The 144179-nt window shown below is 32.2% G+C and overlaps 5 protein-coding genes and 1 long non-coding RNA gene across 8 annotated transcripts; 3 read left to right on the forward strand and 3 right to left on the reverse strand.

Moving 5' to 3' along the window:
- The first annotated feature begins 17945 nt into the window (after nt 1-17945).
- On the forward strand, nt 17946-24420 carry LOC130821006 (beta-galactosidase 3-like). The gene is made up of 19 exons (XM_057686598.1): nt 17946-18288; nt 18451-18546; nt 18699-18811; nt 19334-19400; nt 19513-19605; nt 20299-20442; nt 20617-20705; nt 20782-20887; nt 20980-21067; nt 21181-21299; nt 21397-21561; nt 21962-22143; nt 22241-22350; nt 22429-22538; nt 22640-22750; nt 22825-22938; nt 23030-23232; nt 23542-23881; nt 23970-24420. The coding sequence occupies exons 1-19, from the start codon at nt 18127-18129 to the stop codon at nt 24090-24092; spliced, it is 2535 nt and encodes an 844-aa protein (XP_057542581.1). The 5' UTR covers nt 17946-18126; the 3' UTR covers nt 24093-24420.
- Nucleotides 24421-30740: 6320 nt separating this feature from the next.
- On the reverse strand, nt 30741-36022 carry LOC130820287 (protein RTE1-HOMOLOG). The gene is made up of 3 exons (XM_057685608.1): nt 35828-36022; nt 31899-32176; nt 30741-31458 (listed from the first exon to the last, which is right to left on the reverse strand). Exons 2-3 carry the CDS (start codon nt 32163-32165, stop codon nt 31036-31038), a joined length of 690 nt encoding a protein of 229 aa, XP_057541591.1. The 5' UTR covers nt 32166-32176; nt 35828-36022; the 3' UTR covers nt 30741-31035.
- Nucleotides 36023-41525: 5503 nt separating this feature from the next.
- On the reverse strand, nt 41526-42755 carry LOC130820288 (uncharacterized). Its single transcript, XR_009045150.1, has 4 exons — nt 42515-42755; nt 42299-42436; nt 42011-42202; nt 41526-41913 (listed from the first exon to the last, which is right to left on the reverse strand). It is a non-coding gene; the product is annotated as an uncharacterized LOC130820288 (long non-coding RNA).
- An 8115-nt stretch (nt 42756-50870) lies between these two features.
- LOC130820289 (protein MICRORCHIDIA 2-like) lies at nt 50871-80449 on the forward strand. 3 transcript variants are annotated; one of them, XM_057685610.1, is made up of 19 exons: nt 50871-51363; nt 51471-51545; nt 54108-54142; nt 55803-55881; nt 56004-56093; nt 58659-58734; nt 63712-63790; nt 66039-66167; nt 66274-66372; nt 68617-68724; nt 68828-68977; nt 73698-73790; nt 74581-74632; nt 74733-74844; nt 75059-75278; nt 78427-78503; nt 79706-79748; nt 79850-80029; nt 80242-80449. In XM_057685610.1, exons 1-18 carry the CDS (start codon nt 51135-51137, stop codon nt 79961-79963), a joined length of 1860 nt encoding a protein of 619 aa, XP_057541593.1. In that variant the 5' UTR covers nt 50871-51134; the 3' UTR covers nt 79964-80029; nt 80242-80449. The 3 variants fall into 3 exon arrangements, with proteins under 3 accessions (XP_057541593.1, XP_057541594.1, XP_057541592.1); XM_057685609.1 differs by having other exon boundaries at nt 50872-51363; nt 80180-80449; XM_057685611.1 differs by lacking the exon at nt 80242-80449 and having other exon boundaries at nt 75059-75341; nt 79850-79916.
- A 7391-nt stretch (nt 80450-87840) lies between these two features.
- LOC130820290 (uncharacterized) lies at nt 87841-102977 on the forward strand. Its single transcript, XM_057685612.1, has 13 exons — nt 87841-88091; nt 88211-88369; nt 91703-91954; nt 93301-93420; nt 94147-94227; nt 94954-95049; nt 96591-96686; nt 97905-97958; nt 98057-98260; nt 99074-99199; nt 99974-100039; nt 101200-101502; nt 102124-102977. Exons 1-13 carry the CDS (start codon nt 88029-88031, stop codon nt 102589-102591), a joined length of 2088 nt encoding a protein of 695 aa, XP_057541595.1. The 5' UTR covers nt 87841-88028; the 3' UTR covers nt 102592-102977.
- Nucleotides 102978-128959: 25982 nt separating this feature from the next.
- Nucleotides 128960-131921, reverse strand: LOC130820291 (protein EXPRESSION OF TERPENOIDS 1-like). Its single transcript, XM_057685613.1, has 2 exons — nt 130880-131921; nt 128960-129631 (listed from the first exon to the last, which is right to left on the reverse strand). Exons 1-2 carry the CDS (start codon nt 131445-131447, stop codon nt 129237-129239), a joined length of 963 nt encoding a protein of 320 aa, XP_057541596.1. The 5' UTR covers nt 131448-131921; the 3' UTR covers nt 128960-129236.
- Between the last annotated feature and the right edge of the window lie 12258 nt (nt 131922-144179).

Raw genomic sequence — 144179 nt, forward strand, 5'->3', positions numbered from 1 at the left:
TTCAATTTTTCTGATAGTGATTCATCTCAATGAAATTAGTTAAGAGGCCCAATGCTTTTGGGCCTTTTGGTTCAACAGTTTCGAAGAAAATTTGGCGAAACATTGGACAAAATATTTTTTTTGCAAAGTAATTTCAAAAAGGCTTTGAAAAATTTTAATTTTCAAAATAAGCGTTTTACGGTCCAAAGCTAAGGATAGGGATTCGTTGTTATTAACAATGAACAAAACAATATTGACAAACAAAACAAAAAGTCTGTCTTCTTTGTTCTCTGTTAATAAGTGTGAACAAATGTTACCTGATCAAATAAGGTCAAGCCTCTATTCGTTGTTATTAACAGCAAACAAAAGCTTGACCCTATTTGTTTAAGTGTCCTTTATTCGCTATTACTAATAAAAAAAAATTATCCGTCATTTTTACTTTTTATAATTTTAAGTGGTTTTCATTTGTAAAGCACCCTTTAATTTTATGAGAATCATCGATAACAAACAATCTTATATTCATCATGGTATTAACAAGTAGACTGTCCTTTTACATAATTGTAACGGACAAAAACGAAAGCAAAAACCGTTAAAAAAGCACTACTAAGCTTTAAGATAATTATAATTATAATTATAATTATGCTTCTAACATGCCCAAATTTTTTGGTATTATTCCTTCAAACATGACAAACATAATAATAGTCTTTGTTGGAAATGATTGGAAATTGGACAAACCCTTAATAATACAATTAGATTAAACCTTAAACACGCCGCAAATAGTTCACGTAAAGCATCCATAAAGTCAATACAATAATTTCTTAAATATTGTTCATAATTTAATTAAAATACTCATTATATTCTTTTTTTACAAAATTCGACAAAAGTAAATTTGATTAAGAATAGTTTTTAGTGGTCAACTAATGAATGGTTTTTTAGTACTAGTATATTCTTTTTTACAAAATTAGCGGTAAAATATTAAAATATGTTTTTATCTATAATTGAGAAGTTTTTTTCATAATGCTACAAAATATTTAATATTAATATAAACTTGTGTAATTTATAAATTTATTAGTATAAAATATATAAAATTATAACTTTCAAAAAATAATTCAAGTATATATTATGGTTATTAAATTTACCGATTACATGACTTTGTAAACCAAAAAATAATTAATGACTTTGATTGAAATTATTTATAGAATATATGACATTTTTTGATCAATTGAACATATCAAATTCCAAGTTATGTAAATAGAATTATTTTAATAAATCATATAACTATTTGCTTAATTTAGCTTTAATTTTAAACAAAAACAAATATTCAAAATTAGGTAAATAGAATAGTAATATAATCAACTATCATTAACTAAATAACTCCATTTGTCAAGTCACTTGAAAGATAGAATTTGTCATTTTCAATATTTATAAGTTAATTAATTATGAGAACAACATTCAAATTTAATTCTATAAATTGGATAATTTCAATTTTTCATCATTTCGGAAAATAATAATTATAATAAAAATTCAACTAAAACTTATGCACAAAATTAAAGAAAATACTATCATAAATTAAGTAAAATAAGTTTAATATTGGTTGGTATATTGCGTGGGGCAACGGAAGGCAAAAAAAAAAACTAACGAAATGAATGCATAAATGCAGCCCAAAAGAATGTGAAGAAGGATAAGTAAAGCAATAACACAAATTGTTATATGAGATGATCTCTCAAGAAAATTATCCCAGATATAGGTTAGATACTTCATGTTATACATAATGTGCAAGGGCGAAGTCAGGAATTTAAGTTAGGGAGACCATATACCGATTAGCAAAAACAAAAATTAGTGGAACACTACAAAAAATTAACTTTTCACGACATAAGAGTTAGTGACATTAAAAAAATATTACTGATTCATATTTTTTAGTGTAATAATTGTTGATTTTTATTTTAAACTCCACTATAACGGGAATTAGTGACATTTTATTTGACCTTAGGTGATATATGTAATTGTTAGTATAGTCTGTACGGGCATTTATGAAAAATGTTGCTAGATCCTATGTCGCAAAAAGCTTTAGTATGATTTTTTATTCTCTTGTTAGAGGGTCTATTAAATGTCATAAAAATCCACTATATACACCATTAGAAATTTAAAGTAGTGACATTTAAATTAAATGTCACTAAATATATCTTACTAAAAATATATTATGTTCTAGTTTGATCGGTATAGTATCAATGTAATTAGATCAGGAGCAACGTTTAAGAGCATACGGATTAATATCATCATCCAATTCAATTCTTGCAAAACTAAGTGACAAAATTTTTCATTACAACGAATTTTGTATGTAAAAATTAATCTCTATGGTACAAAATATAATTTCTAGAGAAAAAAAAACAATATGACAATAAAAAATATAAATTTTAAAATTTATATATATTTTATTTCGATAAAGTTTTAATTCAAAGTAGAAAGGTTGTACAAGGTTTCTTCCATGACACTGCAGTAATGCAAGTGATTGTAAATTGGAGTATAAGTTTTTGTTACTTTTTGTTAATCGATATTATATATTATGCACTTATTAATGAACACATCTTATTATACTTGAAGAGAAAATAAAAAATTACTTAATTAAAAAAAATATAAAATTAGATGACAGTACCATAATCAGTTTGGTATGTTATTACTTTCTCTATCAATACACAAGTATTTGGTATTTTATAGTAAAATTCTCATTGACTAATTCACTTTAAAATATGCGATTTATATACTCCATTCATTTTCTAATATTCTTCCGTTTAAAATATTTAATTTTGGAGAGAAAAATTTGATAAAGATTTTTAAGACATATATAGATGATCCGATATATCCATAAGAGATCTCGTTAGATTCGTGTTAATGTATACTTTTTTATCATATATTTTTTTATAATTTTTTATAATTTGTATATAAAGATATTGAGACTCAAAAGTTACTTTAAAAACTGTGCGAAAGTAAATGTGAAAGTAAAATATTTTTTAAAGCAAAGTCATGTTTCATTAGCACAAGTTTATTACATATAAGTCCATAAATAATTAACTCTATCTCCTACTTAATTATTCAAGCTAGAATTACAATAAATAATGCATTATCTTGATTTTTTGAACTTTCAAACTATGACATTTTTTAAGGGAAAGATGAAGTATTAAGTTATTAATTTAAAATAAAATAAGTATAAAAAGTTAATTTAATGGTTTGCATGGAGACTTGAACATTAAACTATTTATTTTGGATAAGAACGCTCTAACCACTAATATGCTATCCTTTTTTTATGCTTAAAATTGTCTTAATACTTATTTATAGTATTCAATGTACTGATTCAATCGTTATTATAAGTTTACATAAAATTATACCCTTTTCGTTTTCTTTTGTTTGTTCATTTTAAGTTTTTTCAATTTAGGAGAGAAAAATTTTAATTAAATTTCTACATCATATATTGAAGATAAACTATTTTCATGTGTGATCTAATTAGATTCGTTTTGAATCTCTTAATTTTATGATACGTACTTAAGGATATTAAGGCTCAAAATTTGCTTTTCTAAATACGTACAAAAAGTAAAATGAACAAATAAAAATAAACAAAAAATTTAAAATTTTATAATTCTTATATCGATACAAATCAAATAAATATTAATTAATTAGTGTATTTTAACTTATTATGATGTAGTACAGATTAGAACCAATTGATATGGAATGTCAAGAAATAACGGTTAGAGACGGACAAAGTAATCATTCCAAAAGTTAATGCAGTTGAAATTAATTCCTTATAATGAGGCTAGTTGCCTAAGAAACATCACAGTCTAGTTTCTAATTATGAAACTTAAAATGTTTTAAAAAGGCAATATCCTAAACGGTTTAAAGCTTTATTAAAGAATTCAATCAAACATTGATTGTTATTTTATTGATTTTTTATTGAGGTTGTTTTATCGTAAAATACTTCATTTGATCAGCCCAATTATTTTTTTAAAAACAATTGCTTTATCTAAAAGTATGAATTCATATTTTATTGGCTTCTTTTAATGTTTTTTAACTAATGGTTGCTTGTATGTGTTCGCCTCACAATGAGACGTCAACTTTTAATTTATGTACTTTGAATTTAAGTAATTAACTCATTTTTAATTATTTATTACTCTCTCTGTTTTTTAATGTTCACGGGAATTCAAAAAATAGAATCTTTTAGATAGTATACATATTATTTTACTCTATTTTTAATAAATTTAGTGGATGAAAAATGGAGACATACACATTCAAAAAAATTAAAAGAAAGTTAGTCTAAAAATATAGAGACCACAAGTAATAAATTTTTTTTATTAAGCTATGAGAAACATGTGAAGATCATAAGAAATATAAAAATGTTATAATGAAGTTAGCAGAAGATATGTATGTTATCATAAATATTATTAAAATATTAAAATGAAAATGAATAAGGTTATTTTTGTTGAAAATACTTCACATTTGAGATAAGATCATTGTTGTTAAAATCGCGATTCTGATATACGATTCTACGATTTTACGATTCAAAAACAAGTGAGCGACTTGAATCGTAGGTAGAATTTCAAAGTAGTAGAATCTTACGATTCTTGATGGAATAAAATTTTTAGATGTAAAATCATGTTATCATAGCGATGGAAAAATAGCGACGGGGATCGTTTGGTCGCCAGTGGCGACGGACAGGCGAGGGCAAGGTACGTCGCCAAATGAAAAAGCAAATTAGCGACGGGACATGTGGTCGCCAAGACGTCTTTTTTTAAAAAAAAATTTTTAAAAAATATTTAGCGACTAGGATAGTGGTCGCTAAATGGTCGCTAAAAGCTTTTATTTTATAAATTTTTTTAAAAAATGTTTAGCGACCAGTGTAGTGGTCGCTAAATGGTCGCCAAGTAAACCATACTGCAGCCAATTTTTTCCTTACTGCAGCACTTAAATGAAAGCTTTTATTTTTTAAATTTTTTTTTAAAAATATTTAGCGACCAGGATAGTGGTTGCTAAATGGTCGCCAAGTAAACCATACTGCAGCCAATTTTTTCCTTACTGCAGCACGCAAACTTTTTTCATTTCCGAGGAACAGCGACGGACCAGCGACCAGCAGTTCGGTCGCCAACTCCAGAAAGTCAAACCTCCTGTCATGTCGTTGCAGATGGCGACCAACCAACGACCACATAGTCGGTCGCCAGTTGCTGATTATAAAACCCATGCTTTGCCCTCATTTCTCATTTCCTACGACTCTATCTTCATTTACCTTATACTTTTTCAATCCTTATACGCCTCATTATCTTTCCAACTCTGAATTTTCTTTTCATCCATTAATCTCATTCTCTATTTATTCTCTTATCTTTCTTTCCAACTCTAAAATTCTCATCTTGTTACTAAAAGGTCAGTGTTTATTATAATTTATTATTGATGTAATGTTATTATTTTGTTTAATGTTATTTTTTTGCCCAGTTTTTGATGTTTTCGACATATTTTTATGTTTTTTTTATATTTTCGAATAATGGCATTTTTGAAACATCTTTAATGCTAATATTTTCCAGTTTTTTCTTATATTCATATTTAGTCTTAAATCGTTTTTTTTTAATATTTCAAGAACAATCGAAAGTTCAAAGAGCTACAGCCTACGAAATATTTACAAGAAGCACGACAAATAGAGTTCAATAATCAATTATGGAAAGCGGTGCAAATGGGAAATATTCAGACTGCCTATGAGACTTACCAAAGGCAAACTGAACAAATTCAAAGAGAACGAGAACTCTTTTTTGAAATTCATTCAATCCCATCTCAATTTGTATCAACCCCCTCCTCCAAATGAATGATTAAATATATGTATTTTTTGTGACTTTGTACATAAATTTTAATTTTATATATATTTCCAGCTTTTTATTTTCATTTACTTGTTTTATGTGTATATATATTTATCTTAATATTACAACAAATATATATATATATATATATATATATATATATATATATATATATATATATATATATATATATATATATATATATATATATATATATATATATATATATATATATATATATATTAATTAATTAAAAAAAGAGGCGACCAAACAGTTAGGAAAACGTGCTCGCCAGCTTGGCGACGAAACAGCTACGAAATGTTGGTCGCCGGAAGGCGACCAAACGGCTAGGAGAATGTTGGTCGCCAACGTGGCGACGAGCTTCTGGTCGCAATTTGGTCGCCCTATGTTTCTGAAAAAATGGCGAGGAAAAGGCGTCCACTTTAAGATTAGCGACGAAAGAAATAGCGACCACCTCGCTTCCCGTCGCCAGCCCGTCGCCCGGCCTAGACCGTTTAGCTATCAAATGGCGACGAAATGCGTTGTCGCTAATTCGATGGTTATTTGTAGTGTTAATTATTATTAATTTTTCTTATGTACCCTCTTTCATTAATCTCTTTCACTTATATAAATAAATTTCAAATGTATCATCATGAAAACTTTTAAAAAATAAATTTCTTACTCGATATAAAGATTTAAACTAATTATTAAAAAGTTTTCTTTACATTCTAAATAAAAAAAGTCAAAGAAACTTTAATTCATAAATTTAGACTTTTAAAATGGATAATAATAATAAGATACTATATATTTTAATATACTTAAGTTTATTTGTAGAATATAATCTTCCTTACAAAACCAATTGCCTCCCTCTCCTTCTCTCTCTTCTTTCTGTAAAAAAAAAATCCTAATCTCTATAATTGGTTTGGGGCTATCATTAACCTTTTTGTTGACGGTAAGCTCCTAAATTTGTCCGTTTTAAGCTTTTTGAATATGATTAGAATAAATATTTGTTCTCTCCCTACAGGTTAGTTGTTATACCCATTCATTGGGTTGATTCTACCTATATGTTGGGTTTTGATCTCTCTCTTCGTGAGAGTTTGGAGTTATGAAGTTTGGTTTGTAATTGATTTGTTGGTAGATATTAATGCGATAATGCAGCAGATACCAAAATTGCAATTACCATCAACTACATCAAATTCAATTCTATCTTAAGACTAACAGATTGAAAGACCCCCTCGTAGAAGGCTGTGTCAAACAACGATGTAGAAGAGGATATTCAGAATTGTCAGATCTCATATACAACGATCGTAGTTTTGTTAATTTTGAATTATCTCTGATGTAGATGTCGTATAACTCTTTGAATTAATGAATCAGGTATTATTAAAAAAAAAAGTTTATTTGTAGAATCGTACGATTCTACAATTCGATTTTATAGATTCGATTCTACCTCTATAAACGATTTCAAGTAGAATTCCGATTTTAACAGCTTTGGACAAAATCCCACATCGATAAAATATATAGTGGGTTGTGGGCTTGCATATATATTGGGTGGACTAATCTTCGTATTACCATATAATTTTGGAAAACAATGAACCTCACCAAATGTATGTGCAACTCAACACTCTTGACTCGTGGGTTTGTAGGCCCGAGCCCATGGGTGTCCCGTGTTCACACGAGTGGACCACAGTAAGATTATGTGACGAATTGTTACGGCCTAATAATTTTTATCCAAAGTTTATGATATAAATAGAAAAATTCTTTATAAAAACAACAATAAAACACCCAAAATGATAAAAATATTTTTTAAATCATCTAAAATTCACTTATTTTCTCTTTTGCTCTTTTTATCCCACTAATTTTACTCCAATGGTAATCTAAAAAATGGTAATTGATGAAAAATCAAGAAAATTGAGTTGAACGATATTTTATGGGAAAATTGTATAAATGTGTGGATGAAATGTATTTGTTATCTAAATAAAAAAGTTGGGCAAATTTAAGAAGTATAACAGATAATAATGGAGTAAAAATTAACGACCAAACACCTAACAGAAAAAAGATGGCATCGGCAAACTAACGGAACGGTTACAGTTCCCGACGTTAAAGCTAGACACGTGCACCGACGGTTACCATTCCAATGGTGAATGCTGATGATGATTATCTAGCTGGGATCACGTGTCACAATCAATCACGTGATCTCTTGACATGTGTGCCTGCATGTAGGTGTAATTCCTCGTTACTTGTTTCATTTTCGGCTTCCATTCTCCTTCATCCTTCCTCCTTCCTTTTGCTCCCTTATTTGCTCTAAACATATCACTCCAATTGGATATTAAATAAGCATTCTTCCCACTAAAACATGGCCTAAATTTTTTTTTTTTCATTTTATTTATACTTTTAATGTTATTTATATAGAAAAAAGATAAAAGCAAATTAGACAATTATATAAAGTTATTTATATAGAAATTTATACAATGCACGAAAATTTATATATTTAAACTTATAAATAAATGTTAAAAAGATTATACAATTATCAAACATTAATACAACAATGCTTTTTGATTAACTTATTATCTAGTAAGTTTAGTATTGACATACTTGTTTCTGTATCTTTTTTTAGAAAACAATTAATTATGAATCTAATCTCTGATTAAGCTAAATCAGATGATTATCTCTGGTTTGAAGGTTTGTCTTTCCTTTTCAACAAATCTCTCTCTATTCAACCGGTGAGAAGAGATTGACACGTTAAAAAAGATAACTACATGAGCATGCAAATGAATTTTGGGCATTGATGAAAATTAGATGGAACATTCGATACATCCAATGATAGACTATAAATACTTCAAAACGGACTCATAAATGAGGTAATAAATTTTCTACTTAAAAGAAATATACTTGAGACATAACTCTTTGTAATTTATTACAAGAGAGTTTATTACAACTGAATTTCAAAGACTTACGTTGATTTTTAGAAGAACATTTAAAGAAGATTAAGAAGATTGTTTATAATTCTAAGACAATCCTTTTTCAACAAAGGCCTCACGCCAAGATAAGTCATAAGTAGTAATTCACCTTGTTGCCATTGTGCACCTGGAAGGACCTATTAGGCATAACTATTTCATACAAATACTAACTTGGGCGTCGAAGTGGATCTCCGGAAAAAATAAAAATCAAGGCCCTGCTAACCCCTTGTTGCTTTTTACAGGAATAGGCATCTTTAGGGAGTGATATTATTGCATAACCTGACAAGTTAGCAAAGATAAACCTTCAAACCAGTGATAATCATCTGATATAGCTTAATCAAAAATTAAATTCATAATTAATTATTTCCAAAAAGATATAGTAACACTACTATTATTATGTAATTTTGTACTTTGATTAATAATTCTAAATTTAATAGAATTTTGTGTAATTTTTAAATGGAACTTGATATTGTTATAATGTGTTTTTATATTGTATTATTATACTTTGATTTTATTACTCGTAGATATTAAAGAACAAAAACTCTTAAAGATAGATTATAAAATAGTATTATTTTAAAGTGTTGAATCATAATTGTAATAATTCTTTACATATGTTTATGGTAACTTTTATTTATTTTAATTAATAAAATATTTTCGTATTAATAGATTGTGCTCCTATTAATTGCGAGTTCCATTTCTATTACTAATGACGATATTTAAATGTCAGCTTGCACATAAATAATTTTTGATTTTGTCTTAGATTGAGAGTTAGAAAGCTTATCTCAATCGAATACGTTTGAATTTCCTTGAGTAGACGATACATAATTTTGGCCCAATACACGAGTCGAGACTAGCCACATATTATATTATATTGTTTTAAATATTAATAAGGGTGAAAGTAGAAAATTTAAATTAAATACTGGAAAAGAGTGAGGTAATTTTTCAATACTTAGACCGCTTATTTACTACCACACAAAACAATTATGTATTTAGGAACAATCTAAAAAATGTATTGTTAAAGCAAGTGCAAAATATAACTCAAGACATGGCACATTATGTTATGACCAATGATGAGGATGCCAAGGGTTTGAGTACGTTAAACGTAAAGCGTATGGGATGTATTGGGGAAAGCAAAAAGGCTTTAACCAATGCAACAAGAGGCTTTACAAATGGTGTTAGACCATATTTTGAACGAGGCAAAATATGGCATATGGTTGCTCGCTCAAGGCAACAAATAGAAAGCAAACAAAATGTCTCAGATTGCAGTGCTCGTTCGAGAAAGTATAGTACTCGTCTGAACATAGACATCAGAAGCTAGCAGAGGCTGGTAGAAGGTGGGCACTCTTTCAAACGGTTGTTTGCTCGTTCGAGCATAATCATGTCAAGACCCCTATAAAGGCATAATGAGGGGCAATTAAATCATGAATAATGGTGAGCATTACTTCTGATCAGTTTATTGCTATGCATAATGTGGTGTTAATGTGAGGATTCTTGAATGATTATGGCCTATATATAAAGGCATAATCATTCATAGAATCACAACAAGAACACACAACACTTGTTGAGAGGGCTATACATTGTTGGACGGCTGGGTTAAACACCAAGAGAATTTTCTTCTATATATTAGTATTGTGATATCTCAATTGTGAGATGTATGACTTAGCATGAGAGCTTGTTCTCAAGTATGAGAGTTTATTAATTGAATTCATCTAATGAAAGTAAACATTGACGAGGTATCCAAGATACCTCATAATGTTGCGTGTTTTTTTATCTCTTTTGTTCATATTCCGTTTTTCATCAATTTTCTACATTATTTTCTTACCATTGTCAAGCACCCATCTTTTATGTATTATAATTTTAATGTTTTATTTATTATATATAGTTTTCAATTTCAAAAATTACAAATCTAAAACATAAATGATTATGCTGTGAATGGATTATGGCAATGATGAAGAAACAATAACAAAACAAATGCAAAGATAAACCACAAAAACATAGCACAACAATGGAAGAAGCAAAACACAAGAACTATGAGGTATCTAAGGATACCTCCCCCTCAAAAAAAATTACCTTATCATTAATATACTCAACAATACATTAATGACTCACCTTATAAGCTTCAAGAACAATCTCTCAAAGCAAAGATTGAACCTTTGATGTCAATCTCCCTTAAATACCTTAATACAAGTGGATAAAACTCTCTTGACTAAAACCCTAGTTAACTCTTAATATTAGGCTCTCACATAAACCCTAATGAACTCCTAAGACCCCTTATATAGTCCTAAGACATGTTTGGAAGCCTTAAGACCAATGTCTTAAAAGCCCACAAAAAACCGGCCATAGAACAGAAAGGCTTCTGTTTCACGCGCTGGAAACCGCTCGACCGAGCATGGTGTGCTCGACCATTCGAGCGAATGGTCAGTATCTACTCATTTCGCTGCTTCTTTGGCTCGATCGTGCCAAGAGACTTGACCTAGTCGAGCGTTCACTTTAGCAGCCTGCTGCCTTCAAAGTCCTTGCTTCCATGCTTGAACATTCCTTCCATGAACCTCATCAAGTCATTATCATTCAATACTTGGTCAAGAGACCCAAACTTTAGCACTCGATTCCCGTGGCACACTCCGCACCACTCTCAAGTGTGCAAGACATGACATGAGCTATGAGATGCTCAAAGTCATCATCAATGTTGTCGGAATTGGCTCTTGCTTCAATAGATTAAAATGTGTTTATGTATAAACTTAATTCCTTTGGGTTATATATGTCCCTTTGAATTTTCAATAAAACATCTAAAAAATTGTCACTTCAATTTATTTTATTTATACAATAAATTTAAAGAAATATAGGTGTACTAAGCATGCAAGGCTCTCCGTGCCTTGATAACAAATGCATGTGGAGGTCTCTCTTTAAACCATAACTTTGCAATAACATACGGAGTATAAAAGAGGGGCTTGTTCTTCACAATTCCGTACATTCAATCAATTTTCTTTAAATTATTCCAATTCATAGTTAATTGGCACTTTTGATCTTTTGAAAAAGATTTGTGGATAAAAATGTGGAAAGTCATCTCGTATCGTAGACGCATCTATATATGATGCAATAATTCTCTTATTTTTTTCATGTAGACTTGGGAATTGATTAAATGTTTTGACTAAAGTTTAGTTTAAGCATACTCAACATAAAAAATATCATTTTCACGTGGAGTGAGAATTTGAATGAGTGTTTGGTCTATAAATTGGTATAAGAGTATAACATTTTATTGTTCCAATGTCATTAAGTGGCTCTCACCTAGGGTGGGGTTTAAAGTGCTAAATTTACGCAATCTTATGCAATTTCATTGTTTTCGATTGACCGTTAGTAGCAAACGTCATATGCAATTTCATATAAATAAGAAGTGCATATGAAATAATGAATCATTTTACAATAGACCATTATAATCCGAAATCAAAGAATTAGATCTTTGGCCCCATCTAAAATATAACTATTATGAATACTCATTAATCCTATTTATTTTTTGCCACTATTTACTTATTACTTTTAATTTGTATTTTATTTTTAATTTATAAGTTAAAACATAGTCTATTTTATTTTTTGACCCACAAAAATTCACCATAAATATGAAGGCTCTAGTTGTTTTATTTTTATTATTTTTTTTAAATTTTAAGACCTAAAAACAAATAATTAAACTAAAGTAAAAATAATATAAGCTAAGATCAATTAATTTTTAAGGCTCTTAAATTTAGCGGGTTCTATACAATTAAACACCTTATATATGCTCAGAATTACACTTAGCAACCGACAATTCAAATATATAGATAATTTAAAAATGGAAATGAGAATAAAAAAGATGTACATTATTGTAGTGAGATGGGTGATTATATAAGATTATAGATCTTCATTTTCTCGGATTGTTCGCTGCTTAAATTATTATATATTGAATGCTACACGTAAGAATATTGCTGCTAATAAATGTGGGGTTTCGCTGAAATTTCTTGTGATGGTATTAGAAGCTACGTTAACAACTGTATTTCTTCACTTATCTGCATAATTTTTGTTGTCAACTTCGTTTAATCTAATATTATGCTGGACAAGCCGTAATCAACTTTCATATTCACGGCTAAAACAAAAATTTTGGACATTCCATTTATTTTCTAAAGTGTGGTTTCTTATATTAAAAGATAAAATTGTTTTCCAATTTAAGAAAAATAATTTAAGATTAAATTTATTGTATTATAATATTTAATTCTAAAATTACTTCAAATATAAAAAATTTACAAACAAATCACTTCAAAAGTGTTGCTAAGAGCCGGACTCAAATAGCACTATTTAATATATGAGACCCCTTATTTCTGGAAGGCCTAGATGGTCGACTACCCGACTTGTACTCAAAACCGAAACTGATTATATTATTTATTTTTTACGGTGTAAGTTAGATGAAAGGCAAATCAAAACCAAACTAAATATTCTAAAAAATATACTCCCTCCGAACCAATTTAGATGTCTCATTTGCTTGGGCACGGTTATTAAGGATGATGTGGGGTCCATTAAAAAGGTAAGTAGTAAAGGGTAAGCAGTGAAGGGTAGTTAGGTAAGTAAGGTATATGGGGTATATTCGTAATTACTTGTGTGAACTAAGGATATTTAGGTAAAAAAAGATTGACAAAAATAAAAATGGGACAACTAAAAAGACTTTGCCAAATAAAGAAATGGGATAACTAAATTGGTTTGGAGGGAGTAATATTTATCACCACTAAAACAAGATCTGATTCTATACTAATGATATTGTGTTGTGTTAGTTGAAAGTGCATTGTATTAATTAAAACTGGATTGTCAATCACTTCTCTCAAGTGAGTCTTACTTTTCAACTCTCCATGCGTTTTAAGTCTTAAGGAATATCATTAAATATTTTTTTTATTCTCGATCCTGTCAATTGTCAACCAATAAAAATATAAATTAAGATCTATTTTGAATAAGAGAAATTTTATTTAATCAAAAAATTATGAGAATAAGGTCTAAGTAATACTATTAGAAATTTATGTTTAAATTAATTTCTTTTAAAAAAACTAAGTTTACAAATTTGTATTGTGGATCAGATTAAAACAAAAAGCAAGCGAGTGTTTTAAAAATCACAAATTGTTATATGAGACGCGCTTCAAACATGAGTTAAATAATTTATCTAATACATATTATGAGAGTATATACTCTTAATTTAAGGACGTCTCACAAAAAGAAGGCCTCTCAACAAAAGTATACCTTTGCAAATCAAATAGGAGTGACGTAATGCAATTAGTTAGAGTGAAATCGATGGCCATAGATTAGCAACAACAACAAAGTTTACTATTGCTAGGGACCTAAATTTTCTTAGATTCCAAAAAAATTCATTTTCATTTATAAATATTGGTATTAAAGTGATTAAATTTAAATATTATTTAGTTTTTGGCTTAATAATATGATTTATCAGTATTTTTAATAAAGTAATTAAAATATCCACAATAAAAACAATAATATTAACAATATAATTCATAAAAATATTTTTATCTTTTACTTTGTGGCCTAAAAATTAGCGTGACCGTCCGGTGAAATCCATGTCAAGGAAACAAAAAAGGTTCTGAGGTTTGTTTAGATCTTACTTTAAATAAATAATAAATAATTAAATAAATGACAGTATTAATGTGTACTTAGGCGAATTCTTTTTTCTTTTTGCTCCGCATTTTCTGATGGCATAGATGACCAGATTTAATGCTTTACATTTAACTTTTTTGTCACAATTTCTTGCTTCTTTCCTATTCTTTTCCTATTTTAGTATTAGTATTATAAAATTAATAATACTTATTTTGCCAATTAATTAAAAAATACTAAGTATATTTTCAATACTCCTTCCGTTCTCTAATATTCTTTTCATTTAAAATATTTCATGTTAAAGAGATAAAAGTTTAGCTATGATTTTTAAGAGATATATAGAACATGTAATATATCTATGTGAGATCTCGTTAGATTTGTCTTAATGTATCATATATTTTTTATAATTTTTTATGATGCGTAATTAGAGATATTAAAACTAAAAAAATTACTTTAAAAACTGTTCAAAAAGTAAACGAGAAGAAAAAATAACAAAAAGATTAATACAACACTTTTGGTACACACTTGAATCTTGATGATCTACATATAAATCAACTTAGAAAACATTATATATTTAAAATTTTATATGCATTACTTATATTCTCTAAAAAAATTAAATTTAGAATTTATAATCAAAATACACATCAAATAATATTTAACTTATTTTATTTATCTCATCTAAACGTTTCATTGTCACTCACATTTCTAAGTTCTAACTTCTCCCTTAGTACACTTTTTTGTCCCACCACTTAAAAATATTATTTTTATTAAAATTATACTCCCTCTTTCCCGCACTCGTTGCATTTAATTTAGAATCAATGGAAAGGAAATTTAAATTGAAATACAAAACAAATTAAAAATAAGTAGATGAGACAAAGAAATGTTTATAATAAAAAGAAAATAAATTTATAAATAAGATTAAAATAATAAGAGTGAGACTATTGCAAACAAAAAACAGAAAATTTTTAAATAATATTTTCAACTATTTCTGATTGACTCAAAATCCCTCAACTATTAGTACCCCAAATATTGAGATGCTTAATGTCGAACACTAATACACTAACCACATTATTTTCAACCGGCTATTTTTAGGGCATTTTTAGTCGGTAAATAATAGTTGAGGGTATATACAAGGTAAGATCTTCCATTAGAGGTATACAGAGTTAAACAATACTCACTACAAAAAATACATGAGATGGCTACGGGTCCTTTCCTTAGCCATTTCGTAGCCATCACCCATATGGCGATAGGATGGAGACGGAATGGACCCATAATCATATTCAGCATCGCCAAATGCAAATTCCGTAGCCATCTTGTCGCCATTTATTGCGTCAGGTTTTAATTCCGTCGCCATATCCTGACCTTCCTTTTATTATTACTATTTTAATATTATTAATTAATATTATTATTTGTTATCAATATTTTAATATTATTAATTAATTTATTATTAGTATTTTAATATAAATTAATTAGAATTAAGAGTTTATAATTTAGATTTTAGTTTTTATTTTAATTAAAACAAAAATAAATGGATAAATATACATAAAACTAAAATAACAAATAAAATATATACAACAAAAAATATAAAAATAATAAACTAATTATATAAATATAAAAAATAGTAACAAATATATTACAAAAGGTTTAAAATATTAAATTAAATAGAAATCGTTTTTGAATAAAATATACAACTTAAATCATCTATTACCACCACCACCACTTCCACTACGACGTCGCATACGAGGCCTACTCGAGCCGCCTGGAGCACGTGGTTACGAGATCTATGGAAACCACCAGATGCACCAAGACTTCCACCATGGACCCTCGAACCACCCGCTTCACCCACATGACTAGATTCTCCAGCAAGCTGAGATTCTAGTCGTCTAATGGCCTCTTGCATTGAAGACTTGAAGTTAATTGATTTTGCATATCTCGCAACTCATTAGCACTTGAGTTTGACATTGTTACTCTAGAATACAAAATAAAAACAAAAAAACAATATAAAATTAAAAAAACTGAAATTAACTAAAATTCATTATTTAACAAATAAATAAAATAACTAACACTTAACTACCAACAAATAAACACACAAGAAAAATAAAAATTAACAAGAAAATATACCAATATCAACATACGACAATTGAATAATCTGAAATTAAAAAAATCGAAAAAAAAAACTACAAGTCTACAACACATAATATACCAAATGAAAGAAAACATACAACATACAACATAAAACTCGAAAACACAACATACAACATAAAAATCGAAAAAAATCAAAATTAACAAAAAAAATTAACACAAAAATAACCATTAAACAAAGAAAGAAAACATAGAGCATAAAACGAAATAAACTAACAATAACATATAAACTGAAAAAAAAATCTACATATAAACTATTATCAAATAACAACAACATATGAACTAAAAAAAACTAAAAAAAGTTTGAAAACTAACCGAAAATAGATGAATTAATGAAGAATGACCGAAAATGAAGATGAAAGTGAAAAGATGAAGAACACAATAAAAGTGAAAAAATAAGAAGAAAGTGAAAGTCAAAATGGAATATGAATTTTGAAAACTATAAAAGTGAAAAACTGATGAGGCAATTAATGACATGTTTTTGGCTACGGGTTATACCCATCTCCATCCCGTCGCCATCTTTTTTGGCTACGGGATATGCCCATCTCCATCCTGTCACTATCTTTTATCGCTACAGGTTATGCCCCTGCCCATCCCATCGCCATCTTTTTTCGCTACGGGTTATGCCCGTCTCCATTCCATAGCCATCTATTAAACCGCATATATTAAAATCTTGAAAAATTTCATTTTTTTTAGTTGAATTGAATTGATTCTAAAACATTTACTTAGTTTATTGTTTTAATTTCTGGGTTTTTAATTATTGTATTTCATTATTAAAATTAAAATTTTAGTTATTAAATATGAAATTCAATACGTATATTATAATATTATAAAATATTAAATATAGAAAATACGAAATGAGGAAATTAATTCAATACTTGTATTAAATTCAAGTCTAAATATAATATTTCGATTCAAATAATAAAATACAAAAGATGCTACAAATTTAATTTCCTTCGTCTGAATTAATATATATTAATGGCGGCGGAATAGAGACGAAACATACCCGTAGCCAACTTTTGGGACGGGATGACTACGGGATAGAAACGGAAAATAACCGTAGCCAATTTCCAGGACAAGATGGAGACGAGATGGAGATAGAAAATGCCCGTAACCAATCTTGGCGACGGGATTCTTCCGTCTCAATCCCATAGCCAAGCTCGGCGACAGAATATCTCCATCTCAGTAGTTGAGAGTATTTTTTATCTAAAATAATAATTATTAATATTATTTACAAATTTTCCTTAAAAAGACATAAAATAAGTGGGAGAGACTATTGTACAAAATAGTGTAAATTGACGATCAAACAAAAAAAAGAAAAAAAAAAACATGCTGAATGGCAGTAGTGTAAAATTGAATGTATAGAGCTGTAAGAAATGTGAAGTGAGACAGTGTTCGTTATTCTGTTTATATATACTTCTATTTTTCTTCTCTCAACAACAAATTAGAGAGAGAAACTATAATGTGCTCTCACTCTTCTCCTCCTTCTTCACCCTCACTGTCCAAGACAAATTGAACCGCATCTATTTTCTCTCTCTAAATCTACCCATCATTTTCTAGAGTGACAAACTGGTGAACAATAGGGTGTTGATTTTGTTGTAACCATGAAATCATTAATGGTGTTATTTTGGATGGTAATGTTGGTGTTTTATAATGCTGATTTGATGCAATGTAGTGTGAGTTATGATAGAAAAGCACTTGTGATTAATGGCCAAAGAAGGGTTTTGATCTCTGGTTCTATACATTATCCTAGAAGTACTCCTGATGTATGTCATTTTCTCACTCTTTTTTGTAATTTTGATGTTTGATCATTGAATTTATTATATTTTTCGAAAAAATTAATTGGGTTTTTTATATTTTTCAAAAATATAATTGGGTTTATTATCAAATTATTATGATTTTTTAACAATTTGTTTGATTTGATTTAGATGTGGGAAGATCTAATAATGAAGGCAAAAGATGGAGGGGTTGATGTGATTGATACTTATGTGTTTTGGAATGGTCATGAGCCTTCTCCTGGCAATGTACTACCCTTACTTCACTTGTTTTTCCCATATTTAATCATTTATTAATTTATTGATTCCGTTAGCCTAATTAGCTCCACATTTTGAAGAAATTCATTGGGCTTTATTTTTTTTATTTTTGTATTGAAATGGGGATTTTTTGTTATTTATAGTACCATTTTGAAGGACGATATGATCTGGTTAGATTCTTAAAGACTGTTCAAAAAGCTGGACTCTATGCTCATCTCAGATTAGGACCTTATGTTTGTGCAGAGTGGAATTTTGGGTAACATGCTACTACATCTATACTCTTATTTATTTAATGTTATTTAATTTACTAGATTCACTAGCTAATTTGTGATTTGCTAAAATTATGTGACACTGATATGCCAAATGTACTCCAATCTAGTAAAATGTGATTTTGTTAGACTTAAAGTAATATATTTGTGTGCACAAATTCTTGTGTGACACGGTCCGAGACATTTCTCATACATGGGTAAAATAGTTAATGCTTAATTAATACAATTATTAGCATGTAGACTCCTTGTTTTGAGGTCGTCTTACTGAGAGACAATCTCTTACAAGAGTAGCTCTATTGTATGTAGATGCTTCTCTTTTGCATTGTGCTCCAAATGTCCAACAAGTTCTTTTTTTTATAGAAAAAAACTTTTGCTTTTGGATGAGTGAAACTGAAAGTGGGTGTGAGTGTAGTTGATCTTAGGTGGAATCCAAGAAGTAAGATTTAGATGATGAAAAAAAAGGTCAATTTGCAAATATTCTGATTTAGCTTTTGTGGGTTATGTTTTAGTGGATTTCCTGTATGGCTGAAGTATGTTCCAGGTATCAGTTTCAGAACTGATAATGAACCTTTCAAGGTGTGTAAATCTGACACTCTATGCTTTCATTGGACTAAAGTTGTTAATCTTATTTATATGAAAAAAAATAATTGAAGTTAATGATGGAAAATTGTGGAATGAGATTTTGCAGATGGCAATGCAAGGATTCACTGAAAAGATTGTAAACTTGCTCAAGAGTCATAACCTTTTTGAGTCTCAAGGTGGCCCAATTATTCTCTCACAGGTAGTTTGGTGGATTGTTGGTACTTGTCATTAATGATGGTTGATGAACTTACTAATTTTGGTTATTTATCTAATTTTGTAGAAGTATACATAGATTAAGATTATAGTTTATATATGTAGTCTATTTATCATTATATTATAATTATAATTTATACCTTTGCATTCTCATAAAAGAAATTCCCATATCCCATAAAGTCACTTGAATTTTTGGAGAGTAACTTCCTGATTGTACAACTGTCAAGTCGGTTGGTCGAGTCAGTTAGGTGTGACCCAATAGGTCATAAATTTAATATTATTTTATTCTTATCTCTATAAAATAGCAAAAAAAATACCAATAAATTTTTTCCGTTAAAATTTAAAATTAGCTTTTCACATTATATTGGGCGAAAACCAGTTTTTCAAGTCGTAATTGTGGAATTAACTCAAATATTGATGTTGAACATATTTATGTAGTTCTCAAACTTCACCAAATTTAGAAAAATAGGTCGATCAGTCAGGTTTCCAAGTCGGGTCAAAATTTGACAAGTGTACTTAATTGGTATAATTCGATAATATAGTAAAGAGTGCCAAGTTTGTGTAAATACCTTCACTTGTTAAATTATGAGCTTTATAAAGATGTTTGGGTGTGATTTGCACATTTCATAAACCAAATATAAGTCCGAATCAAGACCTGAATTTGCATCTTTCCTGCTAGATTGAGAATGAATATGGAAAACTAAGGATGAAACTTGGACAAGAAGGGTATAACTACATGTCCTGGGCTGCACACATGGCTCTCAGTACGCAGACAGGTGTTCCATGGACAATGTGTAAAGATGATGAAACTCCCGATCCTCTGGTGAGCGCCTCTTGCAATCGAAATTCTATGCTCTTAATTTAGCTTAGTCTGTTTCACTGTGCATCATTTGCGATTTGATTAAATATTCATGCTAAAGAATGTATACTTCATTTACTTTTCGAATAACAACGTACATTATCATTCTAAGCTTTGGTGTATGGCTTACTTCTGCAGATCAATACTTGCAATGGTTTCTACTGCCATCAATTTACACCCAACAAACCATACAAACCTAAGCTCTGGACTGAGGCGTGGACTGGCTGGTATAGTCCCTTCTTTATAAGTAGTTCTATATGGTTGATTTTTACTTTGTGCTGAGAAGTTAATGAGGGCATTTAGGTTTACTGAGTTTGGAGGACCCAAGCCCCAAAGACCGGTACAAGATTTGGCTTTTGCTGTTGCACGGTTCATACAAACAGGCGGGACATTTGTGAACTACTACATGGTAAGCTTCTTTTATAAAGAAAGTATCCTTAGGCCCAAAGTTTTTCGTATTACGAGTGAAACTTATATTTCAATATATATCTTGTCAAATAGTACCATGGTGGAACGAACTTCGGACGAACTGCAGGAGGTCCATTCATCACTACTAGTTACGACTATGATGCTCCTCTTGATGAATATGGTTAGAATTTAGAAACTTTGCATACTTAAATGAATACCTTGGTTGGGTTTTTTTATTATGTGTCCTCAGAATCGGAAATGCAAACATAGCGGTATCTGCTTTTCTGCGTATAGGGTTGATCAGGCAGCCGAAATATGGTCACTTGAAGCAACTTCACAAGGCGATTAAGCTATGTGAACCAGCATTGGTTTCAGCTGATCCTATAGTTACTCACTTGGGGGATCAACAACAGGTTTCATCTTTACCAACTGAAATTAAGAAACATACTTCTGCAGATCGCTTTCGGGTGTTCTTTATTCTGACACGAACCTTCATTCAATTTTTTTCAGGCTTATGTCTTTTACCCAGAAAGTGGAGGCTGTTCAGCCTTTCTGTCTAATTATGATAAAGAATCTGGTGTGAGAGTCCTGTTCAATAATAGGCACTACAGCTTGCCTCCATGGTCCATCAGCATTCTTCCTGACTGCAGGAATGTAGTTTTCAACACCGCAAAGGTACGTGTTGTCAAGGAACCAACTCAACCAAAAGCTTACGCTGATGGTTGAGGGCCCATAATATGTTATATACTCTAACACGCCCCCTCACAAGAGAGCCTTTGGACTAGAAGTGTGGATGCAACACAGACTCTCCTCATACCTGGCGCTGAATAATCCACTTTAAATGAGGGGTGGTTGAGATTCAAACCTGTGACCTCTTGTCACGCTGGCTTCTGATACCATGTCAAGGAACCAATTCAACCAAAAGCTTAAGCTGATGGTTAAGGCCCCATGATATGTTATATACTCTTAACACGTGTAAGCTCATAGAATCCTAATTAAAGGATAATATTAAGCTGAAATTCATTGACTTACCTGTAATAATTAAGATCGTTATTGTCCTGTTGCACGACGACAGGTTGGAGAACAAACATCACACATGGAAATGCTGCCTAGTAATGTACAAATACAATCATGGGAGAGTTATAACGAAGATATATCAGCTCTAGATAACGATGGCTCAACAATAACAGCCCGTGGTCTATTAGAGCAGATAAATATGACCAGAGATAGAACCGACTATCTCTGGTACAAAACTAGGTAGACATGAATCATTTGTTTATTCCCGATTATTCTCAACAATTGTTCTTCAAAATATTTGTGCACTCACTCTACCCCCAACTGTTTGCTCTTGCAGTGTTCATATTAATTCTTTGGAATCTTTCTTTCATGGTGGGGAACTCCCGACACTTATTGTGGGATCAGCAGGACATGCTGTTCATGTCTTCTTGAATGGACAACTTATAGGTAAATCATATAAGAGTTTGTAACAAAAAAAACTGTTCTTTAATTGGTTGGTTTCTTTGCTGATACAATCATTCGCAGGATCGGCTTTTGGAGCAAGAAAGAGTAGAAGATTTACATTCACTCAAAAAGTGAATGTACGACCGGGAACAAACAAAATAGCACTACTAAGCATAGCAGTTGGTTTACAAGTATGTATATTTCTTCCTTTCTGCATGTCCACTCAGTAAAGAAACAAAAGCTGTACTCATTACTTATTCTCATTCTCGAAAATTGGGTTTGTTTGTTGAAGAATGTGGGAGGACATTTCGAGTCTTGGAACACAGGAATCCTTGGCCCGGTTGTATTACATGGCCTTGATCAAGGAAAACTCGACTTATCCCGAAAGAAATGGACCTATCAGGTGAGGAAAATGTGAACTAATAGTTTCATTGGATTGTAATGAGCTTTTCGTAACACGGGCTATCCTTTTTTCAGATTGGTCTGAAGGGTGAAACTATGAATCTTGCCTCTCCAAATGGTATATCCTCGGTAGAGTGGATGGACAGTAAAATTGCTGTGCAAGAACAGCAACCATTAATGTGGCACAAGGTATCAGGAATCTTTCCTCTCCTTTCCAATTTTGTGTGAAATAGCTTACTTAACAATGATTCTTCACAAATGCAAACTTGCGCTATCGCAGGCTTACTTTGACGCACCAGAAGGAAATGAGCCGTTAGCTTTGGACATGCGAAGTATGGGAAAGGGTCAAGTCTGGATCAATGGGGAAAGTATTGGAAGATATTGGACAACTTATGCTACTGGTGAATGTAGAAGGTGCAGCTACACTGGGAGATTCCAACCGCCTAAGTGTCAAGTTGGATGTGGAAAACCTTCCCAAAGATGGTAATCCTTCAATATCAATCAAAGCAAGACGCTTTACAAGCCATATGAAAACGTGATTTTATTTTATATTTTGATTCTAGAGTAGGCTACAGAATCCCTACAAGCAACGGGGAAAAACAATTAATCCTTCATGTAAGTGGTGAGAATCGAACCTCTGTCATGTCACAGGGGTGAAAAGGAAAGCCCTCAACCACTAAACTAACCCATATTTTTCTGAAGGAGGATTTCTAAGACAAATCCTAACAAGAGACTAAAAATTATATGTATGCAATATGCATCAATCAAAATCTTATGATTTTGATTTTGCAGGTACCACGTTCCTCGATCCTGGTTAAAGCCTACAAGAAATCTGATTGTTCTCTTTGAGGAAACTGGTGGTGATCCAACCAAAATTTCCCTTGTGAAGAGATCAATGAACACAATATGTGCGCAGGTCTCCGAGACCCATCGAACCATAAAAAGCTTTCAGGTCGAAAACTATGGAAGTACTACACAAGAATTCTACATACCCAAAGTTCATTTACAATGTGCACCCAACCAGCACATCTCCTCCATCACATTTGCAAGTTTCGGAACACCTGTTGGAACTTGTGGAAGTTTCACTGAGGGCTCTTGCCATGCTTCGACCTCAAATGATGTCTTAGAAAAGGTAATGACACATTCTGACTCTTTTTTCATACAATTTTGGCCTCTTAATAATTTCAATAAATGATTTTGGCCTCCATTTTCTATCGCAGAAATGCTTAGGGAAGCAAAGTTGTGCAGTGAGTGTAACTAACAGCAATTTCGGAAAGGACCCATGTCCAAACGTGTTGAAGCGATTATCAGTTCAAGCGCTCTGCGCCTATAGTACAAACTAGTATACACCATTGATCAAGTCATACACATGATAGTTTCATCAACATACAGGGAAAAAGAAGGAACAGTCTCCAAGTGTAAGTTTATAGATAGGTTCAAACTAATGTAGCTATATAGAGTAGATTTGGGACCAAACCAAAATCACTCGGAAGTATTTGGAAGGTTAGATTATAGCTAAATGGTTTGGGTGTCTATTCTGTAATTGTATATTAGATTTTTTAGGCTTAGTGAGTGAGTATGTGAAGTAGGAATTGTCTTTAAAGATTATGGTGAGTTTTCTTCATCTTATTTTCTTTTTATAAATTCATTGATGGCCATTTTTTTGTAGGATTCATTGTGTGATTTTATTGTTTTTCCTATTTTATTGGGGATAATTAGGCATTGGAATTAATTAATAGCTTCTTCAGCATTTAAGCTATGTAGTTCTAAGTACTCTTCCCAATTATTTTTACATGCAACATCTAATTTACACTAGGATCAATGATTAGAGCACTCAAATAAATTGAGAAAAAACAAGACCGGAATCTCTGATTTAAGAACTAACAATAGTGTAAAATTTATCAATAATAAAGTAACACAAAGAAATTAACGTGATTCGCCCAATGTGACTATGTCCGCACCTAGCCTAGATTTACTATTGACGATAAAGCTTTCAAGATGATCTATAATGGTGGCATTTTGTTTAGAGAAGAAGCGAGGGTTAGAGACTTAAGAGTATGGGATTACAATAAGAGGGAAGAAGAGAGATTAGAAAGTTTTTACATACCCTAATCTATTGTGTAGTTAAGCTATTTATAATACATAGCTTAATACACTTAGAATGAACCATTAAGCAAAAATCATAAGCATGAAAACTTCAGAGGGGAAATTTGAGATGGCTTTGTTGTGGCCAAACAGGAAAGTCAAGTCGGCTTTAATTGCTCACTCAATTACTTTGATTCATTTTAAAATTGAGTTAGCTAATGTGAAAAAAATAAGACATTTGAACAACTTAATTCTCAAAATAAGCTCTGTGAAAACTTATTTCCCAAAATAAACGTCCGTACATCCAGACCAGTGCTTTGGAAGTCGCTGTTAGTAACAGTGAAAGAAGGAAAAAAGAAAATTAAAAGTCCTAAGTCGCTGTTAGTAACAGCGACTTAGGCCCTTTAATTTTTCTTTTTTTTTTTTATGAAGTAAAGTAGCCGTTGTTAATTAGAAAAATAGCCGTTAGGAACTTGAACATAGCCGTTAGGAACTTGAACATAGCCGTTGTAATGAAGTTTTATAAATAACTCCATCATTTCCCATACTTCATTATATCAATTCTACATCATTCTTCTTCTCTTAATTTGTAAAGGTAACATTAGGTATTATGTTAGTTTTACTTTTAATTTTTAAATGTTAATATAATTTTTGAAAGTTCACTTACGTTACTATATTATATGTATTATGTAGATGTCAAAGGAGCATTGTATTGAAGAGCTTTGTGATTGTGGTTATGAAGTTGAGATTAATATAGATGGGAGCGACTTTGATCCAGGGCGTGAATTTGTTGCTTGCCCTTTCTACTTGGTTGACGGATTAGAATGCACATACTTTAGATGGATTGCTCCGGAGGGTACAAAATGGCAGAGAGACTTAATAATACGGCTTGAAAAGGAAAAAAAAAGAGCTCAAAGATGAGGTATTTAATCTAAAGAGACAAATGGATGATATGATGCATAGGAAAGAAGAGACTAAAAGGATTATGAGAAAGTTTAAGAAGCCTTCTTAGTTAACGACGGTAGTTTAACTTAACGAATGAAGTATGTAATTTGATATGAATTTGTTGAACATGATTGCAATTGTGTTGAATGTCCGATAGCAACATCCCTATTTGAATATGATTGGTTGTTTGTTTTTGATTAAATTCATACTACATTCTTGGTGGAATGATTCATCGCCGAAAAGTCTGAGTACTTAACATCATTTCTTTGATGATAAACGTTTGATAATACGATTAAAATATATACATGTACACATATATTACAAAGTATACACAAAACTCAATATGTTACAAATTCTGAATATATACAAGTGTTGAATATATACAAAATGTCACTAATCTTCAAAATATACAAACACTATTGTAATGCTAATCCTCCTCCTGTACCCTGTCTAATTGTGACGATTTACGACGCCTCCTACGATAGTAAGATGCAGTCGCATGACGCTCGGGTAGGGGAGGGGATTGATAGTGTGATGATGTGGCACCTTGTGAGGACCCGACACCGTAGTCCGGGCACGTTAAGTCAACCTCCTCAAGATGAACGTCGGCATGATGAGGAGATGAACCGCACTCGTACATAGTGGTGTCAGGCGCAGTCAATTCCGGAATGAATTGTTGAAACTGCGTCCCTCGGAGTATGCCTTGGGCAATCTCTCGTACGGGCTCCTCTTGGGAGGAGCTGATGACTGATGCAATGCCCTGTGCATGCAGTAAGACTTAAGTATTAATGAAATGTTTAAAGTGTAAGTTGTATGGATAATAATCAATGTTGAAGAATACTTACAAAGTGTGTCATCGTCGGTGCTGCGGGAGTGTACTGGGCTGCCGCCATGATACCTCGTGGTGTCATCCATCGACGAGTAATGGAGAGGAACCACGGCATGTAATCCGCCGTAGTAGGTGCGCCTGCAACGTCGATCGGCGCACCTTGGACCAGCAGCTCTAGCCTGTGCTCCCAACGAGCGACATGGCGCCAGTTGACCTCTAGCCAGTTCTTGGATTCCCGACCCTTGCGAGAGTGGTGGAGCTCTGCTTCTGTGTCACATGGAGGCGGGATGCCCTGTACTATCCCAAATTGGCGCAGTACGCGCTCAGGGAGATGCACTTCGACTATGTCGAAGCAGATCAGAGGTACAGATGCTCTCCACGCCCGTGACAATATACCCGAGTGCTGAGGCAATGCAGCGTATGCCTCAGGGGGGTAAGGGTCCCATAGAAACTAAACGTGAAAATTCGATTAATAAATTACTCAATGTGATACTTATAAAACAAGTTGTGGTGAAATTGTTACCTGGTCAGCACGTAGTAGATCGAGTTGATCGCGGTAGAACCCCACGCCCGATCCAGTGTGGGTCCTTGTTCGTCTTTCAAAGGACCACCGCGATCCATATGGCACATGCGGGGGAGGAAGCAGTGGTGGCGGAAATGCACCACGTCCCACACTCCTCATCGGTTGACCAATGAGAACATGCTCCCACGCCCAAAGTTATGAATTACCATTATAAGTAAGTAAAAGAGATACAAAAATATATAATAAATGAAACAAAACGGTAACATGTAAACTTATTATTACCTGTAGAATAATCAGGGGCCCAGCGATCTCCTTCACGTTCTTCCGTGAAGCTTCAAAAAGTCTCCTGTACAGATACGCTAGGGCTGTCGAACCTCAGCTGTACCCGGAGATGACCTCCCATGGCGCATCAAGCAACATCAAGTACAATAGTTGTATTCGGTTGCCAGTCTTGTCGGAGAACAAGACAGCACCAATCAGATAAAAGAGATACGCCCTAGCGTATCTCTCAACGGTGGCGTCATCAGCACCTTCAGGGAGGTGGGAGAAGTTCTGTGCAAGCCATGTTACGCGCAGGCTACTCCCTTTGGTTACCTCTGCCGGAGGTCGGACTCCTAATAGTCTTTGGACTTTGTCATGCCAGCTTTCGAATTGGCGTCCATCGATGCACACGGCATCTCCCTCGATGGGAAGTCGTGTAAGCACAGCTATGTCAAGTAACGTGACGGTAGCCTCACCTGTAGGTAGGTGGAAGGTATGAGTCTCCTGGCGCCACCGCTCGACTAAAGCCGTGACTAGCGCCCGATCGACTCTCCCGTACGCGATCAGGTGGAAGTCATGCAACCTCGTAAGCTGAAGGTACGGGACGATCTGTGTGTCAATCACCCACGGAGCTGAATCGGGATGCCTGGTGTATATGGTTTCCGTATCGGACACCTAAATCCAAATATTATGTTAGCTTCAACTTAAAGAAATATGAAGTACTAAATTCAAAAGGGGTAAGTTCAATAACCTGTACATCCCATAGCACACTGCTCCTATGATTCGCCTGCATCGTAAGAACACTAGGGTCGAGAGGGCCTGGAGCTGCTAGATCCATCTCTCCTGCAATTCAACAATAAGTAAGCGTTATGTATTCTAAAAATAATTAAGAAGTACTCAAATTGTTTACTTATGTTATTTATTGGTTTGATAATCTTTACGTTTATATAATGTTTACGTCTTCCCCCAACATACTTAACATTGTTACTAGTTGATCGAATTGAACCATTCAAAAAGCATACAACAGTCACACGAAATGAATCCATTTCTACAACAACACAATACAAAATCAACATCACCATCATGTTCATAAATATATTACCACTACACATTTTAAATTCAACAACAAATCTCGAACAAACTATTAATTATGAAGATCAAGGCATATTCAACTATATTCAACATATTCGTAGAGCTTAAGTCTAAATGACCACTATACATGACATACATTTTAAAATCAACACCAAATAGAAAAATTTAAAATTCAACAACAATTAGTAAATTCGTAAATTGCAACAATTGCAACAATTCAACAACAACTTGAACAACAACACCAAATAAAAACGTACCTCAATAAGCTGTAAATCAACAACAATTAGTAAATTGCAAGTATATGAACCTACATTAATGTGAAAGTTGATTAAAATTCACTAAACCCTAATTTTCCGAAAATTGAAAAAAATCAGAAAAAAAATACCTTAATTCGATGTAGGAAGATTATACAACTAATTAGTGGTACCAACTTCGAATTTGATGACTTTAGTTGAAGGATTGAATCTGATTTTAATGGAGGAAAAACAAAGGAGAACTTGTGAGGTGTATTCTTAAAGGAAAATGTCGTGAACTGGAATGAAGAGGAAGAAGAAATCTGAAAAATTTTAAATGCCTAAGTCGTTATCAGTAACAGCGACTTAGGCCTTTTAATTTTTTTTTCTTCTTTCGCTGTTATCCAAAGCAATGGTCTGGATGTACGGACGCTTATTTTGGGAAATAAGTTGTCTAATTGTCTTATTTTTTTCAAATTTTCGCTTTTTGACCCTTGAAGATAAAGTCAACTCAGCTTTATCTTTTGTCCAAAACCCAACTTTCAAAATCAGCTCTAATCAAGGCTTATATATATTGGTCCTACCAATATACACAACATTTCCTTAAATTCCTTCAAAATCTACTACTATATTTATTTGGACTCAATTTAGACTTCTATACAGCCTATAGATTATTTTAGTATCAATAAAACCATTAAAATGTAAAAAAAATAAATTTAAGTATGAATAATTAAATTAAGACTCATTTAGAACTCTAGACCCATCAAACCTGCAGGTTTGAGTTGGGATCCAAAACTTTCATACCCAATGGGTTCAAATTCAAGTATATGTTCATCAAAAATTACTGGGTACAGGCCTTGATTTAGTTGGATCTGACCCATGACCATCCCTAATTCACAGTACACACATACCAAATCCAAGTAAAAAACAAGTCTCCAATGAGACCTTTCAACCACTTGAATTCCTTGAAAGGCTCGATATGACCATCAATTTTGCCTCAATCGTAGATATGACTATCACATATTGCAATAAATATAACTAACTAATCGTCGTACCACCCAAAGTAAATACAAATTTGAGGTCGACTTTCGACCATTTTCAAATCTCCCACTTTAATCTAAGTCACAATACTCAATAGCCCGATTTTGCCTTACTGATAGTAAGAGAAGGGGAATAGAGAAGGGATTCAACCATCCAAGGAAGAAGGTTGGTGTTCTAAGCTTGATGATGAAGTGGTGGAAACATCGAGGGTTTTTTTTTTTTTTTTTTTTTTTTTTTCTTTTAGTTTTAATTTTGTTTTATTTTTAAAATATTTTTATTCAAAATCATTCAATAATCAATATCAACTTCATCCGAATGTTTAGACAGAAAAAATTGGATGAATTATATTTTCTTTATTTGTATATCAAATCAGCAAAAGGCAAAACTCATTTGGAATAAAAATATATATCTCATAAGGATGATTATGATGTATGTTTTAATGAATAAAAAGTCATTATGATGAGTAATAAAAACGTACATTTAACAAAAACATTAACATTTTACCTTCCAAGTATAAAAATTAGAATCTTAGGGTTACCAAGCTAATTAAAGAAAAATACATGCCACTATAAAAAGCCAAAAACTTATAAATAACCACATTAAATTTGTTTTTTTTTTCTTAACAGCATCATTCATTAAACAGCTCTCACATTCATAACAAAACATTTATAAAAAATTATTAGATTAAAAAAGTATGATTTATCCAAACAAAAAACATTTTGCTGCTGCCTATTGGTATGTACAAATGGGATTTTGATGATCATAAAATGTGACAAGGAATACGAAAAGGGGAGGAGACAAAAATCGAAAAATCTTCATCAGATGGAAAATGGTAGTACTTCTAGTCTTCTATGTTGTTTCCATTAAATCCAAATACCCTTTGCATAGCCCTCGTTTCCTTTCTTGTTTTCATTAAAATGAAAAAAAGCGCTATGTAAGAAGTTAAAAATGTCAAATGACCATATATAAGATCATGAATGCATCTAACTAATCAGTAATTACCTCAATTCATTTGAGTTCATCACATTATTACAAAAAGGTCTCAAAACATGAGCCTAAATCGCGCAATACTCCGTTTATCCAATTAAAATTGCAACATTTTTTCTTAAAAGATCTCATAAAAATTTGTATAATGTTGCAATCTTAATGAGATAAAGGATATATATCAACAATTATCCCCCTTTCGGCTATCACCCTATTTTTGTGCATTATGACGGGATAAAAAGATCATCAAACTAACAAAAAATATTCATATGCAAACTTACAAGTTTAATATTTCACAATTGGATTAAACCCTTGAAACAATAAGAACCAAACAGAAACCAACCAACCAAGAGGATCACAATCATACCCCAACATTCCAGGAAAGTCCAGCCTCCAAGTGCAAGACCCAAAGGAAAGACTATCAGAAAGGGTAGCAAAGATTTTACGGCTGCACCTGTGTCCACCCATCGACCTTTAAAGAGTATTAGTACTGCAAGACTAACCACATTCCACCTGCCGCCACCAAAACCCAGGCGATTGAGATTGTTTGCTACAAAAGAGTGGCAGTTGCAAGTCAAAAGATTGTAAGAGCGATGTTGAAACTCCATCGTGCTATTCCTCAGGGCATCATTCCAAGTAAAAATCTCCACTTCAGATCCATCAAAATTCTGCTGTTCTCCACTTCTACTGGAAGCCAAAGAAATTGCTCGGCATAGCTGACACAACGTGGAAAGATCACAATTTGTTCTACAAAAAATTTTGAGTAAAAGAGTAATAGAAATCACTAAATACTCAATAGCAGGAAATAATGCAGATATTGTCCTTAGTTTTAGAAATTGGTACATAATCAATGAAATACTGCTAGCTGGCCAGGAAAATCATCAAACATTCACAAGTGTCTTAGCAATGTATTATTTCTGGGACTTTCCATGACTTGACAAAATAATCATCGAAGAAACTGGAAATATGATGACTGCGGGAAGTCAGCAGGTACAAAGAGTAAAAGAAATACTATATGCTTTGTCTCATCGGGATATGTGCAGGTCCAGGAAACATGCCTACTCTTGTAACTCTTCTTATTACATCTTACTTTTCCAAATGAGTATAAGATTGTACAAGAAAGATGAAGAGTCTGATCTAGCGACAAAGTACCAACCTTTGCATCTATTTGTAAGTATCGTGTCACTGCACCAAAGGCAAAGCTGTCAACACACACAAAGTTGGGGCCAGCAAAGTCCAAAATTACACCATCCTCTCTGCATATGCCAATATGACCAATAAAAGGGATCAACCAAGAAAGAACAGGAAGAGGCGTCCATACAATACATAATGGAAATCGAGCACTTTTGGGATCAATTTCAATGGTTTGTGGATAACATTTGCCATTCCTTAGCTGCCTCTCAGCATCCATGTCTGTAGACATCGATAATAAAGCTGCAGAAAATAGGATAACTTTTCAACGAGCAGTTTTCACATAGAAGAATCACAACAAACAGGACAGACAGGTCCAAGACAATTAACTAACTCAAATTTCCAGAAGACTTTATGATCCAGTCATTCATTTTGCAGAAGAATATGATAAGATCACCAACACATAGAATAATATTTATGGGCAAGTGTCACAATATAATTCAAAAAATCCAGCAGCATTTAAGCTTATTGCTTTAAATACGGGCAAAAGTAAAGCTTCATATCCCAGTAACTAGGTAAGCATAACTGGAAACCGTATCAAAATTCACAATTACATGTAAGGGGTTAAGTAGTCAATAGCGATATCTTTCAGAGCATACACTGTTCAATTAGACATAATCAGAACTCAACTCAAGAGCCGCCACATACCAGCCTAAAATCCAGCACAGATGGGTCAGCCCAAACAAACATGCAACCAAAAAAGAGCAGTAGGCTCAACAAGCCCAAAAATCTCAATTTCTACCATGGTCTGGGCTTTCAGGTCAATCAACTCTAGATCTTAAGTGTCAAGCCTACCACTACAACAAAGTTTTTTACTTATACTCTCTTCCAGTTCAACGATGTCAGTTATACGCAATAATGCAACAATGCAAAGGTTATTCCATTTACGTTCATTCACAAAAAAATTAACTTTGTGATGCTCTATCTAGTGTGGCCACTAGCATTAACGCAATAACCAAATAGATTAGTCATAAATGAGAGAGAAAAAGCTTCTCATTCAATAGATTATCTAAGACTATACTAGGTTGTCAATTACTGTTCTGATAATTTGTGTAAATTGAAAACAATGGCCTATTTATTTCAGGTTCAGTAGAAAATTTAATCCAAATTGGAAAAACAATAATAATGCCAAAGACTTATTCGAAAAGAAACGGTTGAACCAAAAATTAACCCATGAAATTGTTGATAACAATCTTATTCCATCTAATCTAGTAAAAACACAAGTACTTGATCCCTATGCTATAATACCCAACTTTAGAAAAGAATTCATCCAACATAAATCCAATTAGACCATGCTACATTAAGGATAATCACCAACTCATTATATCATAGGTCCCACTTCAAAACATCTTTAATTCTTAATTATATGCTCAAGCAAGGTTGTACAAAGGGGACGAAAACCAATTGCTAGCTGGTTTTCTTCAATATGATAAGGTCAAGATGAGAAATACTAGCATGCCAAGACACAAGAATGCAGCATGAGAACCTCTTCCCTTAAATATATTTTTCACACATACAGAAGATACATGAATTTGATGCTCGTCACTTTTGGAATCTCATTGGTGCACTAAGCCAAAGGTCATCAGCAACTCCATATGCCACTTAGTCACTTACCATGCGCAATGACTCGCAATAGAGAAGACTAGTTTTAAATCAAATTAAAAGTGGTAGAGACAAGGAAATACGGGACACAATGTGAAAAATGCAATTCCATGAATAAAATACGTTCAAAATTGTTTAACTACAAATCACTCTGGATTTGACCCCGCACCTTCTTAGTCAATGCAATCACAACATCCCGCAATAATAGTCACGTGAATTTTCTTTTCAATAAAATTTCCATATTATTGCCAATCTATATCAAGAAAAACCTGTGGTGTACACTGTCAATTACTATATATTTTCACAATAATAATCTGATAAAAAGAATGATATGTCAATTACTGTTTCTAGTAGAGTCGAGTTTAGTTGAGAAAACATTGTTTGTTTTGTCTGGTTCAAGAGCGTATGAACTAATCCAACTTAAATAGCAACAATATTGCCAACGCCTTGATTCCAAAATATGTGGTCAAATACATTATCAAAAGGCTAGCCTACGAGATTGTTGACAACAATCCACTTTTTCCATTAACTCCTATCTGATGCGACAAAAACACAAGTATTTAAGTCATAATTTCTACGACAATCTTTTTAGTAAAGAATTCATCCAACTATTCTATGAGGACATATTGCATGAACAATAATTGATAACTCGTTGTTTCAGAAGTTCCATTTTATTAATCTTCAAATATCTCAAGTATATGCTCAAGCAAGGTTGCACAAAGAGGACAAATCCGAAAGATTGCTGGTTTGTTTTCAAATCAATCACAAAGATGAAGATGAGCAAAAGTAAATGGGGGGTGGGGGGGGGGGGGGGGGGGGGGTTGGGCACAAAAATGCAGCATGAGAACCTCACCCCTTCCGCATCATCATGAATGAAAGAGTTTCCACACAGAAAGAGTCGGGTACTTGAATTTAATGTTTTAAGACTTTCCACACTAAAAGAGTTGGGTACTTGAATTTAATGTAATGTTAAGACTTTCCACACAAAAAGAGTTGGGTACTAGAATTTCTTTCCGTTAAAAATCCTATCCAAATAAAAAACCCAAATGTATTTTTTCAATCCAAACCAAACCGAAAAAGGAAAAAAACCAAACTACATTATTAATTTGTCTGATTTAGTTTCCAGATTTTCACCAAACAACTAACACCCGTTGATAAAAGTATCATATTCCAAGCTACTGGCTCTTGTTTTTCTATTCTATGGCGAAATAAGAGGAAGGTATCCTATATTGACAAGTTACTGGAGATTGAGGACCGTATTTATATTGCTTGCTTAGGGTCCCATTTATGTGCACTTCTAATCTATGTGAAGTTGTATATGATATTTGCTACAAAATTCAATTAACCTCTTCGTTAGTATTATCATAACAAAATAAGGTTGTGTACATCCGACCTCTGAACCCCACCCTAAGCGGAAGCCGGTTATTGCCTTTGGGTAACCAAATATTGTTGCTTAGGGCTCCATTTTCTTGAGATGGCTTAATCACTAGTCAATAGCAACTCAATAGGCCACAATCCCCGCATAGTCGCTTACTATACTCAATGGCGCTTAACATAAGACTAATTTTGAATCAACTTAAAAGTGATACAGAGAGGAAAATAGGGGGATATAGTATCTTACAGTTAAGGGCATTTTAGTCTTTTTGTATTGTTAGTTAAGTTTGTTAATAGCTGTTATGTGCTGTTATATTAGTCAGAGTTAGTTGATGCTTGTTGTGGAGGAATTGCTCATATATAAGTGTAATCATTTTTGTAATCATTCATTCAAGAATAATACATCAACAAATATTTTCTCTTCTTTTCTTCTATCTCTCTTTTTCTTATATTCTTCAAGAACTCATACCAAACTGATCTTGTAAACCAAGATCATCCCCTGGTGTAGCGGGATACACAAAGAAAATTGTAAATTCTACAAATAAAATAGGTCAAGAGAAGTATCCACTTGATCAATGAAATCTAAGTATTCCACATTAAAACTCAAGTAAATGTCATTAGCCTCAATAAATACTGCTCCTCCTATAAAATCTGATCATATATTTATGTTAGTACAAATCATTATCAATAAAAGTTTAGGTGTACATTTTTCACTTCATCAATTATGTAACAAAGAGAAATTGAGCTTATAAAGGATCAAGAATGTAACCAACTAAGTCAGAGTACTGTATAGAACTTCAAAGTCAATTCCAACGTACATTCCATCCAAAACCCTAATAATTCACGATACTAATTTACAAAAATTCAAGGGAACAACAAAAGATTGCATAAAGAATGAAAAGAGATAATAGGTATCACCTCAAAGACGTGATGAATAGTTACCGCGTTGACGCCGATGACTTGCGTAGCAGTTTAGCACAAACCTTAAGATTTGTAATTTCAAAAATGGCAGCCCGGAGAAACACAACACCTCCAATTTCTGATTTTGCTTCCACCTGAACTTTTTTTCAATGTTAAGTTGGTTGTATGCCCTTTGAAGTTTGAATGTTGGGTCACTTTATAATGTTTTTGAGGTAAAATATGAATAATTGATAATCATTTGTCCTTCATTCTTTAATAATAAAAAGAGTTTAAGGGAAATGTTTTAACTTTTTGGGAATTTTAATGTTTTTTTAATTGTAATGTTGTATTTAGGTAACTAATATATATATATATATATATATATATATATATATATATATATATATATATATATATATATATATATATATATATATATATAGGGGAGGGACCCAATGAGAAGGGGTATGAAAATGAGAAGGGTGAGAAGGATTTTGAGCCGTCGATTTCTCAAAGATCTAATGGTCTGGATATCAAGCCGGAAAAAATAGGGCAAAAAAAAAAAAAAGCTAATTCGGTTTTTTTGAAGAACACAAGCGCCTTTCTCTTCCAAGCTATACTCTTCGAAAAACTTTCAAAACCTTCGAAAAACCTTCGAAAAACCTTCGATTTCTTCTGCGAAATCTTCCTCTTCTATTGAATTAAGGTATGCAAATTAGAAATTTACCATTTTATAGTTTTTATTTTTCGATTTGTTTTGATTCATTTCTTAGTTTTCGTTTTCTTCTGCGAAAATGTTCCTCTTCTCTTGATTACTTAATCTGCCAAAAATCTTCACTTGTTTTCGTTTTCTTATGTGTACCTTTTACAAATTCAGATTTGTTTTAATTGATTTCTTAGTTTTTCATTTTCGTTTTCGATTTAGTATCTTCAAAACTGAGAGTCAGATTTTCATTTTCGTTTTTCTTTGTTGATTTTGATTTACAGACTCAGATCTTGATTTGAATCTTCTTGTTACCTTGAATTAAGGTATGCTAATTGAAGATTTACATTTTAAGATTTATGTATCTTCAAAACTCAGAGTCAGATTTTCATTTTCGTTTTCTTTGTTGATTTTGATTAACAGACTCAGATTGAGATACTATGGAAGATTTACAAAAAGTGCTTAATATGGAAGATTCACCAAAAACTTCCAACAATGAAAAAGAATTGTCAGAAGGTAATGTTATTATGTTCTTCAAAAAAAAAATACTAAGTTATGATTGTGCATATTTACTGTCTTTTTTTTGTAATTTGGAAAATCTTTGTTGCCAAGGTGAATGCTACTATGTTCTTAGAAAAAGATACTATGTTGTGATTAAAAGTTACTATGACTGTGTATAGCTACTGCCTTCTTTTTTAAATTTTGGAAAAACTTTGTTTCAAAAAGTAAATGCTACTATGTTCTTAGAAAAAGATACTATGTTGTGATTAAAAGTTACTATGACAATGTATAGCTACTGTCTTCTCTTTTGTAAGTTTGGAAAATCTTTGTTGCCAAGGTGAATGCTACTTTGTTCTTAAAAAAAGATACTATGTTGTGATTAAAAGTTACTATGACGATGTATAGCTACTGCCTTCTTTTTTAAATTTTGGAAAAACTTTGTTTCAAAAAGTAAATGCTACTATGTTTTTAGAAAAAGATACTATGTTGTGATTAAAAGTTACTATGACGATGTATAGCTACTGCCTTCTTTTTTAAATTTTTCAAAAACTTTGTTTCAAAAAGTAAATGCTACTATGTTTTTAGAAAAAGATACTATGTTGTGATTAAAAGTTACTATGACAATGTATAGCTACTGTCTTCTCTTTTGTAAATTTGGAAAATCTTTTGTTGCCAAGGTGAATGCTACTATGTTCTTAAAAAAAGATACTATGTTGTGATTAAAAGTTACTATGACGATGTATAGCTACTGCCTTCTTTTTTAAATTTTTCAAAAACTTTGTTTCAAAAAGTAAATGCTACTATGTTTTTAGAAAAAGATACTATGTTGTGATTAAAAGTTACTATGACAATGTATAGCTACTGTCTTCTCTTTTGTAAGTTTGGAAAATCTTTGTTGCCAAGGTGAATGCTACTATGTTCTTAAAAAAAGATACTATGTTGTGATTAAAAGTTACTATGACGATGTATAGCTACTGCCTTCTTTTTTTAATTTTGGAAAAACTTTGGATTGTTATACAGGGACTCAAACTCCAAGAACTATTACACAAGTTACCCCAAATGGTTCAACCCTGTGGATTCCTCATTGTGAGTTTGATAAAAAGCCATTTGTTGGTATAGCTTTTGAAAACTTAGAGAAAGCCTTAGATTTTTATGGTAAATATGCTGAAATTTGCGGTTTTGATATACGTTCATCTACTACCTACAAAAAAAAGGGTATTGTTTTTTTAAAATATTTTGTTTGTAGTAGGGAGGGTATCATAAAACCTAACCCTAAGAAAAGTGCAGATGTTGTTGCACGTTATAAGAGATCAACCAAAAGAATTGGTTGTAAAGCTAGATTGATTTTGAAATATGACATAGCGAAGAGAGCATACCATGTTTTAAAATTCGAAGAGGCGCACAATCATTGTCTAGTTAGCCCTACATCGCGTCAATTTTTATTGGGTAATAGGAAAATGACTTTGTTGCACAAAAATTTCATATCTAAGAATGCACGGGTTAATATTGGACCGGTCAAATCCTTTAGATTGTTTAAGGAAAATGTCGGGGGTTATGAGAATGTGGGAGTGACAATGCAAGATTTTAAGAATTTCCATAGGGATTTGAAAGCATATATCAAAGGAGATGATGGGAAGATGTTGATCGAGAATTTTATCAGAAAAAGAGATATTTACACGGGGTTTTATTTTGATTATGCTTTAGATGAGGAGGACCACATATCACGTTTATTTTGGGCCGATGCGATAAGTAGAAAGAATTATTGTTTATTTGGAGAAATGGTTACTTTTGATTGTACTTATAACACCAATAAGTATAGCATGGTTTTAGCCCCTTTTAATGGTGTAGATCATCATAAGTCTTGTATTACATTTGGTATAGGTTTATTAGCTAAGGAAGATAGTGAATCTTTTGAGTGGTTATTTAGAACTTTTTTACATTGTATGGGGGAGTGTATGCCAACATATTTGATAACTGATCAAGACCCTGCAATGAAAATTGCGATTAAACATGTATTTCCACACACAATACACAAACTTTGCATGTGGCACATCATGAGTAAAGTGACTGATAAAGTTGGACCGGAATTGAACAAAAATGAAGATTTTTTGAAAGAATTAAATGGGTGTGTGTGGAATATTGATCAAGAAGAAGATGAATTTGAGGAAAAATGGGAGGGAATTATGACCAAATACAATCTTCAAACAGATAAATGGTTTACTAGTATATTTAGTATACGAGATCAATGGATACCCGCATATTTTAGGGATATCCCATTGGGGGGGATTTTGAGAACTACATCCCGATCGGAAAGTGTTAATAGTTTCTTCAACCATTTTTCAAACCCTCACATGACACTTGTTGAATTTTATATGAGTTATGAAAGTGCAATGGATGCACAGAGGTACAAACAAGATAAGCTCAATGCTGAATCACTTCACACAAACCCACAATATAAAACACCATTGCCGATTGAAAAACATGCCGGTGAAGTCTATACTAGAAAAATTTTTTTTCTTTTTCAAAATGAAGTTTATAAGTCTTGTTTCAAAACTTATATTCAAAGTATTGAAAAGAATGAAAGTGTGGAAAGTATAACTATTTTGGACTCAACGGTAAGTAAGATGTACAAGGTGAAATTTATACTGGGAAGTTCGATTGACGAGTTGAAGGTAGATTGTGATTGCAAGTTATTTAAACGGATAGGAATATTATGTTCCCATGCGATTTGTGTTATGAGTGCAAGACAAATAACACAAATACCAAAGCAATATGTTTTAGATCGTTGGACGAAGCTAGCATTAAAGAAGCCTATTTTTGATTTGCATGGGAATCTGATTGAAGAGAGCAAAAAGTGTAACAACGTGGGGAAGTTGTTGGGGGAAGTTTGGTGTGAAATATTCAATTGTGTAGGTTTAGCTCAACGGAGTGAGAGTGATTTACAATCACTTTTACAAAACCTAAAAGATATTAGTAGAAAATTGGAGGAAAGTGATGATGTGAGGGTGGACATTACTAAAGAGCAACAAATCGAGTTGTTAGTAGGCACAAGTTCATCTTCGACAATGGAAATACAAAACCCAATCCAATCAAAGAACAAAGGAAAAAGGCAAAGAATAATTGGGGAAAAGGAACAAACTATTGAGCAAAGCAAGAAGCCCAAAAGAAAGTGCAAAACTTGTGGTAAATTTTATTATCATGATAGTCGAAATTGCCCATCAACAAAAGATACCCCACTTAAGGTATAAAATATATATAATTTGCTTATATTTTATTGTATCCTTATTTAATAGTTTGATTATGTAAATGAAAGTGCAAAATTTTTGTTATGCAGGAAAATTGATGTTGAAGAACAGATAGATGAAGAGTTCTCATATATTTTTTGTTTGGCAAAAAATACTATGTTGAAAAAACAGATAGATGAAGAGTTCTCATATATATAATTCCTTTGTTTACCATACAGGGGGGCGGTTAGCACCAACAACATAGCATACCACTTTGTAATTACAACTCCTTTGTAATTTTGAAAAAACTTTTGTTGCAAAAGTGGATGATACTATATTCTTAAGAAAAGATACTATGTTGTGATTAAAAGTTACTATGACAATGTATAGCTACTGTCTTCTGTTTTGTAATAAAGATACTTTGTAATTATTTATTCCTTTGTTGAAGCAAGCTCATACTTACTTGTTCACCTGTTAGCCCACATCTCTTAGTCTTTGTTGTTTAGTGCACTTTACCTCTTCCAGCCTCATAAATGGATTGTGCTGCTACTCCATGGGATCATTGACACCTTGTTTGGATAGCTTTTAACAAATGATGGAGTAAGAAAAGGTTGGGGAGGGGAACAATATAGAGGGATTAATCGTCATGGAATGCTAGTTTTAATATTATTTTGCTGCTACTTCCATCTCATACTACTGCTGTGCCTTACCATCAGCTTCATCTTGGAAAAATTAAAAGTTCATTAAGCCTAATTTTTTTTTTTTCCCAATTTTTGAGAAATGTTTTTTTGAATAAAATAAGTCAAATTTCTCCCCATTCCCCCTCCCATCTTTTTTTGTTTCTCTTGATTCCATCTTGTATCTGAAGAAGGGAAAACATACTGCCCTTCTCTTCTCATTATATCTCTATCCCTAATAATTGTAATGACTTTGCATAATTGTATGTGATCAGGGAATTAGAGCCTAAAATCTTGCTTTTGGCTTTATACGATGAGCATGCATTGAATTTTGTGGGTGGATTATTTTTCCCAAGCTAGCAGTCGGTAAATCAGTTGTAATGTTTATAATTTGTTTATACGTAATTGTACTTTGAATGGTTACCAAAATCGTAGTTCTTTGAGTTTGAAATTGAACTTCATACCTTAGGAATAGTTTCAGGATGAAGTGCTTGATATGATACTCAAGCAACAACAAAAATAATGCTAAAACTATAATTCCTACATGAACCAAAACAAAAATGCGAGAGATTGTTAGAAACAAATAGAAGAATTATACTACATTTGGCCCATCCAACCTAATGACACATAATTAGAAAGAAAATCAATGCTTGTGTAAACCTTGCTCTTGCAGGTTTAATACTTAATGTTTCAAAGTCCAATCACCATAATGTTTCAAGTCCTGTTAGCACTTTGGAGTTTGGACCTAAAGCCTAAGCCTAAGTGCCTGATTATCTACTATGTTCCATCAAATGTTTGTACAACTTAAAAATTCACAACTTCATCTTGTACTTCACATTAACGAATCTTTAATCTTCTGATAGAAACTTGTTTGGCAATGGAGCGTCTTTTATCCTTAAAATTGGACACCTCTTCTAAAACTGTAGATCTTTGTTTGTTCAAATCAGATAACAATAAAGATCCAGCAATCTTAACTCTTGCAACATGTCTCAATGGAGCCTACATAAAAAGAAAATACATTTAGTTTGAATCTTTTAATTAGAATGTCATTCAAAAAAATACATTTAAAGATAATATTAAGAAGAAAAATCGTAACTGCATTCAATATTGGACACTGGAAATCAACTGTTCCCTCGAAAAACAGCATGCTCATCATCATAAATACATCACTTTCAATGTTCGTCCTAGCAGTCATTTTCTAATCAGTGGGAACTCGTTCCATTTTCCATAATGGAATAACATCAGTAGCTTGCATCTTATCATCAAAAATTGTTGACAACAAATCTTTCTACAAAAGTTTCATTTAAATATTTATTAATAAATATTTCATAATCTTAGCAACATAGGCAAAAGGTTTTTCAGGATAATAAAATGCTACACATACCATAGTGTCACCGAGCTTTCTAATTTCTTCTTCTGAAACAGCAGTATGGTTCACATTGTCTATCCATTGAACCATTCTTAACTTCATATTCAAAAGAAGTAAGAAGTACTGACTGCCTTTCAATATCGGAACAACAATCTGTATATTATATATCACAGAATCAATAAATATATCTAAAAAAAATAGTGACTAAAAATAATTAAAAAAAAATCTTACCAGATCAAACTTAGACAAATCAACTTGGTTGAAATCCACCCATTTGACCCAAGAATCACAAATTAAATCAATTTGTTGAGAACCACCATTATTATTAAAATCCAACAAAGCAAGCTGTAAAAATAAACAATGAAATAACTAAAAACAATTCAAAATAAAAGAAAAGTTATTTAGAATAAAAATGACAAAAAACGTACACTAGAACTAGCACTAAAAAAGAACTTTTTTGAAGATTGCTTGTTCTTTTCATTTTCATTGAGCAATAAACACCAACAATCCACAACAGAAACATGAGTACACTTTGAGGGATCCCCAAGAGTATAAAACTCTTCCCTTTGAATCCTCAAATTGTCCTCATAATTCACGAGCAATTCACTGTCAAATAAAAGGAATAAAATAAGTATAATAAAAAACAAAAATCACAAAAAAAGAAAAACAAAAAAAAAAGACTCACCTATTGTCGAAACATTTATCTAAAACAAAACAATAGTCGACTGTTTCTTGAAGTAACGAACCAAGTGTTCTCATATATTTTTTGTTTGACTTCATCAGATGTGAAACATACGTAAATTTATCATTCACACCTCTGAAAGGAATGGAACACTTAGCCCTGCCATGTATCAATACATTCTCATAACCATGGCTTTCAAAAACAGTGACATTATTTGCCACATCATCAACAACTTGATCCAATTCAACCTCATCCACTACATCATCTTCAAATGCCTGATGCAAAACATCTACATCACCCTCATCAGCAACAAAAACCTCATTCACCATCCTGGGAATAGAGGTAACCCATTTAACCGTGTCAACTATCTCATCGATTGCATTCAGCACGGTAGGATTCATGAAAAAACTTTGGGTTTCAGAAAAAGGTGTGGATGAGGTAGAAGGAACATCAGGAAAAGGGACAGGAGGAGAAGAAAATGAACGTTTTTGTTCTAAGAACAACTTAATTTTCTCCATGTAAAACTCAGAGACAACTTGAGTGTCTCTCCTCATGAGCATCAGCAACTCACATATTTCCTACAAAAATAAGTAAAGATAAAGTTAAATGTTGTTCAAATTAAAAGTAACTATGACATTATAAAAAAAATACTATGTTATGATTATTTTCCAAAAGTGAATGCTACTATGTTCTTAGAAAAAGATACTATGTTATCATTAAAAGTTACTATGACTGTGTATAGCTACTGTGTTCTGTTTTGAAATTTTGAAAAATATTTGTTGCCAAGGTGAATGCTACTATGTTCTTAGAAAAAGATACTATGTTGTGATTAAAAGTTACTATGACAATGTATAGCTACTGTGTTCTATTTTGAAAATTTGAAAAATGTTTGTTATACAGGAGAATGCTACTGTTTGATCATACTTACACTTACATCCTTAAAATGCTACTGTGTATATCATTAAAATGTTATCATTAAAATGCTACTGTGTTTGATCATACTTAAAGATACAGGAGAATGCTACTGTGTTATCATACTTAAAATGTTTGTGATTAAAATGCTACTGTGTTTGATCATACTTAAAGATACAGGAGAATGCTACTGTGTTATCATTAAAATGTTTGTTATACATAAATAAGTAAGATACTAAATCGAAAACGTTATCAGTTTTGAAGATAGATAAATAAGTAAGATCATACTTACATCCTCAGCTACTTGGCGTATATCAGAATTACGCATTGCATTTAACGGCAAGTGAAACTCAATTTTATCATCGTCTTGCACTGTTTGATCTCTGAAGGGTTCTGCATTTACACTTGGTTGTCCAATATCAACGTTGTTCACCTTTAACCCAACAGCTTGACCATGCTCAAAAACCATCGTCTGACTCACGGGATATGTACTCAAAATTAAACCACTGCCAAAATGATTAGCAGATGTTTCCTCCTTAATTCTTTTTGACACATCCTTATCAGTCCAATGAGAGATAAGAGGTAAAGAGGATGGCAAAGAGATATTCTTGAATTTCAAACGATGAAAATAAATTATTTCCAACAAAACGATGCATCCAGAAAAAAATTGCAACTTTCCTTTACGATATCTAACAACAGAGTCACAAAATTGATCAAGCACATACTTACACCAATTAAAAGAACTAATCTTATTCGGATCTACTATAGACTTTACAATCTTAAGGTCTATTGTTCTGTTTTGGGTTGGGGCTAAGAAAGAAGAAATAGCATGTAAAACAAAAAGTTGCTTGAACTCATCCCCACCATCAATCATCCTAGGGATCATTCGTTCAAGCAATTCTAACGGAATTGCTGCATTTGTATCTTCATAACCAAAAAAGGATCTAAATTCTTGTTTCAAGGGAAAATCAGGATTATACTTGTTCGCACACCTTGAAACTAATTCTACATCATTGTTTGGGTTCAGAGGTAGACAAAAAACATCATATACATCATGTTCAGAAATGGGAAAGCACTTGAAAGAGTCTATTGAAAACATACAACTACCGGGATCAAAACAATCTACAAGCCAACCAAGCATTACAGATGGATTTCTACATAACTTTAAATTAAGAAGGCCACCAAAACCAATCTCTCTCACTGAGATTTTTTGTTTCTCAGTGAATCCCTTCATCAATTTGATCAATTGAGAAGGTCTACTTTTTGTCTGGAATGTAGATCTCAACCTGCAACAACAAAAAAAATATACAATGTTCTTAGAAAAAAATACTATGTTATCAATAAAGGATACTATGACTATGAATAATTACAATGTTGATGACCTGGAATACTTTGTTGGAATTACAATTTTGGAATTCAACATACCTTACAGACCTTTGTTGTACATTGTCAGTTTCCTCAGCTCTTCTCTTTCTTGTGTTGGAATTCAAATGTAAATTAGAAGTGGAGGGAATATCAACTGGAATACTGCGACCTCGTTGATGACCTGACTTCGAAGTTGACGAACCTCTTGTTTTTGCCATGACAACTAAAAAAAAGAGTGATAATCGAAGATTTAAAATACCAGAATTAAACCAAAAATAATATCAAAATGTCGACAGTAAAAAAATCAAAACCCTAAAAATCGAATGAAAATGAAAAGTCGCAGAACAAGATGAAAATCGCAGAATGAAGATCAACAGAAATTAACCCTAAATATCAAATACCAGAGTAATATTTAAATAAACACCAAAAATCGAAGAAATAAACCCTTAAATCAAGAACGGTTGAGTTTTTATATACTAATTCAAGAACTGAAACAACAATACAAAACAAGCAAAAATGTCTACATTGTTGAGTTTTATTGAAGAAATACCTGAAATAAATTCCAAGAACGATTGAAGAACAATGAAAATGTCGAGATTCAAACGAAAGTAAAGCAGATTAAGTGTTGAAGAACGGGAGGAAGACGAAAATTCTTGAGGATGGAACGCGAAGAAAATGTCGAGAAAGTAAAGTAGGAGAGAGAAAAAAAAAATTCTTTATATATTGAACCGGTTAATCAATAAAAAACCGGTTCATATTACATGAAAAAACCAAAATGAACCGCGTGCAACTATGAAAAAATGCTAATTAAATCTGTCCGTTGATCAAAAAAATGAATGCTTTAGATTACTTCTCACCCTTCTCATTTTCATACCCCTTCTCATTTGATCCAAAATCTATATATATATATATATATATATATATATATATATATATATATATATATATATATATATATATATATATATATATATATATATATATATATATATATATATATATATATATATATGTTGAAGTATTTGTTAATTACTAAAGTTTCTTCATTAAAATTATAATTTCAAAAATAAAAAAAGATAAATAATAATCAAAAATTATTTTTGGAATGACAAAGAATCATTATGATCACATTGTTGGAAGATTACTCAAATTTGCCTTAAAAGTATGAAAACTTCAATTAATACTTATATTAACAATCATATTTTTTCCATTAAAAGCATAATATATTTCATTCTAAAATTCTCTATTTATATTTTAAATAATATTATAATTTTATATTGAAAACATTTGATTGCATCTCTATTTAAAAACTTATATTTATATATATTTTTATATCAACAACATCGTACATTACACGAGTTTTTGTGACAAGGTTATTCAAGCTCCTACAAATGAAATTGTAGGCAAAGTTAATGACTATGCAATGCCTTTAATACACGGTGAGAAAAAGGTGTACATGAGCTGAGATTCCATAAGCAAAGCTGATATTGTCAACAATCATAACAATGCATTCTCAATTGAGTTTTCTAAATAATTTGGTTTGCTGAATCATGAAATTAGATTGGAGAAAGGTGTGTCAATTATGTTGCTTAGGAATATTGATCAGTCAGCTAGTTTGTGCAATGACACAAGACTGATAGTAAGTTGTCTTAGGAAACACACATAAAGGCTATGATTCTTACAGAATGTAAAGAGGGAGACACTACTCTTATTCCACGTATCACTCTTACACCAACTGATAATGTAAATCCGCCTGTTAATACAGCGAAGGCAATTTCCTATAAGCATCTATTTTGCCATGACGTACAATTAACAAAAATCAAGGGCAGTCTTTGTTACATGTAGGGTTATTTTTGTCAAAACCTATTTTCAGCCACGATCAACTATATGTGCTCGTATCACGTGTGACAAGCAGAAGAGGACTAAAGATTTTAATATGTGATAAATGAAAACATCACAAATACTTCTCCTTATAATGTTGTGTTCAAAGAAGCTTTTTCAAACATATAAGGATTTTATATATCTTTTTAATAAATTTTGATTTAACTCATACCTTTACCTGTTTTCTAATTTGTTTGCAGGTTATTGTTGTTTCTTCAACAACTTGATGTATCTGATACATCTAATAGAGTTTATTAATTTTCTTTTTATTATTGTTGAAACAACCCAAACCAGCGCAAATAGTGTAATAATAATACTGTTTACAAAGCACGTCGGAAGACTTATAGGAGTCTGGGCTGAATCCGACTTGTGGCTCGATAGCCACATCAAAACAATATTCAGAGTATTTTAAAAATTTACATAATTTAAACTTAAATAGTTAAAAATCATTTATAAGCTAAGTTTATACATTACAATATATCTAAATCTTTTAATTTTACAACCACATGATTTTTTAAAATGTCATTACAAGTTAACTTTCGTAAAATGACGCCCTTGCTATTGCGACACATAATACATAAATGCAGCAAAAGTCCATTCATATTAGAGTTGACCTGAAAGTGGATCTATCCCCGTAAGGATAGGTCCCATCAAAGACTGTCAACAATTGAAATATTGAGTAATCCAACAAACTATTACATTTATATACAAGTCATTAACAAACATTTCTAATAAATTCCTTTGCTCATTTGGTAACTATCCATAACATTATCTTATCCAAATTCAAACTTTTTTAAAAGATCGTTTGATATCGACATAAGTATGGCTAAGAACCTTTAGTTCATAGCGAATCAATATACGGCTATAACTTTACAAGTTAATAGCGAAATCATCAAAATACAGCTATTATTTTACATGTCAATAGCGAAACAATACGATAAATGAAATATATGATTTCATTGCAAAACAAACAAAACTTTATATACCAAACGTATTTATTGAAAACTCATATTAAAGCAATTATATAAAAACACTTTAAAACGTGGGAATATATGGACCGTCAGGAAGTAGGCTTGATCTAAATCCTGAGAACACGGGTGATCGTCATCACCGAAAATACGGTTCTTGCAAGAATGAAATGGGATCGGGGGCTCGAGACCGATCCGAATAACCATTACCTATTATCAAGCTATAGGATTTCACAATAATCCGGATATAAATATCCGTTGCTAATTCCCAAAAACAGACATTTTTCAATGTCGAATATTTCAATATAAAACAAAACATAATTCACTTGATGTTCTTTGAAATAAACAATCATACTTCATTTTCATAATACGATATTTCAAGACTCATATTTTATAAGGCAATAACATACAAAACATGCTTTTAATTGAAGATTAGAAAACAAAGTCAAACAAAGTCAAATACAGTCCTAAACTGGACTTGCAGTCGCACAAATCCTCGCGATACGCGACCATAGTTCAGACCCAGTTCTAAACTCAGCTTGAGCCCAGTTCTAAACTCAGCTTGAGCGAAGAAATTCGAGTATCCACTTTTAAGTATACGATTTTGTCCCAAACAATCAGCAGCAAAATAATACTTATAAAACATGAACTAACTTGAATTTAACTTTAAAAGATAGTAGTTTAATTTCCACACAGTCACATAAAACTTGAAAATCAAAAACCAAAAATCCACTTCAATTGCTAGTTCTTCAATGGCTATTTTGATGGACCTCAAAATGGCTCCTTCTTGATACTACTTCAATTATTCCAACCAAAAGACTTTCTAAAAACCTAATACACAACAATTAAAATGTCAATTTAATGGTTCTTTTAACCCTTAAATTAACATACACGTAAATAGAATGAAGATGGATATGTTTAAAACTTATTTTAACACAAAGGAATGGAAGATGGTTAGGACTACTTGAATTCTTCTACCCCAACAATATCTACAATCAATCTAACCCCACTTCAAGAATGAACAATGACCCTAAATTGATCTTAAATACCCAATAAATAACCAAATACTTGATTAAAAGAATACCCAATTGAAATTTCAATTTGAACAATTAATCTCATGATTGGTCATTCTCGATTTTCATAACATTTTGTTAGTATTTTGGTCATAACTCTCTCATACGAACTCATTTGGGGGCGATTCAAATACCTACGCGACCGTGACTCAGAGCTATACAAATCTTATGAAGACACTAAAACCCAAAAATGGCCAGAAGATACTTGAAATCAGTCGAGAACAAAGAGGACAGAACCTGAATTTTTAAGAACTATAAATGGACTTTGTTTTTAAACATTGAAGATGAATCAAAACTCCAATTTGTAACCATTAATCAAATACTACCACATGAACTAGAACTCAAAGAGAACCCAAATGAATCCAACTTCAATACTTGAATTAATCACCCAATTGATGTAAAAATTAACCCAAATAACCATTACTAATCAACATTAAACAAGAACCCAAAACTTGATAAGAACTCAATTTGATACTAGAAACCTAACTTGATATCATAATCAAAATTACCTAAATAAATCTAATTGATACTCAAGCTATAACCCAAAAACAAGATCATAATACCCAAGTTCAACATGAAGTTTAAACTCAATAATCTTAACAATAACTTAGTCTCACAAACTCAAAGCATAATACACAGATTTTCAACAATAAACAATATATTGAATCAAAATCATAGTCATAAATCAAATGAATTTGATATATAAAATCAATTACTCAAAATCAAACTTTAAAAGCTTTACTAATTGTGTCTTATCTCTTTTATGAGCAAATCTCCATTAAAACTTGATATATATTTGAAAACCATGGATGAATTACCTCTTCAATGATCAACTACATTATCTCCTGATGGAACTTCAATTTACTAATTTTTCCCCAAATCAGAAATTCTAACTTGATTTTATAAACCCAATTGAGATTCAACTCAAAAACCCCAAATTGATAAAACCCTAATTTTAATATCAATAACAACACATGAAGCTTTACCAAAAATAAAGTGGTGAGAAGGTGGTGACTGAAGTGGTGTCAAAGGTGGCGCAGCAGTGGCGGCGTGTGTGGAGGCACGATGGTGGTAGTGATGATTGATAATGGTGTTGAGGTTTGAGGGAGGAGGGGAGCTCAATTTTGAGTCTCGTTTGTTTTCTGTATTTTTTTAAAGAAATGAAGGAAGATGAGCAACCTGATATTGTTAAAGGTTTGACACCTCATACCTTTATGTGTCTAACTATGACATACGTTACTTTTTATCCTATTTTTATCGTATAATATATTTTTGTCTCAAATTTAATACGACTAATATTCTTAAATAATAAAATATTATTCTGAGCCTAAATAAAATAACATATTTAAAATTTAATACAAAAATTAACTTAATTAATTACTATTAATTAAGCCGCTAAAATATGGGTTTTCTCAATTATAAATTTACATTATTTTTCATATTCTATAGAAAACTAATAAATAACTAAATATGATAAGTCCAATTAATTTTATTTATTACACATATTTATACGTCAAATTTACATAAATTTTAAGTATATAATATTAATATTTAGTATTTTTTTATTACAAATTAACATTTTATATTAAAAAAATAAATATTTTTTTGTAGTAAATAGGAGTAGTAAATACTACTCCTAAATACCTAGTAAAGATAGTTTCAATAAATCGCTTATACGAGAATTTTGCGTTTAAAAAAGATAGTTTCAATAAAACTGCGTTTAAAAAAGATAGTTTCAATAAAACGTCGTTGGCTACTTGGCCCTTGGAGAGTTGGAGTTGGAGGCATTTAATGATTTGATTTCAAATCAGTTAACTGATGCTCATTGCTCAATTGTGCCTCAGTTCTAAAGTGCCTAATGGTAGAAGTTCTAACAGTCATTTCCATAAAGAAACCCTAGAATTTCAATTGCATTACATAACACTGGCGACATCACATTTTAATCTCAGTTTCCAAATCTACTAACAAAAATGTCAAACTATCTTGTCGATGTCGTCGAAATTCCAAGCGATGACGAAGAAATTGTCGCTAATGATTCAATTAGGCAAAACAACAGCCTTTTACAATTGGAAGCTTCGGAACCTCCAAAGCCAGATGTTTCAGTCGTTCCCGAATTAAAGAAGCAAAAGCTTGAATGTCGAAGTTTCTGGAAAGCCGGTTCATATGAAATTGGTCCCTCATCATTTGTTCCTGCCCACGGTAATTTATAGTACTTCATTTTGTAATATTGCAATGTAAATTTTATTAATATTGCTTGAATCGGGACTTATAGTTTTGATTTTGTATTTGGGGTTGTTTTTTTGCAGGTGAATTGGAACATGCACGTGTTCATCCCAAGTTTCTCCACTCCAATGCTACTTCTCATAAATGGGCGTTTGGTGGTGAGTGTTTTTTTCTGCTCTTTTTTGTACTTCCATATGGTTTTAATGAATCTGGATCATCTGAACAAAAGTATGTCACTATTCAATTTAGTGAGAATTTGACATGTAAGGAATAAAAGAAAACTGAATTTGAAAACTAACTATTCCACTTCGTAGGAGATGCTGCATAAATTGGCGCAGAGGATCCAAACTCGGTTTTGTTAGAGTAACTTTCTAAAACAATGCACAAAATTTGAATTTTTAATGCAGTATCCTGAATCTTAAATTTTCTTTGTGAGTTGGTAATCTGTTAATGGTACTATTAATATTATTGTTGTTGTTACTTTTAAGGAAAAATTACCCAAAATAATCAAACTTTTTTACTATTTTCCTATAATAATTCCTACTTTGAATTAATAATTAAAAATCCCACTTTTAAAGTATGTTTTCCATTAGCATCCAAAGAGGTAACATAACCTATTATTGTAGGTAAATTGAAAAAAAAAGATAAAACAAAATTTAAATATTAAGAAAAAAAAAATCACCCAACCCAATCCACAGTTACAGCCACCACAACCCTAATTCTCTTCCCATCGATCATTGAAGCTCTCCCTTTCTCCAACATTGAAACATTCATATCATTACACATTAACACGCATGGGATTATTGAAGCCCTCCCTTTCTCCAAGATTGAAACATTTATATCAACACACTACACGCATGGGAGAGGGAGAGGGTGGCTGACAGTGGGTGGTGGAGGAGGAATTGGTCGACGATGCATGGGGAGGGGGAGGGGAAGGGGGCAGCTGTGGCATGGCGGAGGGGCAAGGGGAGTGGGAGGGTGGCAACTGTTGGTGAGAGGGAGTTTTGCCTTTAATTTTTTTGTTTTTTTTTATTTATTTTTATTTTTTTAATTTTTTTTTGCTTAAATGACTTGTTTAATAGGTTTTAGGTAATTTTGGATGTTAAGGAAAAACATACTTTAAAAGTGGGATTATTCATGGTTAAACCATAGTAGGGATTATTGTAGGGAAATCACGAAAGGTTGGATTATTCTGGGCAATACTTCTTATTTTTAATTAACTCAAAACCTCTAACACTCTTAAGTCTTAACGATACATTAAACAAAATCACAATTGTCTTAGTTACGAAAATTCGTTTAAGGCTTGGCCGATGAATACACTAGCCACCTTGATAGCTTTGGGAGAGACCAGCTCCTAAGGTGAGCACTTCAATTTGGACTCGGGATTTTAAAATTGGGGGTGCAATATTAAAATGTAGTGGCGATACTTTTTAAGTGAGAGGGGGTATCGGCCCTATTGATATAATATTTATAATACACCCTTAAAAACTTATATAAAGATAGTTGGCATGGTGGTTAAGTTAATATTTTTGTTGCTAAATGGTAAAGGTTTCAAATCTTTGCCTTCTCAATTTTCAACCAATGTTTCTTGAATCATCAGCACAATAAAGCATTGCAAAATATTTAGAAAAACTATAGAAGTTAACACTCACATTTTAATGAAAGAAAAACCATTTAAATTATAACAGTTGTTGTCTCCGAGTTCTCAAACTTTGAAATGCTTTTTAATAGTTCATCACTCACGAGAATACATTACTTTTTATATTAATGACAATGCATTTTATTTAACCACGAGCATTAGTTTAAGAGTTAAACATGAGGTAGTTCAGACAGCAGACTCACCACTTATCTACTATGCCAATTTGCAAACTCTAGAACCTTAGCGGCGCTTTTGGCCTTTAGAATAGAAACGACTAGTTGGCCCATTAGGTGGTGAGTCATGGATTTTGTCATGGGATGATGACTTGCCGCCTGGTCTCAGCCTATAGGCTTGCTTCTTCTTCTTCACTTGTTAGGGGTCTTAGCCATTTTTCCAAACTTTTATCCTCCTATAGCTTTATGGTCCTATTAATTGTCATAATTTCTCCCATTTCACTCCAAAACACAACAAAACATTAATATTATGATCTTCAGGTGAAGTTAAACAGATACACTACAAAATCACACAAAATTGATCTAATACTATACTAAAAAGGAATATAAATGCCATGAATAAGTGCAAATAATTGCACTTATCAATAAAAAATAAGCAATCATTTAGCAATTTATCTCACACTATTATCCGAAGTATAAAAATACACCCACTTATTCACCCTATTAGTCACATTTCAATTTGCACAAGTATTAAGAACGTGGTTAGGTTTATTTAAGTAGTAGAGAAAAATGAGACATTTAGGATGACTTGGCCAAAAAAAAACTTATCCAACCAAAACGAAAGGAGACATTCTACAATAAATAAGTTTAAAAACTTAACCCGAAATAGAAATTGGACATTTAAGGTGACTTAGCCAAATTGGGTTGGCATGACTTCAATTTAGAGTGCTCTTTAACGGTAAAGTTGAGTGCCTCCGAGCACCTTTGCTGGTTTTTTAATTTACATGGTAACCCTAAGGTTTGTACAAATACGACCTCCTCTTATACCAAAATATGCTAAATGCTCCTTAATTTTGATAAATTACAAAAAGTGTGAAAATGTAAAAATTCTTTTGTGGTTTTTGTAGCTATTGCTGAGCTTTTGGACAATGCTGTTGATGAGGTGAATATTCTTTCTGTTTTTTTTAATTTTTTTATTTTATGTAATCTTAGTTTACATCAGTGTCACATAATTCGCCCATTGCACCCACAAATCCTAATTGGATTCTATCGACCCCATTTGGGGTTCGTTTGCGATTCAAATTAGTTAAATCACTAATTCGAGAAATCAAAGAGGAATTAGAGGAAATAAAAGAAATGGAGGAGAAGATAGAATCTCATTTGTAAGTGCCAACATCATTAAAAATCTTGGTTGTTCTTCTGACTAGATGTGAAGATGAGTGTGGAGAAAGCGCAACTGAGAAAGAGGAAAAGAGATAAAGAAAACAAAGAGGCAAGATTGTTGGAAGTGTGTAAGGTTTCAAAATGGGAGTGGGTCCTTGACTTTATATTTGTTTAATGGGATTAAATGAAGGATATGGGCCAAATGGACCGTGAAAAATAAATTAGTAATTGGACAAGTTTACCTTAGAACTTCTCTTTTTCTTCCTTTTCAAGTTACTCCACATTTTACTAGAAGCGGAGTATTTTATTATATTCATAATCTTCTCTTCTTTTTTACTTTCTCAGCCTATATTTAAATTTATACTTCAATACATTTTAAATTGACACAATTTGTTAACATTAAATTATGTTTTATTTTATTGAGATCTTATATTAACTAAAATGAATGACGACCTTAAAAATCGAATTACATATTACTATCTAGCAAAATCTAAAAACTAGAGAATCGCAAACTCAAATCCGTACAACGAATCAAAGCCAACTATGAATCATGTGACATTGGTTTACAGTGATTGATGTGAGTGGAAGTATGGTGGCTCGACTGGGGGAGAAGGGGTAATAGTTCCAATTGGTGTGAGTGGAAGTGAGGTTGATATGTGGGAAATGTGAGAAAATGGAGAGTTCAGTTTGAGGATGTGAGAAAAAAAAGGAAAAAGGGTACATTATAATGGATTCGAGGGTGACAAATAATGTGACATTTCCCAACAAGATGATGGCAAAAATAGGTGGTCCAACGTACTCAAAATAGTGATATTCTAATGTGAAATTTCTTAAAACTTACATGTGTTGCAATTCAACAATATTGGAAATTATGATGGCGAAGTTTTAATCCCAACAATATGGGGAATTAATTAGAAACAAAGACTCTTTTCTTAAAACCTTGGTAGTTGTTCTCGGTATTTCTTTTACCTATTGATCTCCCAATTTACAAAGTTTGATGGAGAAACTAGAACCTTTACATGGTTATCATACAACTTTCAGCAACTCTGTTCGTATAGGTGGGGTAATATGCAAGCAACAATGCCCATAAAATTGGCAAAAGACTATTTCTTATAGCCTTTTCCTATATTTACAAAGGGTTTTCCTGGCTAGATACTTGGCTTAGTTTCCAACCACTTGACTAAAAAAGACAACAACAATGACTATGTCTTCATCACAACATACATCGTCGGCTATTAAAATAGGGCAATTTAGGGAAACATGTATATATTTCATTTACATTGGTCAGTCTTGCCTGCAATGATTTGGGATTATAGGTAAGCTCAATGACATTGTTCGCTAGGGTGATTACTTGTTAGTCCTTTCAGATTTTCTAATTGAATGGTTCCAGACTTCCAGCCTATCTACTTATTTGTTCTGTTGCTTGCTTGTGGTTGTAGATACACAATGGTGCTACATTTGTGAAGGTCGATAAAATTTTAAATGTGAAGGATAATTCTCCTGCACTACTTTTTCAAGGTAGTAAATTGTCATTAAACTATCATGTTAATGGAATGAGAACTTAGCATCCTTGAATACCGCTACAAAATGTTATCATTACTTTTGAGTTGTATATGCTAAGCTCTCTGACATGTGTCCAGATGATGGTGGTGGAATGGATCCAGAGGGAATAAGGAAATGCATGAGCTTGGGTTACTCGTCAAAGACATCAAATAATACAATTGGACAATGTGAGTTGATAATAATTTTAGGTTGTGATGTTTATGATCCTTTGCACTGAAGTGGACATATCTTTGCCCACTTATAGTAAATATTGAAGCTCCCTCTCTTTTTGATAAGTGATCATCAGAAATTAGGGTCGTGTACTTTACCTCATATCTATTAATCTGGTGTGCAATTAACAATTGTGAAATTGTTTGTTTTTCTAATTTGATCTGAGGCAATATTTTTTCAAAAGATCTAAACTTTTTGGAGTTTGATCAGTTTTTTTGGGCTCTTATATGACGTTATCATTACGGGAAATTTCATTATGAATAAAACTATTATTCCATGCGCATTCCTCTCCTTTCCAACCATTACCTCTACAACTTTACTAGCTTTACTAGTTGTTTCCACGTAAGTTGCACCTTTTGGAGTGAAATCGCTGACCCACTTCTTTAGAATGTATTTGCTGACATGCTCTGCACAAATTTTTTTTAACTAGCTATTGTCCAGATTTGGAACTCCTAATCCAATAGTGAAAATTTGAGCCTTTGTGGTACCTTATGGCCAGTGTAACATGATACGTCTATTAATTCGCCTTTTTCGCTTAAAATGACCCTTAAATAGCTCAAACCGACCATAATTCGCTTTTTTGATTCGCGATTCGCAAAGAGATTAGTGAATCATCTGACAGTGGTTGGGTAGTTGTGTGTGCGGTCCATGTCCCAACCCGAATTATCAGGCTACCCACTTATTAGGAACCCGAATGATTCGGGTCAAAACACCGAGTACGTACATCAAAACCTTATAATTTAGAAACTGACAATATATAAATCCTCTCATTTTCCTTCAATGTCTTGACTACGCATTCCTACTGTCATGAGTGAACAACTGGTCCAACCGGTCCTCAAGACTTATCATTGGAGAAATAAAAAGAGTGGGACAGCTGTCATGTAAATGTTAGTCCTTAGATAGTTTTGATGAGGTGTCTTAGTGAGTCTTGTGTTGACTCCTATATAAGACCAACATTGTACATATTCTGATTTGTCAAATAAAGATTTAAAAGGAAGGATTGGATTAGGAGCCTTGCAGTAGCTCGAATACTGCCTATATCGTGTGTGGTGTTTGTCTCTTCTTTTCTTAATTTTCTTGTTTGATTACTCATCTTAGTAAGTTGCAGATATTGACAGAAGCAATCTGTCAGATCTACAAGCATATTAACATAATTAATTAAAGAAACTAATACAAAAACAATAAGATAAATGAAAACATTTAGAAATAACCAACCAAAATGAATTCAATTAGTAATACCTTAAGCATTTCTTATTATTGATATCACCTAAATAAAACATTAGAAGTTTGACATAATAATTCATACTACAACCAAACTAATGCTTATTAAACTAAGTTATTAAACTAAATACACACTTAACTTCACTTTATGATTCAAGTAACATTGATCCACCAAAAAAAATCAGCCATTTAATTTTCAGATGGTTAGTTGGTAACAAAAGACGTAAAAAAGGGACAATGGACTTGTCTATGTCCATCGTAAGGAGAATGAGGATCGAACTGTCGACCATGAAGCACACTTGTCTATATTAGCCTATTTGGCGTGAAGGAGATTGAGAGAATCGAAAATTGAGAAGAGCAGAAGTTAGGGATTGAAAAATAACAGAGCAGAAAAAGAAGGGTTAGGGTTTTTCATTGATATTTGATACATTAGAAAAAATGAGGGGATCAAAAATATGATTTCTGTAAGTTTTTGTTTTATAAACCTCGCAGCTGCCTTTACTTTTATTAAGAATGGGTCAACGGGTACTCGTTTCTTTTTTTTACACGGCCCATGACCGACCCCATTGAAGCGGGTCTGGTACCCATCCCGAAATATCATGGTTTATAAAAGTCGGACTTTTTTGGACACCCTTAGTTGCTACCTAGATATTTCAAGATGTAGTTATTTTTATTGTTTTATATACTTGAAAGACGTTGATGCAATAAACTAATTACAAATTATCTTTTTGGTAACTGTAGGTGCGAAATAATTGCATAAACAAATGTATTAATTTGGAAAAAACATAAAAATAAAAAAATTGTAGATCAGATTAGATGGAATGTAATAAATTCTTGGTCTATTCAACTGTCCTCTTTCATTTTTTGTTTTGTTATTTGTCTCTTTGTTCCATTTGATGTATTGCGTTATTATGAAGTCTATACATTATAGTGTTCGAAACTTCCTATTTAGTTAAAACTTAAAACCAATTGATTTTCTCGATTATCCTTTTCCCTCATTAGTGCTCCAAGCTATTAATGCCTACATGGAATGTAAAATTTTGATATGATGTTGACAAATTCTATATGGGGTGCTTACATTTTTTCAACGCTTATGGCTACCTCTATAAATTGTCAAAGCTCAGATGTTTGTATTTAAATTTCTATTTGCTCATGATTTTGCTTGTTACAAAGAAAGCTTCATGGAGTTTTTCGAATCTTACCAAAGAGTTTAAAGTAGGGTATACCAACTTTGTCATTTGAAGATACTGTTATTAATGAAAACTCAACGAATTGTTAACTAAACCTCGGGTTAATTTTAGATGGCAATGGTTTCAAGACAAGTACTATGCGTCTGGGTGCTGATGTGATTGTATTAAGTCGTTCTACACGTCCAGGGTAATCTTCTTTGTCATTTGTTTGTATCTGTACTGATGATGTATGTAAAAATCTCATTGCAAAGTTTTTGCTTTCATATATTACTGCTATTGATAACATAATCCTATAACCATAATCCTATAACCATAAGCTTGTGCTTTGTTTACTTCCAGTTATGAGGTAAATGCTTTCATGGCCGTGTTTGTATTCTATTTATACATGTGATTTTCACTAATATTATAATTTTGTGTAAAGTACTTTTCAGGGATGGTTATATTGGCATGCTAGAATTTATTACTATAAAGATGCACTCTGCACTACCTGACATAAATGTATTATTAGATATCTATAATAATTCACATGATGTGGGTTAGAAGCATATACTAATTGATGCAAGTTAAGTAGCTAACGTAATCCCATCACAACAAAAATTAGTTCAAAGATCTTTAAAAGGTTGATCACTAAGATGGATGTATGAGTATACCTTAAGAGATGGAATTTTAACTGAGGACATACGAAAAGAACTCTGAATAGGAAACATTTAGGATAAGATGATTAATAACCGATCACATTTGACTAGATTGTTGGAAAAGTAAGGAGCTTAAATAACAACAGGATGAATGGAAGACCAAGGATAATTTGGATGACAAGAGTAAAAGGGGAATGAAGAACTTGAATATGCTAGAGCTAGAGCATATGATAGTTGATTAAAATGAATGGAATAAGACGTTTTTTGTGGATGGATTGGTTCATGCAGGTAGGGGTGTTCAAAAAAACTCGGTTTGCAAAACTCGACCCGGATTATCCGGTAGCCGATTATTCAAACCGGATAATTAACCGGATTTGTCAAAACGGGTATTTCGAACTGGGTACTAGGTTTATAAACCGGGTATTCTGGTCGGATCCGGATATCAATTTTTGTAAACCCGGGTACCCAGTATCAGTTTTTTTTTTTTTTAAATTAAAATTTTTTTCCACCTTTTAATTTTTGATAGCTTCCAATTGTAGGTATATGAGTGTATAGTGAAATTGTTTTGTATAAATTTAGCTTCCGCAACTGTAATTATTTTAAAAATATGCAACTGTATTTGTTGGTATCTTCATCTCCATTATTTTAGAACAAATATGCAACTACTATTTTTCTAGTGGGTATATTGTATATGAGTATATCAGTAGCCAGTGGGTATATGAGTATATCAGTGGGTATATTGGGGATTTTTCTTGCTCTGAAAAGTTTATGGATTCACCCTAAATTTATTTAGAAGTTGTTTTTAACTTTATGTTTATGACTAATTAGGTTAAGTAATTCTAGAGATTTAGTATTTGAACGTTATATAAAAGAAATTCTAAAAGAAATAAGGAAAAAAAACACATGTTTTAGGAAATAAACAAAATCGGGTATCCGATTTTCGACCCGGTTTAAACCGGGTCACAATTTTAGGTATCCGAAAAAGCGGGTACCCGAATTTCCGGATCCGGGTCGACCCGGTACCCGGTTTTGAACACCCCTACATGCAGGTGTATTCATTCATTTGAAATTATGGCTTTGACTTTGTCATTTTGTTGTCATGTTAACCTGTAATGCCCGAAAGTGTGAGGTGTAGGAGATTTAGAGCACTTATGTCTGATTTTCTTTTCTTGTGAATTTATGAAGATATGAGTCCTTTTCCGCATTGCCTCTAGGATGATAAACTTAAACTTGGTAGAAATTCAATAATTCTCTTTCAGCCCTCTAGCTTAAGGCTTGTGCGGTATAATTAAAAGCAAAAAACTGATCTCTGTTGTGAGATTTAAGGTTTCTGAAACTAAATAAAATTCACCTTTCTTAGGAGCAATAGTCCACGCATGCTTTATATTTTTCTTTCAAAACTGTCTCATATCAAATCTCACCATAAGGCTGCATGTACTTCTTGTCTTATGTTTCATACGTATTTGCAATCCATTTTAGTTTGAAAGAAAATTTTTGAGAAATGGAAAACCAAGGACATTTGACCTTTGTTGTGGACTTGATCTTATTCTATTCTATTCTTTTTTGTGGACTTTGACCTTGAAGACTTCTTGAATAAGCAATATAGGAATATTAAGAAGTTGTAGACACGACATGGGTGATGATGCAGTGGTGAAGACAAAGAAGGAAATTAGCGGTTTGTTTTTGGATTTGACAGTAGTTTACCAAAAACTAAAGCAGAATGGAGTGAAAGGGAGGTGAGAGAAACTTGATATGGGTCAAGAATTTCTGTTTGAGGGCTATTGTTATTTGCTGGAATTTTTAGGGATCATTGGGATGACGCATATTTTTGGTTTCTAGTGACATAGGTGGTCACAAAAATTAAATGGGAGTCGTGGAACTTAGCCTGGAGATAGGGTGTGTTCTAAAGTAATCAAACCTTACTGTAAACCAGAACAGTGGCGCCCATAAAATTGCTTTTGATTTCTAAAATTCACAAGAAATCTGTTCCGAAACACATTGCAGAACAACTATTGCTTCCATATTTTAGAAAGTAAAGCTTAAAACCAGAAATCAAAATGATAGTGAGACTTTTGATTCAATATTTGATAATGTAAAGTAGAAAACAAGAATTTGAAACGATGTTGAACATTCCCTTTTTTTATATTCTTGATTTATGCTTTTTGCTTATGATTCTGTAATGCATCGATAGAAGGGGACCATAGGTACTATAAATTTTTAATAATAGTTATTAGGAGTAGCTTGCAAAATCTAGTCAGTTTAGAGGAGAAAGTAGAATACAGAAACGACATTGCTAAAAATAGAAAAAAGAATAGAGAAAAGCCTATGAAATATTGTTTGAAATTTGTGTAGGTGCTTCTTAGCTCATTGGGACTTTTTCAGAGAATTAGACTTCTCTGATATCTATATTTATATCCCGTCATTATTGTTTAACCTCCATTGACACCACAATCTTTGTCAGTTCATCATCTTAAAGTTATGTTCATAAATACAAAAAGGTTTCTGCAGTCTGCGATGACCTGTACGCTGCCATACATAGTTTTCGGAATTTTCGAATTGTTTACTTTCGTTGGAAATAATTACAATAATATAGAGTTGGAGAAGATGTAGTACAAATGGATTTCACGATTTACATGTCTCGGAAGCCAAAACCATGATGGTGGACATATAAAACTGCAATGAACTGGTATTTTGGATATTTGGCTAACGTAAGGGTAATTTAGGTAATTTTCATGTTTGGGAAGACTTGGGGAATAAGTTAGTATTGCGAGGTAGTTTTATTTTAAGTAAGGGAAATTAGGGAGTTATAAGTATCCAGAAAATTGTTGAACATACTGTGGGTTAGTTTTTACTCAATTTGGAAATCTCAAGCTTCTCGAATTGCTTGATTTATCTTTTGTTATTTTACTTCTAGGTTCTAATCTTCCATTAGTCATCTATTTTATGATACAATTTCACTTTTGTCCTTTTATCTCATTTCCAAAACTGTTTTATTGAATTTGTCAATGCATAACAAACATGGTGTCAAAGTGGTATGATTTCGGTGAGTGGAAACTCGTTAGAGATGGCGCAGGTCCGGAAAATACTCAGGTTACTAATCCCGATGCGGTTTTTGGGGTTTTTAGGTCCGAAATACCACCCTTAGATATGCTCAAAAGGGTTGTCCAAAGTAATGTAATTCGTTTGTTCAAATCCACTTTTACAAATGAAATTAATGAAAAATGGGAAAAAGGGAATTGTGAATTCTGTGATGAACATTTTGATGCAGATGAACCTTTGAAACACGAATGTAGTCTTAATGGATTTTCACTTCTCATTCTCCATCAAGGAATGAAGGATGAACTCATGGCAATTATATACCATGAAATCACAAAAGAGGAAGAAAACGAAAAAGAGGAACACAATCTAGATCTAAAGGGTATTAACCTCGAGAACACGCAGCTCAAGGAAAGAAAGGTTAGGAACTACGATGAAAGAAACTTGAGAAAAAAGAAATTCAGGCAAAAAAAAGATGACACCTGTTTTTACGAGAAAAAAAGAGGAAAAGAAGAATCCATTTAGATGAGAGAGAAAAGGGTAGATTGAAGTTAGATTGACAAAAAAAAGCCGACGAGATGGTCGGACAATGTGGAGGTTCTTGGAATGTGGCAGCAGTGGCCCTGAACATGGTAGAAAGGGGCAAGAAACCAGTGAGCAAGGGCAAGGAAGAATTAGCGTTTGTGGGAAAAGAAATTGAGTAGATTGGGGAAAGATGAAGGCGGCGCCTGGGAGGTGATGAAAGTCCCCGGAAAATGTTGGGCAACTGCCCGTCGACATGGCGGTGCTTGGAAGGTGGTGGCGGCGGCGGCGGCTACTGCGTTAGTTGAGCAAGGGAAAGGGAAATTTAAGATTTTTGGGTTTTAAGGAGAGAGAGTGGGAAAGTGGGTGGAACTTTTTTTGGATCGATTAGGTGAGAATAGCGGATAGCCCTAGGGAAACAATGATCTTCTTTACCATTTCAAAGTGGGTGGGTGGGAACCGATTGTATTGCTTGTGTGGGTCCTATTCATGTCCTTTAGGTGAGGTTAAATTAGGATTAGCAACCTTCTGCTTCCCTAACGCCTCTTGTTTTTTCCTTTGCACAATACTCTTGGTACTTCTTTCCTCCCCGATTTCAATCGACCAGTAATTTGAATAAACAATCCGTTTTAAAAATTGTTGCACCAAGTTATATCTATATATCCATAAAAATATGGTATACACATTACACAGATGCACATGTATAAACATACACAAGTATTAGCTAACACAATATCTATCTTTTCTTTGTCTTATTATTTTCAATTGCATACCCTTTTATGTGTGCTTTTATCTGTTTTATGTTCCATTGTAGTGCTAATGAATTAGTTGTGCTATATGTTGAGTGTAAGTGATTGGCTAAATCTACGTTACTCCCTAACATATTTTGTAGAAAAAAATTTACTTAGGTCTTCTACTTTAACTGTAATGTTCAAGTTGTTTCTCTTGACATATGTCATTGGCATTTACAGGAAAGCGACTCAAAGTGTTGGTTTACTGTCATACTCTTTCTTACGTCTAACTGGGCAAGATGATGTTATTGTTCCCATGGTAATTTACCTGTTTAAATCAAAAACATATGAACTTGGAAAAATCGATTTTTTGTATCCAACCTTTGAGCAGTCTAATCTCAATGAATCCACCTTTCAACAATCTGAAAAGAATCCAACCTTTGTTAATTATTATCTACTAACAAGCCCATGTAAGCTGTAATTATCTTAGGAGGTTTTTTTGTTGCTTATGTGATCTTTTCTTCCTTATTTCAATTAATACCTTAATTGATCATATTTATGCTAACCAGTGGCGGCTCTTGTGCCATAAATTGAGGGGTCCAAAGTTATTATCCAAGCAAAATAACTAGGGAGGCTAAGATTTGACCTCTCAACCTCTAGCTCGAAAACTTCAGTGTTAACCACAAAGCCATATCATGCTAATATGAATGTTAGACAATATTTTTTGTTTTATTTGATGACCTATAAATTTTTGCCTTAGTTTTAAAATATTTAAGGCACACCAAGGCGTAAAAGGGTCTTGGAGCCTAGGCGCATTTGCGCAAGGTGCAAGATAAAACCACGAGCTTTTCGTAGGCGAGGCACACTTATAAAACCGTTGTAGAACATTTTTTGGTACTTAAAATAATATGATAATCATGTTATAATTGAATCTAAGATCTAAAACATTTGTTATAATTGCACTAAGCTACTAGTGTAGTGCAAAATAACACAAAGGGTACTTCTATATTTTAAAGCAATCCGTCTTATTGTTTTTTGTCTAATTGTTACATAAAGAAAAAAATAGAAAAATGAAAAATCCATTTGAGACTAAAAATGAAAATCTGAAGAAAGAGGACAAATAAATTGAAGAAAGAAATTGATAGAAAAGATAAAAGATGAAAAAAAGAAAAAAGGGCAATCGTGTGGAGACCTTAGGATAAAAGCTCACTAAGCTGTAATACAGTAAACAGTCCTTATTTTTCTACTTTTCTTTTTTTTTTTCACTCTTTCGTCAAATGGATATCCTTCTTTCTTTTCCTTCTCTTTAGACAACTTTTTTTTTTTTTTCTCTAATTGTTATATAACAAATCTTTCTTCATGTTCCTTCTCTCTTCAAAGCAATCATTCATTAGCTAATTCTTGTTTCACTGTAATTGATTAATCAACTAAATTGAATTGTCAAAAAGATGTGTGAGATGTATTTACATAATAAACATAAAAGTTTTGATATATTTTTGTTCTAGGTTTAAATTAGATTTGGAATTGGCATGGACTCGAAAATTTTTATCCAACAAAATTTTTATCAAAAATTCCTAATTGGTTAATTTTGAGTTTGGGATCTTCATATTTATTCGAAGTAGATACCAAGTGATAGTTTGATGTTTTTTGTATGTGGGCGACAAACAACAAGAATGGATATGATTGAAGTTAAGGGCGAAGCTAATAACTAAAAGTTAAGGGGGCTGGAATTATATAAAGTGAAATTATACTAAAAAAGTTGCTATATGCTACTGCGTAGACTTGAACCTCTACCCCTATGCAATAAAAAGTTTCGCTTACCTTTGAACCGATAACTTTTAGTACTCTGATAGTTATATTGCTTGTAAAAACGTTCCAGGAAAAAGTTTAGTTTGTCCGACCAAACTTTAAAAACATAAACCTTAAGAGTGGGAAGTAGGGGCTGGGCATTTACCAACCCCCTTGTAGCTTCGCCCATGATTGAAATTGATATGTTTACGAATAATTGGTGTTAGGAAGCACCGCAACATAGCTTTGAATGATGGTGCAAAAGGCGACTACAACCATGAAGATTAAAACAAGGGGTAGTCCAAGCGAATATTCATTATACTGGTAGAGATGTGCATCGAGAGGTGGTTACGATTCATGGATATGCAAAGTGGTGGTGATACTGATAATGATGTGGGGGACAAAGAGGGAGATTGTTATGGTGGCCCAATGGGAGGTGGAAGGATCTCTTTAATTATGTAATGGTATGGAGAGATGTTCATTAAGAGAGTAAATGGGGTAATTTAAAGAGAATGGGAATAAAAGAAAAGGAAAAAAAATTACAAACCAATTAAAAAAAGATAGTTAAAACTATTTACTTCATCAGGCATACAATTAGTGTTATTAGTAAATGATTTGAAAGGGTATTATTATTTTTAAATTATTATTATTATTATTATTATAAGGCATGCTAAAGGTTGGATTAATAAAATAATATTTTCATAAACTTTGGTTATTGGAATCGTGTTTACTCTCTTTCTCGTTTTGAAAGTTGGTAATTTACCATGTATTATGTGCAGGTTGATTTTGATATTTCTAAGCATTGGGCAGAGCCAATAATCTATAGCTCATTGGATGACTGGACATCAAACATGAATACGATCCTTGAGTGGTCCCCTTTTGCTACAAAGGAGGAACTTATGATGCAGGTTTGTTTGATTATGGAAAGCTAACTTATCATGTGTTCATGTCCATTGTTTAGAATGTTTTTACTAAAATGAAATTTTTTGTGACATAATTTTTTTTTGTTTGCAGTTTGAGGATGTTGGATCTCATGGAACAAAAATAATAATATACAACCTTTGGCTGAATGATGAAGGCATATATGAACTAAATTTTGATGATGATAATGAGGTATATCATTGATATATTGCGTATACACTTCCCTATAAAAAGAAATTAGAAAATGTCTAAATTTGAATGACTTGTTGAACTGTCTCTCTACATAGATTGTGATTTAATGGATGATTATTGTAGTAAAGAGCGTTAATGGAGTCATCTTTTTATCTATTGCACAAGCATATGTAAGATGCATATTGCTATAAACCCCTTACAGCTCAAACGTCCTTGATTGGACTTTGTTGAGGCATTGCTCGAGATTTCCATGAATCAAGTACCACTATACGTTATGCTTGGCTTAAGGGCCTATAAACATGCACATAATGATGTTATTATATTAATTTTTAGTTGATATAGCTGACTTTGTAATCCTTGAGATATGAGTTATAAGGAACTCAATATATGAGCTTAATTTCGTTGTTCGTTTTACAAATTACATAAAAGCAAGAGTGACTTTGTTGCCTTTTTGGCAATTAAGAGGAGTATTAAAGCAAAAAATGCTTGAGAATTGCTTGTTCTCAAAGGTAAGTTTTATGAACTAAGTGACCTTGAACTTAAGCTTTTTTACCACAAGTTATGTCAATGTTGTACATATTTATTTGTTACGACAAATAATGGACCGACCATCGTCGATTGGATTTATATGTGTAATTTAAGTTTTCAATTATAATTTTCTTCTATTCAATGGCAAGCTTTTATCGCGTACAATAATAATATGTGTTTTATCATGTGGGTGCTTGTCGCTTATTGTCGGTCTTAAGTCCGGATAAAGGTAAGCGGTAGGTTAGTGACAAACAGTTTAGTTAAACTTAGTCACATACCATTATCATGAACCAAAAATCAATTCTCGTGAGGGCATCAACGATGCGCTGCAGTTCTTAGCCCTAGGTGTAGTAATAAGTATGTAAAGGTTGCCAGGGCGTCATCCAAAAACGACGCACCACATTGCCCGGTGTCAAATGAGCAAGGGAAGGTTACTTATACTAGGACGTTGTCCCGAAACGATGTGCACGAGTGTGGTGATAGATAAGCAAGGGGACATAGGATTCAAGCATAGGAGGTTAAGGAAACTAATGGTCTTTGGTTAAGAATGAGATTTTGAATCATTTGTAACTTGGACAATAGGTTGATATCATGGAAATGAGGAAAATCAACATTTTATGTCTACAAGTGACATATGGGTTAAAGATAGTACTAAAACGATAGTACGCGAAAGGCATGAATATAAATTATGGTGCTCGGGACAAGATAGAAATCAGAATAGAGTTGTTATTATGGATGAATAAACAATGAAGGATGTAGTAGAGATAAGTAGAAAGAACGATAGGATTAAGAGTGAAAATTGCATATGGTGAAAAAATTTTAAACGTCATAAGTGTTTGTGCACCGCAAGTAGGGATAGAGAAGTCAATTAAAAGGATTAGTAGGATCTTGATGATTTGTCGCAGTGTCTACGAAAACATTCATGGAGGTTTGACTAAGGAACTAGGAATATAGACAAAGAGTCCGTTTTGGATATTGCTCTCTCATATTATTTGTTGGGTGCTAAATGCTAATATATGGATTAAGAAGAGATATAGCTACCAAGTTGCTTTTAGACTTGGAGTAAAGGAAACCAAATTTGCTACTCTTTGATAAGGATGATAGATAGAGGTAGTTTCCTAAACTGTATGGTTATCTCAGAAGATTATGTAGAACAAACTCCTTATCCTTGATGTTTGCCTTCAAACAAGACTAAAGGTAAAGAAAGCCAAAGAATTATGTAGGATTTGATGGTGGAGATTGAAAGAAGATAATTCTAAAGCTTTCGCCGAGAGAGTTGTTGAAAAAGCAGATTGGGAGATGACTTTGGATGTGGAGGATACTTGGACAAAGATGAAAACTTGCATCACTTGAATAGCTAAGGAGTTTTTTTTGGAGAATCAGGGTGTAGCTTCATGGTAAATAAGGATACAAAGTGGTGGAATGAGCTGGTCAAGGTAGTTATCAAGGAAAAGAAAAAAAATGCCATCTCACATCAGTAAAATGCAAGAATTAGGAAAAGTTAGTCAAGTATAAGGAAATCAAAACCAAGACATCTAATGCATTTCACTTTGTGTGATTATGAGTAATACATCTAATGCATCGCAAACTGTGTCTGGTATTTTTCCCACTATTTTTGTGCTTGTGTGTCTATTTGTATACACATATCGATCTAAATATATATTCTGAGAGTGTGTGATTCGTGCAGCCTTTACATATTCACTATATTTGGTATAGGATATAAAGCTTAAGGATGAAACCATTCAAGCAAGCGGGTCAAAAGTACACAAACGGACGCTTGAATTGCAATCACACATTTCATACCGCCTTCGTTATTCTTTGCGGGTGCAACTCTTTTCGTTCACTTTGATTCATTTCATCTCTATGCTATTCAAGTGCCTGTGTCTAGATCTAATACATTTCTAAGCTAACACTGGACTTTTTGCAGGCCTATTCATCAATTTTGTACTTAAAAAAGTTTAAGAATTTCAAGATTTTGTTGAGGGGTAAGCCTGTGGAGCAATTACATATTGCAGATGAGCTTAATTACAAAGAAGTGGTGACATACAAACCACAGCTTGCTGCAACATCTGCTGAGGTAAAATTGTAAAGACTGATAACTTGTCTTATGTATTCTCATTAGGAAAGGAAATTCAATTTTATTGTACTGGGTGGATAGTTAAAAAAAGTCAATGAGTTGGGATGAAGAGGGACAAGCATGACATTATAATTTGAAAAACATGTAAGTGGTTGTCTTAAATAATAATGTGAAGATTATAACTTAAGACACCAGAAAAAGGCAAGTGTGACCAAAATAATTGAAGGAGTAATAACCAACGAGCTTACAAGTAATAAATAACTCTTTTTGCCTGTTTATACAAACCACATTGAGATAATTATGGTTACAGCTAGTCTCTTGAGAGACCGTCTCTTTGAGAGACGTATCTCAAGCTCAGTCCATTAAAGATTAATACCTATTTATCGTATTCTTAATGCCTACTTTCATTATCCTTAATTCTTATCGTATCCTTAATGCCTACTTTCAATATCTTAAATGTCTACTTAGATCATTCTTAATGCCTACTTACAATATTTTAAAAAATATATAATGGGTTGGCCCAATTAATGATGGCTCTCAAAGAGACCATCTCTCACAAGAATTTGTGTTATGGTTATGAAGTTGTCCCAAGAAGTACTTTGCTACTTGCTACAGTTCTATCTATTGCTATGGTAATACTGTTGAAAATCACCTTTATATGTACTAGGATTCCAATATTGCTTATGTCCAGTGATAGTTTATTCTATACAAATTAAAAACCCACTATGAAATTTTTCCTTATTCCATCAACCTTGATCACATTTCCATTTTGAAAACTTCTATAAATTTAGCTAACTCCATCTTAGAGAAGAGAAGAAACACTAGCTGACAAGTCATAAACAAAAAAAAGTAAAACTGAAGAGAAGTTAACGAATTGGCTATGTAGGAAGGCACTTTCCTCAGGACCCATTTACTTGCAATATGTACCATAGAGAGGAGGCAAGGATTGGACAAACATACTAGATTTCACTTGGCTTTCTCCCTTGTAACCCATAATCACAAGTATTCACAACCTTACATCATCTGCCCACTTGCTGCCCATAATCACAAGTATTCACAACCTTACATCATTTGCCCACTTGCTGCACCATCACCACAATGATGCCTTTTCTTTTCATACTATATTAATGTTAAAACTTTAATCTAAAAATGCAAGGTTGGTGCATGAACCAAAATAATTTAATGTGGGGAATCGCCACTAACAAAGTCTTTTTTTCTGCATTGGTTGATTATTTTCCAAGTTTTCTTAAAATAAGGATTTCCATATAGAACAATTCAAAGATTTGTCTTTTGACACACTTTTAACAACAATGATTTTTTTTCTTAAATCAAGTTTTACTTTAATACCTTTCTAGGCGAGATACAAGACTTATTCAAGGACAAGTTCCATGGTGCATTTTTTTCATTGTATAAGTGGATGAAATTCGAGATGAGTTCAATGCTAAGCTAGAGATTTAGAGGCAAGTGTTAGAATAAAAAAACATTTAAACTAAGTCGAAGTAAGACAAAGTATATGAAGTGTTGATTCGGCACAAGATCATAGTAGAGATGTTGTGAAGTTAGACGAGAGGGAGCTCTCCGCAAGTGAGTGTTTCAAGTACCTTGACTTGAATTTGCACAAGGATATATCAATTAAGATGTTAAGTATATGAATCGATGCAGGGGGCCCTAATGGAGAGTTGTGATCGAAACATTATGCGATCGAGGTGTTCCACTTAGGCTAAAGTGAAACTTTTACAACCTTTTCATTTGTTTAGCTTGCATATGTAAGATTATTGATTGGGCATAAACTAAATGATATAGTTTAAAATAAAAATATAAGATAGGATCTTAGAGGTGTCGATTTTAAAGTCAAATATAAAAAATTATAAGTCAAAAGATTGTAAGGTTAGAAATTTAGGTTGATTAAAAGATTTAGATACACACCAAAATTGACTTGAATGATAGGAGTGAAGAATGACATGAAGAAGTTGGATTTTCATGCATTGTGCAAAAATACTGATCTCACACTGTCGCGGTAAACTTAAAAACCTTTATAATACTGTCACGATACAATGATGCGACCTTGTTTTTGAGCTATGTTTGCATGAGCATATGATAATATATAGAGATAAATCAAGGAGGGGATTATATATTGATCATTGGAATTGTTATTGTTACTTGTTAATTATTATTAAAATTATTTTTTGTATTAGAGAGGGATGAATAATCATTGTTGGCAATGCTTTTCCACGCTAATTTGTTTTAGTTTATGTTGCCAACCCTACTTAAGATTTTGGCAATGTTCTTGAGATATATTAATTCAATGTTGTTATCCCCTCATTTTCACTATTATTTCCATCAATTTCCTTACGACCTTCCCACATTCATCATTATCACAATCTCCTTCACCCTACGACCACCCTAAAGAATATTGAAAGATAAGGCCATATCCACCTCCATCCCCTTGATTTCTCATCAAATTCCTCCCTAAACCAACCATTTCTTTCAAATTTCTATTACAACTCCTAAACTTGGAGATTTCTTCTTGTGCCAACTCAAAATTTCATCAATCTTTTTCAATTTCTTTCTTATCTCTACTCTTGTACAATCTTTCTCTTTTCGATCTATTACTTGTGAGGCTTTTTAGACCAATTTAGTGGCTTTCCTGGTGGAATGTTCCTTGGTGGTGCTGTTTGAATTATTATTTGGAAGGTTGATGGTGGAATGTTCATAGTTTGATGCAGCAATGCTTAAAACACAAATGAGTAAGGTGATTGTCTGCAACGATGAAAGAAGGGTTGTGCTGGAGAAAGCAAGGGAAGAGAGAGATATAATGTCTTGAGAAAGCAGGGGAGTAGAAAGAGAGGAAAAGGATATGGGAATTTTGGGGAATAGTTGTGTAAATTATGTCTCAAAATGTTATGTTGCAAGTATTAGAGAACTCGCTTGAAAAAAAATTGTTACAGTTTAAGACTAAAGTTATTATATCAGTCATAGTGTAAAAATGCGGTAACGGTTGCAATCACGGTAGTTATTGTAACACTTAAATATCATTCGAATCATAAAATACCCCTTAATATGGCCCGAAAAAGCATTTTTTACGCCTTTACAACGCGGGAAATATCGGTTCGTTTGTTTTAAACACCTTTACAACACGGCTGATGCGATGCGATGCAACCTTGTTTTTACACTATGATATCAATGGCTATTGATGGAACATTTTAGTGTATCAATGGCTAAGAGCTCTAAAAGCTTTAGACTAGTCGTATCTTAACAATCACACTCGTTGTAAATTCCTTGAACTTACAACAGTGAGGTATGATTTAGTACTTGAATTGTGTTTTCAAACTATATGTCCGTTTTGGTGACCAATTTCTTGTGTATAGATGATAAATATTTTTTATGAATGTATGGGGGGCCAAAGCTGCTCTAAGCTAGTTTAGATTAGAGGTGTGGAACAGCGCGGGGCCCTTAAAAGCTCGTGATATGGCCTTTTTGAAAAGGGTCAAGCCCTCTAGTTTTCTAAAAGAGTCGGGCTTTTAACTTGTCAACCCATATTCAAAATTTAATTGTCGGGGTGGGCTTTTAACGGGTTAGAATAATATACAAATTTGACAGGCTGGATTAGGAGCTGTCTGCACATTGGCTTCTGGCAGGAAGTTTGAATATCTAAGCGTCCTCAATCAATTAATATAAATATAAAGCAAAGATATTATAGAACGAAAAAGCACTACTTTCATCTCACTAAAAGTAGTATAAGATGACCGGCACCACAAACAATGCCACACTAGAAAGATAGCAGAAATCAACTTCCCCTTGTGCAGCAAGCCAGCTACTTAAAACTTAAAATTTATGGAACTTTACCATGTCAGCTTGAATTTGTTTCTAGTAAACAAAGCAATCACGTAGACAATAAAAATTTAAGGGGCAGGATCGGGGCGGGTCAAAGAAGTTTTTTGCCCGCCCCAGACCCACCCCCAAACCCGCCCTGTTGAACACCTGCAGTTTAGATGAATGTTTCTTGTGGAACAATCTGCTGCTAAAATCTTGCTGTAAGAGATGGAATGTTGTGCCGTATGATTTAGAGAGACAAATTTCAGGATGATTTTGAAAGCTGGAGTACAGTGAACCCACCATAGCCGTTCTTATTGGTTCCCCTAAATGCTCCAGCTATTATGCATTAAACATGGCGTGCCACTAAATTTTCACATAGCTTAGTCTTTATTTGAATATATATGCTCAGCTTTTGCACACTATCTAACCTTCAACCAGCTCCTTAATTCTATCATGAGTATGTACCACGCTCTTTACTGATTCAGTATTCCAGGTATTCGGAATCAACTTATTGAACTAGCCATTTTGTGAATAATTGTTTTTGTTGCGATCATGAAACTTTACACAAAATGAGGCATGGTATTCAATTTTCTCTTTACAGAAGTTATTATTTGTCTGTAATCAAGTGCCTTTAGAATGAATAGGTTTCAGTTCATCTTCAAAATACTGCTTCATATTGGATGGAAATATTTCTTGATCTTGTTATTCAAATGTCATATTTTATGTTGTAGCACTTTTGTATTGAAATGCTGTTTACAAAAATACTCCATTCGCAAAACAGTTGGTTTACATGATGCTGTAAACTGAAACTGTTTCTTAAATGAAGACCGATAAAATGGTTGATTTCGTTATTTTGAAACCATATGGTTCTTTCCTGCTCTAAATTTGATATTTTCATGTCCAGGTCACAGTGAAAACAACCATTGGGTTTATAAAACAAGCTCCAGATCTGAATGTCTCTGGGTTCAATGTTTACCATAAAAATCGACTTATAAGGGTAAGCTTGCAGCTTAATTTTACTCTTCTTGCTGTTTTATTTAAATGCTTATAATTTGTGAATGTTTTGTAGCCTTGCTGCCCATATCAATTGTAGGTTGCAATGAATTACTTATGCTGTTTTTTTTTATCTAATATTTTTTACAATGCTTCTTTTTATAGCATGACTTGTTTTTAATTGTTAATGAACTCCCCCTTTTACTCGTTCATTAATCGTCTGATAGTTTTATTTTCTATCACTTAAAATAGCCAGGACTAATTTTACTTGTCCGTTCTAAACACCGTGCATAATTATGTTTTGGCCAGATTTCAACAAGTATGAATTTTCTGAGAACTCAATATCTGTGCATTAACTAAAGTCCTAAACAACACTGTTAGAAAATGCAGGGAGTAACCTGTGATAAATTGAAGTGATGTAGAACTCTGAATGTACTTGGTATATCCTACTTTTTCCCTCTTCTGCATTAGCCTCTGACATGTTCATAAATTACCGGCTTGCCGCCTACCATGAGCGAGCTTTGTATTCATTTTGATGTATCTCTTTTACCTCAATTTGTGACACAAAAAGATGTTCACTATCATTCACCCTTAATACCAATAAATTTGAAGCTGCTGTATATTTCACACACTAATGTGATATGGACATACATAAACAATAATATGTTGAGTTCTGTTCCCTCGCATTTTGTTTCATCTTGCCCTCTTTCAAGTGGCTTCACAATCTTAAGCAGCGTATATACATAATCATAAAAATTTATTGAGGTGTGTGACTCCAATTATTGTGGTTGCAGCCTTTCTGGAAGGTTGTTCGTGATGGTAGTTCTGTAGGGAATGGTGTTGTTGGTATGATATTATTTATGTTTTGTTGGGCATTTAGTTTGTCTATGATTTTCCTCTTCATTTCTTTAAGTATATATTTCTGATTGTAGTACTTGTATCGTAGGTGTCCTTGAAGCAAATTTTATCGAACCGGCACATGACAAACAGGATTTTGAGAGATCCTCACTGTATATTAAACTAGAATCACGGTTAAAGTCGATGGTTAACGATTACTGGTTTGTTCATCTCAGACATTCTCTTGCAATACTTTTCACTTGCGCATGTTTGCTCAAAAATCTTCTACTTCTGTGTCAGCTTTACTTGGCTGTGTATTTCTTGTGGTCAGTGGGTTGTAGATAAGGGAGTTACACATTTTTATTCAACTCATTGATATCTGGTGGGGCAGGTTATTTTGGATAATGTGTTTCAATATCATCATGTATGTTGCAGGAAAAGCCACTGCCATTTTGTTGGATTCCAGCGGCGGGACCAGCCTCCTCCACCTAAAATTAGAAAATTCTCTCGCAATGATGATCATGCTATTAGAAGTTCTACATCTGGAGCTCAGGAAGGATTGTTGAATCAGCCCGTTGCTGAGCTTGCTGCTCGACCTAGGAGAAACTATCAGGAGGATGCATCTGCAGTGCAATCTATAATTGACCTATCTGCTGTGAATACTAATCAAATGCTCTCGTTCTTCGATTCACATTCTTTTTTGTTCATCTTGTGATCTGTGGGTGTGATGTTTCAATGTTTGGATTTTATTTATTTATTTATTTATATGTTTGATTTGGTGATGTTTGGATTTTGATATGCTTGTCTGAAAGGCGTTCAAGCACAATTGACAATGCCAAAGCCTTAATCTTAGAAGATTAGTGTCGGCTACATCTACATGAACCAATAAAGAAATCTGAACTCAGGCTCAACTTAATGAGTTTGTGGCTTGATGTGTCATGGCTCAGGCTTACATCTAGATCTGAAATTAACAGAAGGCATGAGCTCATTGTTTTTCTTACCTTGAACTTAATTAGCTTTGACTGGGCTCAGATTTGCTTGTCACTTGTTGTTGGCCAATTTGGCTTGCCTTTCACACCTAATTTATGTGTGTGTGTGTGGAGTGTGTGTGTGTGTGTGTGTGGTGTGTGTGTGTGTGTGTGCTCTATTGACCAAATCCTATGTCTGAAAACTGTGCCTCAGGTGCCAAGTATTGGACAGCACATCTGAACAGTTGAGGAAAGTTAATATCAATAGGCATGTGCTGCATGTGTGTGTGTGTGTGTGCTCTATTGACCAAATCCTATGTCTGAAAACTGCGCCTCAGGTGTCAGCTATTGGACAGCACATCCGAACACTTGAGGAAAGTTAATATCAATAGGCATGTGCTGCATGAGGCACAGCTGTGGTTTTTTCAGATTAAAAAATTTATTGTGAGTTGTGGCGTATATGCCTCTTGGGGTTTAGGTGCACGCTAGGCATTTCGTGGCCTCTGTGGCATGTGCCTAAGCTTAGAGGAAAATGTTGAATCAATAGTACCGGTGAACGTCTTGCTGTTTGGATGAAAGCTTATAGTTTGATGATGAGCCGATTGACTGCCTGATAGAAGTTCCAGGTTGTGTGATGACCTGATGAAAATTGAAGTTCAATGAGAGAAAAACACAATGAACTGTTGGGCTAAAAATAGGAGAGCAAAATAAAAAGAGAGAGCTTGAGAGTGCAGAAGGAAATAATTATAAGATAAGTAAATGGAGAGGAATATTCAGATGTAAATCATGTTTGGTTACGCCCTGATGAAGACTACAAGATTATTGAGAAAGAAGAACATTTGAAGCAGAATGGCTGTTAATAGAAGGATATAAACATAGTGAGATATGTGGATAGTGAAAGGCATGTGAGTCAAGGACAAGAATATGGAAGGATCATCACATGGACGTTTCATGTTTTGTGATATCCTAATGAAGGCTTCAACTTTTGCAATAGACATGAACACAAGGATTGGATTGGTCATTGATGGAAGAAGGTAATTGAAAAAGGAGAGAGATTAAGAGCATGGGAGGCACATTAATAAATAGACAAGAAAATAGAGAAAGATGCGATTCAAGATGCCGACTCTTTAGTCAAAGAGTGTGACTAGGATACACACCATTTTTATGATTATCTATTTGGGGTTTTCCTACAAAATGAATTCTCAGAATACATTCTTTGCGAAACTTATATCTCAAAAGGTGCCGTTTACCTAAAAACAAAACCAAGATAGGTTTTTCTATTGTTTTGGGGTGAAGTATCATTTTCTTGCTTTACTTTTGAAATATAAATTCCTTCATTTTCTAATAAAACTTATTATCTCTTTTCTTATTGACTCAACATTATTAGAACTTGCCCGAAACCTACTTGTATAAGGTAAAGATGATGTACCTTCATTGTAGGATTTAAAAGATGTGAGCTATAGATTGTTCACAGTACCATTGACAATGTCAAAAAGTAAAAGAGCGTTAGTTAGACTTTTGTACTTGCTTCAGAATAATAAATGGAGTATGTGTCTAACTCCCTAGTTTTATGCTCATCTTTTTTGTTTTCAATGATATATTTGCATGTTTTCAATCCAAAATGAGGTGTCAAGTTCCCATATACATATAGGAATGTCAAGGACTTGGCACAAACACTTGAGGCAAGATGAGGATTGAGGACTCCAAGTAACATGGCTATTGTAAACTAGGTTTTGGTATGAGTAGTTATGTTGACACACTGATTTTTTGGTATCTGATAAGAGTATTTTAATACTCTTGAACATGAGTTAAGAAGGTGAAAAATCATGAGGGATCACTACCTTTGTTAGTTCGTTGGTGTGCAGGCAAAAGCTAAAGTAGTGCATTTCAAGACTTAATGACTAAAGTAGTGTGTAAATCTTCATTAGTTTCCCAATAAACCGGATGTCTTGGTTACCATTTTGTTCTACTGTTCTCTTAATAAGAAATTTCTAAATGCGTAAGTAAAATTGAATCACAAATGTCATGATCTTTCTAATTGCTCATCATATTCTCTATTATTAAATAATTCATATGCTTGCTTAATAGAAAAGAGTTAACTTCCCTTTTTACAGTTTCACTTCTGTCCTTGCCTCTCCAGCAATGCTGCCTGATGGCCATTGCTTTATAAAATATTTCCATTTTCCATGGTAGGCTTGCTTACAGATATAACCTTCATTTGTGAGACAGCTATCAAAACACCAAATTGGGAATATAGTATTATTCTTCAGTGCCATAGTTATGTGAGCTATAGTTGCTGTTAACTGCAGTGGTGTATTAGTAGATGATAGGAAGGTTATGCAAAAAATACCCTCAAATTGCATCTAATATGCTTCTCCTCCCCCCCCCCCCTCCTCAGCTGTCCAGTTGTTCCAACCATTGTAAATGAACCCTTTCCTCTTCTCTTCAATCGAAATCCTTCAATCCAAACACACCACTGAACTTTTGTTTGGTCAATATGATGAAAGATTGGCATACTTCGTTAAATTTTATTCTTCCAATCACATACACATATATAATATATATGTTCTTATGGTGAAAACCAAGGAGTAAATATGCGGCTTAAAGGGGTATGCATGTCCTGTAAATATTGGCAACATTGGTCGTTACAGTGACTACTGGGTAGACTTAGAGGTGAAAGTACCTCTTAAATTCTCACATATATACCTTATAAAGTGGTTTTCACAGTTTGCAGCAGATCCTCCCTTCTCTTGTTCTCTCTCTCTCTTTAAATATATATACACGAAAGAATGAAGTGATATTTTATCTCATTGTAAGAATTATGGTGCATTGTAGGATGAAGCAGTGGATGATTCTACAGACTCTTTATCTATCGAGCAAATTTGTGAAGAGAATATTCAATTATTCGCCAGGTAGATTTCTTTGTTTGACCTCCTGAATGCTTGTGTGCCAACTTCTTACATGTGTATAGAACTTCTCATGGTGTCAATCGTTTAATAGCTCCTTTCTGGACTGAGGTGATTGTACTTCTTTTGTGCTATGGGATTTTTAGACATTCACTTTGGTGTCTGTGTTGTGTGCAATTAAAGTGAAATGAAACCAAGCCTTTTCTTATTGGGGTTTTCTGAGATCAAGGAACCATTCTGTCTTACATTTCTGATCCAAAGCTATGCTCGGCTATGAAGGGATGTGCACGCGTTTGATATGAAATGTTTTTAACATTTATGTGGTTAGTTATAGTGCGGTAGTTGTGAATATTATCATCTTAAACAGTACTTTTTGTTTATTTCTTTACTATTAAGTGCCTAATTGCTGATAAAAGACACAGAAGTCATGGCCTGGCAAAAATAAAAAATATTTTAGAGAATTACTTATTGAAGATTAAATTGTTTTAGCTTACATAAACAATATAGAGATTTTCTTTTGTTATTGTTTTTGAAATATTTTTTATAGTAAGGCTGTTTGAGTTTGTCTTTTGAAACAAACCCTTGGAACTTTGAGTATGATGGATCCATCTATCATAGTTTTTTAAGTAAGGTTTGTAGTTGCAATTTCAAATTCAATTCGGAATCTTAGTTATCATGTTCGAACTGAAAATAGGTTTTGGTCGATTGCTCATGCAGTCTAGTTGTGGCAATGTAGAATTAGAAGTTCAATTGTTTGTGGCATTGGATAGTTTAGTATTGTACTTGTGGAAATTATGAACCTGCTATACAAGAGAGTTGGGGAAAAGCTTGCTTTCATAATAATTGTGCAAAAACAAGGCCGCATCACCGTATTGCAACCGTATTGTAAAGGTTTTTGAGTTCACCTCGACCAAAATGTAGGCTGCATTGACCGCCAAATCATCCGTGTTGACCGCGATATCCGTTTCGCGACCATTATCGCGACCTTGACCAAAACCGTATTTTTGCACCATCATATTAAAAGAGAGTGTGGAAAATTATGAACCTAGCTTGGGAAGATTTTCATTGGCTACAGATAGGGTCTACATGGCGACTCATACTCAACTGTGTAAAAGCCTGGGTATCCAACTGAATGAGGGAAAGTTCTATGGTTTATGTGAATAAGTTTTACGCATAATTATAAAAAATAACTTTAGACTTTTCTGCAGATGTGAAGCACATGTGCAGAAAGAGCATGAGCTAAAGCATATGGTATGTATAAGCTAGTCATGTTATCCTTCTGTCAACAGTTATGCACTCTGTTGATTCCGAATGATGTATTTGGATGTTGTTTTCACTTCTGATCCGTATAGGTCAGTAAATTGGAGAAGGAGTTGGTTGAAACAAGAAATAAATGTGCACAACTTGCGCTACACTTAGAGAAGAAAAAGCAACAAAGTCAATTGCAGCAATCAGGGCATATTTGATCAGTAAATTCTCAGCTGTCTAGTTGGTGCAATGTATGAGAAGAAAGACTGTTGAAACTACGAACTGTAAGCACCTCGTCCTTTTTCTGTGCTCTTATTGACTTGGAATAACAAAGATTATTTTTGCGGTGATATATCTAACTCACATTTTGTGTGATGCACTGTTTCCCATCGTCGTTATAATCGTACTCATGTTTAACATCTCTAATTTTGTAGGAATTTGATGCAATTGACGTGAGAAATATTGTATGTATTAAGCATGAGCTTCAATCATGCAGGCATGAGTGATGAGTGTTGTCCTAGCAAGCTCTTCCCAGATGTTGTATGCAAACTTACATAGCAGCTCTTGCACGAATGTAATTGCGACTCGTATCATCTCAAGCTTCTTGTGGAAATGTAGGGGAATGTAATGTGGCATCATCTCTTGAAAACAGGACTATCAAAGACTTGTAACTACAATACTTGGTAATTTATGGTCTGTTTGTCTAATTGTATGGTAAACTGGTAACTGTACAGGATGCTATCTAAGAATCTTGCCTAGTCGGACTTGAACAGATATAATTTTAGGTATTCCATTCATAAAAGAAAAAATTGCCCAGAAATTTTCTCGATTATTTGTGTAATTACTGAATATCAGTAAGTTAGGAGAAGAAAAAGAAAGGGAAGGAAGGGTACAAGTAAGAAAAGGAAAGGAAAGGGAGAAAATAATAAGGGAAGTTTCTTTGTTGGTTTAAGTAAAAAAGAAGGGGGAGTAACACTTTGTTTGAATAAGAATTTATGAAGGGAAAAGAAAGGAAAACGAAGGGAAGAGGTGTAAAGAAAGGGAATAGAATATATTTACGGCTCGTTTGATAGTTGGTAATAAACAATGATAATGAGAATGAAAATTAGTGTAATTATAGTTGAAAAATACTTACCATGATAATCATGCTTGTCCAATTTTAATTATCTTATTTTCTTCATAAAATTCATTTTAATGCATTATTATTGGAAGAGATGATATCAGGCGGTAATGGAAATTTATAAACAAAAAAATTTTTATGATCAAAATTTCGTCACCATGGTAATGAGATGAAATTTTTGACGAAATTTTACATTATAAATCATTTTCATCATCACCATGTAAGACCATTAACTAAATGGGCCGTTAAGGTTTTGTGTTTGTTTAAAAGGGGAAAAAAAAAAAGAAAAGAAAAGATTTTACTTCTAAATTTATTTAATTTAGGAATTTTATTAAAAACAAAGTGAAGTTACTTAATCATTTCAAATTCCTTTCTTTATCTCCTTTAAAATTATTAGCTAAACAAAGAAAATTTTATTCTTTTAAATCTTTCACATTTTTTACCCTCTAATTCTTTCAAGTAAAAATAAAAGTGAAAGATGTTAGAATTAGAGATTGAGAACTCTATAGAGTATTATGATGAAGAATCATATAACTTTTATTATTTGATAGAATGAAATTGTTTTACAAAGGACATTACATGAATGAAAAAAAAAATATATATATATATATATATATATATAGAGGAATAGTTAGTTGTATGTAACTAACTATTAAAGATCCTAACAAAACAAATAAAGAACAATATTAGTCCTTTAATATATGTACAACTGAAGAGATCACATGTTGATTATATTAAGTAGTATCTGTGGGAGCATCAATTAAACCAATATTTTCATCATCCCCCCCCCCCAATCTCTTCAAGGAGACAGACTAAGCACGTAATTTCAGAAGCAACTGCAGCTATTGCTCTATATTCAGCTTCAAGTATTCTGTTTCTTTGACGTCCAGCTTACATGTGATTCACCAAAGAGAATAACATACCCAGTAACAAACTTTCTGGTATCCAAACAAGCTCCTCAATCGGAGTCGGAGTATGCCTTTAGCTTTAGAGAATCACTGCCCTTAAGAACAATGCCTTGACTCGAGGTTCCTGCTACATAATTTAGAGTATGCAACAAGGCCTTGTAATGTAACTCAGTTGGTCTTTGCATGAACTAACTTAGAGTCTAAATAATAAAAGAAAGATTCGGTCTTGTATGGTTTAAGAAGTTTAGTTTGCCTATCAAACTTCTGTAATGAGTTGGGTCATTAAGAAGTGGTGAATCATTGGAGTATAGTTTAAAGTTCAAGGGAAGAGGAGTGACCACCTTTTTGAAGGTATCCAGCTTAGATGATCAAAGGAGGTCATTAGTGAACCTTTTCTGACTTAGAACAATACCGTTGTCAAGATAGGTAACCTCGAGGCCCAAAATATAGTTGAGTTGTCCCAAGTCTTTAATGCTGAAAATTTTTGCAAATGAGCCTTGAAAGATTTCATTACAAAAATGTTGTTCCCTGTGACTATGATATTGTCTACATATACAGCCACTATGTAAGGGATTTGTGATCCTTTTTTATGAACAACGAATAGTCATTCTTGGATTGTATGAAACCTTAGTATAACAGTTCAAGGGTTAGTTTGGCAAACCATTGTCGGGATGATTGTTTTAACCCATATAAAGACTTCTTGAGTTTGCAAACAATATTGGGTAGTGTGTTTAGTCCTTCTGGAACAGTTATATAAACCTCTTCATATAGTTCTCCATGCAAAAAAGCATTGTTGACATCTAACTAAAAGATAATCCAGTTTCGACAAGCAGCTAACGCAATGAGACATCTTACGATGGTTATTTTGACAACAGGAGAGAAAGTTTCTTGATAGTCCACTCCATATTGTTGACTATACCCCTTTGCTACAAGTCTTGCTTTGAACCATTCTAAGCTATCATCAGATTTCAACTTAATTTTGTATATCCATTTTGAACCAATGGGCTTTTTTCCAATAGGCAGAGTTACCAGCTCCTAAGTATTATTTTGCTGCAAGGCATCAAGTTCAAGTTGCATAGCTTGCTTTCAATTATTATCTTTTACTGCTTCATTATAGTTTGTTGGTTTAGTCCATTGAGATTGTTTTTCCAAAAATATCTGAGACTTATGAGGAAGATTAGAAAAAGCAACAATATTACACCAAGCACTATTTTGACAAACATAATCAGATAAATAAGAAGGCGGTTTATGTAGTCTTTCAGACCTTCTATGTGGTGTGTTGTGGGATGTGTTGTGTGGCGTGTTATCAGCTGCCTGCCTACTGATAATAGGTGTGTTGGTAACAGGTAAATTATTAAGTTCATGGATATTAGGTGTAGATGTATTGTTCGGAATAGAATTGATTTGATGTATAGGTGTAGTGGCATGTTGGATAATGGGAATAGGTGTAGTAATGGATGAAAGCTTTTTTAAAGTGGGTGTACTAGTGTTAGGAGCATTAGAATTAATTTGTCTTAAAGTAACATGCTCATTTCCAAAATCATCAGTCCATAAGGGCACGTTTTCGGGTATAGTACTAGTTGGTAGATAAAAGGTAGCATAGGGTGAAGAAGTAGGTGTGTGTAGGTGGTAAGGAAAGTGTTTTTCATAGAAGACTACATCTCTAGATACAATAACGTTCTTATCTTTTATATCATACATCTTGTAAGTCTTTTAACCATAGGGATAACTTATAAACACACAAGGAATAGCCCTAGGTTGAAACTTTGTTCTCCCTTTTTGTAAGGTAGAAACAAAACCCAAACAACCAAAAGATCTCATATGATCTGTACTAGGTGGTATATCAAATAATTTTTGGTAAGGTGAAACATTTAGGCATCGTTAGAGGTGTTCATTCGGGTGATCGTGTCGGTTTCAGACGGCTTTCATTCAGTTCGGTTGTATTTCGGATCGATTATATTTCGGATGCGTGTTACGACGAGTCATACTCGGGTCGGGTCGGTTAGTCACGGTTCGGTTGAAGATCGGTTATTCGAGCTATCGGGTTAGCATCAGTTCGGTGTCGGTTGAAGTTCGTATTGAGTTTCAATCGGTCGCAAGTTGTCGTCGGTTAATAATTGGTTGGATTTTACCGGGTACAGATTGGGTTCGGGTATTTTTCAAGTAGAATTTGTCTACGAATTGCAAATTACTAATTATTGTTGATCGAGTCAGTATTAGATTAAGTTTTTAGTCATTTTTTAATTGATGATAAGGTTTCTTTACCTAAAGCAAAATAGTGAAAATGCAAATCAATTAGTGATCATTATTACATTGTTACTTTTATTTGTTTGACCGAAAATTAAAATTATAAAGTTCTATCAATTTTCATCTAATTCGATCAAAAGTAGTTAAATAAACATTGATCATTGATTATTAACTCTAAATCTATGAAACCATGTATTTATAACATTTATTTTATAAAAATATTTATCACTTTGTTAGAATAACTAATAAGATGATTGAATATGAGTCGATCATATTTCTATGTAAAAATTTGGTTCAGGTTTACAACAGTTTGATCTAAACTTCGTTCGGGTTAAGTTGGTTTTAGCCATATCGAATTTGATTTCGAGCATGATTTAGGTCGGATATGAATCGGGTCGGTCATTATTAGGTTCAGGTAATCTCGGTTAACGGTTATGTATCGGTTACAAACATCGGTTACAGCTCGGGTTTAGTTTTCCCATTTTTGGTTGTCAACCAGTTCGGGTATAACTTCGGGTCGGGTAATGTCGGTTCGATAAACCTAAAAAAGGAACACATTTTCGAGTCGATTTACTTTTGGTTTCGGTTCGGATTTTCGGGTCGGGTCAGTTTTGAACAACCGCATTGTAAAGGCAACCCGCAGCCTATTGATTATATATGCAGCGGATAAAATACAGTCGCCCCAAAAGGATTTGGGCAAATTAGATTGAAAAGAAAGGGCACGAGTGGTTTCAAGAAGGTGTTTGTGCTTTCTTTCTACAACACCGTTTTGTTGTGGCGTGTCCCTACAACTTTTGTAATGTTCGATACCAAATTTTTGGTATATTTTAGCCATCTGCCCTTCACACAATTCTTTAGCGTTATCTGTTCTAATGACTTTAACATGTTTATTAAATTGTGTTTGTATAAAACGAAAGAATTAGCATAAACAATCAACACAGTCATTTTTATTTTTCATTAAATAAACCCAAGTTATTCTTGTAAAATTATCAACTATAGTAAAAAAGTAATTACATCCATTGTAGGTTTTATGAATGTCCCCAAGTATCTATATGAAGCAAGTCAAAAGCATGATTTGTCTTGATGTAGGTATCATGGAATAGAAGTCTATTTTGTCCTGACTAAGGGCAAATAGATTACAAGAAACTATCTTTAATACTCTTTGTATCATTCTCAGGAAAAACAATCTTAAGCTTGGGAAAGGGTGCATGCCCAAGTCTAGTGTGCCAAAGTTTAGCATGCTCCATCATATTTTTTGAATTGACAACACTTGCTAGGGGATGAGCTTCGCTTGAAACGTCATGTGCTTTATCCTTTGTATAATAGATACCATTGATAAGTTTACCCGGAGGCAAATAAGTCCTTGTCAAATGGTCCTGAAGAAGGCAAAATTCTTGAGAAAAAACAGCAAGAGCATTTGTATCTATGTATATTTTGCCAACAGAGATAAGATTAAATTGAAAATGAGGAACAAAGAACACATTTTTAAAGTCACTTTATCATTTAATCTGACATTTACTATCTTGGTGACTTTATGTTTACTACCATTTGGTATAGTAATATAGTATTTAGAGTGACTAACATCATTAACATTATCAAAGAAATTTATGTCATTGCATATGTGATTTGTTGCTAGAATTAATGCTAGAAATAAGACAGTATATACCTGCAAGATTTGTTGTATTTCCTAGTTCAATTTTGTCCTCTGTACTGTCATCCCTTTTTTCAAGAAAAGATAATAGGTTAGCAAATTGTTCATTAGACAAGCCAAAATGATTACCTTCAACATTTTCTTCTGCAAGATTTGTATTCTTGTAGATGCAGCTGTGTACTTCTTATTAGACTTGATTTTGGTAGGATACCCATGTATCTTGATACATCGATCAATGAAATGTCCTGCTATCTTACGGTGCTCACAAAAATATGTTGGTTTCTTCCCTTTTTCATAATATTTTTTCTTTTCAGATGCAAAGGCCATTGGATCAGGGGAATTTGTTTTGCTAAGCTCTTTGTGGCTCTCCTCTTGTAGAAGCATTCAGTACACTTAGTCATCTCAGGAAGATTTTTAAACATTAAGAGGTTGGTTCTAACTTGATTGAAATAAAGATCCAGATTCATTAGAAAGGTCATTATTCTTTATTCTTGTTGTATCTTTACAAAGTCAGTATTGGGATGACAATTACAAGATGGTAAGGGTCTTAAGTCATCTATTGCATCCCATAATGACTTAACTCTTGTGAAATATTCAGCAATAGACATACCTAATTCTTGAGTAGTATTTATCAATTTTTCTTGTAATCTATACATTTGAGAGGTTGAGGGTGTTCCATACCTTCCTTGAAGATCATTCTATATGTCACTTGCTGTCTCGAAATACATAATACTTTTGGCAATATATCTATCAAGAGATGAGATGATCCATCCTATAACCATGTTATTACACCTTTTCCGAGTTGTCTCTTCAAGAGAATTATCTATGGGTTTGGATAAACTACCATCAACAAAACAAATTTTTTTTTAGCATCAAGACTTATCATCATGGATCTTTTCCAATCTGTATATACTATTCCATCAAAAACCACCGATACCAATTTGATACTTGCGGAATCCGAAGAATGTAAGTAATAAAAACTACTTAGATCTTGAGTTGGGTCAGAGTAATGTCCTCCTTTTTTTGGGATTAACAGAAGAATTGGTGTGTTCCTCCATGAGAAGCAAGAAAGAAAAGAAAGAAAGAACAGAAGCAACAAACTGCAGAAAATTTGAAACAACAGATTTCGTGTTTTAGAAAAAAAAAAAAAGAAAAGTGTTTAGACAAATTTAATCTAATAGCTCTGATGCAATGTTAGAATTAGAGATTGAGAACTCCATAGAGTATTCTGATGAAGAATCATAACTTATGTTATTATTTGATAGAATGAAATTTTTTTTTACAAAGGACATTATATATATATATATATATATATATATATATATATATATATATATATATATATATATATATATATATATATATATATATATATATATATATATATATATATATATATATATATATATATATATATATATCGAGGAATAGTTAGTTGTATGTAACTAACTATTAAAGATCCTAACAAAACAAATAAAGAACAATATTAGTCTTTTAATATATGTACAGTTGGAGAGACCACATGTCAATTATATTGAGCAACATCTGTAGGAGCATCAATCAAACCAATATTCTCATCAGAAGATGAGTAATATCTCCTTATAAATTGTTTCACAATCGAAAAGATTTGGTTAGTAATAAAATTATAGTGCTTATTTATTTTAAATTTTTTTTCTTCTAAATCCTTTTCCATTATAATTAGTATTTAGTATCTAAACGAAAAATATTACATCATTACAATTGTGTTTCTTTTCATTGGCTTCAATCCCCTCAATTCAAAGTTCAAACAAAGTGTAAATATAGCAATATTGACAAGAGCTTGAAAAATATTTGAAGTCAAATCATTCAAGTTTGTGCAATCATATATGATATATCATACTCAATATTTTCAAATTAATAAATTTCTACACAACATTTTCAAATTTTAATATCAATAATATGGAGTTTTAATAATAGTTGAAAAAATAATAAATTTCTAAATGGATAGCTAATTGTGGCAAATACCAACCTTTTATTTGGATTTATAGGTAAAATGAATAACATTATTATCATTACCTTTTACTTTTTATTTGTTGACAATTTTTTAATTATGTAGTCACCTTTTTTCTCTTAAATTTTCAATTTTACCCTCAAAAATATTCTAATTATATGTTTATTGAAAAAAACCATAAGACTCGACCATCTTTTGTAGAGGATGTAATGTCAGTAATGAAATTGCTGTAAATTTAAGCTGCTCCCAACTCCCAAGTCTCATGTACAAAAAAGAAATTAGGAGTAACAGACTTGACCTCATTTCGTGTCCGTAAACCTCAAAGAAATTAGGAGTAACAGAGATTGTTGATCAGTCAACCGCAAAGATGAGAAAGCGCGATTTAGCCATTCTTATGCTTGCTGCTTTCGCCGTTTTCTTTTCTCTCCAGGTTCATTCCTATTCTTCTTTGAACCCTTTTAACTATATTTATTCAATTTTCAGTTCACTTCTTCATAATCATTCTCAATTTCTATTCGATTCTGTGATTTTCTTTTTTTTCTGGAATAGCATGAAGGAGATTTCTCATTCAGAGAAACTTGGTTCCATCTATTGGATGATTATCCTATTAAATTCGAAGCCGAACGTCTTCCTCCTCCTATTGTTGCTGATCTCAATGGCGATGGCAAGATTGAAGTTCTTGTCGCTACTCACGATTCTAAAATTCAGGTTTTTTAAATTGTCCTTCGTATTGTAAATTGTGATTATCATAACACTTTCTAATTTTTGAACCTTTGTATTAATTGAATTAGCTTGTGTATGTACTCTTGTACCGTTTTTGCCAAAAGATAAAGACAAGGTTTAGAATCTTAGTCTAAGAACTTACACTACACTACGGAGGCACAGGCCAAGAGACTTTACCAAATTCGAACCGCCTGCCCTTCATCTTAATCAAACTAGGTTTGGATTTTATTTTGGCAAAGTAAATTTTATAGTGTGTCAGAAAAAGCCAAATCAATACAAAACGAGTCAAAACCTAGGAGACACGACACATCCGAGGCTCAAAGAGGAAACAAAACTCCCATCATGCGCTAGGGATGGAGGTGGGACCTCAAAAGAACATTCTTTTAGCAAAATTCTACATAATACAAGCTAGATCAAGCCTATACATATAGCTAAGACTATCTAATACACTCTTATCAGAGTCAAGTCAGCCGAGGCCATGGCATTATAAACAATAAAAACCAGCAGCACTAGTGGCTTCATTCAAGCATAAGCCATCGAATAGGGCATTGAGCCATTCAAAATGCGACTCTGCAGCCATCAGACAAGAGGGACAAGAGGCTTCTCATTTGCCCGAGCATGCCCAAGACCTAGGACTAGGCAGCAACAGGTGTGTTAAACTACTAAGATAACTGCATTACCCTTGAATATCGTTTAGTCAAAACCAACAGTACATCCCAACACAACATCAAACAATTGACATCAATGCAGCAGAAGCGTCAAACAGCATTGCAATTACTAGTCCAACAATCGACTATCATTGAAAGCAACCAAATACCCACGGGGTCAGCTTCACATCAGTAGTCCAGCAAATATATGGGAGGGGGGCACCAACAACTACTAGAAACCCACCACGTTTGCAGCCATCACGGCGGCAAGTCTACGATACATCCTCCATTACTAGCAAGGATGTCCCATGACGCCAGTAACCCTAAACTTGGGAAATTTCAATAATAGCAACAAGCACAAACAACAGACTCACACAAAACTGTAATGTTAGCCTCAAAACCAGCAATATCAGAAAGCTAGGCATTATAGCCAACAATACAGGGTATATCCAAAAATCGAGGGAATAGCCTTCAACCCTCACCTTGATGGGTCGACTTTGTTGTATTCGACAATTGAAATTGGGGCTAGATTGAGGGTTTCACCCAACACATATAGAAGCAGTAAAAGAAACTTGCCTTGAGAATGAGACAACCCAAGAACTTTGGGTTCAAAAACCAAAAAAATCGAATCTGGATCTTTGATTTCCGCCACTTTTACGCATCTCTGCCTTTGTTTTCCATACCAGAGAACCTGCAATGGCTATGAAATCACTTCCGAAAGCCAATAGATGAGGATTTGGGGTTGAAATAGGTCAAATTTTGGGTTTTAGGGTTCACATTTTTCAAAGTCGGGATCTGAAGAAAGGTCCAAATCCGGCATTGATGGCAGTTAACTCAAATTTGAGTTCAAGAAGATAAAGCAAACACTTAGAAAGTCGTGCTAACCCCCTTCTCGGTGGTTGATTTTTCCTTCTACCTGCCATGGCGGAGAAATGGAGATTACTTAGCAGAGAGGAAAGTTTTTCCACATTTTTCTACTCAATTCTAAAGCTTGGAGGGAAAAATTGAATTTAGGGTTTTCATGATTCATGTGTCTTCAGTTATCAACTTGGTTTTTTCATTTTCATCTGGTTGTTGATTTGCTTGGTTATAAGATATAACTCAATTGGTGCAGCGTTCCCCTGGTGGAAAAAAAAATCTAGGAGTACCTTATTTTTGCGAGTTTTTTGGTTGGAGAGAGTAAAATTTACATTTCAGAATATATACGACTGTGAAGTGCTAATTTCTTTTGCTATGATTTATGTTGTAGTCTTGATAAGGATTAAAGGAGAAAATAATATCTTAGGGAGGTACTAAGGGAAACCTTATTTTTGAAGACTTTGTGAAAAATTTAAAAGAATGTCTGCATCAATGTTATGGTATTCGACTGTCCAAGGAAGCTTATAGTAGATGAAACTGCAGAGCTGAGTAAATTTATTTTGTGGTAAGGTTTGTCAAGATTTATTCTAGCAAGTTGTGGGTCTGAATGAGCAATTCAAACCCTTAGTATCATCCACAAAAATTCTGGTAGTTTGCCCATTTTTATCGTCTACTATATGGTTTTGCATATCCAAGCTTTTCATATGCATTTTCTCTTCTAGCCTTGTATTTTCCTTATCGACACATCTAATAAAAGTTGCACATCTCTAAACCTATTTAATGAATTTTCATCATCTGTCACTAGGTACGCTCTTTTTTTTATCATTGCGTCCTTTAATCGTTTGAAATAAATTTTTATCCACCGAGTACAATGAATTCTATGCAAAACATAGTGCAAAAACAAGGTTTTATTGCATTACATTGGCTATGTTATAAAGGTTTTTAAAAAATTGAATCAATATTTCTCGCGTTTTAAGGTGTAAAAAAATCGCGCTTTGGGATGTTTTGAGGAATATCTCATACATTTTTCATTATGATAACCACATCACTCTCATTACTGAATCCCGAGCCGTTACCTTGTATCGTGGGCTCGCGGCCGTTATCGTGATCGTGGGCTTGCGGTCGTTACCACATCATTACACTATGATGCAAAATAATCCTTCAGTATGGTTGATGATGTTTGTTTAGTTTTATAGCCTGCAAGCAATGATATTTTTGATTAATAGATGTGGGTTTGTTTCAGATGAACAAAGCTAGAAAGTTACATGGAAGATGTGGAAGGAACAACATAATTACGGGGAAATACTGCTTTTTTTCATTAAATATTTTTCTGACAAGCGACAAATATAAAACTGAATTAGAGCTATTACTGTTTATTACCGTATCTTTTTCAGGGATGAATATCAAGTGCAGTATCCAATCCCACGATACGGAAATTATAGATGTCCTCAAGGAAGTTCCTCCTACTAACCTTGACAAGACCGTATCGCGTCATATCGGCCGCGTTGTAAAGGTTTTTAAAATAAACGAACCGATATTTCCCGCGTTGTAAATGTGTAAAAAAATCGCGTTTTGGGCCTAATCAAGGGTTATCTTATAGTGTTGACCGATATTTAAACGTTACAATAATCGCGTCACTCTTGTTACCGCATCAACGTTTTGTTATTGCGATCGCGGCCGTAACCGCATTTTTACACTATGCGCCAATGTTTAATTCAATTGATGCATTAACCTTTCGTCAATTGATTCCACTGCAGATTATTGTTTTCCTTCAGTCTTTGCTCTCACTGTATTAATTGGTATCTATTTTTAGGTGTTGGAGCCTCATGCTAGACGTGTTGATGAAGGATTTAGTGAGGCACGTGTCCTTGCTGAGGTGACTTTGTTACCTGATAAAGTCCGTGTTGCTTCTGGAAGACGTGCTGTATCTATGGCAACAGGATTTATTGATCGGACTTATCGACAAGGGCAGCCACGTAAGCAGGTAGTGGTAGTGGTGACATCTGGATGGTCCGTGATGTGTTTTGACCATAATCTTAAGAAGTTATGGGAAGTAAATTTACAGGTATGTAGGTAGTTCCTCCTAAATCTTCTGTAGGAAAATAAGGAACAAAATAAACTCTGATATTAAATCATGGTCCTGGTTTGGTTTTGTTTTTGATTTGGTTTGGTTTGATTGGTTTGGTTTTGATTTGGAACAAATGGAACAAATGTTCCAACTTTTTCAAAAAATCACCCAAAAACTTGAACAATCAATCCAAATTGAAAACTAAACTACCAAAATTACCCCACGTGGTGTAAACAAATGAAAACAGAAATCGGTGATCGGGGGAGGCTCAACCATATCATCGCCATTTCTCCATCTACCGCAAATCCACAATGGGTCCAGAATGATTATATGGTGATCTCATGGATCATCAACAATATCGACTGCGACCTTGTAGAATATTTTCTTGACTACACTACCTCCGCTCAAGATTTATGGACAAGAATCCACTTCATTCTCGGACCCGTTCCGCTACCTCCTGTTGATGAGACCATTCAGCGTGAGGTTGCGAGGGGGAGAATAGAAAAGACATCATCAGGATTTAATCCCTCAGAAAATCAAAACCCAGATTTAAAAACAAACCCAGAAAATTTGAGACAAGCAAACCTAGAAAACCCAGATTCAAAATTGAACTCAAGTGATAATGGGCCTCACTAGAATTTAGAAAACATTGGTAAAAGGTAAAGAAAAAATTTAATGTTAGAAGGAGATGAAGAAAAGCAACTGAAAGTTATGGAGAGAGAAATGGGGTTGGAAATAATTGGGGCAAGTAAGAAATTTCAATTATGGAAATCCAAATTGACGCGGAGGACAAAATCCGAAGTCCAAATTTTTGACCCAAATAATAAAATAAATCAACTCAATTTGTTTCTTGACCTTTTATCTAAACCCGAAAAATGGAAAATCAATTATGAAGAATTTGCCGAAGAGATTATCAAAATGTCCTTTGTAAAATCAAAAGATCAACTAGCAGACCTTCTGTTAAAGGCAATTGGCTCAAAAGCGTTGAAGAGTATTTTGGCAAGTTTGGTTTCGGTCACCCAAGACCAAACTTGAGGAGGAGTGTAGGAAAATAAGGAACAAAATAAACTCTGATAATATATTATCTCTTTATTTTAGGAAATATTGTGTTAGAATATTATCCTTCTATTTTAGGAATTTAAGATATTGTGTTATTTTAATTTCTATGTTTAAGTTCTTGGGCTTTTGTATAAATAGGGGTGTTTTTACTCTAATTATAAATAACACAAATCCAGTATTCACCAGACTAAACCCTAACCAAATTTCGCATTATGATTTTCTACATCTTCTCTTGGCTTGATATTTTCAATAATCATTGTGCTGTATGCCTGTATGGTCTGCAGGAAGATTTTCCTCACAATGCCCATCACAGAGAGGTCGCGATTTCAATAAGTAATTATACAATCAAGCATGGAGATACAGGGTTGGTTATTGTTGGTGGAAGAATGGAAATGCAACCACAGGTATGCATAGTATCTTATCTGTTGCATAATGTTTGTTGTTACGTACTGCTCATTATCTAAACCAACTTTTTGTGGTTTCCATTAGTGTGGACTGGATTTTACATGTCTTTGTTTTGTCATTATGATTTTCTGTTGTAATCATTTATTTATTTTTGTTAATAATACTGTTAAATGTTAATACCATTATAGAGTACATAAAAAATCAGCATTGTTATAGAGAGACTAAGCTAGGCCACGAGGGGTGCGCCCATGAGAAAAAGAAAAAAATGTAGGATCTGGACCATACAGAGATGTGCCCTTAGCCCCTATGACCATCGTGTAGCCTTTTATGTACAAAACAAGCTATGTCAAGCATCACTTCGAATCTGAAATTTGACTTCAGCTATAAGAAAGCCTCAAGAAAATGAAGTTAAAATCTTGATGAGGATAGGCTATAATTGAAGCAATCAAATAATTTATTCGTTTCTTTCCTTTCAAGTAGATGGTGCCTTGTTTGTCAGTGTTTCGTCTTTTTGAATTTTTATGAAACTATTTTTGTATGTTATCAAGTTTACGCGCTTATTAAAATGCAGATGATTCTGAAAGGAAACTTCTTAGTGTTGTAGGGAACTAGTTCATTGTTTTCTTTTGCAACAGTTCCACCAATTTCTTCCTTTCAATATTTCATCCTTTGCGGCCTTTATTATGGTATTTAAATAATTACTTTTTTTCTGTAACTGGTTGCAGATTCTTTTGGATCCTTTTGAAGAGTTGGAGATGTCAAAGCAGAATGCAGAACAGCATAGGAGAAGTGCTGGTGAAACTGAGGTATAAAGAGTGTAAGGATGATTTTTTTTTCCGAGTCCTTGTTATATCTCATGTTAATTCTTAACAAGTGAAAGTAAAATATGTTTCAAGGATGAGTTTCAGACCTGTGACTGTTTATTGTAGCAGTCATCTATCTGCATTTTGAGTGAACTTTGTCTGACCCTTCTCATGATCATTTGAAACTTGAAAGACACCCTTTAATAAATGCAATCATACAAAAGTTGAGAAATCTGGGGAGAAAGAATCTAAAGGGAAAGGTGAACACAAAGTTGTTTTGTGTTTCTTTCCCCATGTATCACGTAGATGGCCCTAATTTCTAATTTGATGTGTTTTAGTAACATACATGGTTTCTTTTAGCTTGTAAATAAATTTCAGTTTCTACCTCTCTTGCCCAATATATTTGTTGTAATGACGATTGTTGCACTTATTAACAGAAAAGCCTTAATCCCAATTAATGGGGCCCGTCACCTGAATAGACAATTTAATGTGGAAGATCGTTGGTGAGAATGACGTTGTGCTCTTTTTGCCTACACACTGTAAACTTTGCATTACAAATGGCATAATCTATTCAACTAAATAAAAGTATGTGCATTGTGGAATTGATTTGTATATTTGCTCGTTAGTGACAAATGACGCTGATCTCTGTTTAGTGGAACTTTTTAAGATATGCGATTCTTCTCAATCAACATACACAATATTAATAATTTATGTTTTCTGCCCTTGCAGACTGTGGAGAACAGTGAAGTTGTGGATTTGCGGCATTTTGCATTTTATGCATTTGCAGGAAGAAGTGGCCAACTCCGATGGAATAGAAAGAATGAGGTTCCTTTTGTTTCTCTATTATTCATGCTATTCCTTTTAAGGTGTTGTGTTAAGTTATATCCCCCAATTATTTTTTTTGTTGTGCTGTGTATTGTGCACCAATGTAGAGAAAGCATCTGTTTTGGTCAAGACATTTGTGCTTTCATTTACAGAATGGAGACAATGTATTGTATTTATACAAGTCTGTGTGCAATAGAGAGGGGAAGAGATAAGTTTCAAGAGTTGAAAAAAGTATCATAAATGGCCTAGTTTAGCTATCGTGGTTGTAACACCCCGCTTAATTTCTACCTAATTAGGCCAAGGTGTGTTGAATACAAATAGCATAAACCAATATAATACTGAACGATCTCTATAATGATTGTAATTTAAAACCTCATTGATAAAATCCAATATTTAGACCTCATAAATAACTTTGATATAACATCTCAGTATTTATATTATTGCAATTAACATTTAGTATTTGAATTTTTCTTGTACGTGTTGACTCGAGTGGTTTTTGTTGACAACTTTAATTTAAGTTGATATTGTTGACTTTTTGATGTAGTAACCTTGTATTTTATATAGCGTTATTGTTAATGTGTTTGAGGTTATTTATAGAAGTTATTTTTGAGGTTTATTTATTGGATTTTATTATCGAGACTTATATTTACCAACATTATTTAGTAACGCCTTAGCCTATTAGGTAGAAATTAGGTGGGGTATTATAGTGACAGAACCAAATGTTATGTTTGTGTAAATTTGTGAATATAAAGGACAAAGTATGAAGTAAGTGACGAAAAAGGTACTATCCTAAATGGAAATTTGGATAAAGAAAAAATAAAAGAGGAGATGCTGTATAAGCTAAATATACGGTTGAAATCGGAATTATTTTTCGAAAGTGTTTGTTCCTAAACATTTTATGTAGATTTAATTCCCAATATGTTACCATTATTGTTTTTTTTTTTCACGGTTTCTATTGTTCTGCAAATATTCTGTACATTTTATATCTTCTATAGTTTCCATGATTATATAGTATGTTAATTCTATGTCAACAAAATGAAAGCCAATGGACATTGGTCGTGCAAGTAGCTCTTGTAAATTATGCATGTTTTCCCCTTCGAAGAGTCAAATCTCAGTAGCTATAATCCAATAATATATTTAGATTATCACATCGACTGCAGACTTCCTTGTGATTAAGTATTCAGACTTTTGGATTTTTTTTCTGTTGAAGAAATCCTTATGGAGCCCGTCTAGAAGATGGAAACATGACATGGGGGGTACCTTGTTTTGTTAAAAGCTTTTATTGTTTCTTTGATAGAAATTCCTCTTGGCCTGATATTTGGTAGAAGGAAGCTCATCCTAGAGCTTGTCTTTCCTCTTGCATGACTGCCAATCAAAAGAAACAAACTACACTTTGTTCTTTAGTGGAAATTTTCTTTGCAACCAAAAATTATGTTGATCATCTTTAACTCCTTTATCCTTGGTTCTTTCACTTTGGCATCTTTAACTCCTTGTTATGTATATGTTGATTACTTGTGTTGACAATCTGTAATGTGTTGAAGAAAATTGAAGAGCAATCCTCCGATGCATCCATGTTGATTCCACAGCATAACTACAAACTTGATGTTCATTCACTGCATAGTCGTCATCCTGGAGAGGTGAGTCTATCCATTATTCTCTTTTTAACCAAGTGTCACTATTCTTTTCCAATTTTGGGATGATATTTATCTACAAAGTAAAAACGTCAAAGTATTATGGTTAGGGATGTCAGCCTGTTGAGTAGTTGAATTCTATTGTAGATTGTCTGGTACTTCCTCAATTTTTTAGTTGCAACATTTCTCTTGAAGAGCGCTCAAGGGAGAATTGTTGCAACAAAACTAAATTTTTTTTACATAAGGTAGCATCTAGTTTTCATGAAAAGCTATTGGTAGCACTTTTGTAACATTTTTCCATATAGTAGCATCCAGTTTATGCACTATCTAATTGTCGTAGCATTTTCCGTTAAATTCTTGTTAATTTCTGTTTAATTCATCATTTTGTAAGATTTTTCTACATGGTAGCATCCAATTTTTGCTCTCAAATGTTTAATTCACCATTTTAACGTTTTATTCACCGATTAATTTATCAACGACCTTAAATGTTGTAGCAATTTTATTTTCATTCAAATTATTGGCATTATAAAGTTCAAAAGGTGCATTACAAACACTAATAAATAATTCATAAAACGCATTTTATAAGCTCAAAAGGTACATTTTATAAGTTCAAAAGGTGCATTCCACTAATACATATTTACTTAATTGTTACAACATTTAAGGGCGTTGATAAATTAATCGGTAAATTAAAAGTCAAAGTGGTGAATTAAAACATTTGAGAGCAAAAACTGGATGCTACCATGTGGAAAAATGTTACAAAATGATGAATTAAACGGAAAGTAACAAGAATTTAACGGAAAATGCTACGGCATTTAGATAGTGCATAAACGGAATGCTACCATGTGAAAAAATCTTACAAAAGTGCTACCACTAGCGTTTCTTGAAAACTGGATGCTACCATGTGGAATTTCCCTTTATATAATTATAAATCTGATCTTTGATGAAGTTCTGTGTTTTATCGACTGCATTATATTTGTCCGTCTCTGGCCAAGTTGTCGTTGACTGTACTTTGAAATAAAATTTTGAATCCTTTATGTCAATAGCCCCTTTCCATATGGTTAATAACCCGTTTTAGCCTTCTACATTTAATTCTTTGTACACTACAGAAGGTCCTTTTGTACTTTTGATGATATATCTTCATTAGTTGATTCACTTTCTGTTGGATTCTGCTTTCTTTGTATGCCTTTTTCCATTACAATTTCACTAAGAAAAATCAACCTACAGTTTGAGTGCAGGGAGTTTAGAGAATCTATACTTGGAGTGATGCCACATCATTGGGTAAGTTGTACAACTTGATCACCTCTCCGATGTCCTACTTAAAGCTGGATTCTTCATGTTTGCTTATTGAGCTTTATACTAATGCAAGTTAATGTCAGGATCGGCGAGAAGATACTTGTTTTGAGTTGGCCCATTTCAGAAGGCACAAAAGAAAGACAATAAAAAAGCTTTCTGGAAAAAATGCTAATTACCCTTTCCACAAACCTGAGGAACATCATCCTCCGGGAAAGGATTCAACAAAAAAGATCTCGAAGTTTATTGGAAAAGCTGCACAGTATGCTGGCTCAGCTAAATCAAAAAAGGTTTTTTTTAATAGTTTTTTTTTTTTTTTTTTTTAATTCTGACATTGTGAACTTGCATTTGCTTTTTTTTCAAACATGACTGAATCAGGATATTCTGCTTGGTGAGATTCCTATTTTAGCAGGCAACTATCAATGATAATTGATAAGTGATAACCCATTGAAATACATAACAAATTCTTCATTTAAAAGCTACAGCCACTTGGTGTTCTGTTGAAAGATGCTGTGTGGCTTGTTAGTATTTGTGTGTTCTTTTTTCATTTGAAGAGGAACATTTTGAAGAATTATCAAATTTGTAACTTTCAAAACACTTTGTAAAAGAACAGCTGACAGACCTTTTCCAATTTGTAACTTTCAAAGCACTTTGTAAAAGAACAGCTGAGAGACCTTTTCCACAAAACAGTTGCTTTAGATGTTTTCCATTATGACACTTTAGTGTCTTTTGTTTTTCCTATTAAAATTACGACTTCATATTTGCAATAAATGACCCCATTTTCCGCTAAGACTGCATATAACCAAGTGAGCATCTTTTAACCATTTCAAACTGATTACTTCAATAAAAAACCTTCATGGTGTGATCATGCAAACAAGAGTATATTTTAGACTGTTTGTGCAAAATAAATATTAATCATTTCCTCTTAAAGTGCTGTATATATTTCAGGGTTTCGGGGTTTTTGTCATGTTATGCATGTGATTTGATTATTTATTGATTGGATCTTAAGATTGTTTGTTTGGATTGTGAGGGTATATCTCGGATGCTGAGAATTTCATTTATATTTCATCTTAAGCTCATTTTGGCTTTCTTATCCTGTGCAGGCAATGCCATATGTACCCACAATAACAAACTATACACAACTTTGGTGGGTTCCAAATGTTGTTGTGGCCCATGAAAAAGAGGGCATTGAAGCTCTTCATTTAGCTACTGGTCGTACAGTTTGCAAGGTTAACATTTACTTGATCTAAAGCTTAAACTTTATTTGCTATATAATCCCTTTTATATAACTCGTTCTGGAATTTGGATCATTTGCGCATTCATTTTAGAATCATGCAAGATGAATCAATCTAACGTTTAATCTTTGCTTGTTTCGTAATCACCTGTTATAGTAGTATAACTCATTCTGGAACATTTACCCATCCATATTAGAAGAAGGAATCATGTATAATCTTTCTTATGCTTCAGAACTTAAATATTTGGTTTTCCAGTAGACCTTTAACTCATTTTATATTATACAATCGAATAAATCGCATAGGTCAATGACGTGAGGCATGAACCACTAGTTGGAAGAATAGGTTATGATATTTATATTCATCGTGATATTAATTTGCAAGAAGATTAAGGAGATTGTGAAGTCAGAAAGGAATAGCCTGTGCATTGATAGGGGCCCAACTTCAAAAACAAATTCATAGGAAAAAGTGCTAAAAAGTGTATGGTTGATGTCTTTGTAGGACATTTTAACAGGAACTTTTGACTTGTTTTACGGACAACAGGAGCATTAACATTTCTCTTTGGGTTTTAATTTTATTTTCGCTGGGGCTGTGTTGTGCTATTGTGGTCGCCGCTTATCTTGAGATAAAGGCTTTGGCATTGTTGCATTGGGGCTGTGTGCGATAAGTGATAACTTGTGTATACATTGTGCTTGATTGTACATCTGACAATATGTTTAAAATATTTGCCTTAATCTAATCTTGTTACATAAAACTATTTGTTGCCACCAGCTTCATCTTCAAGAAGGTGGACTTCATGCTGATATCAATGGAGATGGGGTGTTAGATCACGTACAGGTAAGTTTCTATGCAATGCTTTACTGCGTTTGATGTATGTATCTAGCATGTAATTGATTTTAGTTACAGTGACTAAGGAGTGCATTTGATGATTTTTGCTCAATCAATTACTTTTTCCAAATTAGATAAATTTTACATTAATGTTTTGGTGGGAAAACCCAAGTATTAGATGATAGAACAAGTCCGTGTCATTCAATGCCTACGTATTCAAAAAGCATCACTGAATGTATTATTCCATAGTCATAATTGAACGTTCAACCTTTACCATGGCTATCAAATTTTAATTTGTGAGAACTACGCGGCTATTCAAACAACATTTCTAAGTGGCTCCCACTTAGAGCGAGGTTTGAGGGGGTAGGATGTAAGCAACGTTACCTTTGTTATACACTTGTTAGTGATATAACATGAAACAATAAGCATGAACAAAGAAACATAAAACATTAAAAATATGAAACATTAAATGTGAAAAAAATGTAATAGACAAGGTTGATACAATCATGGTCCTCCTCCCTTCAACATGCGATTTGATTTAGAGAATACTTCATATTGAAAATAAAATATGTTTGGGAGTTTAATGTCCCAACATGAGAGCATGATTAAGCTGTGAGGGGATGTTGGACTTTCCTAAGGTATATAGTTCTTTAGTTATTAAGTACAAATGACTCCTCAAATCATGTAGACTTTTTACTTAAGTGAAGTTGTTGATGGTATTTAGAAATCCAAAGTCAATCTGAAACATCTGTATTTATACAAGGGTAAAGTTGCGTATACTTGATCTCTCCTTTCTCCATATCCACCTTAGATGGCTGCCACTTGACATTGGGGTGATGTATGTTGTTTTTGCATTGTTAAACAATGTCTAGAGCATGAAAAATGCTTTTCTAAAAAGGTTATAGAATGTTGATCATCAAATTGGTGATGAATGGATCCCTCACTAGATCTTCTATTTGAAGAATGCATTCACCTCCTGAAAGTTGATTAAAAAGGAGTTGGAATTTTTTTTTCCCATTTTGCTTATATTGTCAAAGAGGAGAGTAGTGATCAGTTGACTTAAGGTGCTTTAGATAGCTTGTCTTTTCCATTCAGATTGTCGAAATTAGTCTCCTTTTATAGTGTCGTAAATCTATACATTAGAATCTTAAAAATTTTAGTTTCTGTAGGTGGTGGGTGCTAATGGTGCGGAACGAACAGTTGTTAGTGGATCTATGGAGGTACTCAAGCCTTGCTGGGCCGTTGCTACGTCTGGTGTTCCAGTGCGAGAACAGCTATTTAATGCTTCTATTTGTCATCATTATTCTCCGTTCAACTTATTTCAACATGGTGAATTCTCACGAGGTTTTGGTAGAGCTCAAGATTTTAGTTCCTTGGAGGTTGCCACGCCAATTCTCATCCCGAGGAATGATGGTCATCATCATCGGAAGGGAAGCCATGGGGATGTCATCTTCTTAACAAGTAGAGGAGAGGTATTATGTTGCAACTTCTTTTTGCTGTTTTTTGGGTTGAATTGTATTTTTTGAGTTTGTATTACGCAAATTCAAATTTCAAATAGCAGTATTCACTTGGATAAGGTATAGCAAGAGTTGAAGCAACAAATTGTAATACCCCAGATTTAGCTTGAAAAAGGATTGATAGACTACTCATATCAACAAGGTGCATCTTCTTTTCATGGGAGCCCATTTGCTAAGAACTCCACAGTTAAGCGTGCTTGGTGGGGAGCAATCTTAGGATGGGTGACCTCCTGGGAAGTTTTCCCGGGGGCGCACGAGTGAGGCCAAAGTGCGCTGGAAAGACTTGTGTTGGTTTGTGGGGCTAGTCTACAGTCTTCATGAGTAGTCACCGGTGGTCCGTTGGGCCGGGGTGTTACACAAATAACTCACAGGTGCATACTATACTACATTTGATGAGGAATCTGTCTTAAAGTCTGCTGAATCATTGGTGATTTGTGTATCATCAATATCTTTTGGATTTTCTACGGGACTGTGATCCATATATGGGATATGTTAAAATTGTCTTATCACTTTCTGCTTGTTACTCTGTTTGTTGTATTGCTGCTTTACTGCTCAAACGCTTAATATATTCGTCAGGTAACATCATACTCTCCTGGTGAACATGGGCACGAGGCAGTCTGGCAATGGCAGATTCTGACAGGAGCGACCTGGTCTAATCTACCTTCGCCCTCTGGAACAATGGAATCTGGTAATGTGGTTCCTACGCTGAAGCCGTTTTCTCTGCGGGTTCATGATAATCAGAAACTGATTCTTGTTGCTGGAGATCAAGAGGCTCTAGTTATCGCTCCTGATGGTAGCATAATGACAACACTTGAACTCCCCGCACCACCAACACATACCTTGGTTTCTGCAGACTTCTCAAATGATGGGCTGAACGACCTCATCCTTGTTACTGAAAATGGGGTGTACGGATTTGTTCAATCCAGGCAGCCAGGTGCGCTCTTCTTTAGCACGTTAGTGGGCTGCCTGATTATCGTGATGGGAGTAATTTTTGTTACCCAGCATTTGAACTCAGGGAACGGAAAACCTCGTCCTCCTAGGTGATCGTTGAGGATTTTATTATGAAACTTCGAAACAACTGCAAGTAAAATCTTGAGTAGTTTTGCCCAAAACCATGAGAGAGCATTCACAAGTTTCTGGAGAGGATACAAGGTTTTGTAGCTCGCTCTACAATGAGATATCTCTGAGGGGCTCTGATTGAGGATTCCTCAATCTTATATTGAACGTTGAGACAGTATAAGTTATACCTGTTTAAGACATTTTCTTGTAAATTAGCAGTTGTAGTTCTTTTTGTTAAAACCCTGTTTATTGGGTGTGTAGTTTTTACTTGAACTAGTTTTGACTTGCCGGAATTTCCTCTTGAGCTATACTTTTTCTGTGATATACCATTTGAAGAAGCAGGGCGGCGCATATTTTAAATTTGCACAAAATACTGCAAATTACAAACTTAATTCTTATTTAACCTTCCAACACAAATTTATATCCTCTATTGTTTATATAGGATGAAATTTTTATTTTTTCTATTTCTCAATACCAATTGTTATATCACACAGCGATTTATTGTTTTCAATAAATCGCTATGTAAAGTAGCGGTTTATTAATTATATAGAAATAGAAATAGAGGAATTTTTTTTTTTTTTTTTGAAAAAAAATGTTATATAAATTGCTAAGCGATCCATTGTGTCACTTAGTGATATATAAAAGATTGTTTTTAAAAAAACTTTAATGTTGTTGAGATTTGATCCCTAAATCTTTTATACATACTATAAAAATGTCTTATTGGTAATTGGACTAAGCTATAATAATTTTTTTATTGTTTTGTAAAATTGTCCATTTTCTTATTATTTTTTTATTTTCCTAGAACTTATTTGACTCTTTGTAAATTACATTTTTAGTCATTTAATTTAAATCAAAATACCTCTTGATGAACTGTTATGTTACTTAGTAGTTTATTTTTGAGAATAGTTTTTTATGCTCAAAATATAATACAAATAAATAGCTAAGTCACTTATTTATTATTTTATTTTATTTATGTTTTTATTTTTAAAGCAGAATACTATTAAATTTTTAAATCACAGGACAATTTGTTTTGTAAAACGCTGTGACTTAGCATTTTGTATTTAAAAACGTTTTTAAAATATATCTACTTTTCTACGTGCACCGAACGCATGAAATTATTTTTTCTTTGAATGCACGATGGAAATTAACCCTATGCATTATTTTGGGCATAGATTCTATATTTTCCAACGGACTATGATCAAATAATTAATATTTCACTTGTTCCTTTTTACGTTTGCATAAGGAAATGAAAATCTATGTGGATAAAAAAAAGAAAAAAATTATTTTGAATAATCCAATCTTTAAACTATAGTGATTGGTAACGAAAATTTGAAATGAATGAGATTATTTATCTACTTAATTCCAAATATAAGATTCGGGAAAACTTATGTCCCAAAATAAGCTTCCGTACGTCCAAGCCTAGCCTCGGGTAAGTCGCTGTTACTAACAGCGAATTAGGGGGAAAAAAAATTAAAAAGTTGAAAGTCGCTACTAACAGCGACTATCAGGTTTTTATTATTTTTTTTTTTTAATTTAAAAACTAAACTAGCCGTTGTTAATTAGAAAAATAGCCGTTAGGAATGTGAAAATAGCCGTTGTAATGTTGTTGTATAAATAGGTCCATCATTTCTCATACTTCATTTTATCCATTCTACATCATTCTTCTTCTTTTCAATCAATTGTTAAAGTTAACATAAGGTATTTTGTTAGTTTTATTATTGTAAATGTAAATATTATTTTTGAAAGTTCACTAACGTTACTATATTATATGTATTATGTAGATGTCAAAGGCGCATTGTATTCAAGAGCTTTGTGATTGTGGTTATGAAGTTGAGATTAATACTGATTGGAGCGACTTCGATCCAGGGCGTGAATTTGTTGCTTGCCCTTTCTACTTGGCTGACGGATTAGGATGCACATACTTTCGCTGGATTGCTCCGGAGGGTACAAAATGGCAGAGAGACTTAATAATACGGCTTGAGAAGGAAAAACAAGAGCTTAAAGATGAGGTATTTAATCTAAAGAGACAAATGGATGATATGGCACATAGGAAAGAAGAGACTGAAAGAATTATGAGAAAGTTAAATAAGCCTTCTTAGTTACGGACGCTAGTTTAACTTAATGCATGAAGTATGTAATTGGATTCGGATTTGTTGAACTTGCTTGAAATTGTGTTGAATGTTGGATAGCAACATCCTTATTTGAATATGATTGTATGTTTGTTTTTGATTAAACTCATGCTGCATTGTTCGCGAAATGATTCATCGCCCAAAAGTCTGAGTAGTTAACATCAATTCACTCATAATAAACGTGTGATACTACGGTAAAAATATATACATCTACATATATGTTACAATTTACACACAAAAGACCAACAGTTACAAATGAGTATGTACAAATGTTCAATAATTACAAAACTATTGTAATGCTAATCCTCCTCCTGTACCCTGTCTAATTGTGACGGTTTACGACGCCTCCTACGATAGTAAGATGCAGTCGCATGACGCTCGGGTAGGGGAGGGGATTGATAGTGTGATGATGTGGCACCCTGTGAGGACCCGACACCGTAGTCCGGGCACGTTAAGTCAACCTCCTCAAGATGAACGTCGGGGTGATGAGGAGATGACTCGTACTCGTACGTAGTGGTGTGGGGCGCACACTTCCGAAATGAAGTGTTGAAACTGCGTGCCTAGGAGTATGCCTTGGGCAATCTCCCGTACGGGCTCCTCTTGGGAGGAGCCGATGACTGATGCAATGCCCTGTGCCTGCAGTAAGACTTAATTATTAATGAAATGTTTAAAGTGTAAGTTGTATGGATGACAATCAATGTTGAAGAATACTTACAAAGTGTGTCATCGTCGGTGCTGCGGGATTGTACTGGGATGCCGCCAAGATACCTCGTGGTGTCATCCATCGACGAGTAATGGAGAGGAACCACGGCATGTAATCCGCCATAGTAGGTGCGCCTGCAGCGTCGATCGGCGCACCTTGGGCAAGCAGATCTAGCCTGTGCTCCCAACGAGCGACATGGCGCCAGTTGACCTCTAGCCAGTTCTTGGGTTCCCGACCCTTGCGAGAGTGGTGGAGCTCCGCTTCTGTGTCACATGGAGGCAGGATGCCCTGTACCATCCCAAATTGGCGCAGTACGCGCTCAGGGAGATGCACTTCGACTATGTCGAAGCAGATCAGAGGTACAGATGCTCTCCACGCCCCTGACAATATGCCCGAGTGTTGAGGCAATGAAGCGTATGCCTCAGCGGGGTAAGGGTCCCATAGAAACTAAACGTGAAAATTCGATTAATAAATTACTTAATGTGATATAAAACAAGTTGTGGTGAAGTTGTTACCTGGTCAGCACATAATAGATCGATTTGATCGCGGTAGAACCCCACGCCCGATCCAGTGTGGGTCCTTGTTCGTCTTTCAAAGGACCACCGCGATCCATATGGCACATGCGGGGGAGGAAGCAGTGGTGGCGCAAATGCACCACGACCCACACTCCTCATCGGTTGACCAATGAGAACATGCTCCCATGCCCAAAGCTAAGAATTACCATTATAAGTAAGTAAAAGAGGTACAACAATATATAATAAATGAAACAAAACGATAACATGTAAACTTATTATTACCTGTAGAATAATCAGGGGCCCAGCGATCTCCTTCACGTTCTTCCGTGAAGCTTCACAAAGTCTCCTGTATAGATACGCTAGGGCTGCCGAACCCCAGCTGTACCCGAAGATGACCTCCTATGGCGCATCAAGCAACGTCAAGTACAATAGTTGTACTCGGTTGCCAGTCTTGTCGGAGAACAAGACAGCACCAATCAGATAAAAGAGATACGCCCTCAACGGTGGCGTCATCAGCAACTTCAGGGAGTTGCGAGAAGTTTTGTGCAAGCCATGTTACGCGCAGGCTACTCCCTTTGGTTACCTCAGCCGGAGGTCGGACTCCTAATAGTCTTTGGACTTTGTCTTGCCAGCTTTCAAATTGGAGTGCATCGATGCACACGGCATGTCCCTCGATGGGAAGCCGTGTAAGCACAGCTACGTCAAGTAACGTGACGGTAGCCTCACCTATAGGTAGGTGGAAGGTATGAGTCTCCTAGCGCCACCGCTCGACTAAAGCCGTGACTAGCGCCCGATCGACTCTCCCGTACGCTATCAGGTGGAAGTCATGCAACCTCGCAAGCTGAAGGTACGGGACGATCCGTGAGTCAATCGCCCACGGAGCTGAATCGGGATGCCTGGTGTATATGGTTTCCGTATCGGACACCTAAATCAAAATATTACGTTAGCTTCAATTTAAAGTATTATGAAGTAATAATTTCAAAAGGGGTAAGCTCAATGACCTGTACATCCCATAGCACACAGCTCCTATGATTCGCCTGCATCGTAAGGACACTAGGGTAAACTCAATGACCTGTACTTGTTTCCCCCAATTAACCACGCGTTTGCGTTCTCGCGTCTTTTTACAAAATAATCATTAACACGATAGAAGGTAAACTCCACAAGAGTGGTTATAGGCAAGAAACGCACACCCTTCATCACGTTATTGAATACTTCTGCCAAGTTCGTATTAGTAACACCGTACCTATACCCTCCATCGTGACATATTGACCATTTAGACATATCACCAACTTGATCAATCCAAAAAAGTGCTTCACGATTAGCAACACCAATGGCCTTCAATCCCTCGACGACTTTATTGGGTTGTCTTTGCTCTGCAGTCCTACCATACATTTTCTTCAAGTTCACATTACCCATTTGACGATTGAAGTTGCTTAACAAATGCCGCAAGAAAAACCTATGATGGGCGTTTGGAGGTTGCCATTCCGGCTCCTCCATGGTTGCTAGAATGCCCGCATGCCTATCGGAAATAACGCATAACCCTGGACTATGCATCACATGCTTACGAACACAGCCCATAAACCAAGACCACGCGGCTATGCATTCTTTTTCGACCAAAGCAAAGGCAAGCGGGAATATTTCCTTGTTCCCATCTTGGGCAATCGCAGTCAACAACATATGGCGATACTTACCATACAAATGTGTTCCGTCAATGGCAATAACGGGTTTGCAATACTTGAATCTCTCAATACTAGGTTGGAAAGCCCAAAACACGCGTTGGAAAGTTCTAATACTAGGACGGACATACACACCGACATCATTATCTTCCTTAAAGAACCACTCAACTACGGTTCCGGGGTTTGAAATTTGCAGTGCCTTCAGGAAGCGTGGAAGAAGAGGATAAGAATCTTCCCACGTACCATAGATGGACAGAAGGGCTTGCTGTTTAGCACACCATGCCCGCTTATAGGTCACTTCGACACCGAATTGGTCTTTCACCATTTGACGGACAACAGAAACTTTAATTGATGGGTCTTGAGCAACACAATTTATAATATGATTGTTAATCACGGAAGATGTCAAATGAATGTGCCCAGCTGACACGTTTTCAGTACTTAAAACACAACCCCCATGCTTCTCTTTATAAGTAATAATCTCCCATGACGGTGAATAGGAGCTCTTCCTAGCCCTAAGCCTCCAACCACACCCTCTCTTACACTTCAACGTGAGCACGGTTTGATTTGAAGTCTCAGTTTGGTACTCAACGTTCCTACGAATATGATACAATCTAACAGCGTCCAACAAGGCATCCTTGTTGTCAAACATCATACCCTTTTGAAACTCTCCTTCGTCGGTGTAGGTTGTATCACAATCCCAAGACCTCCAAGAGTTGTCCTCAAAGTGTTCATCTAGAGGGGGAACCAGTGCATAGGGTGTAGGAGCAACGATTGTTGGAATGTTTCCTAAGGTCATGTCATTAGCTAGAGCCTCCTCGTCAACACCCACATCGTCCTCAGAAGGAGCTTCAACGAATTCATTACTCTCACTATTAACATCATCCCAAGGCTCATTTGTATCTTGTAAGTTAAAAGTAACATCATTTGAGACTTGAAATTGAACTTGATTGGGTTCATTACAAGGATAAGAGGAAGATGGAATAAAGAGATTTTCGGTTTCTTGGGTAGGGAAGGGCGTATGAGAAGGGGTAGAAGAAGTTATATTCATAAATACATTTGTTTCCACAACGTTCACATCTTCGTTCCCTAGGGGTACCTCTTCTACATATAACTCTAAAGAAGGACTAGGGGTAGACCTTGAATACTCCCACATTGCATCTATAGCCTCCTCATCCTCAACCGGAAAAGCTAACAAATCTCCACTCAGATTGTATTTAAAACTTAAATTAACAGTACTTCTTGTAGTGTCAATGCCAATCCTAGAGCATATAAAATGTTTAAATTCATTCAAATCCATGTATGAGTTGCATGCAAACAGTTTACGTTTTCCCCCAACATACTTAACATTGTTACTAGTTGATCGAATTGAACCATTCCAAAAGCATACAACAGTCACACGAAATGAAGCCATTTCTACAACAACACATAAAAAATCAACATCACCATCAAGTTCATAAATATATTACCACTTTACATTTTACATTCAACAACAAATTCTGGAACAAACTTTTAAAAATGAGGTCCAATGTAAATAACAACTACATTTGATATAATCGTAGAGCTCAAGTGCAAATGCCCACTATACATGACATACAGTTTAAAATCACCACCAAATGAAAAAATTTATAATAAAAACGAACCTCAATTAGCTGTAGATCAAGAAGAATTACTTAATTGCAAGCTTGTCAACCTAAATTAATGTGAAAATTAATTAAAACACAACAAACCCTAATTTTTCGAATAATGAAAAAAAACACAAAAAAAATTACCTTAGGTCGATCTAGGAAGACTACAACACTAATTACTGGTACAAACTTGAAATTTGATGACTGTAGTTGAAGGATTGAAGTTTCTTAAAAGGTTGGAATGAAGAAGGAGAAATCGTAGGGATTGCAAACGAAAAACAAAAACGCGAAATGAACCGAGGAAGAAGATGTCTGGAAAAGTAATAACCTGATAGTCGCTGTTAGTAACAGCGACTTTCAACTTTTTAATTTTTTTTCCCCCTAATTCGCTGTTAGTAACAGCGACTTACCCGAGGCTAGGCTTGGACGTACGGAAGCTTATTTTGGGACATAAGTTTTCCCGAATCTTATATTTGGAATTAAGTAGATAAATAATCTCATTTATTTCAAATTTTCATTGGTAACTTGCTATATTGGTAAATTTTTTAAAAAAAAAGTTAAATAATTAGCATAATCCAGAAAAAAATAAAAAAAAATTAAGTAAAAAAATTAAAACCCACAGGACAAACCCATCCCCACTGCATACCCCCAACAACCACCGGTCCACTACTCCATCCCCTCTCCCGAGCCCTTCCTGTTGAACATTTAGAGTATATAGACCTAGATTTGTATATACTACATACTTAGTATAGTAGTGGGACTACATAAATATATTATAAGTCCAAATTAAATGCGTCAAAGAATTTGATGAATCATTACTTTGATTCATAAGTTTTGCTTGGTGAAACATTACTTTGTTTCATAAGCTTTGTTTGGTAAAACATTACTTTGTTTCATAAGCTTTGCTTGGTGAAACATTACTTTATTTCATAAGCTTTGCTTGGTGAAAAAGCTTTGTTAGATGAAACACTTTTGTTTCAAAAGGAGGTATTGTTTCATGCATAGCTCTATAAATAGAGGTTGCATGCCAAGGGACATTCCATCCCAATTTCATATGATTTATGATTTCTCTCTTAAAAATAACTCCCATTCTTGTTCTTCTTTTCATGATATAATATTGAGAGAGTAATTAACTCTTAATATCATCAAAGTTCATAATTCACTACAATACTTGTATTTACTATTGCAATTTCCTTGTGCTAGGCTTTTGTTGTGTAGATTGTATCTCATTGTGAATTTGATTTATCATCCCAAGCACCTTTGTGGGAGAAATATCACAATAGGAAAGTGTATGAACGCCTTCTACTCATATCAAGTTTCCAAGCGACTTCTCTGATTGTCGCAACCTTATCTTCATGGTGTCCATTTGGTGATTTACAAAGTAAGGAGTTCTATTGCCATCCACACAATGGAAATACAAATCGGTTTGTTTTATTTGTATTTGCATTATATTTCCAATACTTCTAACCTTCAACCACCGCATTCCTTCTCCCTACGTCTCCACAACAGCCACCACTCCAACCCCTCTCCCTCCCCCTCCCCAACTGCCACCACTCATCCCTTCTTCCTACCTCTTTCCAACTACCACCGCCCATAAGCTCAAATTTAATGGCGGCGGTAAACGTACCAACAAAGTTTGTGTAATCCAAAGTGGCTAAGATTTCCCTTTATTGGTATTTCTTGGAGGGATCAGAATCTCATACTGATCAGGCATCATCAGCTTCCATTAAGTGTAACAAGAGAGGCAAATCTCGATACATAACTAACATTTAATAATAATGTTTAATACAAAAAAAATATTGCGGAAGTCTCAAAATGCCAAATTGTTAAAAACTTTAAATCATAAAACTAAAACTGTTTAAAACAAAAGTAAAATATTACCTCTGATAAGAAATATTGTTTGCTCAAAAAGAAAAAAAAATACATCATCATCAAGTGATCAATAAAGATACAAAAAGCAGCTAAGTTCTCGATAAATAGTAATTGCTGCGGCCTGGATCGGAACCTGAACTAAATCCTGCAAAATGCTGCCATCCATGATATGGATGACAGCCGATTGAATCGGTCAGCGCTTAACGTCGAGCATAACTTCCTATCCAGCTCAAAATACGGAAATTATACGCTACATTTACAAAATAATAATTTAAGTATGAACTTATACTTAATTGACACCACCGTATATTTTTACCATGTTCTTTTTCTGTTACATACTTTTAAGTCATTAAGATACCATTCTCGATCTTGACAGAAGTACGTTACTGCCACTTATACAATTCGGTAATCTTAACACTTGAGTAAGTTCATTTGGTTAATAATCATAACCGTACCATGCATCATAGCATCAACACTAATCAATTTTATCAGTGATAAACAAGCACATCAATATGACACCTTATATATGTAAGGGTCTGGTTAGGTGAGAACCGTAGTCCTAAACCCTAACTGTGGTGGGAGTCGTCACCCCTCCAATACAATATTTATGCTCGAGCTCTACAGGATAGGTAGCGAACCCCCTGTCTTACACCGCATTTTACGTGCCGGCCAACACGGACGCCGGGATTTTACATGTCGGTCTATGGTTCGACATTACCTTACTATCAGGGTCATTCAATCAATACATTTCACACAAGTACATCACATTTTTATTACTCCAAGTTGACTTTGAATTTGAATTTGACCAACCTAAGTGGTAACTTCATTTATTTAATATAATTCTTAATCATAACGTTTAATTCACCTTTACGTCTTTATATGTTCATTACTTAATTTTTACACATTAAATTTTATTTATAACTTTATTTTAATAGTTCACTAAATTCACACTAATAACTTAATATTTTGTTAATAGTCTCCAAATTAGTATTTTCCACAAGTAGCTACTAAAATCTATTTCTCTTGAAATAAGTTTCCAAAATCAAAATTTCCAACTTTAACATAAATAAAACTTTATTCTCCTCACAAAATCAAACATTCTAATTAAAATTCAAGTTAAACAGCAACCTTTGGATAAGTTTTCAAAATTCAACAAGTTTACCAAAAAATAATTATTTCAAGTTTGGAAAAACAAGTAAACTTATTAGATTCGCGAAAATCAACATTCTAGTTATAAAACAAATAAAACTTATAATTTCACAAAAAATCAATATCTCACACATAGTTTAAGAACAAGTTTACTAAAAATACTTTTACATCTTTGTATATAAATTTTGGTCAAATAGTTAGCAGATAAAATATTATTTTGTACTAAATAATTAAATATCACAAAAGTTATTATTATTTTTTTTAATTATGAAATCTCATATATTCAAGAAAATCACTTCAATATTTAATAACTTATAAAGCTTTCTCAAAAATAACTTTTAAGATTTTATTTTAATATTATCACAAAATAGCTTATAATAATATAAAAAAAAATCAAACTCTTTTTCTTTTTAATATGATAATGGTCGAATGGCTTATGAGTATTTCGGGGCCTTTTTTTTCACTAATAAAACAACTTCATTTAATTTATTATAGTAAATTCAAGATTTAAACAATTAACATAACCACTAAAAAAACAAATAAAAAAATAAAAAAAATAAAAACTTTACATAATAACTTAGAAATTTACTATAACTTTAAGGATAAACTTAAATCTCATAATAAAATATAATAACAATATTCTTAATATAATCATACTTAGTAAAATACGTTCATAAAATAACTTACTACCTTATAAACTAGTTTGAAGGCTAACATAAACATATTAATACAAAATTCTAACATAAAATAAATTCTTAAATATAATAACATTTCTAATGTAACACATAACTCATAAATATACTAGCACTAGTTTATAACATGAATCATGCTTAATATCACTAGAATATAATTTTGCACTCAACTTCCTAAACTTGTTCAAAGACTATTAGATTAACATACTAAATATACTTTTAGCATACACATACTTAATATAATCTTGATCATAATTTCATTAAACTAACTTCCACTAAAATATATCAACATATTTCATACTTTGCATATTATAAAGTAAATATAATGTAAAATTCCACAAAAAGAGTAGGGTAAGAAGTTATACCATACTAACACCAAGGATTAGTACTAAGTACTAATTAGGAAAATAATAAGAAATAAGATCCTCCAAGATAGATAATAATGCTCCAAAGATAATTAATGTCAACTCCCAAAATAATGATGATGATTTAAGCTAAGTAAAGAGTGTTCTAAGCTCCATGTTCTTTAATTTCTTCAATTAATAAAGGTATTAATGTTGTAAGATTTTAATGAAGTGAAAATATAAGAAAGAATGTTAGAAATATTTGATGATGGTGGTGTAAGTGATCTCATGGCTAAGGAGGGTATTTATAATGGGTTTGGGCAACTTTGTAGTTCATTAGATTGTATGAAAAAGAGTGTTAGGAGTATAGAATAAGGTTAACTTGTGTAAGTGATTTAGAGTGTGTAAGTGAATGTGTAAGAGTTGGAGTGTGTAAGTGAATGTGTAAGAGTTTGGAGTGTAGAAGAAGGTTAGCTTGTGTAAGTGATGAACATCATGGGTTACCATAGAAAGGATTTTGGTTCATCAAAATTTTGTTATAATATGTACAAGTGAATATACTTTAAAATAATAGGTAAACTTGATCATGAAAATATGTAGTTTATTTAAAATTTTGCTTAAACTATACTTAATGTTAATAATAAAAATACGACTCATTTTTATATATAAAATAATTATATCAAAATTATAAGGTTAAATAATAAGTAGTAATGTTAATTTAAGGAAGAAAGTTAAAAAGTAACGTCTTACAAAATTGTAAATATAATAATAAAAACTTACTTTTCGTACTATAAAATATTAAAATAATATTTTAGTGCTTATAAAAAGATTTTAAACAAAATACTGTTTTAAAGTTTAATATTTGAAAGAAATTACAAAATCGGAAAAGATTTAGGAATTAAAGATGGTTTGAAATGGATAATCAAAAGATTAGAGATTTGATTTGAAAATTCAGAATAATTAATCGGAAGATTAAAATTAAGAATTTTAAGTCTGTTACATTAAGTCTCCTCCTAATGCTCTTGTAATACAATTGTAGTGGTCTAATCTTCTACACCAGATGATGAAATTATGGTAGTAGTGGTGGTTAGGGCTACGACAGGGGCGAGCCTAGCTGATCGTGGGGAGGGATGGTGGTAGTGGGGTAGTGGGAGGAGGGGGTGGCAGTGAGGAGGGTTGGGGTATTCTGATTTTTGTTACTCTTTTTTATAAATTTTTTTGTTATTTTAATTTTTTTTTTTTTTTTGCTAATTTACCTGTAAAAACAGGTTATATTTTGCCCAACAATATTTTTAGGTAAATGACTCAATAGTTTAAATTATTCATGGTTAATTTCCTAAAAATAATGAAGAATATCTGAAATGAAAATAAAATAGATAGTGAAAATATTTTATATTTATATCAATTACAAGTGGAAAATATTTAAGAACCATCTATCTATAACTATTACTAAAGAAGTAAACATCTGCCACGTGACTACTAATTATAGGTATATTAATGAGAATAATTGAGAATTAGACTAATTCGTTAGACATTCTGATTAAAATAGGTATATTAATTAAATAATTCCTAAAATTAAGTGTCAAATATATGCTTAGGTTATACTAAATATATGCTATTATTAGAAAAAGTTACTTATTCCTTAATTAATCCCATGTGTTCTTATATTCCTAAAATTAAAAAAAGTAACGTATTAGCAGTAAAACACATGCTTAGGTTATAATAAATATAATGTAGTTATAAACAATATTATCTTTAAGCTATTATTAGAAAAAAAAAATATCAACACTACATAATAAGAATTTTTACGATTTATAATTAGGTAATAATTAGTTGATTAGAATCTATAACTATTATTAAAGATGTGACCACCTCCCACGTAGCTATTTCTGAAAACTTTATTTTTCGCCTAAATTAATTATTATATATACATGCAATATGTTTTTATGGTAACGTTGAGAGAATAATCATATGATAAGTTTAGTCTTATTTTTTAAAAAAAATAAGGAAATAATTGGTTGATTAGATAATAATTGAATAATTTGTCTAATTATTCATTTTAAATAGTACGTTAGTCTACACTAACTAAAATAATTGAGAATTTTGATTAAAAATCCAGTTGCTTATTCCCAGGCAACTAATAATATAACACCTCCATTACATAATTTGAACATTCAAAAGTCCACACTATTATGAATTCATTTCATTACTTACTCCTAAATTATCAAATGAGGGCATAGTCTATAAAAACCGGGGTCAAGTTTCTATTTATTATATTTGCAATTTATTTTTAATCATTTAAATAATTTATTTTATTTGTCATGTAACAGAAAAGTTGTACAAGAGATAAATTTTATTATTTTATGTTGAAAAATAGATTCTTTATATTTTGACATTGGGATGTTTCATAACAATTTTTAATAAATACGAATCATACATTCTATTAATTTTATTGTGTAATAGCAAAAAGAAAATTTAATTGTGAGCATGTCATTTGTTTTTTTTTTTTCATTGGTTAGTATTAATGGAATTTGACTGATTTGTATTTTTTACTCTTACCATATTTACAAATTTATATTTTCGGAAAAACTCATATATTAATGGATGCAATAAATCACAATTATTTCAATTACACAGTTGTATATAAATGCACTATTTAAAAAATTATAATGTGGGAAATATATAATGTACAATGTATAACATTATATATCGTTTAATAAAATTCTGGAATTACACCGCGTAAAAAATTATACTACAGAATAAATTACATTTATTCTAGAGTAATTGGAATTGCATAATTTAGAAAATTATACTGTAAAATTACACTGTGTATAAAAATATAGCAATTTAGGAAATTACGTGAAGTACATAATAGCCCCTTTTTCCATCAATTGTTATTTAAAATTAAAATAACATAAAATTCAATTAATTGATCATTAAAATCAGTCATTTATATTGTTAGACTACCATAATTACAATTTTAAATTTTAGAGAAAATGTAAAGTATGATTTGCAATCTAAAATTTCATTAAAATATTAATGTATTTAAAAATTCGTGCATTGCACAAGTTTCTATCTTAATAATGAGCAATTACCATTATATTTTTTAATAACAACATTTCTTTTTGAAATATTTTTTTTAATATATCATATACGGCACCGGTAACTATCTAGTTAATATGAATTTTGGCAACATTAAATGAGATGGGAAGGAAATCAATGTGTAAAGAGAGGATTTTGTAAAAATCTAATAACTTATCCAAAATGGGTAAAAATTAGGGTTTATTGTGACAAAAAAAAATTTTGGATTAAAATAGAAAGACATCAATCCAATAACGTCCTAATCAGTAGTCATGTGCTTCTACTTCTTTATATATTTTTTAAAATAAAAATAATTTATAAATTACAACTTTAATAGTTTTAATATTTATTTTTTGTAAATTACAGCCAATAAAGTATTAAAGTCTACAACATTCCGACCAAATCACAGAATTTAGACCACTTAAACTAAAATTCTGACCACTAAAATGGGCAGAATTGTGTGATATAGTCTAAAAATTATAGACTTTAATACTTTAATAACTGTAATTTGAAAAAACAAAATATTAAGGCTAAATTTTGCAAAAGTGCTATTCCCAAATTTACTTTTCTCCCTTTGTTGAGGAGGTTGTAACTTGGAAGTTTCCAGTTGTAAGCTGCTAGTTTTTAGTGTACGATAAGTTTACCAACGACTACTATTTATGTCATGGTTTCATTTTCTTGTTCTGGTTGTACGTGAAAAAATCGATCACTATTTTTATAAACATAGTATGTAAAAAAAATAAATAAATAAATAAATAAATTATATGTATGCATTTTCATCTTCCTATAAGGTTATTTTAGAATCTGTAAAAGATTGCTATTTTAAAAATTAAAAAGCGTAAACATTGTCAAGTAGTCAAATTTCTATGGCTTTTATCGAAGAAGACATATTTGACACATATTTTACCTGACAAAGCATAAGTGAATTTTTTTATTTTAAATTAACCTTTTTACAAAATCAACTTCTTATTTAATTAAAATTTGTATACTTATTTATTTTAACATTAACTTTACTTTGATATTTTAAATTATGTTTATTTTAAATATAAAGTCATTAAAATGTGTAAAAATGACATTAAATATTTTATTTATTCGCGTTGTACAAATCTATCACGACATTACACCGGCAAGAACAATGTTAAATATCTTCTTAGATCGGTTTGTGTGCCTCAAAAGTAGGCAAATGAGTAGTCATTTTGATTGGATTTTTAAAGTATGTACTCTATAGAGGTGATCGTGATGAAAAATTAAACTGACACAATTAATTAAACAACTAGTCTTTTGAGAGACCGTCTTTTTGAGAGAAGTCGATTAGGTCCAACCCATTAAAACTTAAATGTCTACTTACATTATTTTTAATATCTACTTAAAATATTTTAAAAAATATATATTAAGCCGGCCTAATTAAAAATGATCTCTAAAAGAGACCGTCTCTCACAAGAATTTGTGTTAATTAAAATGATAAATATAGCATAGAAAAGACAAAAACAATTTATTGTTTTGAAATAGAATAAGAATAATTTATTTATTATCTTACTTTAATATTGTCTTTGAAAGTGCTTCCGCTAATATATTGTTTCTCATTGAGAAACTAAACTTTGAATCCTATATCATCACAAATTCTTAAATTAGATAGTACGATAGTGAGATTATTTTTATTAGATTAGTTTAATATATATCTAATAAATAATTATTTAAAATCTTAAAATAAATAATTATAATTTTAAAGAGAGTTTTTTACGGTTTTAAGTATAATTAATTAAAGAAATGAGTTAATTATGTATAGATCAATATCATAGTGAGACGCAGGGGCATAGCAAAAATTTTAAATGTTATATTTATTTATGCGATGTCTTTTAAAATAGGGTATTTCCTTAAATCAAAAAAAAAAAATTCACTTTAAAAAAAATAATTTAAAACAAAATATATTATAAAATTATATTCTAAAATTACTTTAAATATAAAAAAATTTACAAACAAATCACTTAAAAAGTGTTGTTCAGAGCCGAACTTAAATGACATCATTTAATATTTGAGGTCCCTTAATTCTGAAGGCGTAGACGATTGGCTACCCTAAATGGGCTATAAAACGGGCTATGTGAAACGTCTCATACAAAACTTGTACATCATGATTATGTATGTATGTTTCCACTATCCCCACTAAGAAGAAGGAATAGAAGAAAAGAGGAAGAAAATGACGCATCCGACGAGATTCAGCCATAAACAATATGAATATTCATAACAACGTCTATGAAGCAGTTTTAGTTGTGGTTAAAGTAAAATTGTAGTTCTTTTTGTCCAAAAATAAAACAAAAAAAATCTGATAAAAATTGACACATTAAGCAGAAAGAAATGAAAGAAGAGCAGCAGATTGCAGATCAGAATTCCATCGTAGAAAATGTTCTGAATCCAATTAATTAACTGAACATCTTCTCTTGTTTTTATGTACTGCATTTATTTGCATTTGTCCCACAAACTGCAACATTTTAAGGTCTTCGTCCCTCCCTTAGGCCTTAACTATCTCTAGTCTCTTTCACATTTTCCTTTATCCTAATAATTCTAACTTACCTCAACTAATCATTATTTATTACAATTTTTAAAAGTTTGACAACTTTACAATGTACTCTTTAATTGAATCAAAATATCAAATCATATGTTTTTTCTGTTCCATACTATTCACTACATATTTTAATAATTATATTTTTTTGTCTCTAATCTTATTTTGATAATTCTGACTAAAATAATATAGTTATATAGAATTTTGTTTTATTCTTCATAAAAACCAACTTTTTTAATATGTAATTTTCATAATTTTTCATTTAGTTATATAGAATTGTTCAAAATAAATATATTTTTTTTATCAAAATATACATTGAATTATGTACAAAAGAAATATACCAAGTATTGGATAACAGAGAAAATAGTGTATATACTCTTTTTTTTTGAAGAGAAATATACTCTATTTTACCAAGAACGCTTGTGACTCAATGGATAAAGTATCTGCATGTGGAGCAGAAGTTTTGGGTTCGACCCCTATTAGGTGTAGGTATCAGTTGGGGGTTTTTTGACTGCGCGCATCTCTCTTTACTCCCTCCTTAGGGGAACGGGTATAATTTGTCTGCATCTTTTAAGAAAATGAAAAACCCCCACCCAGATCCTACCTTATGCGGGATACTGGCGAGTGTCCTTTTACCTTTAAATATACTCTTATTTTAATATCAACTCTATTAGGCTAACATGATATACATTTATAGAGTTTAAGTAACCAAATATAACATTAATGTAATCACTTATATTTTTTAAGTAGTTATTTTATAGTCTTAAAGTAATAATTTATAACTTTAATTTAAACATTATAACCTTATTTAAAATGAACAATTAAAGAAACATGTTGATCGTATGGGCTCGTCGATCTCATACAAGACTTGCTAATTAATGTTAGAAAAATTTAAATCCTTATAAATTAATAACTAAAACAAGTAAAAATACTTAAACAACTAACAACTACATCATAATAACTTGCATCAAACATATCCAGAAATATTCTTCTATTTAATGTTGGAATGTTTTAACATTGAAGCTCCAAGACGAATAATAATTTCTTATCAATCACCGTGATTTGTAAATAATAAAAAAAAAACTAAAATAAACAAAATAAAAAAAAAATTAAAATCACAAAATTCTCACCCTATCAAAACCTATCACATAGAAAAGATTTGTTAATTTTATAAATCACTGTTATTTACTAAGACTTCCATCAAAGACAAATAATACATTTGTACATACCTCTGAAACCCTATCTGGTACTCCATGAAATTTAAATTTTATTAATAAAATCATAAAGCCCATTAAAACTCCAATCTAAAATTGAATGACTTTTCATAAAGTGTTTATACATAAAGTAACAATGCAATAATTCGGGGCTCACCCTAGATGTACCCCAAATTTATTTAAACTAAAAATAGAATTCTGGGACCTGAAAATGCATGCCAAATATATGCCCACGTCTATTTTATTATTATATTATGTAATTAAAAATTAAAAAAAATTATTGCATGGCCTAATCCCCAAAAGAAACCCTAGGCCTTCTCAATTCTCCAATTCAATGTGTCTCTCTCATCCCGTGATTGTTGGGGGTACCAAAGCCTTATTGCTTCCTTCTTGTAGACATCCTTTATAGCCACTTCCATATAATAATACTTTATTCTTGTACTAACACTACTACCTACGGCTACTAGTATTCATTATTAAGTTTCAGTATATCTATTCATCGGATAAACTATCAACTACTAATAGATATCAAAAAGTAATACAATCCAAGTCACTCGTAACAAATGAAGTACTCCCTTTATTTTTTTATTCTTCTTGTCTATTTTTTCATAGTTTTTAAAGTAAATTTTAAGTCTCAATATCTCTACATACACATCATAAAAAATATATAATAAAAAAATATACTTTGAAACAAATCTAACGAGATCACATATAAATGTATTTAATTATCTATATATGTTTTATAAATTTTCATCAAATTTCTTTCTCCAAAATAGAATATTCTAAACGGAAGAAGATTAGGAAATAGAATATTTATCTATTAGGAGTGAGTAATTTACCCATTAAATTAACTAAGTTTTTTCTCTCATTCTTTGCTGACAAAAGCGTAGGTGCACTTAGCAAAAAGCACTGTATCATTCAAATATATGAAAATTTTTTGAATCTTATGATGTAAATTTAGAGGGATAGAGGAAGCTAACAATTCAATTCTTATACAAGAATGACTTGTAAGCTTTCAAACTTGTTTTACAATTTTTTTTTCTTTTTAGATCATATATTTAGAAATATAATGTATGCATCCTTATTGAGTGTCCTTGGAGAATTTAAGATTAAGTTCATTCAACTTGCAATAAAATGGCAATTTGGGTACACGAGAAAGCATTTTTAAGCAATTGAGCCTAGCTAAATCAAAACAAACATTATTCAGTATTAAAGGTATGATTTTTTTTTTTTTTTTTTTGCGTTATATATTACTACCCTTTTATAATAATTAACATGCATATACTCTGAATGAATATGTTTAATGTATAACATGCATGCATTGAAAATTTTAATCAAATATTGGTACTTTATATCAATGTAAAAACAACTTGTGAGGGATTGACTCTCAATGAAACGACCTCAAACAAGAAACTGATATGCTCATAATATATAATAAATGGGTTATATATTTTATCTAAATATAAAGTGCGTGTTTTAATGAAATTGTTTTATAATGTAAAAGAGCTTTTAACCAAGTGAAGCTAATAGGACTATATCACTATTATAATATTAAGCATTTATACTTACCAACTAGAAACTTCATTTTGAACTCCAACTCATTCTGCTTATTGGGCAGGTCATAAATTTTCATTAATTTTTTTTAAAGATCCATTTTTAATTAACCAAGTATAAACATATTCAAGGGTGGGCTTAGACTAAATTCAGTACGCACGATAATTATCCTAATCTCATTTAGTGACTTCCTTCCAAAAAATTTAGTGGTTGGAATCAGATGTAATGTGAGTTTACCCTTATCAGTTACAACTTACAAGTTACAATACAATAACGACGTGTAGTCATGTATTGGATCTATCAATGAGCTTACACCACTTGATGTTTTGGTTTTCTACTTTTTTTTATTTTTTTTTTTAAAAATATTAATATTTTTTGTTGTTTTCGTTGCTAAATTTACTATGGGTATGAGTTGCCGCCGTCTTTCTCTCCCCAGACCCTGGCCTTAGTTTTCTATGAGCTGGAAATACTGGGTAGGATGATGATGATGGTTGCTAAATTTACTAATATTAACAGTTCACAATTATAACTAAATTGTATAACTAATTTATTGTTAATTAATTTAGACTTTTGAAAATCAAATCATATTTCCTAAATGATTTGTATTCGTTCTAACTTTAAAGAATAAATAAGCTTTTGTTTTGAAATTGTTTAAAAAATAAGCTTGATTAAAGAAAGAAAGAGAAATGAGCTAAAATAGTTATGTCGAAAAAAACATAAAATTATTTTTAAAAAAAGTCGTAAAAAATATTGAAAACCAGATATCCAGTATCCGATCCAGATTAAATCGGATATCTGGATTTCCGGTATACGATTTTTTCGGACCAGAATCGGATAGTGATTTTCTCTATCCAAAAAACCGGGTATCCGAAGCGTCGTTCCTAGCATTGCATGGGCCCTAAGGCAAACAGAAAGAAGTGAACTCTCTCTATGGAGGGTCGATTCTGAAATTAAACCGATGTTTGGAAAAATAACAAAGATGGACCCTATATATTATAATTAGGATTAGAAATGTAAACGTATCATATAATTCTTAAATGATAAAAGTTCTACTCATAAATTGCAAATTTTTAAGTGTGTACTTCGATTAACTAGTAATTTCTAATTTTAGGGCCATTTCTAACTCTGAGCCCTAGGCAAATGCATACATTGCCTATGGTCAGGAACGACCTTAGGGTTGATCGGTATGCATGTTTTTGTGAAGCAAAAGTTCATATAAAACAACTAAAGTGATATGAACCGAAAATTAGATTGAGATATAAATATTGTGACAGAAGGTGTATATACTATTGTATAAGATATACATGTTTTTGTGAAGGAGAAATTCATATTATTTACGAAAATGTCATCCGAATATGTATACTTTTTAACCATATGTATGTACATGTTTTAACATTAGCTATTCATAATTTATAATTATGTATATAGAGGCGTTGAGAACATCTATAGAAATCTAAATTTGATTTTCGCTAGCCCTTCTCTTCAAAGTGACCCGACCCGAAAACCCGTACCAAAACTGAAAGTAAACCGACCCGAAAATGTGTTCTTTTTTTAGGTTTATCGAACCGACATTACCCAACCCGAAGTTGTACCCGAACCAGTTGACAACCGAAAATGGAAAAACTGAACCCGAGCTGTAATCGACACATAACCGTTAACCGAGATTACCCCAACCTAATAATGACCGACCCGAGTCATATCCGACCCCGAGTCATGCTCGAAACCGAACTCGATTCGGCTAAAACCGACTTAACCCGAACGAAATTTAGTTCGAACTGCTGTAAACCTGAACCAATTTTTAACATAGAAGTATGATCGACTCATATTAAATCATTTATTAGCTATTCTAATAAAGTGATAGATGTTTTAATAAATTAAATTTTATGTATACATGGTTTCATATATTTAGAGTTTATAATCAATGATCAATGTTTATTTAACTATTTTTAATCGAATTAGATGAAAATTGATAAAATTTTATAAATTTAATTTCCGGTCAAACAATTAAAAGTAATAAAATAATAATGATCACTAATTGATTTGCATTTTAACAATTAAAAGTAAAGGGAACTGACTCGATCAATAGTAATTAGTAATTCGTAGCCGAATTCTGCTTGAAAAATACCAGAACCCTTTCTGTAACCGGTAAAACCGAACTAATTATTAATTGATGACAACTCAAGAACGATTGACACTCGACACGAACTTCAACCGACAACGAGCCGATGCTAACCCAATAGCTCGAATAACCAATCTTCTACCGAACCGTGACTATCTGTCCCGACCCGAGTGTGACCCGTTGTAACACGCATCTAAAAAATAACCGATCCGATCCGAAATACAATCGAACTAAATTACATTCGTTCGAAACCGACCCGATCACTCGAATGAACACCTTCTCATCCTAAGCTGCCGAAAAACTTTAATCGAAATAAAATGGGTTGAAAAAGCCATAGAATTGAGAAGAACCTATAGGCCACAGTGTTGGTTTTGTCAAAATTCCACACCTCAAAATCTTCATAAAAGTCGCAAACCTTTAAACAATTTATTGGCAATATACTCCAAACAAATAGACAGGTTATCTTTGGTTTGTGTCTCAAAAACCTTTGCAACTTTTGCATTGTCTTGAATCAATATATATTATCTACTAGCCTACATTAAAAGCAGTTTCATATTTCTTTTTCCTTTTGATTAGTACAAAGCAATCTACATTAACAAACTTTTTCCCTGGGGAATAGGCATGGACCTTTTCTTTGGAACAATAAAAAGGTAGGATTAGGAAATGATTTTGCGAACAAGGATCATTTTGATGCAAATTCACAAATGACGGTAAACACAATTTTTTTATTTATTCTTTAGACCAAGCATCTATCTTAAATGATGGTTTGATATTATTTTTTTTTTAGCATATGGCGGTTTAATCAAACTATTATTTTAAGACAAAAGAAAAAAACTAAGAGCATACAGCCAAATCTGATGGCGGATTTCCTTATTTAGAATCTTAATGAAAAAAAATTATGGGCTCCATGAGAGATTATAGGCCAAAATTGCAATATTGATTTAGTTAAAAATCAAAGGCGGAGCACAATTGGTAAGGAAGTTGTCCATGACATGCGCCTGTTGCTGGTGGTTGTGGGTTTAAGACCTATACAGAGCTAGGTAGCTTTTAATTTTTAGTTTTGTCGACAAACGGCTATCTGAGATAGTGGTTTTCTCTTTTATACAATCCAAAATCTAAGTTAGCAATTTTCTATTAAAAAAAAAGTAAAAAAATGTTATCATATATAGACGGTATGGAGGAAAATATATTTCCCTGTTACGTAAAATAGGAATTATTTCGTAAAAAGACACCGCTATATGAGATAGCGATTTTCTCTTTTACACAAGCCGAAATCTATGTTAGCGATTTGCTATCAAAATAAATAAAAAATATTATCGTAGATGGACGGAATGGAGAAAATTATATTTCCCTGTTACGTAAAATAGGAATATTTCGTAAAAAGGGAATATTGTGGGAATTAATGTTGTTTCTTGGCTAAAGAAATGATCCTTTTAAGAGCTTGGCAGAGAAATAATTCTGAAGTTTCAAGATATGTTATATATTTTAATGTGCCCTTCCAATGAGAAGTATTTGGATTAGAAGTGTGAACGTATATAGCACATACTTTTCTTACACCTAGCACTAAGCGAAGGGTGAATGAGATTTAAAGTTTTGATTTTTTTTTTAATCATATTGACTTCTGATACTATGCTAAGAAACCAACTTAAGATAATTGAAGTTTAAGAATATGTTATATGTTATATAATCTATCACATGAACTTAGACATTATATGATCATAACAAATAACCAACAAGGCTACAAAAAATTGCACATCAAAATGATGAAGGATGGCTAAAATAAACTCCTTTCGACCCGAGGGTTTTGTTACTTTTTTTTATTTTGTTCTCTATTATTAAATTTGCTACATTTTTATTTTTAATCGTGGCCCACACTATCTCTTTAATTCTAATCTACGCATTTAAATTAAATTGTTTTTTTCACCTTATCCACAAATTATTTTCATTTCCCATAATTATACTTTTCGCCTACTTTCATCACTTTTTTGGCTATTTCACTATTATACTTAGAGCAAATGCTATGAAAAAAAAAATATATTATTTGGTATACTCCATCCATGAGACCATGACCAATTTGTTTCGAAATAGAACCTCAATCTGAAGGAATTATTTGTTTTGAATGTTTCTTTGAGATTATTATTGGGAGGAAGAATATTATGCTGTTGGGCTTTTTCAATTAAAATAAATATTTTTTATGAGATCGTTAGGTTTTTTAAGTGAGTTAGTTATATTTACTTAAAATTAGAAAGTTAGTTATAGAATATAATATAAATACATGTAATATCTCAGTTTTACATACAGAAATTAGAAATAAAAAAATATAAACAAAAAAAATAAATAAAAATTTTAAAAAATTTATTTTAATTGACTTTTTCTAACAGATGTTGGACTTCACTTACATATCATTGGCATAAAGAAATCGAGACACATAAAGAGAAATGCAATGATCTAGAAAATCAAATGTAGTCTAAAGATGGAGAATAGACTTTAGAATAAGGAAATTAATGTTCACCAAAAGAGGACTTGTCTACTAATGATATTTTTTTTTTTGAAATGAATTATCATAGCCTTTATTTCTAACTTAATAAAGGATTTGAAAAGAAGGAAAAGTAAAGGAGGGTTTTGGAGGGATTGTTCACTAATTTTGTTGATGGTCAAACCTCTCCAAAAGTGCGAACATGTTGGGATGAGTTATCCCACATCGATAAATTGAAAATGGTGTGCACGCTTTATAAGCTATTAGAGACCTTCTTCCCATCGCCATATGGTTTTGGGATGGTATGTATCTACATGGCTTATGAAGTGTGTGCACTTGTGTCCCCCCGTTAATATGCTGGCATTCACAATAAGTCCGCCTAACTTAACAGAAGATTTGCAAGTAAAAAAGAAAAAAATGGTTATAAGCTAGTATGTTTTATATATTAGAGGCAAATTCAATAAGATGAATCAAACACTATGAGCAAAATTAAAGAGATAATATTCATAAAATGAAATGAAGAAAGTTTATTATAATACTAGTAAAACTATAGTTCTACCTCAAAAGATAGGATCGATAATTTAGGGATGATAAAATGGACAAGCTTTCAAGATAAGTCCTCCCTATGGCTATACTCACCACTTGCCCAACACCCATTGCAAACTTATCTTACTCGCGCCTTTTCACTAGCATATACATTCAAACAGATGTGCATTCATTATGGTTAACCGACTATACCCATCATGGGAGATCATAATTCCTTATCAATTTAATTGTATATCTAATTTATTTAAACTATACAATTTAACAAGATAAAAATAATATTTTTAATTTTTTTCTAACAATTTTTTTTATAGAAATACACAAAATTGATAAAACAGTACATTGTATATATCAAACGGGTAGATATGGGGCAAATTGAGTTGTATGTGAGGGGATAGTGCATATAAAATCTCATAGTCACTACCTAGTATTCACGACAAAAAAGTATTTACATACTAATATTCATCTATAACCCACGAAATTCATACCCAATGGCCACCCTAATTCAACTGTTGAAGCTATAGCATGAATCGTTATGTTATGTCTTTTGGTCTCTTAGTATCAAACAAAAATTGTAAAGGTTTTAAGAAAATGTTTTGATGACCAAAAAAACTTGCATTATGTAAATAATATTAAATAAAAAAAAATTTAAAAATAAAAAAAAAAAAAAAAAAAAAGGATGTGCATATGATGATATGAAGATGAGAAAATGTGACAAGCAGTACAAAAGTTAGTAAAAACAATTGAAGGCAGTGCATTGACAGGGACAAAAAGCTGTAGCGCCCAAAGTAGATTTTATTTTCTCCAACTTAAGAAGAAAACCCTCCGGCAGGCATACGGGTAAGCTGGAGAAAGGACCTTCGATCTTCCAAAAACAATTCATTTAACAATTACAAAACATTATCCCATTTATTCGTTCCTTCCAATCAACAATTTTATTGGCCCAAAAATAATGATTTTTCATTTCTTTTAATGTAAACCCCATTTCAAAACCATAATACATGAATAAACCTAAAATTCAAGGAAGAGAACAACCATTTTTTGAATATATAAGGGCATATAAAATTTCATGCTGGAAGGGAAGTGACTATCAAATAAGCTTAGGTTCTTAGGGGTAACAAATAGTTCAATATTGAGTTAAGTTATATGTATGATCACATTCACAAAAATCAAGTCAAAAGAACATGAACTTAGATACATTTGTGAGGATTTTTCAATGCAAATCATGGAAACACAAGTCAAAATAGCATACATACTAGGGTGATGTGTATTAGTAGGGATTAATCAATGCAACCATAGAAGAAACATTCTTCTAAGCTATGTTATACTAATTATATATGATACTGGTACGTGTATAAGTGTCAAATACATCTAAATATTTAATTTTACGTCAAAAATAAAGTGTCTAAGTGTAATAAAGATAAATAAAAATCAAGCTTAGGTTATTAGGTGTAACAAATAGTTCAATATATGTATAATCACATCCACAAAAATCAAGTCAAAAAGAAGATGAGCTTAGATACATTTGTGAGGATCATTCAATGCAAATCATGGAAACTCAAGACAAAATAGCATACATACTAGGGTAATGGGGATTAAACAATGCAACCATAGAAGAAACATTCTTCGTTCTAAGAGTAGCTATTTAATTAAGAGCATACAATATTACCATCCAACCAAAGTTGAAAGGTCTACACTCACGTACTTTAGAGTTTGTTCTATTTGATCAAACAAAATCGTAGAAATAAAAAAATAGTCAAAGGGACAAACTCAAAAGGACGAGACAATAGTGAATAAATTGAGAGCAACACCACATAAACCAAACCTTGATGCTCCATAGGAGTTGACATGCAGTAAACATCCATCAAAATCACATGCTTTTAATGGAAGTCAACTTAAGAGACTCTAAGATCAATAAACAGAAAGCTAAAATTGTCAACTAACCAAGTCAGAGTAGCAGCCCAGCCCTCCTAGCTTAACCTGCTTCCCTAGCTAATCAGCATTTGCACCAAACAATTACAAGACAAGAATGATACATTTCATAAATAATAAAATCATAGTATACAAAATACAATACCATTACATCTTATTTATAACAATGAACTACAAAATAATCCTCTTCAAATTTCTAAATGATGAACATGTTACAAAAAACATAAAACAACAATAACAATTATAATAATTAACCCAACATGATACTAGCTTATATTCTTCTTCCCAATATAAATTCCCTCTACCAATTCAATTCTTTTTGCAATCCATAATAATTTCAAATAAATTAATGGCACTTGATACCATCTCAGAGAAACTATTCGACCAAAAACTTAAGTTGATCGTCGTTATAGTTTTATATATGTTATATACTCTATTATCAGCAATTTTTAAGGCCTTGGGTTTGGGAAGAATGGCGTACCGGGAGGCAAGTAAGCATTGAGTGGAAGAGGGTAGTAAGACGGGTCTAAATACCCAACATTTTGTGAAGACGATGTAGGCATGACCGGAGTGGGCCCACCCATGGATGTAGTGGGCCCCATTGTAGAGCTTTCTCCTCCTCCTCCAACTCCAAGAGCATAAGTAGGACTAGAAGTTCCAACTTGGTGGTTAGGATGATCAGGGCCTTGATCATACAAAATTCCTTTAAATACATGCCCTCCTATGTTCACAGCCGTCTGATATGCATACTCCTCTTCATTGTCGTCCATTGAGCTGACCTTTACGCACCGGAAGGTCGCCGGATAATTCATTTCCGCCGGAAAATTCCCTACTTCCATACCTCCTGTGTAATCAAAACACCATTATCCAAATCAACAACTACTATTTACAGGTTAGGTTTTAACTGAAAATTTTTACATATTATTGTATTAACAATTAAGTATAATTATAGCTAATGCTAATCGTTGACTTTTTAGCATATACTTACCACATTCCATTACTACATTTACGCAATTTAATTGTGTATGTTGAATTATACGTTTTTTTGTTTATTTATATTTTAAATTATATATATTTAAAAATTATAAAAAATTAATGTCAAAGAAATTATACGATTAGATAATTTAAATAAGAGTTTTATAAATACACATTAGAAATTAAAGCAAAAAAAAAATGTTGAATGTAAGTGAAAATAATAATCACAAATTTCACAATCATTCAGTTGTCAAACAGAAAACATACAGAAAAACACACACACAAAGAGGAAAGAACTCACTACCTCTCCTTTCTTGTCAATCTATTCGTCAAGAATACTAACCATAAGAATCAACAAAAGCACCTCCATTGAAGATCAAAAGGAAAGAAAAATAAAGAAAGAATATTTTCCAATTTTTACACCCAAATAATTTGGTTGAGTTGTTTTGATATCAGTTTCTAGGGGGTTGAATCTCATCTTTTTCTCAATTTAATAGCAATATCATGAACTAGACAATGTCCCCAAAGATTCATGATTTTTTGTTAGATTATATTAAAATATTAAAATAACTCATTAAATGATGTAAAATATAAATAATACTTTTGATGGTATACAAATTTTATGGATAAAATTGCTTGTATGATCTAACCCAAAATCCCACTCTAGATGAGTGACTTAGTAGTGCGTGGGGGAATAATATAATATATCTAATCATAAGCATTAGACATCAGAAATATCAGAAAATTTGACTCAGACTTTTAGCCTTAACAGTTATTGCCGAAAAAATCAAGAATTACCGACAATTTTAAAAAATTAATTTGCTAATTATGAATTATAGTCTTAATGTTTATTTTCTGCAAATTACAAGCATCAAAGTATTATAGTTTAGAGGTTCAGGCTAAAAACACGCAACTCCGACTGCAAACCTAAAATACGACCACCAAAATAGTCGGCCTGAATGCTCTAAATTTCGATACTTTGGTGATTATAATTCGCAAAATAAAAAAATTAAGACTGTAATTTACCAAAATACTTAACTTTAATTCGCAAATTACTATTTAAAAAAAACATTCCAAAGATTAATTGGTCAACTTAGGTTTAGAATTTAATTTATACCTGAAAAGGAAGAAATATTAGTAGTAGTGAGAGGCAATTGAGTGCAAACCAAAGAGGAAGAAGGATTATTATTATTATTAGTATTAGTATTATTATTATTGTTATTAATATTATTATTATTATCTCTCCTCCTCTTAGAATGTATCCCTAACATTTGTTGTTGTTCTTGTTGGTGATGATCAACGGGATTATTACTCTGAAGAAGCTTCTGGTGACGTTCCCGGCGAACAGAAGCTGGGACCCACGTACTCTTAACATGAGTAGCACAGTCAAATCCTTGACTTTTACAACATGTTCTACATCTCATGTAAATACAGTCTTTCTTTGCTTGGTTTCCACAATCTTGACAACTTATACTTCCTCCACTCCCACTACTACTCATTCTCATCATCATTAAATTATTATTATTCTTTGAATTATCAGATCTTGTGATTTCATCTTGTGAATCAACGGCTGAGATTGAATGTTGGTGATGAAGTTGAAGATGATGATAATAATGCCATAAGTATGAGTTTATGGAGGTTTTGTTGTGAATTGAATTATTACCTAAAGAGAAAAAACCTGCCATGTTTTTGGGAAGGAAAACTGATCCATACCCATTGAATTTTGGGGTGTTTCTTTTTATGGGTATTTTATAGAAAATGAAATGAAACAAGGGTTTTTAGATTAAAGGAGGATAAGGATGAAATTGGTAATTTGTTTTTAATTTACACAACCCTAAAAAAAATTTTATTTGTTTGTAGTAGATTTGTTTGGTTGTGGGTGTAAGAAAATTACAAAGGAAAATACAAAAAGAAGAAGAGAATTATTTGTGGAGAAGAAAAGGAAAAGAAGAGAAGTACTAATGAGGAAACATTAAGAAGAAAGAGAGGATGAGAAATGAAATGAAGAGAGAGAGATTAATTAGATGAAATAAGTAAAAGAAAAGTGGTAATATTTATGTAATGACAGAATTTAACAGGTCTGCAACGCCGCCATGGCCATCTTCCCAACAAAAAGAAACCCTTAACTTTCTCTCTCTCTCTCTGCCAAATTTACTCTTCCTTTTTTAATTCTGAATTTTCTCTAATTACTGTTAGTTTTCTCTCTCTTCTTAAACTTCATCATGTCCTTTCATTTTGGGTTTAATTTTACAAAAGCTAGAATAATCAATAGTACCTCGATTGGTAAATTCGGTTCGATAATCATCTTAGCTAATAAAATATTTAGTTAATACTTAGTAGCAAAATATCTTTAGTGTTTTTAAATAATAAAAGTGTAAGAGTTAATTAAATATTTTGATATAGTGATATTTATTAGACACCTTTAACAGTACAATATACTAAAATTTTTTGAAAGATAAGATTTAGTAACATTTTTTATAATTATCACTATAGACTATAATTACAATTAAATATGTCATTAAAAGCATAATAAAGTAACACTAAATCACTTTATGATGGAATTTAAAATAAAATTAATAATTATTACACTAACAATATAAATAACTGACTATTTTTTTAATGTCACTAAATCATAAGTCGCGAAAAGTTAAATTTTGTTGCAGTGATTAATACTCTTCAATTGTCTCTCTAGGATAACAAATAATTAGATATTTAATAATAAATTAAAAGAGAAAATGAACGAAGGGGATAAAATTAAAAGAGAACAATCTATATAAGAAATTATAAGAAAGTAGTGGATCATTGTTTTAACATGAAAATGATGCAAAATGAGAAAAACGAATAAAAAGTTATGCTAAATTAGTGGGATTGAGGAATTTACTTAGGATTATTGAAGACAATTTATAAGTTACTTGTTTTTAATTTATTTGTTAATAATTGGTAAAGGCCAAACTTATAGTGTAAGATACAGGTTTGCGAGTAGCTGCAGGAAAAAACTTTTCGGAGTATCTATCTTAAGTCAGGGGACATTTAGCCGCATCCTCCTTTATGAATTTGAGTTGTCGTCTTCATTCCCTCCCCAGACCCTGCTCATATCTTTATGAGCAAGATACACTGAATATGATGATGATGATAAGTTACCTAATTAACGACATATAATTATATAGTAATGTAGCAACTAGCAAGTATGGTAAAACATAGCGAAACACAAAGTATAATTGGAACCAATGAAGTAAAAGAGAATTTATATATGATTTTTCATGTGAAACTTTTTAAGATTTGTCTCGATGTATATAGAATTTTATTATGTACTATTTAGTATTAAATATATGCTTTAAAATTGTGCAAAAAAATAAATGAGAATATTAAAAGAGAATGATAGGAGTATAACTTTTTTTATTGAATATAGGTTAGGTCGAGGAAATTTACAATAGTTACAATAATTACGTGAAAATTGAATTCATGACCTTATTAAGAAAAAGTAATACTTGCTCAAATCAAGACAAGATTTTTCCTTAATATTCATATTGGCTAGTTTGTTTGATATATGGTTCTTAATTGGATTTGTTGGTTTATTTGATCAATCAAAAGTAAGGAGTAATTTATTAATCGTTTAGTTTAATAATGTCAAAATAAACTAAATATCGTGCACTACTTCGTTCGTTCTTATTTATTCTTTGAATTCTCCTCAAATATAAAGTTAATCCATTTTAATTGAGACCTCTTTATCAACAAAAATGACATCATATACGTAACACATCTTTATAAAAGGGCGTCATATATTTGCATTTATTAAACCCTAAAATTATTTGAAGCTGTTATATTAATGGTACCTGTCCCTCCTCCTTTTACTAAATCTCTTTATTCTTCTTATCATTTTAAGCAAGAAGTAATAATTATTCACTCCACTTTAATTAAGTTGTCCCTTTCAATTTTGACATAAATATTAAGAAAATAAGAAGATCATCTAAAATAATAGACTTACGTGCAATATTAGCTATTTTTATTATTAAAAATTATTTAGAGGGGACAACCTAAAATAGTAGAATATGTGCAATATTGAATATTTTTAATATTATGAAAATAAGAGAACAATCTATAAATGTATGTCTTGAAATAGAACAAAAAAGGTAAACTACCCAAATAAAAAAAAGGGACAACTAAAAAGAATTAAAAGGAGTATTGCTTATTCTCATGAATAATCACTCTTGATGAAATCTTATCCCTCTTGAAGGAGAATGTTCTTGGACCCAACAGTGTTAAGAAAACGTGTGGAATGACGAAGAAAAACAGAGTATACACACTTAAGTAAAAAGATCAGAACTTTAAATGAACAAAACACACACAACACTTATAATGTCATCTTAGATACCTCCATCTCAAATGGTTTTTACTTTGTAAACTATTCATCAATACACTAATAAAACATCACTCACAATCTAAGAAGTTTCCCACTAGACCTCAAAGTTTACTCCTTAAATAGAGTTTACATACTAATGCGAAGAAGATTTTCTAAGGTTCTTCAAATCCTATTTTTCTAATGCTAATCTTAGCCTGTTATATAGCCAACCAAAGGACATATATAACATGTCCCATAAAATCAGCAAATAGAAACGGGGTCACAATACACTTATCACAAGGTGCTTATTCGAGCACCTAGCTGGCAAGCCTTGTTACTATGACCTTTTTAGATGCTTCAACCTCTTGGTTACTCAATTTCCTCGCACACTCATCATTATCACCAACAATAATAGATTCAATAGTTTGAAGAATTTATGCTTACGTTTCTTGACTCCCTCAAAATCTGAACGAATAGAATATATAATAACTAATTTATCGTGACAATATAAGTAAAAGTGTATATACGAGAGTATAGTTTTCCCTTAGCAACGACTAGTCTCATGTTCCCATGTTCTCTATATGAAATTTGAATTCGATTTTTATTTAACTCTCCCTCAAGTTGTCTTATTAAAAAATTAGGAGTCTTGGGTCCTCATATGTCTTCCGTTGATGCCCTAATCTCAATATGTGGGTACTATTTGCATGCTTATGATCGGATGGTGGTGATTGTTTCACGTGTCGGTAAAACTATGCCTTTTCAGCTTCTTTCTTCACCTCTTGTGCCAGTTAACCATTTATTTTGGCCCCCCTTAATAAAATTCTTGACCTTTTTTTATTTATAGTATACTTTATCTGTTCTAAAATTTTTGCTACATTTTGAATATGGGCACTATTTATTGTTTAAACATATTTTATATATTGTAGTTGATGTGCAAGTAAAAATATATTCAAGTTGGATTTTGTTTGAATTGTCTAATCGCATACTTTCATAATATTAACTTTTTATAATTTTTAGATGTGTATAGTTCAACATATAAATGAATAAAATAACACATTAGATTGCGTAAAAAGTCAAATATAACAAGTATAATGGAATGAAGAAAGACGTATATTAATTAATAATGTTCGCATTATTTTTGTTCTTCCAATTATCATTCAATAATAAAGGTGTTGTTCATTATTGATTGAAAATCTATGTTTGCTTAATTTTTGTCCCTGCTTTTGCAAATTGGTCCCAAGTTTTGTCTTTGGCAATTCACTCCGAGTAGTATATATTATTCGGTCCTATTCGATTTAAAACATTTCTTCAAATCAATTCCATAATAATTGCTCCATTTTATTGTTTTTTTGCCTTAACTTACATTTATTCTAATTGCCTTAACTTATCTTTTAATCCACATTTAGACATTTATATTCTCATGTAAAGAATACATAAAGGTAGAGCTAAAACAATTCCAGTATCCGCATAAGACAAGATTCGGATGGAGGTTATTTTTTTTCCTGAAAAAGGCGGACAAATCATATCCAATACCCTCAAAAAGGGAGTAAAGAAAGATGCACGCAGTCAAGAAACCCCTCAACTGATACCTGCGCCTGATAGGGGTCGAATCCCAAACATTTTGCTCAACATGCAGATACTCTATCAAATGAGTCATTTAACTCTTAAAAAAATCACCCATATTTTACTTATTGTAAATTTTGTGGAACAATTTGTATATGCGCATATTATGGTGCTGTTGTTCGTCCTATTAAATTTGCTTAAATATAATTTAATAGACATGAACCCACCTATATAATACTCCATCAAAACCTACTTTATTCGTTGCATTTTGTTGGTTATGTTTGGAATTTCTATACAAGGATAAAGAATTTAAAACATGAATTTTATGGATAAATAAAAGTTTAAAATATTTATACGAAATCTTCTTAAAATTTTCTTTGATATATATAATTTTTATATTGAGTTTTCATTTGTTTCGAATTAGGCTTGAAACTTTTCAAAAGCATATAAATCAAATCAACATAATGAAATTGACGAATTATAATTTATTTTTCTTTCTCACACAAAAATTTATAATGAACCTACTAAGAGACATAGATATATTTAATATCTCAATAAAATATCTGTAGAACTCAATTAGTAGATTGTAATTATTTCTAAAATCTAAATCATATGAATTATCATATGATAATAAAACACACTAGCTTAAGCAATAAGCCCATGGAAAGATCTTAAACTCTATTGTAATTCTGCATTGTGGTTTGAATTTTGAGTTTTTAAAACTTTATTATTCTCCATCAATCAATAAAAATAATTTAAAATCTAGAAAGATAAACACTGACTTTTAAGTCAAAATAAATATGCTATATTAAAGAGTTGCTTTGATCGTTTTCTGACTTGTCGATCACATGTTATTTCTTTAATTCATAAATAACTTTTAAAAACTAATTATGCAAATAAGAATTTAAAAAATAATAGTGAGTAGAAAATTGCAAAATAAAATATCGATACAAATTAAAATATAAATATTGGTAAACTTATAGAGACAATAAAACTAGCCAATAAGTAATAATCTCGCTAACTCTTTGATAGTGTACCATATGACTTTAAGAAGGGATAAAAATTCGACTTATGTGTTTGACACTGATATAACATATCATATTTATTCATGTAAAATTTATTAGATTTGTCTTAATATATTTTTTTTTATCAATCTTTTTATAATTTTTAAAATGATAATTATAAAAAATAAACAGAATAAACAAAAAATAAAAAACATATAACTCAAAAACTCGTATATTTAAATATTGGATGAGATGGATTATTAGATTGCGAAACAGCTGAAAACATTGTTATGGATATATTGACCGTCCAGCACTAATAAGGCTGGCCAAGTAAATAGTACACCTACATGAGAGGGTTTATTGCACTACTCCTACTTCAAAAAGAATAATCCATCAATTCCAATTGCTAGTTGAATCTTCTATCTTATTAGTGCTTCAAGTAAATTTTGTCTCATTCTTCACTAAACTAAAAATTAGTGACTAACGTGCTCCGGTTTAGTTTGATCTGACACTAAAATTAAAATAAACTAAAAATTTCGGTTTTGAATATTTCCTGACCTGATCGAATCGTTTAAATTACCAGACCGGACCAAACTGTTTTACAACGGTCTGGTCTGATCTATTCTGCGGTTTTTTAGTTTTATATATTTATCCAAATTAATACATGTGTTTATGCAAATAGTTTGCAACTACAATCACTAATTATAATAATTTGTAAATATTTTATGACATCAACATCATTTAAGTATATATTACTATATAAAAATAACTACATCTTGAAATATCTAGGTGGCAACTTATTTTTTTAAAAAGAAATTATGATTTTCTACCATAGTACGGTTTGCGGTCTGGTTTGGTCTGAAAAATAAAAAACCGAGACCAGATTGTAAACCGTAATTTATTTTGAAAAAAAAACAGACCAGACCATTTAAACCGTAGATCAGACCAAATACTAAAATTCCGATTTGGTCCGATTTAATATACGATTTAAACCAAACTTTGTTCAGCCCCACTAAAAATTCATCACTGTTATTAGCCAGGTTGTGATATCCTTAAAGGGGATGAAACACAATTCTTTACTCAACCGTTTTGAAATACTTACAGTATTATGGTTATTTATACTATTTATTATTTAAGTTTATTTCTATTTTATATATTGCGGCTAATGCGTAAGAAAAAAATACAGTCATGTAGAATTTTATTTGAATCATCTAATCGCATACTTTCATAGTATTAACTTTTTATAGTTATTAAATGTGCATAGTTTAATGTGTAAATAATCAAAATAATATATTGAATTACATAAAAAGTCAAATATAGCAAGTATAATAAAAAAGAAATATTACATTTTATTTAGTTATAACATTACACTTGCTCTTTCATTATCATTGATACATTTATTTTTTTTAATCTTATCCACATATCATTATCACCTTTTAATAACGCACATCTTTCATCCAATTCTTAACAAGGTGAAAAATTTGTTGCAATTAAATGGAATGGAAAATAGGAGCAATAAATGTGCATGAAGATTAGTAAATGGATGATTGCCCTAGATTGCAACAAGGTATAAGGTATACAAAATAAAATCGTTATAGGTTCATCTAGAGAAAACAAAAAATAGTAAATTTTAAAATCATAGTAAATTAGGTACAACAATATGTATTAATGCATTATATATATCATGTAATATGTAGAAAATAATATTATCTCTCTGTTAGCATAGGTGTCATTGATTCTGAATTAATTTGTCAAGATCGATACGACGCTAAGAATTTAGACGAACGATACAAATAATAATGAACAAAACAATGTTTGATAATGTAAACTTGCAAAGAGACACAAAGACTTAAGGAGGTTCACCCAATAATGGCTACGTCCTCCGTCGTGTGTAGTTTCTGTTTATATTATATCAAAGGAGTATAAAATACTCATACAAATGAAGTATTACAATTGTGTAAGAGATAAAATCAAAAGTCTATATGTTTGGCTTAGGGGTTGTGCTTGATGATGTGTTTGAGTGAGTATGAGAGCTCTATTTATAGTACTAAGTACATTCAATGACAATTGTTCACTTAATACATGTTTAATGTTGAATAATGAATGATATGAAGCAGCTCTAAGAACTTAAAAGGTCAAAAAACCGCATCCTAGGCATATCAGAGAAACCGCTCGATCAAAACAGAGAGCTCGCTCGGTCGAGCGAGCTACAGACACCTTCTGGACACCTTTTGTTTGTCCGCTCGACCAATCCAAGAGCTCACTTGGTCGAGCGACCTTCAGACTTCTTCTGTTAGTTTCTGCTCGAGCAAAGTATCTTTTAAGACCCTTTGCAATTCTTCATTAAACACCATTAACACTAATAATTCCAATGAATACTTCACCTCAATAAATCACACTTTAAACACTACAATCATTAAGTTACCAACTTAATCACCCACATTATCATACTCCTTGGATTCCATCCCAATTCATAACAAATTCTACACATTTGTCAACACATTAATTTAACAATTAATATATCTAAATATACATAATTAAAAATTATAAACAAATTTTTTTTGCATTTCTTACCTTATATCCCTAAGTTTATGATGTTATGTTTTGACCCGTACCAAAGACACTTATAATGTAGTAAAGTAGAAAAAAACTAGGCGAAATATTCTGTAAATTAAATATTCACATTATTCTTAGGTTGATTCTAGCCCTAACTAAGGCGTTTATTGTTTTCTTTATTAGGCTAAATTTGGATAACAAAAAGAGAGAATGTGTATGTGGAGGAGAGATATTTGGAGAAAAAATAAGGACAAGTTATATTACGGATATAAATTCTCCTAAAGTGAAAAGATTTAAAGGAAAAACATTTTCTTCTCGCTTCACTTCTCTTCTAAACAAACAATGTGTTCTCTTCCCCTTACCCATCCCTTTCCTTTCCTTTCCTTTCCTTCCCTTGTTTTCTTTTCTCCACTAGCTAGTTTGCTATCAAAACCTAGTGTTATTCTATTTTTTGTATATAGTTAATTATAAATTTAACTGGAATATTTTATAGTCATACTCCCTCTCTCCGTACAAAATTCACCGATTTGTTTATAAGTTTGTCTCACTTATTTTGTATTATTTATTTTCAATGATTAACTCTCTTTCTTTTAATCTTTTCAATAAACTTATATTCTTTCAACTTATCGCCTCCACTTTTTTTCATTTGATTTTTTTCTTATGCTTCAACTATAAATTAATATCATAACAAAAAAGAGTGTGAAATACTCTATTCTATCACTACAACATAATTTGCTCTTAGTGAAATATATTTAGCAACATTTAATTTAAATGTCGCTAGTTCAAATTTCTACTAGTATATATAGAGAATTTAGTGACATTTATTATACCCTTTAGCAGCATAATAAAAAATTATACAAAAGCTTTTTGCGACATAAGATCTAGTGATATTTCTCACAAATACCACTATAGATTATAGTAAATGCCACTAAAGACCAAGTAAAGTGTCGCTAAATCACTTTATAATAAAACTTAAAATAAAAACCAACAATAATTACACTAAAAATTATAATTCAATGACATTTTTTAATGCCACTAAATCTAATGTCGCAAGAAGTTGAATTTGTTGTAGTGTATTTTAATCAAATGTCCCATTCTGTGTGTTGTGCACCTACAAATGCACTATCTTAATCCTAATTTCTAATTGTGTTTGATTAAAAGTTATATAAAAATTGACATCAATAAAATTTACACTAAGATGAACTATATAAGATCTTACGATGCTATGTTTTAAATTATAAATTGAAATAACAAAATAAGATTGATCGGTAAATAGTGCTTGGTTAAAAATAGAAAGGGGTATAAAATAAGTAAAAGTCTTATATATATTTGGTCCATACTATTTTAGTGTTCACCAATCTTGTATTAGCAAATTCGTCACCTTTATATTTTCCAATGATTGTGTTTGCGATTGTACTTGTCAAGTAAAAATATATATTTTCTCCGTTCTAAAATATTTGCAATATTTGTTTTTTTGACACACTTCAATACACTTATTTAATCTTTAATATCTCTAATTATGTATAATAAAAAAATATGAAAGTTTGATATTAATAATGTTTGCATTGAGATGAATCAAACAAGATTTCACTTTACTATGTTTTAACTTATAGATAAAAAATTAATCACAAATTAAGATTGATCAGTGAATAGTGTAATATTTCTAATGTTGCAAATAATTTAAAACGGAAAAAGTATATAAAGTACTTCACATTTTAAAGTTTGTGTATATTTTCTCTGTTCCATATCACTTGCTACATTTGAATATAACTTATTTATCTCCGATCTTATTTAGGTAAATCCGACTCATGTATAAGAAACAATAGTCATATGAGATCTTATTTTATGTTTCTTAAACGATAACTTTTTTAATATATAATTTTATATTAATTTTTTATTTAGTTAAAATAAAAATATTTATTATTAAAATATAAACTTTTAAAAAGACATGTAGCAAGTTACGTGGATCAAAGTAGAATAAAAGAGGAGTATCCGAATATGTCGTTGACTTAAGGTATTCCTACTAAACATAGGGCTTTGCCTTACCCTGTAGGCCTGTGGGTTGTAAGGCTGTAAGACGTGATAGTACTAATTATAATTATAGATTTTCACCGATCTCTCTCAACCCTTTTTTTTCTCATCCAGTCGTATTTTTGTATAAAAATTTTTTACATACAAAAGTTATCTCATTAATCAAATAACAAAAAAATTTTCTTACCACTTTCTAAACACTAATTTATGTAGAATTTAAAAAATAAATTTTTTTAAGTGTGTTAAAATATAACAAAATAGATGTCTAATTATATAACATAAAATTTCATGGCCATTAATAAATTTGTATATATTTTTTATAGATGTATAAAATAAAATAAAAAACTATTTACAAAAATAAAAAATGTTATTAGGACAAGTGTCAAACTTCTATTTATTTTGGACTGTGAAAAATTTCGGCTAATTGATATTTTTTTTAGAAACATTTGCGTTTTTTTTAATTTACTCAGCAATGGGATACAAAAACTCAAAAAAGTTTCCATTCATAGAGAATTTCCCCACCATTGGGAGTGGTCTGAGTGGAAAATTTTAAGATTTCGTCACAAGGGTCCAACCATTCAAAATAAAGTTTAAAATAAAATTAAAAAAGTAAAAAGAAGGGATAGAGTAAAAAAAGTAGGAAGGAGAAAGTAGTGAGGAAATTTTTTTGTTTTTCATTAATGAGATAAATTATTAATAAATATTTCCATATAAAATTTGATGTGGTAGAAAGGAAAAGTATAGAGAGAGATTAATGAGAAATTTTTTTTAATCACTATTGAAAATGCTCTAATTCTAGCTTTTTTTGGTTTCCTCCAAATGATCGATACACCTAATAATAAACGTATCAATTTAACTCATTCACATTGTTATTTTTTTACCGGCCACTTAAATTTTCGATAAAGTATTATCAACATATTCAATATATCTAAATATGGGACATAGTTATAAGAAAAAGAAAAGTTAAAAATATGGTGTTTGTTTTAAGAAAAAAGTGAGTATATACTTATAAATAAAGAGATAATTAACTCAGTAAATAAAATTATAAGAAAGTAAAAATGATAAAAATGATAGTACACAATAAGTAAAATGGACCAAAATAGCAAATGAAAATAAATGACTAGGACGGTGGCTATGCTAGAGTACTCCTTCAACATTATTCTCTCCGTCCCGTTTGATTTGCATCATTTATCATTTTAGTTTATCCTACTTAATTTGCATTATTTCTATTTTTGAACAATGACCCATCACTTTCTTTTAATCTCATCCTCACATTTTAACTCTCTTTTAATTTTATTCGTTCAATTCATTCTCTCTCTTGATTTATTACCATTATCCAATTGTTTCTTAAAAAATACTCTCTCCTATTCAACACAAGTGTCCCATTTACTTTTCAGACACTATTCATCTTTTCGTCTTAATTTGTATTTTATTATTAATCTATAAGTTAAAACATGGTCAATGAAAGGATTATTCATATCAACTTTTCATAATTTTCAATTATATACAATAAAAAATATTAAGTATTGAATAAGTGAATTGGACAGCGTGAAAAAATCAAATCGGACAGTTTTGATGAATGGAAGGGAGTATAAACTTTTTCACAATTGTGAGTTACGAAAACATTCTGTACGTTCACATCTTTTTCTTTAAAATTTTTAATTAGTTTATAATTTGTGTAATCATTTGTGGTCCATCTCGAGGGTATGCTAATGGGAGTTAAAAATTTTGGTTTAGTAAGGAGCCCATTGATTGAGATGAATAAAAAGCCTCAAAAGATTTTAAAGAAGTATTAGAAATTAGAGTAATGTCGTATTAGTAAGTGTCGGATAAGTGATGACTTTTACATTTTCATTTTTCATAACTATAAATAATTTTTTTACTCGAACAAATAAACTTTTATGATATTATATGATAGATTTAATGATGTCCTAAACTATTTGTTTTTTAAATAATGTTATATGTTGGATTTAATAATGTCCGATATTAGATGATACAATATGTTAATATAATACGTTGGAACTAATTTTTTAAAATTGGTGACAATGACATACTACGTGACAAACCTAACCGTTGCTAAATGCATGTAAAGCCCACGATAAATTATAGTTTCGTTGTATAGTTCATTGCGAAAGTAAAAACGTATGACAATTCATTTCTCATTGCACATTTTGTCACAATTTTTTAAAATCACTATGATTATTATCTGTTTCATCGCAGTTGTGTCATCAATTTATGAGCTTTTTTGTAGTATTACCTTTTATAATTTTACTTTATTATGATTGAGTCATTGTTAAGTCTAAGTGAGTTGACCTCCTTGACCACCTAAAGTAATAACGAATAACTAATAAGCTATTATTAGATATAAGACAATTAGTGAGCAAGGTCATGGAGATAAAGGCAAAAATGGTGATGAGTTGAGCAACTCTAAGAGAGTGGAATAGATCATAATAATAGTAATGACTAATTAGTAGTCATAAGCACACATGACTAATATTGATTATAGCTAATAGCCATGCAATTATTAAGGAAATATTGTAGCATGGTGGCTAGTCTTGAGGTAATAACATGCTCTTGGTACTATTTGTTAGGGAAAACCCTCTTTTTACACGTAGATGTTTATTAAAGTAATAAATAATCATAATAAATTAATAATAATGATAATAATAATATTGCTTTACTTTCACAAAAATAAATAAATTAATAAAATAATGCTTTACTTTAAAAAAAGTGACCCTTTAAACCTCTCAAATAAGCTAGTCTACATCCTCTAGTAATTGATTTTTGACTAGCATAGTACACCATAGCATTCTTACTCATTTCTTTAACTTTCCTTTTGCTTGTTATTAATAGGCATAATGATCTTTGATTAAGCCTTAATCTTCACGACTTCAATGGTTGTTTTAAGAGAATAAACATTTGAG

This window comes from Amaranthus tricolor, chromosome 8 (assembly GCF_026212465.1).
Source record: "Amaranthus tricolor cultivar Red isolate AtriRed21 chromosome 8, ASM2621246v1, whole genome shotgun sequence".
NCBI classification, from domain to species: domain Eukaryota; kingdom Viridiplantae; phylum Streptophyta; class Magnoliopsida; order Caryophyllales; family Amaranthaceae; genus Amaranthus; species Amaranthus tricolor.

Coding starts and splice junctions, on each gene's coding strand:
- LOC130821006 (XM_057686598.1), top strand. CDS start 18,127: ATGAAATCATTAATGGTGTTATTTTGGATGGTAATGTTGGTGTTTTAT. Junction 21,300..21,396: donor ACTTGGGGGATCAACAACAG/GTTTCATCTTTA, acceptor AATTTTTTTCAG/GCTTATGTCTTTTACCCAGA. Junction 23,882..23,969: donor CAAATGATGTCTTAGAAAAG/GTAATGACACAT, acceptor TTTCTATCGCAG/AAATGCTTAGGGAAGCAAAG.
- LOC130820287 (XM_057685608.1), bottom strand. CDS start 32,165: ATGTCTACAGACATGGATGCTGAGAGGCAGCTAAGGAATGGCAAATGT. Junction 31,459..31,898: donor ACTTACAAATAGATGCAAAG/GTTGGTACTTTG, acceptor ACGTTGTGTCAG/CTATGCCGAGCAATTTCTTT.
- LOC130820289 (XM_057685610.1), top strand. CDS start 51,135: ATGTCAAACTATCTTGTCGATGTCGTCGAAATTCCAAGCGATGACGAA. Junction 68,978..73,697: donor TTGCTGCAACATCTGCTGAG/GTAAAATTGTAA, acceptor TTTCATGTCCAG/GTCACAGTGAAAACAACCAT. Junction 74,845..75,058: donor TCGATGGTTAACGATTACTG/GTTTGTTCATCT, acceptor TGTATGTTGCAG/GAAAAGCCACTGCCATTTTG.
- LOC130820290 (XM_057685612.1), top strand. CDS start 88,029: ATGAGAAAGCGCGATTTAGCCATTCTTATGCTTGCTGCTTTCGCCGTT. Junction 88,092..88,210: donor CCGTTTTCTTTTCTCTCCAG/GTTCATTCCTAT, acceptor TTTCTGGAATAG/CATGAAGGAGATTTCTCATT. Junction 94,228..94,953: donor GAAGTGCTGGTGAAACTGAG/GTATAAAGAGTG, acceptor CTGCCCTTGCAG/ACTGTGGAGAACAGTGAAGT.
- LOC130820291 (XM_057685613.1), bottom strand. CDS start 131,447: ATGGCAGGTTTTTTCTCTTTAGGTAATAATTCAATTCACAACAAAACC. Junction 129,632..130,879: donor TAATATTTCTTCCTTTTCAG/GTATAAATTAAA, acceptor TTGATTACACAG/GAGGTATGGAAGTAGGGAAT.